Source organism: Typopeltis vanoorti, chromosome 25 (genome assembly GCF_054136105.1).
Source record: "Typopeltis vanoorti isolate ZY-2024b chromosome 25, IOZ_Tvanoo_1.0, whole genome shotgun sequence".
NCBI classification, from domain to species: domain Eukaryota; kingdom Metazoa; phylum Arthropoda; class Arachnida; order Uropygi; family Thelyphonidae; genus Typopeltis; species Typopeltis vanoorti.
Genome location: NC_143573.1, coordinates 13,610,873 through 13,722,492, shown reverse-complemented (window position 1 = coordinate 13,722,492; position 111,620 = coordinate 13,610,873). Strand labels below are relative to the sequence as shown.

Sequence of the window (111,620 nt, the reverse complement as noted above, 5' to 3'; positions counted from 1 at the left end):
AATAACATTAACGAAATAAACATGGAATCAATAACTGTTTTAATTTATTTGCTATTGAAATAAGTGAATGGAATATCGAGTAGAAGTGGGAGTCGTACTTAACAACAAAAGTATTAACCATTTATTCCTTTTCCCTTCAAATGGCCCAATTTCCCGAGGGATAGTCCCCACGGTTTAAAAACTAGTGGCTTAAGTAATAGAATAAGACCTACTACAAACAAAATTAGTTGCATGTAGAGCTCTGAACATTTATTGGCTATTAATAGTATAAAACAGTAGGAAAATACTTTTAATTTTATTCAGGAAAGCAAGAAAAAAATATTAGTTCGTTTCAATAAAACATCCTGATATGATGGATTTGATACTACACATGGATTCTTGTATAAATAGACTTTGGTACGTAGCAGTTTTTCGGATCTGCCAAAGACATTTATGCATTTGTTCAATCTGACAGCGACGTATCTAACCCGGCATAAAAGAAACCTGAGGACACAGGGGCATTTGACACAGATAAGAAGGGGCCACTTGAAGCAGCACATCTTAAGCGATCGGTGGTTTGCGACTGCCAATTCTTAAGCGGTTTTAAAACCTTCCTGATCTTACTCCGTAGCCTAATTGTGAACCCGCATTAAGTTCTTTCGTTTCCAAAACAGCTTTAGAGTTGCATCAAGTCATCTAAAATAACAGCATCACCAGCGGAAAATTACCGTATGGAAAAAGTTTTCAAACTTGCAGAATGGGTAAAAGTGCAAAATATGCAAGAAAGAGATGGGGCAAAAGTCTAGTTATCTCGTAATACAGCTGTAATGCAAGATATATCGATTACAATCTTAGAGTAAATACGGAATGCTTCTCAAATGTTAAGAAGAAAATAAAATTTAACTATTTTAGCCCCCTTATTTTAACAGAAGCAATTTGGTCAGTTTTCTTTAAGAATACACACATTCCAATAATATTATATATTGTATTAGAATAATTTCTCAGGTGAAATTAATTTACAAGAATATCACCGGGGGGTGATTTACTTGAATATCAGAAACATCAGCTATTTGAATACAGTGACATTAGGTGAAATACAGGTTTGTTTTAATTTATACGAATATGGAAAAAAGCCGCGATTAAGGCCACAATGTGTATGTCTGTATGTTTGACAGAAGTTTTTATAGACCCGAATTCTTAATGCTATATCTCGAGTTTTTGAGACAGTGGATACTATTTTTATGCACCTTTCCTCGATATGCAAATACTCTAATTGTAAATATATTCATCACAAGTATATTCGTATAAATTAATAAATATATTCTTATATAAATATCAAGCTTCATTTGATAGTTATTAACTATTCGAGCTAGATTCAGAATTTGATTATTTAAGCATTTATAATTTAAATTATAAAATGTTAATTACATTTGATTAAATATTAAGGTATAATATTTCAAAACTGTTTAAAAGAAAATATAATTGACGCGTTTCTTAATGGTACGTTTTCGGATAACAAACATTCCAAATGCGTGTTAATCTGGAAAAATAATCATAATGAAAGAAAAAATAAATCAGCGAGCGCTACAGATACAATGAACATAGGAGAGGAAAAAATAAATAAGTATAAATCAATATAATCAAGTTTACGTGGGTCATGATATTTAAATCACAACTGTGTAAAAATCAAAAAGATTAAAACTTGGATTTAATTTCAGATGGCTAAGATTTAACATACTCTTCGTAGACGGATTAAGCAACCTTTGATATAGCGTTTGTTATTTCAGATCTGGAGCGTTATTTTGTTCATTTAAGATATGTCATTTATTTCATTTTTCGAAATGAAACTTCCATTTTATAGTTTTAAGTGTTCTGGCTCAATTCACTGAACTTAAGTCTAATATTTTTTATACTTTTTCTTTGCTGTTTTATATTCTTCCTGAGACATAATACTCTGTCAAAATCATCTTAATACGATATCTCGTCTACACTATCTCCATTCAAATAGCCTTGGAGCTTTCTTTAGCAGTTTATAGAAGAAATCTGAAACAGAATTTAAATTATTTTTTTAATTAAAACAACCGCAAGCTTTAGAGAACTAACAAGCAATTTCAGTATAACCCAATGGCCAGTTGGTGAAAGACAAATTGATGACACGACCGACTGAGAATATGCTATTATAAATACTATTCGCGGTAAGCGGTGGACAGTATTTCAACGAAAATATGAAATTTGCTTAATAAATAAAATAAAAATTTTGACAGCAACTCCCAGAAGGAAACGAAAACTGACATTGACTGCTCTGCCACCTGGAGAACTAGCGCAGAGCCAATATATTGCCACACAAAACATGGAAGCATTTCCATCACTTCATCAGATTGATGAAGTCATGGATATGCTTATCCATCCGAAAAAAAGTTGCTTAGAGAAGTCAAAAGTAGTAATGACAATGCTGATTTGTTTCTACGATTCCAAGAGCATTATCCACAAAGAATTCGTTCCGCCTAGCCAAAGGGTCAATGTTGAGTTTTATCTCGAAGTTTTGAAGCGATTGATAGCGAGAATCTGTTCGCGTACGGCATGAATATCGTAACGAACGACCGTTAGTCAAAACACACTGTCACTCTTGGCACTATAACTCGACTTCTAATTAAACAAATGTCGTAAACAGTTGCTAAAACACTAACGAAGGTTGCCGCTTTCGATAACAAAAAGATACAAAAGGTGGCGCCACTAGTTTCTTCTGTTTTTAAAAAGTTCGGTTTCTTTTTGGACAGATATTTTAATGTAGTTTCTGAACTTTTCTTTGAGTGCATGTTATAACATTTTAGTCTATTAAAAACTGTTTTAGCTTACATTTTTGTGTATATTGGCCCAGATATACTCAATATCTCTGGGACAATATACATAAGTGAAAATTTAGAGATTAAATTGTCTTAAAAATTAAACCTTCTTTAAGTTTCCTGTAACGCAAATTCTTTTCTTCCAAATGCGGGCACATTCTTTTTTTTATGTTCCCTGCCTTTGCTTTAAATATCAATACGTTTCATTTTTAGGAGAGGTAAACAGTGTTGTATCAGCAATACATATCACGTGTAAATGAAAAAAACAACACTGTCTGAATGCCTTGCCCTCTCCTTCAACCTAAAAATGAAATGTCAGCTGTTTTATTCGCCAACCCTTATGTCTGTGAGTTACAGATGAGCTGGCAATCTTGATTGTAGTAGTGGCAGCGCATGCTGCAAATGATCCTGCAGGAAATGTATTAAAATCAGATTAAATTTCAGAAAAAAAAATTCTTCTGAATATCTTTCTTGCCATTCAAAGTTGCAAAGTATATTCTAACGTTTCTACAGAAAAATAGTTCATATAAACATATTTAAGCATAAAATACTTAATATATTTTTGTATATTTTATACAAACATTTTATAGGCAAAAAATAATAATGATAAACTAAATACTAAAGACACTTGACTTGCAATTTAAAGCTTCTTTACTGACATTTAATAACTGTGGTATGTCTGCTGTTGATACTATTATGGTGTTGCTCAAATTCCAAAAGGGAATGTATAATCGCATGAACATTAATATCAGCCAAGGAACGGCTTTCAAAACGCATTTGAAAGCACGTTTTCAGAGGACCAAAATCTCAAGTCAGAATCAGCTATATTTTCAATTTCATCAAATTCGCTAGAACGATATAACGTGTAACGGGATCCGCGATGGATGCGAAACCTTCCCTGTTAATTTTATGCTGCTTAATAAATATTTTTTATGAGCTCGTATACAAAGTAAGATTAACTATGCCCCAACTGCAGTAAAAATTAGCTGAACGATGCGACCTACAAAAAGGTTCGTCTGCAAAAGAAGAATCACAGGCGATTCGTTGATTTTAACATTAACTTTCAACAACGTAAGAGACGACACTCCAAAATTAGTTTGAAATTAAGTGAATAATGAAATTGTGGCAGCATTCTGGTAGGAGGAGGAGAAAGAAGATAAATACGACACTTTCTCCATTTAATGCTTCAAATTTGGCGAGTTGTGCCTTGCTCAGTACAGCTGTTGAATAAAACCGCTAGATATTAATAATAATCTGTTTAGAACTGAAGTTACAACACGTAGAATTCCAGTTCCTGGTAATTATTATAGACCAATCAATTGCTTACCATAGCAGATTCATTATAGCAGGTCTTAATTTTCAAATCATTTTGCAAATAATAGCAACTTATGTTAAAAAAGATGAACAAAATTATATATTAATCTGATGATAAAACGGTTATTTTTGGCCACAAGAACTATAGGAGTATTCAGTTGATTTTATGGTTTTGGTGTAAACAGTTTTTAACGTTTAAGTGATCTTATTTTTTTATACTTCTTTTACCCTGATGAAGCTAACAGCCACAATTGGCGAAACCAATTGGTATAACTTAGTTTTAAAATAAATTTTAACCCAAATAGTAGTTATTCATTCTCCTATATATATTAATCTTTTTATTTTCTGCTTTATATCTGTTTCGATAAATGTACAAGATTGCTTTGGCGTCCATTCGCAACATCACGATTATGCTCTGGGCAGGCAGATTTTAAAGAAATTTGGTTACGCAGAATTATTTAAATTTTGAGTTATCTCAAATTCGGTTATACAAATCAGACCATTTGCAACAAAAACCGAACTTTTTAAAACTAAAAATATTGCACATGACGATAAATGGGATGTTTATAGTACATTTTTTCTATCACCCTCCATAAGAAGCCACGAATCCCATAAGACAAGAGTTGCATCTGCGAGCAGGTGATTAGAGGAAAGAATGAACCCACTGAAGTGTCTCTTGAAGCGATAGTGGTAGTAGTCCTTGAGAAATATTATGAACAAAGCTATTCTAAAGAACAGAGGTGGATGGAATGAAAGAGAAGGATAAGAAGCTAAACTGCATGATATTGACTATCAGCTCCATGTATTTTCTATATACGAAGAGTAACGTAAGGAAAGTGAACATGAAAATTACTATGCAAAATGCATAAGGGGAAAACAGGACATCTATACGAGGTGTTTATAGAGCATCTGTTAGAAAAAAATTGATTTACTAAGTGGGCTGCCCTCTTCTGAAGAGCATTCTTAGAAATATCTTGTGCACCTGTTTAATATCATGATGGTAGTGGACCACCATATAAATCAGTGGTTCGTAACCGGTATTCCGCCGGTAAAAGATGTCACATGACACAGTTCTGAGTGTAATTGGCTACTCTGAATAAAAATGTTGGAGTACAGCTCTAATATTACTCACATACAAAAAGGGAAATAAAACTAAATGTGATAATTACAAAGGTATTTCTCTATTGAGTGTTCCTGGTACGATTTATGACTTGAAAAACAGTTGAAAAGGATTGCGGAAGGGAAGTTTGATGACAAACAAGCTAGATCAAGGCCAGATAGAGGCTGACAAGATCAGATCTTCACTTTACGACAAACAGTTGAGAAATCCTGGGAATATAACAGATCTGTATTTCAGATTTGTAGATCTGGAAAAGGCATATGACAAGGTGCCAAGAGAGAAGCTATTCAATACGCTGCAGTTATATGGTGTCAATGGGGCATTATATCAAGCAATACTTAGTCTTTATTTGAGTTGTAAGTCAGCAGTTAGAATTGAAGGAAGAACAGGAAGATGGTTTATTGTTAACTCTGGGGTCGGACAAGGATGTACATTATCCCCTCTCTTATTCATTATCTATATGGATCACATTATGAAGGAAAGTGGTATTAAACCACATATCAAAATTGGAGATGTTAATCTTGGCTCTTTATTTTATGCAGATGATGTTATACTTCTTAATAAACCCACTACAAGTCTGCAAGATTCCCTGACTAAACTGAATAACTGTTGTTATAGATTTCATATGGTCAGCACTAACAAGACAAAGAAATTAGGCAGAAGCATTGATAATGTCAACTGTGTTGTGAATGGAGAACCTATGGAACAAGTTAAACATTTCAGCAACTACATACCATTCCATTCATGTGTCGTCTCCTATCTAGGAGGTTGACTGCCGTGGTTAACTTTGCTGTTTTAAGGATACTTGTGAAAGACTGAATGATAAATGCACGTAAACACAAGAAAGATATTTAATTAACCAAATATTTCGGTCTGGAAATAGCAGACCATCTTCAGTGGTATTACAAGAACAGTTTTAAAAAATACAAGCTAGAATACTAACAATAGATCGTTAAAATAGAACACGCCGCGTGATGTTATATCACTAAGTATTAAGTATAAAATCAGCATCTTTTGGTCCAGGATTCGCCTCTTACATAGATCCCGTTATAGGTTCGAACGTTTCTTCAAGGAAAGCGTGGAGGCCTTGCTCCATCGTCCCAACCTGAATCGTAATGACTGTATATCTATATCAAAAATCTGGGAAAGTCTAATCAAGATTACGCATTAATTTTTTTTTCAATCATGTCTCTACTTCAAAATGTTCCGTTTTATACTTAATACTTATTGATATAACATCATGCGGCGTGTTCTATTTTTAACGATCTATTGTTAGTATTCTAGCTTGTATTTTTTAAAACTGTTCTTCTAATACCACTGAAGATGGTCTGCTATTTCCAGACCGAAATATTTGGTTAATTAAATATCTTTCTTGTGTTTAGGTGCATTTATCAATTACCATGGTTAACCCCTTAACGTACCAATTAAAAATCAGAAAGCGGTCGTTTTTCTGCCAATATTTGGGCGAGAGTGATTTGCTGGATCAAATTCATCATTATTTTACAAATAATGATGAATTTGCGCAAACGCAAACGAAACAGCCGATACACGCCGTTAGCAACTTTTCTCGGCTGAAAGGAAATAGGCACAAAATTGTCTAGCGTCTATATTCGGTTGTATTTATATGTGAAACCAAAATTTAAAATCAATTTTGGTGCAATAAACAAAAGACATGTCGCAGACGTGTTAAGAGGTTAACTACGGGTGTAACGACATGTGGTGAGGACCCTAGCTCTTTCACATATTGTCGTACGAATTCATGACTGTAATCCGTGTATGTTCACGGAGCTGGTTTGCCTGTTCTGAGGGAGTAAAAATCCCAGTCTCCGGGTGAAAAAAAAACCCTCTACCTCCGTATGCAACCGGCTAACTCACCTTTAGTCAAAAGAGACCAAATAAAGGTTCCTCACGTCATAGACGGAAATCTAACCCAGGTCTTTCCAACCAAAGGGCTTCGTCTATACCGACTGAGCTACGAAGGCTCTATGGACATAGACAACAAATTCAATAAAGCTGGTATGGTAGGAAGTCAACTGAATTTATATGGAATAAGAGATAAATTAGTCAAAACACTAAATTAGCTGTATAGAAGACAGTGTTCAAACCAGTTTTAACTTATGGATCTGAGAGCTGATTCAGAAGTAAAACACTTGACCAAAGACTAGAAACCGCAGATATGAGAGTCCTGAGAAAGATTAGAGGCGTGAACAGATGGCATCAATGGCAATATCATATTAAAAACGAGAATATTAGTAAAGAACTTGACATTGTCGGCATTCAGGAATGCGTTAGCAGAGCTAATCTCAGGTGGTATGGTCACTTGAACAGAATGGGTGAGGAAAGATTAGCAAAACAAGTGTTCTCTGCCAGGTTGGCAGGAAAACGACCTAGAGGAAGACCAAGATATAGGTGGATTGATGCGGTACAAAGTGCCTTAGACGATAGAAATATAAGATCTGATAATGTTGGAGTCTTGACGAGTAACAGACTGTTTGGGAGGCAAATTGTAGATAGGAAGTTAGTAATGATGTAAATTTTTCATGTAGTACTATCATATCCTGTACACCCTCCCCTTTCCTTCAGCGTACATATCAGGAATTTGATGATGGTGATGATGAGTTTCGGACAGGCCACTTAAACCTTATCATTTCGCATATTGAGAAAATTCAACGTGCAATATTTGAAAATTAAATCGTAAATTATTAATTTTGTTCTAAAGAATTTCATTGAACTATAAATTATTAAAATTTTTCTACACATGTAATTTTAGGTACAAACACGCAAGCGAAGCTAATCGCCTGCGTGTTTGTCACTCGTTGACAAAATTTAATAATCTGAAACGGTTTGGAAAACTATTTTCCAAACCCATTGAATTCGAGTAAGTCCGGAATATTATAGAAGCGAAGTCCATCTGATGGGAGAATTTACTGATGAATACGTGAGTGACAAAACATTATCGACAAGGATTATAAGCAAGCATTAAGTAATGAAGTCGGCAAAACAGTCAAGACAGTATAGTAGGGGTAGCTTATTGCTGAGAAGGCCCATTCCCCTTAATTGGAAGAACTGGGTCGGGCTTATTTCTTCCATGATGACCCAGTCCATCTTGAGAGAATGCATTTATTTTACATATGAACGAATGGAGGACATTACAAACTGATTTTATGGCAGTCCTCCTCTCACGACATATTCAATATTTTTGTACTGTTAACGAACCAATAGATAAATCTCTAAAGATAGACGTAACAGAATTTTACTTCACTGGTTTTGGTTTGGTTTGATTACTAATTACGATCAAAGCAACTATCGCTATAAGACAAGTGTAAAATATCTGTTGATTGCACATGCTCTTTTGGCTAGTTTGCCTGTTTTGTACAGGAAGTAAAAAACTCTGCCACATTCTTAGAAGTCGCAAAGTTTTGTATAATTGCTCATCAGCTAAATAGCCCATATAATTATTAATTACATTCTAAACAAGACTAGCACCTATATCTTTCCCCAAAGGGCAATCATCATTTATGATTAAGTCAGACTTTGTATCACCTTGTATACTCTTAAGCATTGTGTCGGTGAGAAATTCGGACAAAAAGCATTTGTAACGTAGACGGAAGTGACTGTCTTGACACGAACCAGAGTAATTCAATATTGTTCGGCCGTCGTCATGATCTTTAACAGCTGAATTAATTTCTTAAGATGAAAAGAGAGAATTTTGTGAGGGTTTCTAATTAAGCTTTCAGTGAATGAATTTGAAAGTGAAAACCTCATTAGGCTTAGCCAAATTCATTGGTTAAATAAGAAAATGAATCTTTGTGTGTTAATGAAAAAGTAAGAGTAATTAATTTTAATCCTAATACTGATGTGATTTGTTAAGATTTTAGAAAAAACAGCAAATAATGTTCAGAGGAGAGTCTTCCAATATCCAATATCTACAATGCCGTTTGATTCATTTAAACTCATGATTAAAGACTTGCTACATACACACATGGAACAAATCAACAAAAACATTGAGGAGTATGAACGCTACATACAGTTCAATAACGTGACCTCTGAAGAAATTCTAGGAACCGTGCGAGAAATAAAGACAAAATTAACGGTAGCGATAGAAACACAAGAAACACTCAAGCGCGAAAATGAAGAACTGTAGAAAGAGGTAAACACACTCAAGTGTCAAATGGAGAACATGCTACAAAAAGAAAGAAAAAAGAACTTCAAATTGAGAGAATAACAAAGGAAAACACAGAATATTTAAGCAACATAATGCAACTGATTGGCAGCAAAATTGGCATTCAAGTCGCAACCACAGACATCGCCTCTATTAAGCGATGCCCACAAAAAAACAAAGAGAGACTGTCACCAATCTTCGTTCGTTTTACCAGCAGAAGTCTGCGAGACTCCATTCTTGCAGCAAGCAAGAACACAAAGCCAAAAACATCGATCCAAACTGACACTCCCAACATCAATCTCTATAACTGAACACTGGACTCCATACTTCAAAAATCTTTCATACCAACACAGGGAAAAATTACAAGTTCCTGTGGACTAGGGATTCACAGATATTTATGAGAAAGAATGAAAACACTCGAGTTTATATAATTACATGAGAATCCGACCTACACAGCCTACCAATATAAAACACTAACTGTTCACATCCTTAAGAACAAGATTACAAATCACTTAAAAACTATATAACGGATCTCAATCATAGGCGAACATATCCAGTCAGACAATATAAATGTCAAGGTCTTTGACTCTGAAGAAATGGTCAGACAACATTTCCAACAATACTAACTTCACTACCGTCAACACACAAACATAAGAAGTATAAAAAAAAACACTAGCTTACATTGATAACACTGCTCAACTACACCATGACAAACACAGATGCGCTAATATTGACCGAAGTTTGCAATAAACGACACAGAAATTTACGCATACAACATTAATAATGACCAAACCTACAACTTATGTAGACCAAACAAAAGAGGAGGTGGCCTCGTGGCATTTATCAAAGAAAAATACAATGTGACTGAAAAACAAACTCATTTGAAACATGCGGAAACACTAATTTTGGAAATCACAAATAGACACAAACATAGTATCAAATACAAATAATCACAATCTACAGATCCCCAGATAATAATCCACTCAACTTTCTTCATGAGTTAGAAGCATGGCTAAATACTCTTGACCACGGTTCCTCAACCACTAACACATATCTTGATATACTAAGTCAGTACAACATAAACCCTACCATTAACTCTCCAACAAGAGAAGAAATACTCAACAATATACTAACGCAATCATGCGTTGATCATATCAACATACGGGCTCCCATCCATACATGTACATCATCAGTAATTAACGTCAAAATTGCCGATCACTACTTTGTCTCAACTTCGTTTTACAACGTTACCGATCCCCCCCCCCCCCCCACCACCACCACAAAAGTCGACAAAACTCGATTATATTAAGGAGCATTGTCGATAATCATTCAAAAATAGACCGGAATTGCCTACTTAAAAGAAATGATCCTGTAACATTATACGAGAATTTTCAACTAAAGTTCACAGAAATATACAAAAAAGCAACAAAGCCGACACAATCGAAGACGACAAACAGACAACAATCCATGGATAAATGACGACATACTAAATAGCATTACTGTAAAAGAAAATCTATGGAAATAACTCAAAACGTCATCCAGTAACACACATTTACAAACCTTATACAAAAATACAAGAAATCAACTAACAACAAAAATTCTTAGGGCAAAAAGACACTACTACTTCGAAAAATTCATGGTATATAATGACAACATTAAGCAAACATGGGCTACACTCAACGAATTAGTAACTCGAAAAAATAAAACTTCAGCACAAGATTTTATTGCAAAAAGCTTCGGTCAGGACACAAACCAAGAGGAACTAGCAAACTCATTCAACCATGCTTTCACAAACAATATCACACAACTTAAAAAAGACAAACTACCAACGATCAACAAAAAAACTACCGACACAAAGTCAAAAACAAACTGTATTTTCCACCCATAACAAAACAGGAACTGAAAAAAGCAATCCTACAACTAAAACCAAAGACCACTCCAGGAATAGACAAACTAAGACTCACAGACCTTATAACATATTTTGAACAAATAAATCCAATACTTTTGAAACTCGTGAACATAATATTCGACACAGGCATTATTCCACAACAACTAAAAACTCTAATAATTACGCCAATTTGCAAACAAGTAAAAGAAACGATACTCAGAACTACAGACCAATAGCCCTACCAGTCATTTCAAAAATTCTAGAAAAAATAACACACTCCAGACTACAGAACTATTTACAGAAGTACAACATCATCTCACGAAACCAATACGGCTTTTAGAAAACAAAAGGCACCATCACTTTATTAGAAGACATCGCCGACGCAATAAACAAAGCCCTCAACAAAAACACTCCGTCCTTATACTGCTTGACTTGACCAAAGCATTTGATACACTTGAACATGACATACTACCACCAAACTAAAGAGGAACACTGCATACATGCTTCAGGAACTACCTCTCAACAGAATAAAAGTTACAAGAATAGGTACATGTCACAGGTGGGGTATATAAATAAAACACGGCGCTATATCATCACCCACTCTATTCAACATATACATTAACAATGTTCATAACATGGCCATAAGAAGTCAAATATTTCAATACGCAGATAACACCGCACTACTAGCAATCCACACAGACATCAACACGGCTCTCTTCAAAGCACAAGACCTAAATGAAATCGCAACATACTTCTACCAAAACGCAATTCTAATCAACGGCACCAAAACATAGATGTTGATAATACACAACCCAAGAATCATGCATCCTGCACAACTATATGATACACTGTCACACATACCGCTGCATTAACAACAAAAATACCTGCGAATGTCCGGAAATCAAACCTGTAACACACACGCAAAATACCTTGATCTCTACATAGATGCCGCCATAAATGGACAAAACATATAGAATACCTACATACCAAACTCCAGATCATCGCAGCAAAAACTCTTCCTTCCAAGTAAAAGACATTATTCCATCCAACATAAAACAAACTCCTATATCACGGTATCTGCGAATCCCTACTCAGATACGGTATAACAGTCTATGCAAACACATCAAACAGTCACCTAAAAAAATGAAATATTACATACAAGGAATTACTTCAACATCACCTATCGAAACAACAGACACATATCGTATAACACGATCAACAACAACTCTATACACCCTTCAACAACTCATACGGTTCTTTTGTGAGATCACATCAGATACCCAAGCAACTCAACAACCTACCAAGAAATTTAAAACACAGATAACTACAGAACATTAAAACACGAACTCTGGAAAATATACCAACAAAGGTATATTAATATATCAATACGACTAATATACACATCACAAATCACCAGTATCCAATGCAAGTGAATATTCAAACCATGGGAGGGTAATGGATGGCAATGCTGTAGCCAATGAAGTTCTAAATGAGGCTCGGCTATTGCTGTTACTCTCCTGCCATGATCAGAGGTTTAATAGCTCAATAACACCTTATCCCTACACTGCCCTCTACAGATAACGGGGAAGATGAAAAGCATTCTTGCTTCGCCTCTTTAAGCCAGTCTTTATAAGGATAAGGACAGTATCCAATGTCTACATCCCATACATAAACAGTAACAACAACACAGATAATGAAGGCTAAATCCCACTCTCTTCATAAAAGCTAACCCAAGATTCGAAGTAGGTGGGATTAATACGCCTCACTCATCTACACGTAATCCTTATAATCAAAGAATGCAGATTATTAACAATATAATGAAGATACTGATATTTAAAAAAAAAGTGTGTCTATGTAAATAGACTGTATAATAATAAGCTATGATATTGATATTGAAAAAAAAATTATGTACATTTATACTTTAAAAAATCACTATACTCTATATTTGTACTGAACATAAAATATAATAGTATACTTTATTGTATATATGTACATACTCCGTATGACGATAAATAAAACGTTATTACAGTTTTAAAAAATATTATTACTATTATTATTATTATTATACAAAAAAATCTGCATATAGAGGCAAAAAAGTATTATTAAAACTTTTAATTGAAATCCAATGTAGAAAATGCAGCACTTAGTGCTGAATTCTGTAAAATTGTAAGTTGCAATGTCACTCAAGATGTTTATTGTAAGTGTAAATATTTTAGCAACCAATAAATTATTATTATTATTAAAAAATATTATTACAGATTAGCTAAGTTCTGTATGCTATAGAAAAACAAATGATTATCATGACGAGATTGCTCTTAATCTTGCCTCCGCTTTTTAACATTAAATCAATGCAAGGTCCCTGCTAAGTATTCCAAGAAGGTGCAAGATCTTACCTAATGAATGAGTCAGGAAAAAAAAAAAAAAAAAAAAAACATCTCCACCCCAGCATTTCAAAATCGTTTACCATTTTTGTTGGTCACTTCTGTTGTTAACTTTACAATACTACAAGTCCTCAAAGCCTCAATTGATTTATTTGAAATTTCCAAACACTACACATCCTTATCATTCTAAAAGCCAATGAAAAAGGGCTTTTCATGAACATTTTGTGAAGAATTCCTTAGTTTAAAGTAGGATGCTTTAGAATAGGATGAACGAATTCTTCGTTTTCAAGGGATTAGCCATGAAGTCTAGTTTTTCAAGTTAAAATTCTTATTATCAAGATAATATATAAGAAATATAAAATAAAATAAAGCAACAGGTGCATATTATAAATTTGCTTCTTAGCAGAGTGATTAGAATATGACTCAAAAGAGCTTAAATATAGCAAAAGTGAACTTTTATCACATACAATCCAAGAGATTCTTGTACATTTATACATTTCAATATTCCTTTTTTATATTTTGGAAACAGTTTAATGATTTTAAGGGGGATAATTTGTGATAATAAAAATTTAGATCCCGACTGAGGCGGTGGATTTCTGATTTACTGGGTCTCACCATCCACATGAATTTTACATCATCTTATCAATCATAACCACCCTTCATAAAAACTGTCTGTTGCATCTGTTCGTGGTAATTATTTCATAAAGTTGTAGTTTAATAAGGCTAATGAAAAAAATTCAATGGATGAAAACCTATTCAGCACAAACACATTTCAAAGCGCTAGAGAATGAGATAAGCCTTACAATTAGTTAAATCATATGACGATGCAAAAACGCACATACACTAAATCTAAATTGTTTGAACCTTTTCTGGTCATCCTGACTTTTCATTAGACGCTTAAGAAATTTCAAATCGCTGGCAGCTGCATATTTTCTTTTGCTGTTGTGCTAGTAAGACACTTGACCTTTGTTAGAGATGCACCTCTCAGCTTTTCAAACACAGGGAGCTACAAAAAAAAATAACTCATCTAAGCAATAATGTACCAATCGTATTTTTTGGTGTTTTGCATCCACTACGTGAGAATCCAGCAACAACCTATTTAAGGACGAACGGACGCTAGTTTTTTTGTGCTGGACTGCCACGAAGTAGAATGTTCGTCTTCCTGCTTTGTGTAGCGGCATTAGCCGGTAAGTGGAACTTAGTTACTACTTGAAACTGAAATTGCATTGATTTCTTTTAATTAAATAAAAAAGGGGAGTATTGAAATTAATTTACAATTAGCAGTTTTTTTTTATAATTTTAACTAAATGGATTTCATTTTTAATTAATATTTTTCCGCTCTCAACTGTTACTTCAAATAATATTAGTATTTTCTTCTTTTCATAATTTGGATATGTTTTCTAAATCTCGCATATAACAAATCAATTATTATAGTAAACATAAGTTTCTACAGTCCTACTAGTATTAAGTGTCGATCGGCTTTGTATACTAAGTTGTCTAAGATCAAATAAAGCGAATGGTGTAGGATTGGACAAGTATATTATTATAAGCAGAGGATTATACATATATTTCTATTAAATATCTATCTCTATTTTTTTGTTTACATTTTAATACTGCTGCCATATCGCAAATTAATGATTCGTTTTGAGAATCTGCTCCAGAGCCAGTTGATTTTTTTTTATTATATTTTTCAAGATTTTCAAGAAACTTAACTCACTGGGTTTGTTTTGCATATTGGTGAACTCTCTCTCCAATGTGTGTATAGGAACCCGGATGTATTTTCCTCCAGAGGAAACCCCCCCCCTCTCCGTAAAATCGCTTACGGATCGAATGAACATCTGTTGAAGGGCGAGGTATCCATAGTTATCGCAGTTCCCTCATTAAGAATTCACAAGCATCATTACGTGCAGTTGTACTCATTTAAATTTTATCTTTCGTTCAATCTGAAATTTCTGTATTTATTCTATAAAAAATAAGATATCGCTTTAAAAAAAAAACTCTATTTCTAGGATTTCAATTAAAAATTATTTCTACGGCAAGCAATTATAGGCATTGGAAAATTTTTAATTTTTGATGATACATTCGGGATTATCCTTTTTAAAAAAGGCCACACGCATGGAGGGAGTTCAGCAGAAATACCAGATCTCGCGATACATCTGATCGGGTTGATCTATAACAATGTCATCCCCACAAAGAATCTAAAGGGATTATCATCATTTTTTTTTCAGTTTTAGTAAAAAAAAAAAAAAAAGTAGCATGGTTTGCTGCAAATATTTTAATGAACTAATTATAGAAAAACGTTATTTACATAAAATTTTCCTTTAACAAAAGAATAAACATATTAAGATATCAATTCCATATATGCAAGGTATAAACACTTATTTGATAGAACTCTGATGTTTTGAGGACAGTTTAAAATGACTTCGAACTATTCCATTGCAACTGGCTGTCATATCTATTCCGACATGGCACACGTGTGACACGATGCACCATTTCCGAAAAGAATCTGTAAATGAGCATCAATGATCTGTGCAAAGCAACAGCTAGATAACAGTGTATTATATGTGAAGTTCGTTTTCACAAATAAAAACTTTTCTTTATTACTATTAAATCTTTCTAGTTTAAATAATGCGAACTGCGTTTATACACGAGATTAAAAAAAAAACTATTTTTAAGTATAAATAGTCAAAAACGAAACCCGTCTTTTCAATTTTCAGCTAAGAGGATAATAAATTCATATTAAAACTAACTATTAAATACACCACATGTAATCGGAGTATTTTAATTTATGCTTTTGTCGTACATCAGACAGGAAAGTAGCTAAAGCAAAGTTAAAAAATCACGTACTGTGTGAGAGCAAAAGGATATTATCGAGATATTAAACTTTTGTTTTTAAAACAATGCTGGTGTGCTGAAATATATTAATTTAACATGAAGACACACAGTTGTATTTATATTTTATTTAATAAATCCTCACATTAAACCTGTTTATTGCTAATACATATTTTCTTTTCTTTTACAGTAACCGCCTCTGGAAAGGGTAAGTCTCTTTTTAATTTCTTTTAAAACTTTTAACTCACTAGATGTTGATTTCACATCCAACTAATTTTTAGAACAATTTCTTTGTAATTACGCGCTATTCCATAATAGGAATTTAAACTATTTCATAAATATTACTTTTTATTAATATATGACAATCAATATTATAACGAACTGATAATATTATTAAAATATTTTACCCAGTAAAATGTTTATTTAGTCACTATTGAATTAGGAATTAATTATTTTATTCATAACAAAGTAATAATAACTGTAGTCATAGCAATCTAAATAACCATAAGAGCCACATCCTTAAAATGACTCTAGTCATTACAGCGCCCTCCATGGGAGACAATTGACGCTGAACAAATACGTTTATTGAAATATTATTAGAAGTTGCATTTCTAACTTAAGACTTTCTGCACCTAAAATGTAAGAAATAAAAATAAATTTGAAAAGAACCCAATAAAAGTTTAATTCAGATAACGAAGAAAATACAATGAAGTTTGTAACTTCGTGAATTTTCTTTATTAAATAATATTGGCGTTTTTCTGTTCGACTTCTTTTTAAACTAATAATAAAGGTTATTATGATGCTATATTTTTCAAAGTTTAGTTCACTGTATATACTCCCCAAGCACACTTAAATCGTAGATCATGGTAGAATACGTATCCTAATACTGTATGCCCTGCGTGTTATGTATTAAATGCATAAGTCCGTACTATGAAACAGAAGCACGGGATTCAGAATTGCCCTAGATGTGGGACGCAATATAGATTTACTGAAAGCGTGATAAGAATTTCGGCATTAACTCTGAACAAAAACAATATGGATGCGATGTGCAGCTAAGTAATATGATTCGCAAAACTCTGCACATATTTACTTCATCCCGCAAGTACTTGATATCGCTTATTTAAAAATACAGTTACCATTTAGAATTGCTTCTCCATACCAACTGCGAAACTCGATGATATTTGATAAAGAACGCGAAGGAAAGAATGGAAGACATATTTGAAATAAGGGGGAGACAGGAAAACGAATACGGCAGAAAAACAATTAACAAAAACAGCTTGGGATCGATGACGCGAGATGGGGGAGGGTACAATTAATGGATACCTACTTTGCAATAACGAAGTCTCAAATGATTTTACTTTTCTTTAAGCAGGTTACGAGTCTGAGTACGAGTACAAATACAATTATACCGGACAAGTGTTTGCTAGTTATCCAGGAAAGAAACCTCAGTATGCTGCTCTACTTCTTCAAGCCAATGTAACTATTCAACTGAAAGACAGATACCTGGTTATAAGGGTAAGCGACTTGCCACTTTAATTGCAATTTTATATGAATCTTTTATCTTTGTCAGATAATCTAGGAACCCTACTACATGTAGAAACCAAACATGGGCCCTTTTCGAACCACTTCCCCAGTAAATGAGGGTGATCTCACATCGGGTAATAAATTTATCTATCACCCGATAGATACTCGCAAAATACATCCACTGCCTTTGGCTCGAAATCAGATGAGCTATCCATCTGATCTCGACCTAACTACTGGGGCAACCAATCCTGCAAGTTTAAAGCTTGATAACTTTCGGCTATCTGGACAATCAAATACTAAAATCTCTGATGAATAAACATCAGAATAGAAGTGACAATTAAGACCCCATGTCAAATAGTCATACAAATAATACAATCTTTTATTCATACTTGCAACTAGATCAAAATATAACTGTTGGGGGCTTCAGGTTTCAATACTGGATTCGAATCCCATCTGGGACACGAAAAGTCTTTATAACGGCTTTCAAGAGAAGGTGAGTCAAACCAAAGTAGCCAGGTTTTTAATCCCTGAAGCCAGAAAAACCGGCAAACTACGCACTTAATTATTGAAATAATTGATAAAAATAATAAATTTATAATAATCAACAAATCATTTAAATTGTTAACAATTAAGCACTTGATAATAAGGTTAATAATCATTCAAGGACAAGTCATTCGTTTCTTTCTTTTCAACTTAAAATTCTTCAAGATAAAGGAAAAGACCTATTAATTGCATTTCACAAGTTGCAATCAGTGTTTTATTCTAAAACTCTGTTTTCTTTGTTTTCAGTTCGAAGATCCGAAGTTCGATAAGCTAAATAAAGTCATATACGATACTGACAAATATAGTTACGACTACCGACAGTACCAGAATGCTACAGAGCAGCTCACCAAACCCTTCCGGGTTGAAGTGGAGAAAGGAATGGTAAGTTCTGTAATAAAATCAAAAATAATAACAATAACTAAAATGAATATATCCATCGTAAATAACGTAATTTAAAGATGGAGAAAATTAACACAATATTATAATTATTTTTTGTTCTGATAGAATTTTTCCATCGGAACAGAGAATGGATTGAGGGGTGAACAAAGATATTGCTATTCAAGAATTGTGTTTTCTAAGAGATCTATCCTTCAAAAAATCATTGTATGAAAATGTCTCGATCGCTTAATTTAGTTACAGATTTTTGTATGTTTGTAGGTCAAGAAATACGAAGTGTCCAAGAGCGAACCTGATTGGTCAGTCAACATTAAGAGAGGATTTTTGAGCATGTTGCAGCTGAATTTGGAACAAGTCAATGTTTCGAAAATATATGAGCAACATGCCAATCACTACAAAGTATTGGAGGTTAGTTTTCGTCTACTAATATATTTATCACAAATTTATAAATGGCTGTTGCTTCGTTAGTTTAAAACCTACTTTAATCAGTATGATATTTTGATAAAATAAAAGTACGGCACTAAATAAAATATTTATTTTTCAGGACGGCGTCACTGGCAAATGTGAAACCGAGTATGTGATCACACACGTTCCTGATGAACAGCTCCAGGATGCGGACGTCTTGAACGTGACCAAGATACGGAATTACTACAACTGCACAAACGCATCTTACTCATCCTATGGTACCTTTTATGGTCAAAAATGCGATGTTTGCGAAATCGACTATATGGTGAGTGGAGACTACACAATTCTATATGCAATGATTTTAGTTAAGCGATTTTATATACCAATAATCCCCCCCCCGGGTAATGGGCTGTTGTGAATGAATGCGTTAGGAAGTTGTTTATTGCCCCCCGAAACCGGTTTCGCCCTATAATAAGGTTAATAAGATTCATTATTGGAAGCTATATCATGAAATATTCCGAACACGATGACAGATGTTAGTTTACATAGAGAAATAGTGAGTTGGTTTCGAGCATGTCCACAAGTTAGTTTCTCGTTGATATTGTTTTTCAAGTGGCAGTCACTTTTCTGACTGGTTTCTGCTTGTATTCATATCTTGGTCTCTTCGTCTACTATGATATTGGGATCATTCTTATGTTGAAAAAATAAACTGGGAAACATTCTAAAAGTGAATGTTGTAAAACCTCATGTTCATGCTTTAGTGTACAGTGGTGTTTCCCAGTAGTGTATGAACTAGCAATCGATTTGAGTTGTGAAAGATGCTGGTGCAGGCTAAGAGGATTAAAAAGAATACACAATATAAAAGAAAAAAACTTTAACTGAATAGTCAACAAGGTAAATTACAATTAGTTTACCATTTAAAATTCAACATTCTTTGCAAGATCGCTTAAGAGAGAACCTTTCTTTTGCCAGTTGAAATAGGAAGAATTCCTAGCAGTAAGCTTTAAAAACAGTGTTTTGCTTTTCATAGTGCTGCATTAACACTATTCGTTATTCTTAACAATCAACAAAATATATTTGACAAATCTCAAGAATACTAGTTTTCATTACATGATAATTAAAATGTCACTTTTTCTTCAGTCAAAACAATTTGGTAATAGCAACAATTGCTTCCTTTGCGGTACATCATTAGAATTAGAACAAGATAATCCTCTGTTCAGGCAAACAGATGATAAAAAAGATGTAAATAAAGATCAATGCACCTACGTTGCTTGTTCAAAATTACGGTACACAAAAGGCCGGTATTATCTTTATTGCGTATATTCTTCTGGCCGGTTTCCTATTTTATGGAAGGGAAAGTTTTTGCCTGCGAAAGAGATCGGCTAACTCACCTTGAGATGAAAAAAAAATTATTTTTCTTCAAATCCTACGAAAGACTCGAACCTAAATCCACCGAGATATTTCGCTCTTTTTTCGTATTAGTATAAACTGAGCTTTCTGCATAAACCTATATGGTCGATTTGTAATTCAATATTTGAGTCTCCCTCCCAAGCCCTTATAAGAGAATGATCAGAACTCATTCACGACTAATTTTCTTTATTCGTGTTACTAATTCACAAGATCGTAATGTGACGTAATGTTTGTTTGTAGGATCCTTTCCACATGAGTGCTGTGACATGGTATGCCATTCGTGGGAATCGCCAAGAATACATAATCGAATACGCAGAAACGTCTTCAGAGATTCTTTATTATCCCCAGCAACCAAAAGGCCAAACTAGCAGTTTGTATTTGAAGTAAGTAATTTCTTAATCCCAGAGAATAAATGGAGTGGAAAATATTTTTCCTTGATAAAATAACATTAATTAATCTTGTTATTCATGCAGCCGTACACTGAAATTACTAGAGGAACACAGGAAAACAGAAGAAATTCGACTTCCCGATGACCTCGAACCACACCATATTCTCGTTTACAAGACCGAACAGAACCCAGCGGACTTTAAAGACATGTCAGACCTGAAGAAGCCGCACTACTTCTACAGAATTTATGGATATATGGCATCGGTGGAGAAGGTAGGTTACGCATTTTCTGCTTGATGCTATTTCTAAAAATGGAATGTAGTTGCTTATTCATTGGCAATTTAGCAGTAATTTTAAAAAGTGCATGCAAGATAAATATTTTTCTGTCGTTCAATTCAATTCCAGATTAAAGAGCTCTTCAATGAACTCGCTGAAACATACGAAAGGAAAGATTATATCGAAAACGCAAAGGATAAAAATATTCCAGCCAAGTTCTGGGAACTAATCAAAGCCTTCGGTACCCTGGGATACACCGAGACCACGGAGATTGCCAACTCCGTAACGGATATAGAACAAGCAACCGAAAGTAGTCCAAGAGACATAAAGAGGTAAACAGAACTTCGGGGTTTTATTTTTAAATGTTTTATTAGTAAAGTACAAATTAATAAAAGCTCACAGAATATTTGGTCAAGTCGAGATCCCTCGTAGCAATACCTGTTTTACATTCGTCAAGAATATGGAACAGGTATTGGTACCGGAGTCGGGTGTAATCATTCAGATTTCCTTTTTCAGCTTTCTATTTTGTTGCTTGAGCAAACTTCTCACAACAAACTTACTTGTTACAAATCTCTCAGCTTGTGAATGAAGTGCGGGTGGTTCTGGCATGCGTTCACACGTCAATCAATGCATTGAAGCCTTTCCCCTTCATCATTTCCTCTGCATTTCACTTGTTCATACTGAAATTAATAAGAAAGCCGTCATCGTCCAAATATGTTATTTGTTTGATGTTGCGCCCAAATATCAGTGACGTAGACAAACACTAATAAACTGAATGCTGTTTTTCCCCTTCGTGATGTGTTCTGATCATGAGGATAAAATGTAAGCGTTAATTTTACTAAGTTCAGGGATAGTGCTCTTTTTATATGTAATGTTATTATTTTGCAGTGAAAATATTAACATATTATTATTTTCGTTTCTCACCAGGAATCTTTTATTCGACGTGCTGGCCTACACTGGAACTAATCCTGCATTCATGTATATCAAGCACTTGATTCAGAACCGACGTGTTTCTCCAAGTATAGCAATGTACTTACTGCAGGGCATTCCCTACCACATTAAGGAGCCCAGCAAGATTTTATTGGACGAATTTATGGTAGGTAGATTGACAGATTAGGAACAGTGATTAATAAATAAGTTTGTATCATCATGCGACTAGGATATTAATGCAACCACAAAAATGACTGACTTAACCTTATTAGGGTAAAATAAATAAAATCACACGCCAATAATGCACACTGATCATAATTAAACATCCGCGTCATAATGAGTAAATTTCATACCTTAACTATTTTGTCATTGACTCGATTGCTAAATACGGTTGCGACAACGGTTTCATTATGCTATAGTAGTCTTTAATTAGGCCCTTCGATGACCAACAGCGAGATATTTTCTTATCACTACTCTTACGTGTTAGAATTTTAAGAAAACAAAACTTTTAAAAATAAAATAAAATTAACCTTCTGTAATTGGAGGATATTCCATACTAACATTCGTCTGTGGGCGACGACCATCAGAATGCATAACTGTTTTATGATAGACAACCAGTCCACGAAAGGTCGTAAAGCTGTAATATTTAAATTTTATTTTGAGCACGATTCTAGTGTTTAGATCCTTTATACAACACAAATGTCACCTCACAGGACATGCAATCTTCATAATTTATTTATTTAGTTACCAATTCATTGCATGTGTGTAAAGAAAGATTCAGAATAAACTACAGTAGAAAGTGAAGTAATTCGTTAAAATTTAATGAAAACAAAATTGTGTTCTCTGTATTTCTGTTAACTAATATGATGGAATTTTTGTTTTTCTTTTCACCTTAATTTTGTTTCCATTCCTTCCAGAGTCTGTGTGATCACGAAGCCGTTCAACAAAACCTCGAAATCTACTCCACTTGTGAACTGGCCTACACTACTTTGGTTTACGAGACCTGCGTGTTTAAGTATTATAAAATGGACTCTCATCACCGTGAAGAGAGAATGGACTCTGTTGTTGATGATAACAGAGAGAGCTTCCGTTGCACTCCTAGAGACGTAACCAAACATTTGCGTGTAAGTATTTTCAAAGATTAACTACATACTGACGCCTCGATAAATTAGATGTTTTATTTGAGAATCGTTATTAGCAAAGTTAGTTCACTGAAATTATATTTATTCTATTGCATGTAGTTGTTAGATGAAACTGATGAGCAAGTTTATAACAGTCTGTGTTTCATGTGTATGTGCTAGAATGTTTTATTCCATAAAAATGCACTCCTAAACCGGTTGGATCCCTGATGTTAGTTATAGGAGCTTCTCTAGCATGTTAATGTAGCTGATGGAATTCATGTACTTGCCTACTGTATTTGATCAACTAAATTGTATACCCAGAATGCTTTGCAATTTTGCATGATTTGAAGTGAAAATTCCTACTGGATACTTTACATATCCACAATTGATTTCTATCGAAAAAACACGTTTCTCTATTTTTATTTCTTAGTGCCCAATTCCGGATATAAGTTTACTTTTTTTTTACTAATCCCTCTATATATAAAGGGAGAACAATCAATTGTTATTTACAAAAGTTGTTAGCTAAAGAACATGACATCTTGACTCTTTCCAAAAATAATCTTCCAGCATACCTACAATTCCTTAAAGACTAAGAATGGTTTCGTATCAATAAGGAAACTTGGTATCAGACAATGCAATAGAAAAGTAGTACGCCGCTGGAAATTCATTTACCTCCACCATTATTTTTTCCATGGCGAAATCGTGGTGAACAGATTTTACCAGCGAATGGTTTTCACATGAAGGAAATGTTTACCAACCGATGCAGCAATTGTAATCGCTCGATTGGGAAATATATTTAAAAAAATGGGATCTTGAGCGAGTACTTTTTTTTTTGCGTGGCAAATAGGGTTTGCATAATCTGTCACTTGATCATAAGTAAGTACTTCATACTTTTGCTGACGAAAGTCATTAACCCTCTCATGCACGAATTTTTATGTTCATTTATAAAAACTTATAATGGCATGATGCAGTATTACCATGAATTCATTAAATTTGCGTCCAATATATGTAAAAAATGATGTCCTCATGCGAGGACATCATACACTTACGCCAACAGACTACAGACATATTTCTATGGAAATGACCTAGACTAAGGAATTTATTTTCATTGAAAGACATTACAAGTATGAAAAAACAATACTGCCTTACACGTGGATATTTTATGTATGTCATGACAAGTACAATTCCAAGGTACATTTTGAGTTCAGTCACAGTAAGTGCTAAATTATCTTTGCCTTTACGGCATGCATACAGATTAGTTTGTTTCACAATTTCATCCATCAATTCATCTGGAACAGCTGTGAAAAATAATCTACAGGGCTCTCCATGGCCCTTTACTTGGTGTTTTCCTCTAGACTGTGGTTCAGTACCAGCAAATGGATTATCTTTCTCACTAAACCACACTGGTTGTCTCTGCAATGGCATATGTCCAGCAAGAGTTGTATTTTGCACACTAGCTGAACTTTGAACGTTGTGAGTCTGACCAACATACGAAAGACACTAAACATCAGCCTTCACTTGAACTGTCGCTTTTTGTAGGATCATCATCATCAGAATCGCTCAGCTAAAAACCATCTTCAGATTCCTCCAACAGTTTTTCAATCTCCTCTTCAGTAAGTCTCTTGTGGTAATAGGCCTTTTTTTATGCCTGATGGACCTGGCTTTTGGTTATCCATCTGTAAAAGGGATGATAATGCCAATTAACACACTTACTATTCATGTATGTTTGCAAAAGTAAAATAATAAAATTATTGTACAAAAACTTTCTAACTTCAAACTATTTGCCGCATAGATTACCTTACAAAAATTGTCCTCATGTGAGGACAGGTTGTTTTCAAGTTCGTTTTATGAATATGGTAATAAACATGAACAATAAACATTCACACTTCATCTACAAGGTATAACAATATATAAAACCATACTAACCTTCCCAGAAGACTCATAAAATCCCCAAATTCAAATCAAGATAACAGCAGTTTTTCACTTCCTCCTTCATACCACCATGCACTGCAGAGAGATTGGTATTCCTGTAACTCTGTTGAAACTCCTGCCATCTGGTGTGGTTTCTAAGAACACTTTGGTCTCCCCAGATGAGGACTACATACATACAGTAGCACTAAATTACGAATGAATAATTATTATGAGAGAAAATATGTGTGTCCTCATATGAGGCCCTCCCTTATGCATGAGAGGGTTAAAAGTCTAAATTAATTAATTTTAAGAAAACATTTTTATTCTACTGGGTATATCAGTTTTCAGGGATATAACCTAATATATAATTACTTTTTTTTAGAATTTAAAATGTTTGAATGAAATTATTATGTAATAACTGAAGAAACTGTTTCCAGTTTCTAGTTGGGAAGACAGAATGGAAAAAGCAACACGACTACACCATGCTTTACATGAAAGCCATCGCTAACCTTGGCATTCCTGAGATCATTCCCCATCTGAAGCCATTTCTGATAAATGATGGAAATGAGTATCCAGTTAGTCTTCGAGTGCAAGCCATAAACTCTCTCTCCAAAGTATCAGCTCATGTTCCGGAAGAGGTAAGTGCACTACCGTGGGCAGGGCCGTCGCTAGATTAGATCGCACCCTGAGGCTAACAATTAAATATCTCCCCTGATGGATTATAAAACAAAAATATAAGAAAATCTCCCATTACTATTTTGTTTTTATTACAAGAGAAACATTAATGCAACACGATTACATAATAATATTAATTAAATGTTTGCTCTACAGGGATATCACATAATAAAAATATTTATAAGCTCTTTGAAATTTAAATTATAAGCTATATGTCCGCCTCTATCGGTCTAGTTGCTAGACCAACCAATCTTTCTTAGGTCAATGCTGTTCGCAAATAAGTTTTAATCAGTTTAAACTTGGAAAAACGTCTTTCCACACTTGCTACGCTTACTGGCTAACAGAAATTGTTAGCGTAGCGACAGCGCCTACCGCAATATGACTGAACGAGGGCCCTTATTAATCCGCGAGGAGAGGCAAGCTGCCTCTATGCTACGGTACTGACCGTGGTTCTTTCATTAACTGTGTTTTGATAGAAGCTTTTATTCGAGTTCATTTTGAAACAATGAATGAAAAAGGAGGTGGAAATTATGGGTTAAAATTGGATTCAGCATCTTTGCACCACAGAAATTATACCACTAGCTTTAAATAAACGGTGGTTTAGAATGACTATATAATGTTTACTCTAACAAGCAGAAGATTCCTAAATCCACATTTCTTTCTGTTTTTATAACTCCAAATTTCTTCCGTGTGCTAATCTCCGCTAAGTCATGAGCTTCTGTGAAAATATCATTTAGCGTCATGGAAACGCAAGTTATATTCCTGAGCCAGAAGCATATCCGTTTCACTTTAATTGGAATGAAAGTTACTTGTATTGAACTACAAATCCTATCACCCTTCTATGCAGTAACTTCTCTGGGATCGACATTTTACGCTGTTTCTTGAAATTCGTTTTGGAGTTTTAACAATTATTTTCCCATTGTTCTTCTTGTACTGTTTCATGTTAACGAAAGGGAATGAGTTCATGATTCCAATATTTCATTTTTTTTTCTTCTATTAGGAAGGATTGAACTTTATTTCTGACTCTTATCCCAAACATTTCAGCATTCAAAATACAGAAAAGTTTAGTATATGAAAGATTGAATATTCAGTATTGAATATTTCAGTACTTGTCACTTTTTGAATCACCTTCTTCCACGATTCTCGGCATCGTTATAATATTTGGTTTGTATAACTTGATTAAAAAGGAAACCAGAACTATATACAACGTATTAGACAACAGTTAAGTAATGTTTAGTGTTGGATAATCAAATTCATGTTCGATTACTAATTAAACTCTGCGTAACAAGTTCAATATAGAAGAAAACCAACGTTATTCGTGTTTGAGAATGGTGGTTTGACAATCGGATCAGTATTTATCAGCAATTTAAAACAACGTAACATTAATTTTCATAATCATTCTCAAAGTTCCATTTCGATCTTCGTTCTAGGTCAAGCTCTTCTGATAGTGGGAAAAAATGTCAGTTTGTGAGTACAAAAAAAAGTCACTTGATCTTGTGAGAGCCGGTCTTCTCACCAAATCGATTGAAATATCGCACACGTGAAGAACATGAACTAGGAACGATTCCTTGCAAGGAACGTGTTGGAAAAGCTCTGTTACACTCATTAACAATATCCTCGATTGCTACGAGGATATTGTTATTAGATGGAGAGTGCGTGCAAGTGCTTTAAGCTATCCAAGAATGCATTATCTTCACATATAGCCATTAACAGACACTGCTGTTTGAATTACCTTCATTAACTGCGATAGACCAAGATATGTTTCAAACGTACAGCGCTGATTTCGATATCAAAACACTGCAAATGCCGATTTCAAATTCACACATGCATTTGCATATGTATTAAAATATGCAAAACATTGCGTCATCAGGATAAAATACAAAATTCTCGCACGCTACAATAAAAAAGATGCGGATTATATTTAACTTTTCTTCCATAAACCAAGAGCTACAAATAATTTCTTTTAAATATTAATATCAAATATGTTTATTAAAGTTTATTACATGAACATTCATAGCATGTCGTGCACTCTCTGAGATTCTGAACGTTCCTTGTGTTGATTTACATTTCATTTTTCTTCTGTTTTTTGCCAGACATGCTGAACACCAAACTTGATGCATTTCATGTTCTTTTATTTTCTAACATATAATCATATAATTTTTATCCTTAAACAACTTCAACTCTTCTTACATTAACATTTATGAATGCTTTCTTTCGTAATTGTTTCGGTTATATTGTCTAAGAAGTTTTCACACGTCGTGTTCTATCTTACTTCCCCTCTCCATTTCTCTACTCCTCATCCTACAACCTTTAATCAATGCAATGATTCGATTTCACAAATAATAATCATCCCATTTCTATTTCCAGGTCATTTCGCTGCTGATGCCAGTATACTTCAATACCTCTGAAGATTACGAAGTTAGGATCACCGCTTTCACCATGCTCTCCGCTCTCAATCTAACTCTTGCTGAGATAGAAACCATAATTCGCTCTTTGAGTGAGGAAGATAACGTCCAAGTGGCTGCTTTCGTGTACAGCACTTTCTACTACTTGGAAAACTCCACATTCCCCTGTCATAAATCCATGTAAGTATGCCATTTCTTGTCATATTCCTTACTCCCTATAATAACTTATATTAAAGCTATCTTGAGTGTTTAAATAAATAACTATTTATAGAGAGGTATGAAGTGGCTTCATGACATTCTTATTTTTATGCTATTTGCAGAAGCTCAAACATCACCAAGATTTCTCACCTTCTGGATGAGTATTACCCAATTTGGAATGATATGGACAACAGTTACTCACTCAACTATTACAATACAGGATACGATGGTAAGGAACTTCAGCAATACTTCCATGGTCTTAATTATAAAATGAAATTCCTAACATTAATAAAAAAAAATAGTATATATATATATATATATATATATATATATATATATATATATATATATATATATATCCAATAATGGCTCAAAACACAAGTATTTTCTCAATTTTATTCAACCATAATGTGATGACAATTGCAGAATATTTGGATTAATTAAACTGTAATGAATATGTCCCGTCAATCTCATGCTATTTACATTTGTATTTCTTCTTATATGAGAGAACGAATGTTTTTCTTTTATTGCAGAGGATTACGACTTGGGAGGCTACACTCAGATAAGAGTCGTTGCTAACAACAACAGTTATATTCCTCGATCGATGCACATCAGGGTGGCTGACCATATTTACAGTCACTCATATAATGCATTAACGCTTGGTTATCGGGCTACAGGACTGGAGAAGATCGTTGACAAGATCATTGGGCCACAAGGACTTTACCGTGAATCCCAATTCGATATTCTTCGAAAACGTACTCGCCGGGATGCCAAACGGGACATACAAGAGATCAACCAAAAGGTATGTAAATAATGAAATTTTTGTTCAGTAAATGCACATTAGAAATGATCCTTTGATTAATAATATGCCATGAACTTGGTTATGCAGCACTAAACATTACTTAACTGTTGCTTAGTACGTTGTAGATAGTTCTAGGCGTCCTTTTTTAAAGTTTTTAATAATAATACCGAGGATAGTGAACGTGTAGATTAAAAAACGAACAAGTATTGACATATTCAATCTTTCATGTCCTAAAATTTCAGTATTCTGAAGTAAATGTTCCTTAAGTCAATCAATCAAAGTAAAATTTTAGGATAAAAGATAGAAATAAAGTTCAATCCGTGTTATTTAACAGAGTCAGAGGGAAATGTTGGAATTATAAATGAAGCGAAAAATAAGAATACTGTATTTTAGTTTTCGAAAGAAATATGGTAGGTTTATGCCAGGTGAAAATATTGAATAAATACAAAGCAGAAAGGAGGTTCATTTAAGTCAAAATTTAAATACTAAAGTACAAAAAAATTATTTACTAGCATACATTGCATTTTAAAAATTTTATTAGAAACTCTTCTCTCGCTCTGCTTCCCTTTGAGAAAATATGTGAACTTTCCAGATCCCGCCCTCGTATAACTTCTGATTCTGAGATGGTAAAACATACGAATAATTTTAAAAAATAATAACAGATGATTTCAGAACATAAATATGACTTTTATGTTCTAAAAATATATCTGACTGAATGTTCGTTGTTTTTCAGCTGCATCTGGTTACTCGGGAATACGAACCCATCGATGGTTATCTTTATGCCAGTGTCATGGGAAGCGATTTCTCGTTTTATCACTTCGACGAAAAAACCTTGGAAAGCTTATGGAAGGATGGTAAGCTGATGTTTTCTCTCTCTCTGTGCTAAGATAATTACAGTCTTAATGGCTTATTTGTAGAAAGATAATTTTTAGTGAACCCAATGTGTTCATCTGAGGATTACCAGGGGAAATGTAAATTTATTTAACTTAATAATCGTTGATGTTATGAGACAATGAGCACTAGGAAACACGTTGAGATATTTGTGCTTCTCTTTTGTATTATGAGTACACTTTCTGATATTCCTTATTTTGCTTTATAAGAAAATTTGTTTCCATTCACAATTCAACTGAAGTCTTGATTTGCAACAGCTAAACATGCCCTGTAAAAGTTTTTATTGAAAAAATGAAATTATATTCGATTTTAATTTCTTCAAAAGTGATGGACGGATGTCTCTAGCTTGTGAATTCATATCAAGTTGGAACTCGACCAACCCTATGCTGCTTCCAAAAAGGATCAATTTACTTACCTTTGCTAATTATTCCATACTTAAAGCTTTATTTATGCAGACATTAAAAAATTACATTGAAGAAAATAATTTTGACTTAATTTTAATCCCAAAACCTTCAATCTTTGGACTCTAGATTATTTTTGTTGCAAATGCGCATACGAGTAAGAAAAAATGTAAGTAATTTAAAAAGTTAAATGAAATAAAAGCCGGAACGTTTAAAATCATTCAACATCCAACATGTTGAATGTGAGGTAAATGTTTTCAACGAGTTACAATATCTGTTCATACTTAAACATACAATCCGTTTCTTAACTGTATCATCCTTTTCAGATGCTTTGGCCATTCCAGACATTCCATCTATGTTGAATGATCTCGGAAACCATTATAAACAGTTCTGGATAGTGGATGACCAGACATCTGTGGTGCCAAATGAACTCGGATTACTGTCTTTGTTCGAACGCAAACAACCTGTTTACACTTCCTACCAGAACAATGATCTGAAACTCGAAATGCAACCAGATTTATTTAGTGGAAACAAGGTTCAACCACCAACCGAAGTCCGTCTGAAAGTCGATGGTCACGCATTGTAAGTATTAAGTATTTTACATTACTTCATAAATTACCTAAAAGTAAATGAGAATATTTCCATTAAACAACTCTTGTATATTTTCCTTATCTGAACAGAATGGACAAGGAGATATACGAAACATTATCGGTCATACTGCCCTGGGAACAAGTCTCTCTTGGCATCGGTCTAAATCGCCGCAGCACCGTCTCCATTCCTGTGAAAGCTGAGCTGCACGTCGACCTTACCACACCAAAAGTAAACTTCAAGTTGGATCCAGAAGCACCTCATCATTTCTTCCATGAAAAATCGGATCCATTCACTTACATCGATGAATATACCAACTTGGTTCCCCTGCTCGAAGAGGAGAAAACTTTGGTACTTTACAAGGAAGACGTTGCAGAGAAGGTATTAAATTACTATCATGTATAAAAGAGTTTTGGTTGTTTAATATCATACACAAGCAACTATGGTCATGAATTATGGGCATTATGTTTATTATTATTTCATTTTCTACCGTTTTTTCGGCGCGGAATTTGAACACATGTCACTTCCACCCAAAACGCACGTTATTCTAGCTGCGCCAGTTTTATTTTGGAGATTCTACCTAACTATTAACGTTCATTTCGTTAATTTAACAGTAGCCGATGAACTAACAGAGTTTCTACATAATTTTATAACAGCATTTTGATTTCGGATTAAAATGGGAATCGTTTATCATAATCGAAAGAAGACAAACTATTTCTAAACAACTGAATTTATTCCTAAGCTTCTTTATCCGGATAAAATATGTTGAAACAAAGATTTAGAGCTTACGCAAATCCCTATTTCTCTCAAGTCTGTCTGTCTTCAAAGACAAATAGGCGTTCGATATGTTCCTATAAATTCAACAATCATTTGCTTAGACATAATTTGTCACCCACTGAAAGATAATTCAATTATGAAAATTAAGCTTTATTATTTAATTAGACTAGTTATTTAATTAAACAGCTTTGAGAAGAATTATAACTGCACAATGTTTTGTTATATTTGCAAGTTTTATCTATTATTTTTAGTACTGATTAGAAGCAGTTATTACAAGGAATGACATCTCACAATTGTGTTTATCAATTGCAGTGGGAAGAGGAATATTTACACGATTACTTGGGTCTTGGTCTGAAAGTAAAAAGTCGAGCCGAATCTGTGTGGAACGACTATGGCTCTTGGTGGAAGTTTGTCACCGAGAAACCCATCCGCGAGCAGCTGTACTACCACTATACCAACCCCAGAGCTGAATCCTTCCACGTGGATGTATGGTCGACTCCAGCAAGACAAGATGCAACAAAACAGGTGATATTTCATTTGTATACAAAAAGTGAAAGAAATTACGTTGTTCGATTTAATAAAAGTTTAAGTGTGTTCTAATGTTAGGCCTAAGCATAATGATTCTTTCTTCTCTGATCCTTAGATCGAAGCTGCGTACGTGTATGAATACAGAGAAGTGAGCGGACAGGAAGACCCAACTGCCATTCCAGGTTACGACGCTCCTGACGATTACTATCCACAGGCAGATTATCCGTTTTACGCACACGTGTTGAAAGGGGAGGTTGTCGGAAAGGGTGAACGGGAACGAAAAATTCAAGGAGAGACTGTGTATGCCTATAGCGAAGACGAGCTGCAGCACAGATTCAAAGTATACTACAAGAGAACTCCCTTCTCCAGAAAAGAGACAGAGGAAGTTAAAGTGAGTATACTCTCTCTCTCTCTCTCAATGAAAATAGCTGATTTTTTAATTACTAGTTTCCATTACCTTTGCACTATTTTGCCAACACGGCTATTACAACACCAATTATGGCTAAGCGATCTAGGAAGATCACCTTCACAATCTATAAAACAGATCAAGTGTCAGTTGCATTTTAATTCATATTCTTTATCCCAGTTTAATTTTTGAAATAACTTTAAATGTGTTTCAATAAAAACAATACAGGGCTTCCAAGAATGTGAAGTATCGTATCGTTTATGATGTTCACTTACTAAGAACCTTGCGTTACATTTATGAAATCAGTACTAATGAATAAAATTCTTTATCTCTGCAGATGTGTGCATCAGGTTACATGCGGTATCCAGATTATGACTTGAAGAAATTGTACGAGGATCTTGACACTCATGGCAATGCATCACTTAATGCTAGTGTCCATGTCCACTTTGGGAAGGATTGCAGATGTGGCAAAAAGGTAGGTGAAACCCTCTGAAAATGACGTACTTCTACACAGTTTTATTCCGAATATAACAAACATGTTCTATAGAAATGCGATACCGTTTTTTCATTTTCTTTCAACAGGAAAGCACTCCATTCCTCTACAAGTCGTATATTGCTTTATGAAAGGTTCGAATATTTTCTAATTAAAACAGATTGTACGAAATATAGGATTATGAGTTCAAAAATAAGAAACGATTGCTCGCTTTGGTTTCAAAAACTGCACGATTAAAAGATAGTTTATTAGTAGGATGTAACGCGTCGGACGCATATAGTGAATAAAGAAAGGATGTGCAGAAGTAAATTTTCATTATATCTTAAAGTGGATATTGACGTAGGTCTAGGTACTTTTTTATTACATTTGTAACAAATACGTCTGCAGGCACAATTGTCATTTAGCACCGCTCACGCGAAAAATTAATCATTTTTCGCGTGTACTTACTGCAGAACTCGCTAGTTGGATCGAGCAGGACAACCGAAAAATACTTAATTTTTCGGGTTTTTTTATATTCATTTTTATATTCACCGTTTTAAAACGTATATAACTTTATATGTTCCAGTTGTATGTTTTACAACATATACAACTAGAACATATCGATATGTAAATATAAGAATGAAAAATAGTTCACAAAATTATAAAATTAGTTTTGTAAAATAATTATCTTGAAGCAAATTACCAAAAAATAAATAACTGTTTGGTTAATATGGATTTAGAAAAGTGGGGAATAAACTTCAATGATTAAGTGTCGAATATAATTTCTCTGTTGATAATAAGATCTTGTTGATATGAATCTTTATAAACAAAGTTTTCATGCTTAAATATATTTCAGATCATAGTGGAGATAAGCGTGAACCAGACAGAAGAACAAGAAGAGTTAATAAAAAACCGAGAAAAGGAACTTACCCCTGATTCTGACAATATTTACGCCTACTATTACCAGAAATGCAAGGAGGATCGTGAAGAAAATCGATGGGCTAGTCCATACTGCCGCTATTACAGATATCTTATCACCAAATTGTACAATTTCACTGTTGACATCCAGTATGAACAGGTAAGTAGAATTCTGCGCATGACTCAAATTGCAGTGTTAGTTGATAATATCGTAATTTTCATTATATATGACACTAGCTTGAAATTATGTAAATATTTCACGATTCTTTTCATTTGAAAAAGAAGAGAATGTACGTAGGTATTTACATAAACATGAGTGCTTTTCATTTAACAAATGAGACACTTGGAGAATAATTTCGTAGGTTTCCAGTGCTGTTTTTGAAATATATGCCAAATACAACTATACATAGAGGTAATGCTCAGTACAATTACGCCATCTGCGTGGAAATGTTATCAATTGGATATTCGATTTCAAATTAGATAAATGATTTATAATTACCTTTATACTGTTATTTTTACGGCTATTTTGCTGCTTAGGAGTGTCCTTTTTGTTAATGCCATTGGCTTTTTACTCAGGAATTCTTAGGACATAGCAGATATATTTTAGAGACAAATATATATAGTATAATAGAAAAAAATTCGCACATACTTTTCTTGGATGATGTTGTTGCCTCTCTTCTATCTTTTATCTGCGGTGTGCATACTTCTTCTGTTATGATGTTAAGGGGGAATAGGGAGCTTAGGCAATGTGGAAGAATTAATTTGAAAAAAACGGGTTTTTTTATAGAATATATACATATTATTTTTAAGGGTGGGCAGAGCGTTTTTTTGTTAGGATGGGAAAAAGATGAAAAAAAAGGGCTGGAAATAGAAACAACCATGTTTTTAGAGGAGGGGGGAAAGGTTTATGGTAAAAGGGGGCCGGGGAGAGGGTTGACGGGGTGCGAGCCGTTTCGATTTGAAAAAACCCGGGTTTATTTTCAAATTAATTCTCCCACATTGCCTACGCCCCCCCCCCCTCCTTTCAACACCATAACAGAAGAAGTATGCATACCGCAGATAGAATACAAGCAACAACATCCAAGAAAAGGTATGTGCGAATTTTCTTTTATTATACTACATATATTTGTCTCTAAAATACATCTGTAATGCCCTAAGAATTCTTGAGTAAAAAGCTAAATTAATGACATTAAAAAATGGGCACTCTAAACAAAAGCAGGCAAAATAGTCCTGAAAATAATAGTTTTTAAGAGGAATAACATGGGAGTTTTCCCAGAAATAATACCTTTATACTGTAATTTCATGAAACGAAAAATTTCATCTATTGAATAAATATGAACTATATGTATTCCACATCCATTCTAAAATTGCTTTAAAATTTTATATTGTAAAAATCGAAATAACAGCACAATTACCATTCGCTTTGATAGTGTTCATATATAAAAAATTTCTTAAGGATGAGAGCAAACTACGTTTATTTTATTTTCAGATCCCTGAGTACGTACGAAACTACACGTACAGAGCCAGCCAGATCTGGAAACACAAACTTTTCCACCACCTGGAAGATAACGCGTACATCAAAGGCAACCCTGAGAATAAGATCCGCATCGCAGCCAATTTCTCTGTTGCAGATCCCTTGGTAGACGTTAGAGTCTATAAGCCATACGAAAACACTTATTATACTCATCTCTACACCCCACGCTGGATAGACTGGGTCCCTGTTTCCACGTATCCTTACCCCGATTACCCCGAAGTCCAGGAATATTTCCACTGGTTTAGCCATGGTAAGTATTCAAGTGGAACAGCAATTTCCTTACACTTTCTCTCACTTAAAAAAAAAATTGCTTTAAGACTGTTAAGACGATAAGTGCATTTAAATAATGCAAGTATTGAAAAGTAATTCAAAATAATCATAAAACTGAGTGGTTCGTGATCGCATTCTTCTAATGTCATCACAGTTGAACATAAAGCACTTTGCCTTAAACGAATATTGATTTTGTTATCATTTCATTATGTATTTTGCATCGCCTTAAATTTAAAATGGGGTCACTTTAAGCCAAAACTATGATTACTTATTAACTTTTCGACAAACCAAATGCTACATTTAATTAAATTACATTAAACCGCTGTATAGTTCACTGAAATGCTTACTAAACTATCAGACGCTAAAATTAACACCGCTTTTTTGGAAGTAAATCGAACCCATGCATGCTAATTATTTCAAATACATCGTTAATATTTTCAACAACTAATACATTCCAGTTGAGATACATAACTCCTTACTTTTAACAAGGAAAAAAACAAACTTTTGGCTTCCGAAATCTTAAATTGCAAACGTTGGTTCACATACTATACTATTTGAACAGGAACTTTTACAATTATTGTCATGTTTATGATTATTCTCGCATCTTCTAGAATGATGCAACTCATTCTCGAAGTGATCCTCGGATGAAACAGCTCTGTGTTGCCGAATTTTGTTTCCTAAGTGGCGTAGACGTTCTTCTATATATTGTGCATAATGTGGAAAATTAGATGCTGAGTTAACTTTAGAAAGAGAGTGGAATAGTAAGAAACTTCTGTTTGAACAATTAAGACGGGTGAAGTGAATTTTGCATAGTTTATTTCAAATAACAGCAAGTTAATGCAGTCGGTTTATATTAACTTTTAAAATGCCAATCATTTTTTCTGAATACTGTCTAAAAGTGATGTCATGTCATAAACTTTTGAAAAAGATTAATTTTGAAACGAAAACTAAATATCACTTCAAATGATAACATGACTGGGGTCTACTATCCGAAATCCTCTTTTGAATTAAATTTTTATCATACAGTAAATAATTGTATTTTTATTACTAGCATTCTGTACGGTTGGAAGTCATCACGTGAAAACATTCGACAATGTGACCTATCCTTTGCCACCCACGGATTGCTACAAGGTGATCTCTAAGGACTGCTCACCCTATCAACACTACCTCGTTTTGGAAAAGATAATCTCTCAACAGAATCCTCCACAAAAGGTGAACAAATACTAAATTATTTACTAGAGAACCTTTTTCCCTATTCACACAAGTTTTTTCTTGCATGTACAAAGATACTGAAAGCTGTTGTATTTGTTTGTTTTTAGGCTACTATTGTATACTTGGGTCCGTCTTACATTGAAATGACACCAACAGGTTCGGAGATTTCTGTTAAAGTCAATGGTAGCACGGTCACTGTAACTGAACACACTCCTTACACTTACAACGTTACTGTTGGCAGTCAAGAAGTTGAAGTATTCGAAATCAGCTATGATGGATTTTACTATAGTGTGAGGTCCGACCAGTACGGGGTGTATGTGTACACAGATGGCAGATCCATTACTATTGAGGTACGTAGAAGGTCGAAATAATTTGCTAAACCGTTAATGTTACCTGTTCCATATTATATGTATATCGGGTGTTTCCATTTAGACTAATTCAGTCAAATGACTGAATTTTTCTTTTGATATTAGTTGGAAATATAGAAATTATTCTAAGTTTCTTATCAAGATCCAAAATGGTGCTTTATCATTATTTTTAAAGTGGGGCTAAATTATTTATTGATTATAGAAATTTAAGGACGTTTAAGAAAACTGTATCGTCGTATATAAAAATAATTAGCGGTCACCGATGCAAAATGAGGTCCCATTTTCAAACGAATGAACTAGATTTAAACAAAGAAACAACAATAGAAATGATAAATCGGAATATATATCATACAAACATTATGGTAGCGCTGGGCTCAGCAAAATAGACCATGTGAATTTATGATTTGTTTCCCAGTAAAATGATAATTATTCCAATACCTGAATGTCCAATGTTCACAAGTTTAATTAAATCCATCCATCGTCAAGGCCAACCTTTCCTAATTGGGTTATGGGGACAGCAGCTGCAAGGGCAACTTCCAGTGGTCACGATCCTCCACCACCAAGCTCAGAGTTCTGGTGGGACTCCTAAACGTGTCCACCCAAGGTTTTGGATATAATCTATCCAGAGAGTCCTTGGCCTCCCACCCTCTTGGCAAAGAGGGTGGAAGGCCAACGTAACTGTGATCTCTCAACACGGAGAAGCAGCGGTTGAGTATTGAGCGTTTCCCGAATTGCAGAGCTTCTGAGTCGTCGATTCTTGTCAGCCCCGCAATCCCCCGAATTAACCTCATTTCACCCGCTTGGATTCGTGTCTGCATTCTTCCAGTCATTACTCAAATCTCATGACCATAGGTGAAAATGGGAAATAGACTGTATTGAAGACAGCAAGCTTTGCCTTCTAGCTTAACTCCCTCTTCAATACTACCGAACGGCCAAGATCCCGCAATATTGCACTTGCTAAGCCAATTCGAGTATCTAGTTCTATGTCCCACTTTCCATCACTTGTGAATATGGACTCAAGGTATTTAATCTTCTCCACCTGCCTCAGTGGGACTCCACTCACATATAATGTGCACTGGGATGGTTGTGTTGAGAACACAAATCTTTCAGTTTTGGCCACAAGATCTTCATCCTGGCTTCTGCACAAACAGCTATAAACCTATCCAGGGTCCGCTGGAGGTCATCTATGGAAGAGCTAAACAGAACTAGGTCATTTGCAAAAAGCAGATGTCCAATACTACATCTTCCAATTCGGACACACTGATATTGGATTGATATGCCAAGGATGTGCATATCAATCCAGTCCATAAATATTATGAAAAGGAGGGGTGACAGAACACACCCTTGACGGAGACCAACGGAGACTGTGAAAGGTAAGGACTTTGTGCTGTTTACCCTGACACAAAGCTGCAGGTATTCATACAGGGACTTGATGGCAGCTAATAGTTGGCCATCCACTCCATAATCCTGTACTAATTGCCAAAGCTTATCCCGAGGAACCCGGTCATATGCCTTCTCCAAGTCCACGAAACATGTGCAATGTGCAGACATTCTTGGCATATTCCCAAGATTTCTAAAAGACGTGCCTTAAAGTGAAGATTTGGTCAGTTCTGCTTCTACCAGGACGAAAGCCACATTGTTCTTCCTGGAACTTTGACTCAACTATGCTCCTGCACCTTCTTTCCAAACACTTAGCATATACTTTCCCCAGCAGGCTGAGCAGAGAGATGCCACGATAGTTGCTGCAATCTCTGGTCTCTCTTCTTGAAGACTGGTATTATTATGCTTGTCTGTCATTGCTTTGGTGCTCATCCAGATATCCAAGCAGCCTGACACACTCGAGTCAGCCAGAGAACACAGTCTCAATTTAAGGCTCTTAGCATTTCGGGCCGAATTTCATCATCACCAGCAGCCTTGCCTGATTTTAGCGATTTTCTTGCAAAATGGACCTCTTCTGCTGTGGGATTAGTCATCGCCTTGATCTGCACCTCTTGGATTTCCACAACTGCTGGGCCACCTAAGTTAAGAAAGTTCTAAAAGTATTCCCTCCATCTGTGGAGGACATCCTTCTCGGTTGTTAAAAGTGCACCATCAGGGGCCTTAATTACCCTAGCTGTACACGATTTCCTTCCTCGAAGGCGGCGGATGGTCTGCCAGAATACTTTGTTTGCATTTACATAGGATGAGTGTAATCTTTCTCCAAAGGATTCCCATGCCTTCTGCTTTACTGCCTCAGCAGCAGCTTCAGCGTACCAGAAACGCATCTCCGGTGATCTGACCCTAAATCATGTGAAGTAGGTCTTCTTTTTTGCCCGGACAGCTTTTTGGCCCTTTTGGTTCCACTAAGGAGTCCTTTTCTCACTGCCCGTCGCCACGCCAAGCCACTTTCTGTCACAGTATGAGAGTGAAGAGGCAGTGCAGTGACAACTGTTCTGAACAGTTCCCACTCCTCCTGAACATCTGCAGTGTGCTTGGGAATATCTTTGAACCTGCAGGAAATGTCATCTGCAAAATTCTTCCTCACAGCCTCATTTTCCAGTGCCTCCCATTTCACGTGGTATAGCTGCTTAGGCCTACCAGCGTTGAGGGTAACATCTGGTTTCTGAAGCAGTAAAGTGCAGACAACAGGGTGGTGGTCAGTTGACAGTTCTTCTCCTCTTCTCACACGAACGTCCAACACTGAGGAAAATAAGTCTGATGAGACTATAAAGAAGTCAATCAGAGACCTCTGTCCAAGTGTATATCTGTAACAGGTATACTTATGGACTTTTCGGTACTGAAAAAAGGTATTCATTATGGACAAGCTGTTAGTACAGCAGAAGTCCAATAATTTCAACCCATTCGCGTTAAGGTCAGAGGCGCCGTTCCTCCCAACCACACCCCTCCATGTTTGGTCATCTGTTCCAACATGTGCATTGAAGTCACCCATTAGCAGGACTGATTCCATATTTGCCACCCTGTCATAAAGCAGCATCCACTTCTCTAGGAGGGCAGAGTATTCTGACTCTCATAATCTTAGGTGCATAGGCTTACACCACAGCCAAGTTGTGGTGTAAGCCTATGCACCTAAGATTATGATCAGGAGCCTTAACACACATACCCATTCCCCCCAATGGGATCTACTCAGCAACACAGTCTGACAGCAAGGGACTTGTATCCCACACCTGCCTGAGCAGACATTATCGGACTCACACCTGAGTAGTAGAGCTTCCACCCCACATCCAGGTCGACAGTTCCAGAGCCTCTCCTATTTGGTCGAAGAAAGCCCGACTAAATCTAGTTGGCAGCGCTGGGTTTCCTCTATCAGTTCCCTAAAGCTATTTCCAGAACCATTTCTTTGTGCTGCCCCTAAACACTTTCCCCAAACAGGTAGCGGGCCCATTGATGGAGTTTCCTCTAGCAGAGTGCTGAGGATGATGTCTGAGGAAGACTAACATATTTTTCGAACGGGTCCCTCTGCCTAAAACCCGAACCCGGATAATATTTTATCCTATAACTCTATAGAACATTATGTGATGAAAGTACCCTTTCCAAGAAGAAATTTTGTTTCACTTTAGTAAGCGAATTTCAGAGTTGCAGCCTCCAAGGCTACTTCACAAACTGCATGTAACCTCACTCATTCAGCAGTATTATAACCCAGTGCAATTCAAGCTTTTATCTTGGACATCGATTCTAGTTTCGTAATCATAATACAAATAACCAGAAAGCTGTTTTTCATATATGAAACTAAAGTTGTCCATTTTGTTTTCTTTTAGGTGTCGCCTTACTACAAAGGAAAACTGTGTGGTTTGTGCGGAGATTATAACGGAATGGAGCACGACGAATTCAAGGGACCAGACGGTTGGGCCTGTGTTAATGCAACATACTTCGCCTACAGTTATGCCATTCCTGAGAAAAGCTGCACTGCACCATCAGTAGAGGACAAATGTTCTCACCAAGGTAAGCAACCCATAATTTAGCCTATCTCATTAATGTAGCATATCATACAATCCAGAAACAGAGAAAAGTGCAGGCAGGATTACAGCAATTCACGCGCTGCTAAAGAATTTCACTCTCTTGAGTTGATCTATAGAGTATTTTGATCAGTTATCGGTAAATAGGATCGTTTTCATCAGTGCAAACTTGTGTTTGCACAAATCGTTAATATAGACATATGTCCCATAGTGTTTTCATCCATTATGATCACGCAGCTGCTCCCATTACTGGTACTTGATCTCTCCGATCAAGAGATAAGCATAGACTTTTAGCATCTCTTTTTATACTTTTATCATACACGTTTGTAAGAATAAATCCACGAGAAATAATTAGTAAAACAAACGTATTAAAATAATGAAGCGTGCTAGTCTCATACCGTTCTTTAGATAAATAAATGGCCCTTAATACAAATCCCCGTTAGAAAACAAACTTCATTTTGTGCACATCCTTCCCCAGTTCGTGGAATTTAATGTTCTTTCCGAAATTTTGAAAACTAATAGTGATAGATGAACAAATTGGCTAACTATGATTGTAGGTACATTAAGGGAACGAGGCCAGTATATTATCTCTTTGCGAGCTTACCTAACTCATCACCTTCTGTTTCACTTTACAATGGGTTGTAAAATTTTACTTAACCACCACAAAAAAGTCAATAATTATTACGCTTACTATAACCACCCGAGTTACAATTATTTCACTTGACCAGAAAAAGAATTTTATCCATTCCACGAATAATTTGCATAAAGCAAGATGTCATCTTCCACCCACCCCGAAACATTAGCCCAATTTCGAACGTATTTGTTCTTTTTTTGCGTTTTATTGTGAGTGCATGTTGAAAGGTGTCACTTCCTGTTTCTTACTGAAAAATCTCGTATGCGTAATTATCATAGCGCGTTAAGTTGACAACTTTTGAGTTAAGTAAACTGGAAATTCTCATATCTTGTAAAAGAAAATTGTTATCACCATTACTTTTCAAATAATCATCGATGTCTGAATTACTGATAGCTGTTTTTTAACAACCAAGAGATCTACATGAGTAGATTCCATACGACTAATGGCCTTCATTGGGCCGTGACCCACAAGGAAGAAAGTATTGTGGAACTGTGGCAGTAAATGCCAATATTTCTTTTGAATACAACTTTAAATAAAGCCTGAAAAATCGTATGATAATAGTCAGATGATATGCATTATGCACTCTACGCTTTTGTTCCGATTTACTTGCTGTAATCTGCTTAATTTTATTTGAACACCTTACATGTAAATCATGTCGTATTTAGTCAAACAGCTTGCATCTTATCTATTACATAAACAATTATCAATCCAACGAAAGTGCTTATCAGTATGAGTAAAACAACGTACCTTGGAAAGTGTTATGGAAATCATCTTTCTTCGCCACTGAAATCAAACTACTATGTTGTATGAAATCATGTAAATTCACTGCACACACAAATTAATTAGCCCACAAAGTTAATTACCACAATAAAATAGCACAACTCTTACTATTATTCAGCAACGTAGTTAACTCCGCACAGTAACGAACCGAACAATCCAAATATCGTTTACATTAAATTCTCAGGGGGGGGAAAGAAATGCAGCGCATGAGACAAAAACTGTTCAATATAGCCATTTACAAATCACCGTTTCAGAGCATAAAGAACTGCGCAACTAATAGGTTCAATCAAACTCCGAAAGAGGGCGCAAAAACGAAATATTTTTATTTGAATTTAAACTACTAATTTATAGTTGAATAATTTTATTCTAATTATGTTTATTTTGATTGATTAAATTTGTTTTTCATTTATATTTAATGGCGCAAATATGTTTTGTTTAAATTTTGCTTGAATAATAAATACGTAAAAAAATAAATTCTTTTATGTTTATTCTGGAACAAAAAAATAATAAAAAAAGCAGTTACGTTACAAATCATCCCGTAACTGCTTTTTGCAGTGAAAGTACTTTAATTAATTTATCAGTATTTAGACCAATAACTTAACCAGTTAGATAGGGCTAAATGGCCTCGCCAACTCCCCGTATACGGGAATAAAAAAGGTGTTAGCTGATTTTTTTTTAACTTATCTACGAAGGACGGACGGATTGGAGATGTAAAAAAAAAGTGGATTTGTATGTAATTCAAATAACTTAATTAAAAATGAGATTGCTGAAAAGGAAATATCAGTCTGCAGAAAGGCCGGGCGAATTTAATTTAAGTTTATAAATTTGCACAAAAGAGGTGTATTGCGAATATCCAAAGATTTAGCGGCTTCATTTAATGACGTCTATTTTATTATTGATCATTTCAGTTTATCTCATCAGGGCAAACTTTAAAGACCAACCCACTTCCATGAGTCGATGTTAAATGCCCACATGCGCCCACTCGTACATTCACAAGCACACCAACAAAACTGGAATACTTGGTTTGGTTAGTGCTGTTTAAAATTAATGCATAGGTAGCCGTCAGGTGGAAACATGTTCCTATACATTACTGCCCTCTCATTAGGATATGTGAAATTCCAGCATGCACAAACAGCTAATTCTCCTCATTACACGAAATGGTGTGGCAAGGCGGCCAAGTTCATTACTTTCCAACCTTCGGTTTCATTTAAATGGGTTGCAAAAGAGATTAACTTCTGTGAAGATGCGTGTGTGTTCGTATGATATTTAAGTGGTTACAGAATGTATAAGAAGAATCTCACTTTTCAGCTCGTAAATTTAAATACTTTTCCTCCCTACCCGTCTCTCACCGAGGTGTAACGTTTAGCTCCCAACTCATAAATGACTTTTTTTTTGTCCAAAAACATGTTTGCTTTTTATTCATTTTATTCTTTTATAATTCCACTTGCGAAAAGTTGTAAATGTGTTGTGCATTTGGTACTATGTCTGGATTATGGGTTAGGTAATCCAGGAACCTTACTCTACAGACCAAACATGAAACTTTCTCAAGATACTTCAGACTTCCAATAAATGTGGTAATTTCTCTCCTAGCACTGAAGATCGTCGACGATCTTCGGTACTAGGAGTGAAACATTCAGGCCTTATGTCAATATAGCCATTCACAAACATACAGGCCTTACGTCAATATAGCCATTAATTGTGTATATCGTGGTAACTTCTATAACGCTAGATCAGCAGACCGATTGAAAGATTTACAGATGATTCGATTCCCCCAAGTAGGAACTTTTCCAGGCCATATTTTCTATAATAACGGGTCAAAGTTTAATAATTTCATATTGAAAAGTTCGCTTTTAAGAAACAGAGCTCTTAAATTCTAAGTCTAAGGAACATAGAGAAATGACTTCAAACTGAATAGTAGCAATTTTATGGTGTTTCTATTTTCATGTATTTATATATATATTTTTTTTAATTAGTACCTCCAGGATCTCCAGGTTGCACTGTATATCGTAACGTAAACAAGAATGTTGTAAAAAAGCATCAGCCCCAGATCTGTTTGACCACAGACCCCATTCCGCAATGTGCCCCTGGATGTCAGCCACAGAAGGTGATTTCTAAGACGGTACCGTTCCACTGTATGCTAGCTCCCGATCCTGCTGCTCAAAATTTGAAAAAAGAAAGTCGCCGTCGTGTGTTGGGTGAATTAGCTCCGAAGTCTGCGAATCATCAAGATACGGCTGAGTTTCACTACGGGTGCAAACATGCGCGTTAATTAAAAATCTAGTAATTTGTCTCTTTGGAAACAAATAAGTGTTATTCAGCCTGTTTCAAGTCATGTACAGATCAGAGTTTCTTAAAATAAAATCAAGCTAATTATTGACTTGTCTCTGCTATTCTTCACATTTAACACTTGTGTGTGTGTGTGTGTACAAATGAACCAAATAATATTATATAAAATGAACAAAAAACTACATTAATTTAAAAAACATTTTAATAGCATTACAAATGAATTATGACAACCATCAGTTGCGTCTTGGGTACTGTGGTATTTAGCTATGATAGTAAATATAGATCGTAAATATAGTAAATCAGTTCACTGGACGTTATCTCTAACATAAACCTACCAATCACTGTCTCGTTGTATGAAAAGTTTTTATCATACATTTCTTCTGAAAAAGCTTGGATTTCCTTCCTTCCTTGAATGGCAATGCAGTCCTTAAAGGTCAGTCAAATCTTCCGAGTGATCCTCGCCCACCTCCATAAGGACTCGGGTGACTTGTGTAAGTGGAAACAGTGTCCTCCGGATCTCTGGTCCGCCGATTTAACATAACACATGAGATGCATGCTGCAATCAGTCTAGTTTGAATGGCTATAGCAGATATGATTACTACCACAAGGACGGTCTTGTTAAGGCAGTTAACAACCGGCCTGCGATAATCTTTTATTAGCACAGAAAAACATCTTCTACGAACGGCTTTTTGACTTCTCTAAAAAGCCTGCTAACTTCTGTGTTACTAAGTACTCTTTCTGACAGCTTCGGGGAGAACTTTTTTTTTAAAAAAATTCATCTGGTTTTGTACAGTCAGAATGAAGGATTTGAATCTGGATACAATGAAGAGTCCATAAAGTGTACAGTGGAACAAATTATTGTAATTGATTATATGGTTCCTCCCCAATTCCATAAATAAACCAATTGTGCTATCTGTTTATATTGCTGCAGATTAGTTGGATTTTTTTTCAAAGAACAAGAACCTCGGTGAATTTTCGTCACCATTAGGAATGACTACCGATGTGCATTCGCAACAGAGAAAACAATGCAATAGCTTTTCCGAACGGATTAGTGCTTGAATGTTTGAAATTTTATTTTTGATCACATTTAAAAACTTCTGCTTACAGGTCAATTCTTTCCATTAGAACATTTCTATAATCCAAAGGAATAAAGAGGGTATTAAACAGAGAAGTCGATTTCCAGAAAAAAAAAAAGATTTTCGCTCACTAATGAAAAGCTAACCGACCTCTCCCACTGCTGACAGTAGCAAATATCATTCGTCATCTTCCTAACTACATTAAAGAACCCTCCGAAATTCTGCTCAGTGAATTTTATGTAAGTAGATTCTTCTTTCTTTGGAGCTTATTAAATACTTCTACAATTGTTATGCGAAGAAATATAAAAAAATGTCTGACGAACTAGTTCAAGCAACAAATGATTCAAGAACTAACATTTATGAAGTTAGCCTGTTGTAATCTATGAAAAGAATTAAACTGTACTGAATTTAAACAATATCATTAGTGATTCTATCCAACTCTTATCTCAGGGTTTTCTTTATTATCAATCAGCAACTGTGCGAACACCCATACATCAAGGAATACAAGAGCGTTCAGCGCAGCTGCTACTTGGCCTTCAGTATTTTAGTTCGGGAAACGTGTGTGGCTCGTCATGAATGAGATCACGCAGAATGCTCCCCTGATGTGGCTACCAGATATGTAAAAGTGAGTTCCAGTAATTTTCTCGGAGCCATTTCATAGCAGTCCAAAATAAAACTATTTTGAGTTAAAAGGTTAACTTTAGTCATGCTAAAATGTTATTTTTCTAGCAATTTAGCAACCTACATGAGGCCCACGATGGTGAAGACGGGACACATCTACATTCGAGCCTTGTCAAACATCGGTATCAGAGACGCGAACCCCTTCCTGAGAAACTACATCCAACATGAAGCTAATGAACACTGTCTTTTCGATAGTCGACGCAATCTGGGATTTAGTAAAAGATGGCACGCAATATCCAGAAGAGGTAAGTCCGAAAACATAACTGACACGTTCTACTTATTGTATCTGGAGATAGACTTGGATGTGCACCTCATACCCGGAATATTCGTCCCTGATAGGGCGAATATTCCGGGTTCCAGAAAACAGCATTATCACCGATGTTATATTTTTGCAATTATTCTTGTTAAAGATCCCCCTAATTGTTTCCTGGCTTCATTCCTAAAATTAAACACAAATACACTAATGTTTCATGAAGAAGACACTTTTCATCACTTAAACTTGACATCATATTCGCATTGATAGCCCAAGTGTATGCACCTTTAAGCGGTTCGAACAGATTGGCCCAGCAGATCATATACTTAACGTTCCATTTGTTATAAACCGCCCAGAAAGTGAGGCACGGTGTGGGCTGGGACAATATCACCTAGAAATCAGTAGCTGTAATTGGATTTTGTGTCATCCAATTGGACGTTATCATTTGTCATGAGTTGCTCATTTTGTTTACTGAGTTACATCTGTTTTACATGTATGAAGTGTGTGAACTGAAGTGCTTAAAACACCGATATAGACAAGTAATTTTCTATTAATAATTTATAACTTTTCAGTCCATATTTGCAGTAGGAAACAATGTTGACGATCTGCTGAATGTCCCGTTTTCTGCCAGAGCTTTCGCGGATTGTATGATTGATTACAGTGAAAGGGGATTGGAACTTGTATATAAATAAGTAAAACAAGTTATTTCAGCGTTTCTTTGGTTCAGTCAAAAAAGTAATAATTTCCCAAGCGATTACTTTTTCCGATTTCTGTGCGTGTTATATGGCTGTATTTAAAAATCGTATCAAAATTCAAATTATCCGTGTCTCAATCTGGTATTTGCCACTGATAATCTAATCTCACCACGAAGCATAAATCCTTCGTGCTTCTCACGTGTTGACACACTAGTGACGGGAACAGCTGAGATACTTTCAAATAAGATTATCAGGGGAACGAATGGGAGATAGCTGTGTTATTCATAATAAATGTTAATTAAAAAATTTTTAATTTGAGTCAATTTCAAGCAAAGTAACATACAAAAGTTTCAAAATGGGAAATTAGATAAAGTTTATGCCTGTGGTTCGATAGAAGATTTTAGTAAATAAGTAGAATAACGTTTTCTTAGTCTCTAAGAGAAGGCAGACAAATAAAAAGTTACTTTTTTAGTTGGAGATCTAATCAACATAGTAGGAAATGAATGTTGGAGAAAATTTAGATAACAAAAATAAAAAGCTAATAATAATTGTAAGCACCTAATGGATGAATTTCTATTGAGTTTATGAACTAGTCATTAGACAGACTACCTAATGAAGAGGACAAACAGGAAATAATTCATATTTCTTGATTCGTGGTCAATCAGTCATCAGGTGTCCTCAAAGAATACGAAAAATGTAAGAAAACTAAAATTTTGGATAAAAATAGATAACGAAAACTCTTGGAAAGAAGAGAATAAAAATATCACGAAGTTGGCAAAATATTCTGTAGACCATTGAATAAAATCTCAGAAACAGAAGAAAAAAGACTATAAAAGGGAATCAGAGAGAGAGGATAAAGGTTACTTAAAAGTCGGGTATTTTGAGGGTTCTGAAGAAATTACTTTCAAAAAAACTGTGAGCAAACAGTTTTAGAAAATATTCAAGCGGAATGCAGTCAGGGGTAAATATGAATACTTGAGCTATGAAAGCCATCAGAAATCCAAAATGCTGAAAGGCCACTTGAGTCCATGATATTCGACCAGAAATGTTCAGTTCTCTGTAGCTACACTGCATGACACACTGAACGGGCTCTTCAGAAGGTTGAATTCCACATGAATATCCGAATATGAATACTGCATCCTGACTAAGAACTATCAGAATCAGGTGTTTTAAGCAAATAGTCCAGAATTCACAGAAATAAAGCATGGATCTGTATTTGGAGAACGAAATGGAAAAGAATATGACAAGGTGTCAAGAGAAAAACTGTTCAAAGTGCTGGAATTATACGGAATATTACTTAGTTCAATGTATATTCTTTAAATAGAACTTAAATATTTTGCGTTTTAAGTCAGCAGTTAGAAATGACGGATATACAGGTGTAATGTACTCCAGGTGTAAGAAAAAATGTGTATGAGATCGCTGTTATGAAGTAAAGATTAAACCAAACCTTATATCAAAATTAAAGATAAAAACGGAGCAATTCATTTTATGCAGATGGTGTTGCAACTCTAAATAAATCAATTTCACGATTCCCTAGCCAGTTGTCACCACGGCTAAAACTTAGCTTCACATGTAACGGAACGGCTGTAATAACTAAGCATTTGAACTCGAATAAAAAATAATTTCATGAATTCTTGTAGATGTTTTGTATTCTGCTACAGTTCCTACTGTGTCCAGTTCAGAAGTCGTATGCAAGTAGGTGATATTTTCATACGATTGCATTCTTCATTTGTAAATGCTTCAGGCATTTTGCGCTGCACTGCGCTTCTTTGCACACAAACTCCACCCACATATAAAAGTTAAGGCCTAACCTTTGCACGCCTAACTAGTGTGTTCTAACTTCTTATTTGGAAAAGGACCCATAGTTTTGAAGGTGGTTTTGCTTCAAATGACCTCTAGAAGATGTTCCTGAAAGTTGTTGAATTGTGAACGCTCTATATTTTATGCACAAACACGAAAGTATGGAATATATTATGTACTGTACAAAACTTATAATTCACGAAATGAAAAATATTTCTGCCAACCTCAAAACAGAAGAATTTAAGTTTTTTTTCATATTTCAATTAATATTATTTTACATAATATTAATTATTTAAAATTGTCAACTAAAACGAATATAAGTAAATGTTTAATATCATTTAGACAATTTTATATTAAATTTATTCAAATAACTAATTCATAAACATATTTCTCAGCCAGATGGCGTTAGATGTACTGCTCTTCGCAACAAGTTGCTTGAGGTAACACGTCACGTTCATTTTTGTTTCTCCATCCATCCGGTACCTGAATGTGCTCCAGGCTGCAAGGAAACCCAACGTGTCGCCAAAGAAATTCCTTTCCACTGTCTCCCCACAACCGACTCTTTTGCCAGCTATCTCATAAAGCAGAGCAAGAACCGTGTGCTTCATGAAGTCGCAATGAAGCTCGAGGACCACCGAGCTCAAGTCAAATATCCCGAAAGCTGCGTCAGAATACATGCGTAGGTCCAGTCCAATCGACTTAGAAAAATGCATCCCATCAACCTCGATATCTTCGTTTCTCTTTTAATATCCTATACAAGCACGTGTACAGATTTATCGCTGCATAATAAAAACTATTTTACCTAACATAAAGAAACTGTTGTTCTTTCTTGAGAAGATCCAACTGACCTGACTTCTGTACAGCAAGAAACAAATCCTAACTCACATTTAATGTATTGGTCGATCGCCTTTGTCATAAAAATATTAACGTACGGGTTTCTTGTATATTTGGCACCTTAAGGCTCACAAAACAATTAATCCTGGAGGGAAAAATGAGATGTACACAAGAAACTACCTAAAGATGTTTAATTCTCGTTGGTCGCTTTAATTATCGTTTTTTTGTTGGTTTAGGGGATTTTTGACCAGTATGTCTACAGATGAATTTCCTATAGGATTCTTCTATCTGAGTGATTTTCATTTGGCAACCAAATTTCTTCGTTTGATCTAAACAGATTTAAATTAATTAGCATACAAATTATCATTAGGAAACCGCGATCGTATACTGACGGATATTTCATAAATGTTAATTGTATTCCTAGTAATATCCTTCATTTTAATGGCTGAACTACTCAGTTTTCAGTTTTACAGGCAACGCTTCTGTTTGGCAAGGAAATATAAGATGTCGAGGAAAACTAATAAACTGGATTGCTGAAAACTGTTTGATTTGATTTAGAATTACGTTCAAGGCAACTGAGACTATGACGGAACTGTCTTTGTCAATGGACACGCAAAATAAACCGCAAAATAAAAAATATTTTTATGAGAATCCTACCGATAAAAAACTCGTTTTACCCGCAACGAAACAATTCACAATATTTCAAATCTAATGAGACGATACATTCATAATAGAACTACGAATATAATAGGATGTATTCGTAATTCTATTTTTTCTAGTCCACTAACAGAAACAGAATTACGATATACAACCCAGATGTACATAACAACTGCGCACCGGCAAATGTGATAACTACAGTATAACAGGCGTTAAATGAAATAAATGTCTGATGACGTAGTGACTACATGGCAGTTATAACCACTCTGGTAACTTACAGTGTAATAACGTTAACAAATAAACATGGAATCAACTGCTTTTAATTTATTTTGTATTGAAATAAGTGAATGGAATATCGAGTAGATGTGGGAGTCGTGCTTAACAACAAAAGTGTTAGCTATTCCTTCCTTTTCCCTACTAAGGTGCCAACTTCCCGAGGAACCAGTGGCTTAGGTAATCGAATAAGACCTACTAAAAACAAAATTAGTTGCATGTAGAGCTCTGAACATTTATTGGCTATTAATAGTATAAAACAGTAGGAAAATAATTTTATTCAGGAAAGCAAGAAAAAAATATTAGTTCGTTTCAATAAAACATCCTGATATGATGGATTTGATACTACACATGGATTCTTGTATAAATAGGCTGGTACGTAGCAGTTTTTCAGATCTGCCAAAGACATTTATGCATTTGTTCAATCTGACAGCGACGTATCTAACACGGCATAAAAGAAACCTGAGGACACAGGAGCATTTGACACAGATAAGAAGCGGCCACTTCAAGCAGCACATCTTGAGCGATCGGTGGTTTGGGACTGCCAATTCTTAAATGGTTTTGGAATCTTCCTGATCTTACTCCGTAGCCTAATTTCGAGCCCGCATTAAGTTCTTTCGTTTTCAAAACAGCTTTAGAGTTGCATCAATGTTTCTAAAATAACAGTATTACCAGCGGAAAATTACCGTATGGGTAATTTTCCGCTGGTGATATGATACTGTTATTTTAGAAACATACTGGTGATAACAGTATCACCAGCAGAAAATTACCGTATGGGAAAAGTTTTCAAACTCCAGAGAAGAATTGTGTATATTAGATATCTTGGCAGAATGCATAAAAGTGCAAAATATGCAAGAAAGAGATCGGGCAAAAGTCTAGTTTTCTTGTAATATTGCTGTCAGTAAGATATATCGATTACAATCTTAGAGTAAATACGGAGTGCTTCTCAAATGTGAAGAAGAAAATAAAATTTAACTATTTTAGTTCCCTTATTTCAACAGAAGCAATCTGGTCAGTTTTCTTTAAGAATAAGAATACACACATTCCATTAATATTATATATTGTGTTAGAATAATTTCTCAGGTGAAATTAATTTACAAGAATATGACTGGGGGGCGGGGGGGATGTTACGTGAATATTAGCAACATCAGCTATTTGAATACAGTGACGTTAGGTGAAATACGGGTTTGTGTTTATTTATACCAGGCCTGCACAACTTGATTGTCTTTGAGGGCCAAATCCAAATTGAACCACCTGACCAAGGGCCAGATAACTTCGGACCTAGAATCTTAGACTAGTCCACTGCAGCTAAACATAAGTAAATTTGTTAGTAGGTCTACAGTAAATACTAATCAATATACATATTTAAATTTTTTAGAAAGAGTTGCAATTAAAATTACAATCAAAAGTATTTACAAACAGATATAGCTACAAAATTTCTTAATAAAAACCACTTAAACCTAAACACAAAGTTTACAAATAATTTCACTGAGAATACCACACTTATTCTCAGTGAAATATCAGTGATTGAGTGTCACACTGTGACACATTTCATTTCTTTGTTGCCACTATTTAACCAAAGTTTGGTGTCATGTTTGAAGTGGCCGTTCAAGTATATGTGCTCTCCAACATACAAAATACCTGGTAGGCAGTATCCAACAAACTTTTAAATTTATCCTGATCCAGAATAGAATAAAACTCTTGTAAAGTACTCTCCCTGTGCTAGATCCGATAGTTTTCAGAACACTGGAGATCAATAACTTCCATCTGGAGTTCGACAGGTAGATTTCCTGCTTTGACAGAAAATGGATCCTCAATCACTTTTATGCGGACATCGTCTTCATTGCTCAATAGCATCCTTTTCTGAAACTCCTCACTTAGAAGTGATATGTGCTTCTTATATTTTCCACCCACCATTGAATGATATTCTGTCGACAAGTTAGGAAATGTGACATATCTCCCTTAGCAAGTTGATTTTCAAACTTAATTTCATTTTGAATGCCTTTATGAGAGAAATTACACGAAGTTAGCACGGCGAACTTTGTGTAATACGATTCGTTCTCGTTCTTAGACATCAAGTCGTTATCACGGAGATGTAACTTTGAATTTCCACGCAGCGACACTAGCGCTAACAAAACCTCAAAGCGATTGTAATAATTTGTTATTAAATACGACAGTGGGTATAACTCCAAATGCAATTTATTTATCATCGAGTTGAAAGAAACATGATTGTGACATTAATCGCATGAATGTAAACATGCAGAGTCTTAGTAAAATTTAATTCACAGCTAGGAAAAAAATCGTCTGATTTCATATTCCTCGTATGATTAAATAATTCAGTCAGGCAGACGGGCCAAAATAAATAGCATTGTTGACCGCATGCGGTCCGCCAGCCGTATGTTGTACAGGCCTGATTTATACGAATATGGAGAAATGCTACGATTAAGGCCACAATGTGTATGTCTGTATGTATGACAGAAGTTTTTATAGACCCGAATTCTTAGTGCTGTATCTCGAGTTTTTGAGACAGTGGGTACTATTTTATGCACCTTTCCTCGATATGCAAATACTCTAATTATAAATATATTCATCATAAATATATTCGTATAAATTCATAAATATATTCTTATATAAATATCAAGCTTCATTTAACTATTCTGTCGACAAGTTTTTAACTATTCTGGCTCGATTCAGAATTTTATTATTTAAGCATTTATAATTTAAATTATAAAATGTTAATTATATTTGATTAGAAATTCAGGTATAATTTTAAAACTGTTTAAAAGAAAATATAACTGACGCGCTTCTTAATGCTACGTTTTCGGATCACATTCCAAATGATTGTTAATTTGGAAAAATAATCATAATGAAAGAAAAAATAAATCGGCGCCGCTACGGGTACAATTAACATAGGAAAGGAAAAAATAATCAGGTATAAATCAATATAATCAAGTTTACGTGGATCATGATATTTAAATCACAACTCTGTAAAAATCAGAAAGATTAAAACTTGGATTTAATTTCAGATGGCTAAGATTTAACATGGTCTTCGTACATGGTAGCATTTTCAGATGGCTAAGATTTAACATGGTAGCATTTTTTGATATAGCGTTTGTTATTTCAGATCTGGAGCGTTATTTTGTTCATGTAAGATACGAATAATGAATACGACAAATCTAATTAACAGTCTGATTAATACTTTAAATTTTATAATTTTTTGGATTTTTTTGTTCGAAATTAAACTTCCATTGGATAGCTTTAAATATTCTGGCTCAATTCACTGAACTTAAGTCCTGTTGCTTTTTATACTTTTTTTTGTTCTTTTATATAAAGGGCTGAGGGTTCGAATCCCGCCGTGGGAATGGATGTTTGTGGTTGTCTGTGGAAATACTAGTGGTGGTGGTCGGCGGTGGGTGGCGTTGGTGTAGTTGCGGTTAGATGGTGGATTGAGTGGTGGAGGCAGAATTGTAGAGCACGTACCCTCCCTCGATGAGTCTTTGGACTCCCTAGAGGTGTCAAATAATAATAATAATAATAATAATAATAATAATAATGATAATAATAAAATATATTCTTTCTGAGACATAATACTCTGTCAAAATCGTCTTAATGCACTATCTCGTCTTCACGCTATCTCGTCTTAATACGCTATCTCCATTTCAAATGGCCTTGGAACTTTTTTTAGCAGTTTATAGAAGGAATCTGAAACAGAATTTAAATCTATTTTTTTTTAATTAAAACAACCGCAAGCTTTAAAGAACTAACAAGCAATTTCAGTATAACACAAAGGCCAGTTGGTGAAAGACAAATTGAACTGAGCATATGCTATTATAAATATTATTCGCGGTAAGCGGTAGACAGTATTTCAACGAAAGTATGAAATTTGCTTAATAAATAACAAAAACAAAAATGACAGTAACTCCCAGAAGGAAACGAAAACTGACATTGACTGCACTGCCACCTGAAGGACTAGCGCAGAGCCAATACAATATATTGCCACACAAAACATGGAAGAATATCCATCACTTCGTCAGATTAACAAAATGAAATTAATTTATTTTATTAATTTATTTTTATTAATTTATTTCCTAGTAAACTGGATAACATTCGTAACTTACTTTTAATGAAGATTTTCCATAATTAAATTTATATACATTTTATTATATATAAACAATTTATGTGACTCTCACACAGACTGTAAACCAACAGTCTGTGTGAGGCTTCCAGGAATTCCAGATTACTGAATAGTGCATTCAGTAATCTGAAAATCCTAATATGCAACCGAAATATTTTATTTGTTTCAATCCACTTCAGGATTCCACTAAGCAGGGGTGGGCTCAACATCCATCTAAGTAACATTCACAAACATCCGTGCGCTGCAAAAGTCGAACCAACAGTCTACTGAGTCGAAAGCGAAGTGGATACCCATTTGGTCCTACTTTTTTTTTTTGAATAATTTTTAATTAATAAACTGGACGATTTTGGAGTATTTGAAGTATTCTAAGGGGAAATACTATTTTTAAAAGAAATTAAGTTCATAAAATAAAAAATAACAATATATATATATATATATATGTGTGTGTGTGTGTGTGTGTGTGTGTGTGTGTGTGTGTGTGTGGTCAGTTATGTCCGTTCTTTTAAAGCATATAGACTAGCAATTATCTTAACTCATGATCTAGATATTTTAATGTAATTTCTGAACTTTTCTTTGAGTGAATGTTATAACAGATATAGTCTACGAAAAAATTTTTAACTTAAATTTTTTGTGTATATTGGCCCAGAGATACTCAATATCTCAGGGCCAATATACACAAGTGAAAATTTTGAGATTAAATTGTCTTAAAAATTAAACCTTCTTTAAGTTTCTTGTAACACAAATTCTTTTCTTCCAAATGAGGGCATATTCTTTTTTGTATGTCCCCTGCCTTTGCTTAAAATATCGATATGTTCCATTTTTAGAAGGAGAGGCAAACAGTGTTCTATCAGCAATACATATCACGTGTAAATAAAAAAACACCGTCTGACTGCCTTGCCCTATCCTTCACCCTAAAAATGAAATATCAGCTATTTTATTCGCTAACCCTTATCTCTGTGTAGTTACAGATGAGCTGGCAATCTTGATTGTAGTAGTGGCAGCGCATGCTCCAAATTAGGCTGCAGGAAGTGTATTAAAATCAGATGATATTTCAGAAAAAAAAACTTTCTTCTGAATATCTTTCTTGCCATTCAAAGTTGCAAAGTATATTCTAACGTTTCTACAGAAAAATACTTCATATAAACATATTTAAGCATAAAATACTTAATATATTTTTGTATATTTTATAAAAACCTTTCATATGTAAAAAATAATAATGATAAACTAAATACTAAAGACACTTGACTTGCAATTTAAAGCTTCTTTGCTGACATTTAATAATTGTGGTATTTCTGCTGTTGATACTATTATGGTGTTGCTCAAATTCCAAAAGGGAATGAATACTTAACATTAATATCAGCCAAGAAACGGTTTTTAAAACGCATTTAGCCATCTTCTACCTCGATACTTCGCTCACTTTTCTTGTGAGATATTTCATTTTCTTTAAGTGCGTTAAATAGATTGGTAAAAAATTGTAAAACTAACGGTATTTTACTTTTTATCCTCCCTTAATTTTAACCATTCTCTTGTGTTCAAACAGTATCGAAATTGCTGGAATATCTTAAAAAGCAATTCTATTTCAAAATTAGCAAAAATCATTCTTATAAAGTGACTAGTAGGTATCTGAAGAGGAAGTGAACCTTCCTCCTCTACAATCCTCCCCTTTTTTTTCAAATAGGCGGAACTTTTTCACAGGTTCAAAACCTCAAGTCAGAAGCAGCTATATTCTAAATTTCATCAAATTCACTAGAAGTATATAACGTGTAACGGTATCTGTGAAGGATGCGAAACTCTCCCTATTAATTTTGTGTTGCATTAATGATATTCTTGAGAGATCGTATACAAAGTAAGGCTAACTATATCCGAAAATGTAAAAATTAGTTGAACGATGCGACCTACAAAAAAAGGTAGTGCAAAAAAAAGAAGCATCCTAGGACATTCGTTGATTTTAGCATTAAGAACTTTCAGCAACGTAAGAGACAACACTCTAAAATTGGGTTGAAATTAACTAAGTAATGAAATTGTGACAGCATTCTGGTAGGAGGAGGAGACAGGGGATAAATACGACACATTTTTGTCGTATTTATAATACTTTTAAATTTTAATGCTTCAAATTTGGCGAGTTGTGCTCAGTACAGCTGTGGAATAAAACCGCCAGTGGTTAATAATCTGTTTAGAGCCAAAATCACAACATGTAGAATTCCAGTTCCTGGTAATAATTATTATTACAACAAGACCAATTAGTTACTCACAGTTAGATTAATTGTAACAGGTCTTAATTTTCAAATACTTTTAGAAAACGATACCTTATAATAAAACAGTTGAACACAATTATACATTACTCTCTTTATTTTCGGTTTTATATCTGTTTCCAAATGTACAAGATTATTTTACCATCCATTCGCAACCTTACGGTTATGCTCTGGGCAGGCAGATTTTAAAGAAATTTGGTTACGCAGAATTATTTCAAATTTTGAGTTATCTCAAGTTCGGTTATATACATCAGGCCATTTGCAACAAAAACCCAACTTTTTGAAACTTAAAATGTTACACATGACGATAAATAGGATGTGTATAGTACCCTTCTTCTGTCACTCTCACACATAAGAAGCCACGAATCCCATAAGACAAGAATTGCATCTGCGAGCAAGTGATTAAAGGAAAAAAGGAACCCACTGAAGTGCCTCTTGAAGAGCTAGTGGTAGTAGCCCTTGCGAAATATTATGAACAAGGCTATTCTAAAGAACAGAGGTGGATGGAATGAAAGAGAAGAATAAGAAGCTAAACTGCATGATGTTGACCATCAGCTCCATATATTTTTATATACGAAGAGTAACGTGAGGAAAGTGAACATGAAAATTACTATGCAAAATGCATAAGGGGAAAACAGCACACCTATACGAGGTATCTATAGAACATCTGTTAGAGAAAAAAAAAAGATTTATTAAGTAGAATGCCCTCTTCTAGAGAGTATTCTTAGGGATGTCTTGTGCACCTGTTTAATGTCATGATGGTAGTGAACCACCATATAAATAAACGTTTTTTTTAATTACTCCATAATGAAGTCACAAGAATGTTAATGAAAAAAGCTGTAACATTCTTTTCTCCATCCATTTTATGCACTTCTTTCATGTGTTCTTCAGAAATGGCCACAAACCTTTTCACATCCTTCGTGCTAATTTGTGGAACAGAACTGCTCATCACAATAACGGATTTTATGACAGTTTCTTCAGTATATATATCACAATTAAAAGGCAGTTCTGCATATTTGACATTATAAAAGGGTGTAAAAGTTTTAAATCGAACTTTCGACACCCCCCCCCGTTTTTTTAAATTACGGAAATATTTTTATCTACTCTATTTATGCCGAAAAACTCCAAGCATTTTAATGAGTTACAGCTAATCAATACTCGAAATCAGTAGACCTTCCAATTAATATATTCTTTCAGAATATAATCAATCGTAGGTAAAAGTTTATTTTATATTTTATGCTTGCTGCTTATAAACTCAATTTTTCTAAAGATATTTTTCTTTCTTAACAGTTGCTCGATTTCAGTCTCATAGTAAGGTATTTTCTATGAATAATAATAAGTGTCATCATACTTTCATGTCAACAGTAAGCTCTCTGTGCCTACACGAATTAGTGACATTTTTTAGCATCACTCCGAAAACATCAATGATGTAGTTGGCGTGTGCTGGAAGATCGCGTTATGTGCGCTAAAAGGTGATAACCAATATTGAGTACAGTGCGCAGACTCGAATACGTATATAATTAAGCATACAAAATGGTGTTTTATAGAACCAAGGTTTGGTTAAAGACTAGAAATAAAAATCTTATCAATCATCCCTAAAGATTTTTCTAATGATCTGTCACATTGTAATGGACACCTTTTTCTTCTAAAAGGTGTCCCATTATGATTTGACAAGAATCTGCTTCGATGATTTCGAAGTACATTCTTGGAGAGACAATGCGGAATTTTAAAGATAGAAACAACGCAGTTTGATATGTTTTAAAAATCTTTAAAATAATAGAATATATTAAAACGACTACCTGATTACAAGCATATTCCTGTCGCTAGTTTGTTATAATTTTAAAATATGGTAGTGCATGTATTTTTTAAATAAAGATCCGTATACGAGAGGCGGAAGAACCTATAAGCATATGAGTGTCATGTATGGGTGCAGCTGAGGTTGAGAAAGGAGTCTAATGACATTTTCTTGAAGAGTAAAGTGATAGTTGTTGGAGTATAGCCCGTAAGGAAATCTGTTCTAGAGGGAAAAAAACAGATGGAAGACAAGCGTGTGTTTTCGGTTGTAATGATAGGCAGCCGCTGCTCTTGTTTTAACAGAAAGTGGAGGAATGATGGTTGCCCAGTACAGTAGCGCTATGTCTACGTATAGAATTATTCCAGTTACATAAGCAGAAATAAATTTTCTAAATTTTTAATGACAAATTTTACGTAAGTATTTTTATTTGTTGTGTGACAAGAATGTGGAAACTCTGTGAGACAAGGAAGTCTGGAAGAATGGAACGCTTAAAAGGTCCCGAAGAAAGTATGACATCATCTTCGGATCTCTCCTAACTACGGGTACTAAAATGCCAGCCAATTTATTATTTCTGATGAAGGATTAGCCCAGAGAATATATATGAAGATAAAGTAGTTAATAGTAAACTTGAAGTTGTACAATAATTGGTCAGGTGACTTTTAAAAGGTTCAGTAAGGAAGCAGAGGAACTAAAAAACATGCAAAGGACCTCGACAATATCAGCATCGGGGATGTGGATGTGAAAGTCGGTGAAGTTAATTACTGATTAAGAGTTTTGGACACGCCACTTAGACCTTATCATTTCGCCTATTGAGAAAAATCAATGCAAAATTCGAAAATTAAATCTCAAATTATTTAATTTTGTTCTTAAGAATTTCATTGAACTATAAATGATTAACCCCTTAACGTATCAATTAAAAATCAGAAAGCAGTCGTTTTTCTGCCAATTGTTTGGGCGAGGGTGATTTTCTGAATCAAATTCATCATTATTTGAAAAATAATGATGAATTTGTGCAAACGCAAACGAAATAGCCGATACACGCCGTTGGCAATTTTTCTCGGCTGAAAGGAAATAGGCACAAAATTGTCTAGCGTCTATATTCGGTTGTATTTATACGTGAAACCAAAATTCATACTCAATTTTGGTGCAATAAACAAAAGACGTGTCACAGACGTCTCTGTATGTTAAGGAGTTAAAATGGGTATTTTAATTTTTTCTACACTTGTAATTTTAAGTACAAACACGCAAGCGAAGCTAATCGCTTGCATGCTTGTCACTCGTTGACAAAATTTAATAATTTGAAATGGTTTGGAAAACTATTTTCTAAACCCATTGAAATCGAGCAATTTTCGGAATATTCTAGAAACGAAGTTCATGGCATATTTGCTGTTTTAGAAAAAACAGCAAATAATGTTCAGAGGAGAGTCTTCTAAGAAGCAGGTTGGTACTGCGAGCTACACAGGGTTCGGTATTCGGACCTTTCTTGTTTAATATATTCATAATTAACAGATTCGCATACTGAATAAAACGTCTTCATTGCTGATGATGGCGAGTTTGACAGAGGATCCAATGATTCGAATGAGGGACGTTTTTCACAGAATAATCTTAAAAGATTGAAAAGTGAACAGAGAAGTGGGTTTAAAATGCAATGTGAACAAATACAAGTACAGCCGATTCGGTAAGAAGATATTAGGTGGATATGAACTGAATGCCCAAGCATTAAAAAAAGATTATGAATACAAAGATTTGAGTATTTGAGTTGATATTAAATTTAAATTCAGGGATAATATTGGTTAAATAACTAGTAAATATCAGCACAGCAGACTGTGGGAAAGGAAGGAAACAGTGATACCTTTAATCCAAGTTTTCAATCAGCAAACATTGAATTACGACTTTACTTAGCAAGGGTTTTATTTTAATTGATGAAATCGATGATATTCAAAGAAGATTTAGTAAATGTGTAGAGGGATAGGTCATGATAATCGGTGGATTATTTTTAATGTAAATAAATTAACAGAAGATGAAAAGATTTAATTGAAGTTTCTCAGTTAGTTCAGAGCATATATGAGATGGACTGCAGGCGTTTTGTTGCACTTGGCTGAACCAGCCTTTATTACAGGACATAAAATAGGAAGATGAAACACGAACAATAAAGGGTTATATGAGATCTGAACTCACGAATATATTTACACCTGGTAAATATTAATTTGGGTGATGGTAGAGTTGATGCCGTGTCATCAGAGATGGGCTTATGTCTCTCGGTGCACGGCAATAATCATCATCATCATCACAATTTACGCTCACGTGTAGACACACACTTCACCGTGGAGGCATTCGAAACTGAAAATCCCACGGAATCGGTCGGTCAATCCTTATTCCAGGAGTGTCCTATGTTTGTAGATGCATGTGTTCACAGGACCGGCCTCGTCTATACCGACTGAGCTACAGAGGTTTTGGTAATAATAATAATTATTATTTTTTATCACAGATCAGTAATTAAGTTCTATATGCTACAGAAAAACAAACGATTATCATGCAAATACAATATTAAATACTTGGAGGTATAAGAGTGAAATTCTCCACATTAGGAAAGAAGTTGATGCATTCCCTAACATTTTTACGTCTCCCCACCGCAGCTAAACTCCTATCGTCCAGCGTTCCATCTTTGGTGAGTGCGTTCATGAATTATGACACATTTCTGAATAAGAAGTTCACTGTTTTGATGAAACAGAAGAAGTTCATTATGTTCCATAAAGTGTGTAATAAAAAGGCAGCCGGAGAGGAGAGCGAAAAATCTAAATGAAGAATAGAATTACGTAAGTTACGATTGCTATGGAAATCGCAGAATCTAGATGATATGAATAGTTACAATATCTTATTTGTTTAGCGTGCTTCCTGAACCTTGCACACCCCTTCATAGTCTACGATTACAGTAATGCGTATGTCTGCAAATACATATTTACTAGTATTGCCTTGATGACGAGATTGCTCTTAATCTTGCCTCCGCTTTATGTAACATTAAACCAATGCAAGGTCACTGCTAAGTATTCTAAGAAGGTGCAAGATCTCACCTAATGAATGAATCAGGGAAAGAAATCTCCACTCCAGCATTTCAAAATCATTTACTATTTTTGCTGGTCACGTCTGTTGTTAACTTGACAATAGTACAAGTCCTCAAAGCCTTAATGTTTTATTTGAAATTTCCAAACACTACACAGCCGTATTGTTATTCATCCTTGTCATTCTAAAAGCCAATGGAAAAGCGCTTTTCATGAACATTTTGTGAAGAATTGTTTGGTTTAAAGTAGGAAGCCCATCCATCCCGTTTTGAACGGGACAGTCCCGTTTTTACAAAAATTATCCCAGTGTTCCCAGACATGCTTTCGGAACGCCGATATATCCCGTTATTTTAATATTCGATTTCCAATATAAAATGTTTTCATTTAACATTCATAAAACGAACAACTGTTGCTGAAATAAATATTATTATATTCTGATAACTTGTAAGTCATGCATGGGTTTATTTCTAATATCAGAATGTTTGGCTTTTTTTTTCTTACCGATAAGATTTTCAACATTTTCACCTAATGAAACATTCCTTTTTATAATATGAAAACCATTGCTGAATTTATTTCGACACTGCCTAATTTAATTTTAAGGAAATAATAAGTTTTAAGGATATCAAAGGACCTCTCGTTTGATGTCACCTCTTTTTTTAATTATAGGAACCTTAGTTTAATGGGAACTGTCAACTTTATTTTGTTTAATGATTCAATTTGTAGTCAGCTTTAATCCATACAGAATTAAGTCGAAACTTATCAAATTATTATAGAATAGGAGGACAAACAAATTCCTCATGTTCAACGGATCAGCCATGAACTCTAGTTTTTGAAGTTAGAATTCTTATTATCAAGATAATATTTCTTATATATTATCTTGATAATACACATGAGCATATTATACATTTGCTCATGTGTATTATCAAGCAATTAGAATATGACTCAAAAGAGCTTAAATAAAGCAAAGGTGAACTTTTATCACATACAATCCAAGAGATTCTTGTACATTTATACATTTCAATATTCCTTTTTTAATTTTGGAAACAAATTTTTGTACGAATCCCATTTAATGATTTTAAAGGAGGTAATTTGTAATAATAAAAATTTAGATCCCGGCTGAAGTGGTGGATTTATGATTTACTGAATCTCACCATCCACATGAATTTTACATCATCTTATCAATCAAAACCACCCTTAATAAAAACTGTCTCTTGCACCTGTTCTCGGTAAATTATTTCATAAAGTTGTAGTGTAATAAGGCTAATGAGAAAACTCAATTTGGATGAAAACCTATTCAGCACAAACACATTTCAAAGCGCTAGAGAATGAGATAAACCTTACAATTAGTTAAATCATATGACGATGCAAAAACGCACATACGCTAAATCTAAATTATCTGAACCTTTTCTGATCATCCTGACTTTTCATTAAACGCTTAAGAGATTTCAAATTGCTGGCAGTTGCATATTTTCTTTTGCTGTCGTGCTAGTAAGGCACTTGACCTTTGTTAGAGATGCACCTCTCAGACGATATCGGCCGTTCTGTTACAGGAACACAGGGAGCTACAAGAAAATGGCTCATCTAAGCAATAATCTACCAATCGTATTTCTTGGTGTTTTGCATCCATAGGCGAGAGTCCAGCAACAACCTATTTAAGGACGGACGGACGCTAGTATTTTTGCGCTTGACTGCCACGAAGGAGAATGTTCGTCTTCCTGCTTTGTGTAACGGCATTAGCCGGTAGGTGGAACTTAGTTACTACTTGAAACTGAAATTGCATTGATTTCTTTTAATTAAATAAAAAAGGGGAGTATTGAAATTAATTTACAATTAGCAGTTTTTTATAATTTTAATTAAATGGATTTCATTTTTAATTAATATTCTTCCGATCTCAACTATTACTTCAAATAATATTAGTATTTTCTTCGTTTCATAATTTGGAGATGTTTTCTAAATCTCGCATATAACAAATCAATTATTATAGTAAAGTTTCTACAGTCCTAATAGTATTAAGTGGAGATCGGCTTTGTATGCTAAGTTGTCTAAGATCAAATAGGCCAGTTGAATTATCATAAAAGGATTATTATAATTTTTTTTCAGTTTTATTAAAAAAAAAAAGAAAAAGTAGCATGGTTTGCTGCAAATATTTTAATGAAAGAACTAATTACAGAAAAACGTTATTTACATAAAATTTTCCTTCAACAAAAGAATAAACATATTAAGATACCTATTCCATATCTGGAAGGTATAAACACTCTTTTGGTAGTGTGATGAAGAGGGAAGGAGCCAATAATTCTATAGAACTCGGATGTTTTGAGCACAGTTTACAATGACTTCAAACTATTCCATTGCAACTGGCTGTAATTTCTTACAAATAATTCTAACTCTGGTACTGTCAGAGATTCGTTCGTGTCATATCTATTCCGACATGGCACACGTGTGACACGATGCACCATTTCCGAAAGGCATCTGTAAATAAGCATCAATGATCTGTTCAAAGCAGCAGCTCGAAGACAGTGTGAAAAAAAATCATGGTCGAATGAAATCCAAAGAAAATATCTCATATTTAGTAAAAAGAACGAAATATCAACAACCAAAATTTCTTTATTACTATTATATCTTTCTAGTTTAAGTAATGCGAACTGCGTTTTCACCATTTCAGAACCTTAAGGTTCATACAGGAGATATTTTTAAAAATATATTTTTAAGTATAAATAGTCAAAAACGAAACCCTTCTTTTCATCAGCTAAGAGATAATAAATTCTTATTAAAACTAACTATTAAATATGCCACATGTAAGCGGAGTATTTTAATTTATGCGTTTGTCGTACATCAGAAAGGAAAGAGTAGCTAAAACAAAGTTGAAAAATCGCGTACTATGTGAGAGCAAAAGGATGGATATTATCGAGATATTAAACTTTTGTTTTTAAAACAAAGCTGGTATGATGAAATATATTAATTTAACATGCAATAATAAGACACACATTGTAATTAAGTTGCCAGAGTATGTTGTGTGTGTCATGATTGTGAATGAATTCAAGGCAAAATATGATAGATACTGTGTGGATGTTGAATATTTGTTCTATGATGTTTAGGGCCTCCCTCGATGAGTCTAAGGACTCCTTGGAGTTGCCCCGTAATAATAATAATAATGATTATTATTATATTTTATTTAATAAATCCTCACATTAAACCTGTTTCTATACCATTGCTAATACATATTTTATTTTCTTTTACAGTAACCGCCTCTGGAAAGGGTAAGTCTCGTTTTTATTTGTTTTAAAAATTTTAGCTCACTAGAAGTTATTTTCAGATCCAACTAATTTTAGAACAATCTCTTTGTAATTACGCGCAACTGCATAATAAGAATTAAAAATTTATTTAATAAATTTGCTTTTTACTAATATATGGCAATCAATATTATGATGAACTGATAAAATATTATTTAAAATATTTTACTCAGTAAAATGTTTATTTATTCACTATTGAATTAAGAATTAATTAATCTTTTATTCATAACAAAGTAATAATAACTGTAGTCATAGCAATTAAATAACCATAACAGCCACATCCTTAAAATGACTCTAGTCATTACAGCGCCCTCCATGGGAGACAATTGACGCTGAACAAATACGTTTATTGAAATATTATTAGAAGTTGCATTCCTAACTTAAGACTTTCTGCCCTAAAATGTAAGAAATAAAAATGAATATGAAAAGCACGCAATAAAAGTTTAATTCAGATAGCGAAGAATACAATGAAGTTTGTAACTTCGTGAATTTTCTTTATTAAATAATATTGGCGTTTTTCTGTTCAACTGCTTTTTAAACTAATGATAAAGGTTATTATGATGCTATATTTTTCAAAGTTTAGTTCACTGTATATACTCCCCAAAACACACTTAAATCGTAGATCATGGCAGAATACGTATCCTAATACAGGATGTCATCCAGTATTAGGACATCCTAATACTGGATATCCTAATACTGGATGCCCTGTATTAAATGCATAAGATCCGTGCTATGAAATGGATAGCTTTACTGATAAGAATTTAAGCATTAGCTCTGAACAAAAATAATATGGATGCGATGTACGTAAGATGATTCGCAGAACTCTGCATATATTTACTTCATCCCGCAAGTACTTGATATCGCTTATTTAAAAATACTGTTACCATTTAGAATTGTTTCCCAATGCCAACTGCGAAACTCGATGATATTTGATAAAGAACGCGAAGGAAAGAATGGAAGACATATTTTAAATAAGGGGGAAGACAGGGAAATGAATCAGTGTTGTCAAATGAAAATGACTAAGCAGATAAATCTTTAAAAAAAAGAGCTAAAAAATAAACATTTGAAGCTAAAAGTAGTAGCTGATACTTTTAAGTTACTTACTTTATTCAAGTTGAAGTGATGCTTGCATATCACTTAGATTTTCAGCTTTATTATATGTGGCCATCGTTCCAATATTATTCAGTGTAGATGCTGGTAAATTTACGTATTCACGAAAATTCATGCTGTAGATTGTTGTTACGCCTGAGGCCATACTTGACTGACAAAATAGCTGTCAGCATTGGCAATTTCATCTTGTTTCTTAATTTAGTTTTAACTATATTCACGGAACTAAAAATTCGTTCAATTTCCGCATTAGAATTTGGCAGTATTAATAAATTTATTGGACACTGAGCAATTTCTTGAATTGGATGCATTCCAGATGCATCTTTATATTCTCGTACTTCAGTCCAGAATAGCTCAGCGTTTTCTATATTTGTCCATTTATTTAAGTGAATAGTATTGTACTGGTATTCAGCAGCAGCAACATCTTTTTCTGTTTTCAGCATTATTTCTAAGATGTGAGTAGCAGGTTCTTTTATATGTTTTAGGGTACTGTCAAAAGAAAAAGAAGACATCATTCTTGAAATATTCAACTTTTCAGGCAACCTTTGCTTAAGCTGTTTGAAGAGACCAAGAAGAAACTGTCTTGCTCTACTTCTAAGATTTCACTCATCATTTTGCGTTATTTTCTTTTGCATCATCAACTCTGAAAGTTTTCTTTCAAATCTGTAACCAAGATTTGGATTGGGATCCAAATAATCATCAATCTCTGACTCTAGTGAGTCGACTGTGGATGATGGTAGTACTAACATATTAACAATAGAGCGAATCAAACGAGAATCAAACGAGATCTTCAAATAATCTCACCTTATCCGCACTGTTAGTTCGAAAATTTTGTTAACTTGCTGAACTTGAACTAGAACAGGCTGTAAAATAAAAGGTACAACAGATTCCTTTCATCTTTGCACATCTCCCACAACATTTGAGCTTTGTAACATTTCTCAGTCATACTCACGACTTCGAAGTGAGTTTTTAATTCCACCCACTGGCTGAGAATTCCGTCTACTGCAAGTTCAATGGAGAGCCACCTTGTTGCACAGTTGCTTATAATTTTCAGAGGAGCATCGTTTTCGTTGATAGTTTGATACAGCTCTTTGTATGCTGCTTGTCTTGAAGAAGAATGTGAAAACCACTTATACGTTTCGACAACTAAAAATTCTAATTTTATTGGGAGAGATTCTGCACAAGTGTGAGACATTGCCAGTTGTAATGAATGGCATACACATCTAATTAAAATTAAGGAGGGAATATATCGATGCGATTGTTTCTTCATCAAGAGCTCTTTTTTCAGTACAGCCACAATACTACTAGCGTCACACTTTTCTAGAACTACCATGCTCAGAAATGTATGCATAATTTTGTTGAATTTCTTTCTATAATAAATGAGTGCCATTCCTAAAATCTTATTCACCGTGATATCATTCGATTCGTCTATTAGCAAGCTGAAATTTTCATCTCCAATGTCCGCAATTCGATTTGCTTCAAAATGCTCACTTAGAATATTCTTTACAATTGCAGAGCACTTAGTAGTTCGGTGCATTTTTACTTTGGCATAATTTGACTGTCTGGGATGATATTTATGCAAAGATCTACTAGATGATCGCAACTGTTGAATGATGAGTGACAACAAAGAAATAATGCTAATCTACCTTCAAAGTTCTCATCAGACATTTTCACAAGCATATTTGTAATAGGAACAGCCTTATATGGAACTGCAGCAAGATGTTTCTTAGTTTCGCTATGCTTTACAAGCTGACAATATTTAGCAGCTATATCACATCTGCAAAACTTACAGTGGCCTTTTGTAGCGTCATTAGGAACTTCACACAACCATTTACTAAACATTCCCATTTGTAACCACTCCCTCCTAAATTTTTGCTTGTAAGTTTTATTTGTCTCTTTGCTCATTTTTGAAGAAGGGTATACAACTTTTCACTGCAACGAATTACGATCAGTCTTTGAAAACTTTCCACTCGCTATCGTAACTACAACCAGAACACTGTGCAAAGACTAACTTGTAGCGGTGCTATCAACTGTAAGGCAACAAAATGGCTGACTGTTGGGCCACCTGAGTGATTGACATCATCATGCGTTTAAAACGCGTACAATGCTCGCGCCAAACGTTCAATACAATTCCTTATCAAATGCGACCATCTGGAAAATTTTTAAAACAATTTCTTTAAGAGTAAGTTATAAAAAAACAACTAAAAAGAGCTGAAACTAGTTCTGAAGGAGTTAGATTTGGAGCTAGGTGCTAGATTAAGCGTTTTGGATCTAGGGAAGAAACAAAAGAGCTAGATCTAGCTCAACAAAAAAAGCTAAATTGGCAACACTGAAATTAATACAGCAGAAAAACAATTAACAATAACAGCTTTGGATCGATGATACGAGATGGGGGAGGATACAATTAATGGATACCTACTTTGCAATAACGAAGTCTCAAATGATTTTACTTTTCTTTAAGCAGGTTACGAGTCTGAGTACGAGTACAAATACAATTATACCGGACAAGTGTTTGCTAGTTATCCAGGAAAGAAACCTCAGTATGCTGCTCTACTTCTTCAAGCCAATGTAACTATTCAACCGAAAGACAGATACTTGGTTATAAGGGTAAGCGACTTGCCACTTTAATCGCGATTTTATATGAATCTTTTTTCTTTAATGTCAAATAATCTAGGAGCCTTACTACATGTAGAAACCAAACATGGGCCCTTTTCGAACCACTTCAGTCCTCCACTAAGTAGAGTGATCTCACATCAGGTAATATATTCATGTACCACTAGATAGATATTCGTAAAATACATCCACTGCCTTTGGCTGGAAATCAGAGGAGCTAGCCACTAGGCCAACCGATCCTTCAAGTTTAAATCTTGGTAACTTTCGACTATCTGGGCAATGAAATACCGAAATGTTTGATGAATAAACATAAAATTAAACTTCATAATAAGGTTAATATTTCAGGGATAAGTCATTTGTTTCTTTCTTTTCAACTTAAAATTCTTCAAGATAAACGAAAAGACTTATTAATTGCATTTCACAAGTTGCAATCAGTGTTTTATTCTAAAAATATGTTTTCTTTGTTTTCAGTTCGAACATCCGAAGTTCGATAAGCTAAATGAAGTCATATACGATACTGACGAATATAATTACAACTATCGACAGTATCAGAATGCTACAGAGCAGCTCACCAAACCCTTCCGAGTTGAAGTGGAGAAAGGAATGGTAAGTTCTGTAACAAAATCAAAAATAATAACAATAACTAAAATTAATACATTCATCGTTAAGTAACTTAATTTAAAGATGGAGAAAATGAACAAAATATAATTATTTTGGGCTATGATAGAATTTCTCCATCAGAACAGAGAATGGTTTAAGGGGTGAACAAAGTCTTGAAAATGTCTCGATCGGCTAATTTAGATTGTTTTGTATGTTTGTAGATCAAGAAATACGAAGTATCCAAAAGCGAACCTGATTGGTCAGTCAATATTAAGAGAGGATTTTTGAGCTTGTTGCAGCTGGATTTGGAACAAGTCAATCTTCCGCAAAGATATGACCCACATGCCAATCACTACAAAGTATTGGAGGTTAGTTTTCGTCTACTAGTATGATATAACTAATTTATAAATGGCTGTTGCTTCATCAATTTAAAACCTATTTTAATCAGCATATTTTGATTTAAAAAAAAAGTATGGCACTAAATAAAACATTTATTTTTCAGGACGGCATCACTGGAGAGTGTGAAACGGAGTATGTGATCACACATGTTCCTGATGAACAGCTCCAGAATGTGGACGTCTTGAACGTGACCAAGATACGGAATTACTACAACTGCACAAACGCATCTTACTCATCCTACGGCACCTTCTATGGACAAAAATGCGATGTTTGCGATACCGACTATATGGTAAGTGGAGACTACATAATTCTATATGCAATGATTTTAGTTAAGCGATTTTATAACAATAATTTCTCCCCGTAACGGGGGTTGTGAATAAATGCGTTAGGAAGTTGTTTATTGCCCCCCGAAACCGGTTTTGACCTATGATAAGGTTAATAAGATTCATCATTGGAAAACTATATTCATGAAATTATTCCGAACACGATGACAGGTCAGATTTTCATAGTGCTGTATTAATGCTATTTGTTATTCTTAGCAATAAACAAAATATTGTTGAAAAATTCCCAAGATGACTCCTTTCCATTACATGATAATTAAAATGACTGTTTCTCTTCAGTGAAAACAATGTGGCAATAGCAACAATTGCTTCCTTTGTGGTCATCATTGGAATTAGAACAAGATAATCCTATGTTCAGGCAAACAGATGATAAAAAGAGATGTAAATAAAGATCAATGCAGCTACATTGCTCGTTCAAAATTACGGTACGAGAAACAGGCCATGAGGCCAGTATTATCTTTAATGCGTATGTTCTTCTGGTCGGTTTCCTATTTTATGAAAGGAAACGTTTTTGCCTAGGAACAAGATCGGCTAACTCATCTTGAGATAAAAAAAATAAATCTTACGTTTCTTACGAGAGTCTTGAACCTAAATCTTTCCACAGAGGTATTTTGCTCTTTTTTCGTATTAGTATAAACTAAGCTTTCTGAATAAACTAGACGGTCGATTTGTAATTCAATATTTGAGTCTTCCTCCCACCAAGCCCTTACAAGAGAATGGTCAGAACTTATTCATGACTAATTTTCACTATTCGTGTTAGCCATTCACAAGATCGTAATGTGACGTAATGTTTGTTTGTAGGATCCTTTCCACATGAGTGCTGTGACATGGTATGCCATTCGTGGGGATCGCCGAGAATACATCATCGAATACGCAGAAACCTCTTCAGAGATTCTTTATTATCCCCATCACCCAGAAGGCCAAGTTAGCAGTTTGTATTTGAAGTAAGTAATTTCTTAATCCCAGAGAATAAAAGGAGTGGAAAATATTTTTTCCCTGCTAAAAATAGCATTAATTAATCTTGTGTTATCCATTCAGCCGTACACTGGAATTACTAGAGGAACACAGGAAGAGAGAAGAAATTCGACTTCCCGATGACCTCGAACCACACCACACTCTCGTTTACAAGAGCGAACAGAACCCAGTGGACTTTAAAGACGTATCAGACCTGAAGAAGCCGCACTACTTGTACAGAATTTATGGATATATGGCATCAGTGGAGAAGGTAGGATATGCATTTTCTGCTCGATGTTATTTCTAAAAATGGAATGTAGTTGCTTATTCATTGACAATTCAGCAGTAATTTTAAAAAGTGCATGCAAGATAAATATATTTCTTTCGTTTAATTCAATTCCAGATTAAAGAGCTCTTCAATGAACTCGTTCAAACATACGAAAGGAAAGATTACATCGAAAACGCAAAGGATAAAAATATTCCAGCCAAGTTCTGGGAACTAATCAAAGCCTTCGCTACCCTGGGATACAAGGAGATCGAGGAGATTGCCAAGTCCGTAACAGATATAGAACAAGCATCCGAAAGTGGTCCAAGAGACATAAAGAGGTAATCTTCGTGGTTTTATGTTTAAATGTTTTATTGGTAAAGTACAAATTAATAAAAGCCCAAGGAACATTTGATCAAGTCAAGATCCCTCGTAGCAATACCTGTTTTACATTCGTCAAGAATATAGAACAGGTATTGGTACCCGAGTCGGGTGTAATCATTCAGATTTCCTTTCAGCTTTTTATTTTGTTGCTTGAGCGAACTTCTCACAACGAACTTGCTTGTTATAAATCTCTCAGCTTGTGAACGATGTGCGCATGGTTCTCGCATGCGGCCACACATCAATCAATGCATTGAAGTCTTTCCTCTTCATTATTTCGTCTGCATTTCACTTCTTCATATTGAAATTAATAAGAAAGCCGTCATCGCCCCAAATATGTTATTTGTTTGATGCTGCGCACAAATATCTGTGACGTCAGGGGCGAATGCTGGTCTTGAAATTCACGCTTGCTCTTGTTATCATTTAGGGAGTGAGAGGATCGATTGAAGTCTGATTATCGGAATAATGAATTACTAACATTTAATATTATATATTTAGAAATTTTACAAATGATATTCTATCTTTTTTAATTTAGCTACTTGAATACAAATTCCACCGGTAGAATACTTTATGAACTGGTCAATAACATCGTCATAAAAAGTAAGTTGTAACTTAATTTTCCCAAGCAACGAGACACACTTCAAAAAGCTGGCTGAAACTCACTGCCTAGAGCTACTTTGACTGCGTTTAAGACGACGTGAAGGGAGCGGAAATGGCTATGCGCGCGCATGAAATCACAGTGCTGCAGCGAGGCCGTGGAAGCTCCCACAACCGAGCAACCCAAGGTAGCTTTGACTGGACGAGCAAGCATCGGCCTTCGATACACAACGCCAAGCTCAATTATTGCCGCGCAAGCTTAAGACGTCTTCTGTCTACAAAAATAAAAGCCTAAATGGAATGCTTATAAATGCATGCATTTATTAACAAATAAATATTATTTCTTTATCAAGTAATGAGCTTGCGCAGCAAGCATGGAGAATTCGCCCCTGTGTGACGCAGACAAACACTAACAAACTGAAAGCTGTTTTTCCCCTTCGTGATTTGTACTAATCATGAGAATAAAATGTAAGCGTTAATTTTACTAAGTTCAGGGATAGTGCTCTTTTTATATGTAATGTTAATATTTTGCAGTGAAAATATTAACATATTATTATATTCGTTTCTCACCAGGAATCTTTTATTTGACTTGCTGGCCTACACTGGAACTAATCCTGCATTCATGTATATCAAGCACTTGATTCAGAACCGACGTGTTTCTCCACGGACAGCAATGTACTTACTGCAGGGCATTCCTTACCACATTAAGGAGCCCAGCAAGATTTTATTGGACGAATTTATGGTATGTAGATTGACAGATTAGGAACAGTGATTAATAAATAAGTTTGTATCATCATGCGACTAGGATATTAATGCAACCACAAAAATGACCGACATAACCTTATTAAATAAAATAAATAAAATCACACGCCAATGATGCACACTGATCATAATTCAATATCCGCATCACAATGAGTAAATTTCATACTTTATGCCTCAACTATTTTATCATCGATGACCAACAGCGAGATATGTGCTGTAATTGGAGGATATTCCATACTAACAATCGTTTGTGGGCGACTACCATCAGAATGCATAACTGTTTTATGATAGACAACCAGTCCACGAAAGGTCGTAAAGCTGTAGTGTATATTTAAATATATTTTGGGCATGATTCTAGTTTTTAGATCCTTTATACAACACAAATGTCACCTGACAGTACATGCAGTCTTCATAATTTATTTATTTAGCCACCAATTCATTGCATATATGTAAAGAAAGATTCAGAATAAACTACAGTAGAAAGTGAAGTAATTCGTTAAAATTTAATGAAAAAAAAATTGTGTTCTCTGTGTTTCTGTTAACTAATATGATGGGATTTTTGCTTTTCTTTTCACTATAATTTTGTTTCCATTCCTTCCAGAGTCTGTGTGATCACGAAGCCGTTCAACAAAACCTCGATATCTACTCCACTTGTGAACTGGCCTACACTACTTTGGTTTACGAGACCTGCGTGTTTAAGTATTATGAAATGGACTCTGTCGTTCATGAGAGAGAGAGCTTCCGTTGCACTCCTAGAGACGCAGCCAAGCATTTGAGTGTAAGTATTTTCCAAGTTTAATTACATACTGACGACGCGATAAATGAGACTGCATGATACGTTCTCATTCGAAAGTTGTTATTAGCAAATTTATTTCACTGAAATTATATTTATTCTATTGCATGTAATTCTTCGATGAAACTGTGGAGCAAGTTTATAACAGTCGATGTTTCATGTTTATGTACTTAAAATGCTTTATTCCATAAAAATATTCTCTTAAATGCCCTTACACCTGATAAATGTTAGCCATAGGAAGTTTTCTAGCATGTTATTGTAGTGGGTGGAATTTATCTGCTTTTCTACAGTATTTGATCAACTAAATTGCATATCCAGAATGCTTTGCTAGTTTGCACGATTTGAAGAGAATATTCCTACTGGATATTTTACATATACCCACAATTGATCCCTAACGAAAAAACACTTTTCCTTATTGTTATTCCTTAGTGTCCACCGTTTTCGTAATGAATATTCCCCCGATGCTAATGGGCTACTGTCAAAATTTGATAAGTTGTGTGATCAAACATCCATCTTCATAAGACAGTGAACGCATTCCATGACTATTACAGTTAATCACTTTGGGCTGCAGCAGTTTTCGTACAGTTTCACAGGAAGTGCATTCACCAGTCCCTAAATGGAAGTTCAAATGAATCTGATGAAATTTGCTATAGTTAATTGATTCCCGATATGTTTATTTTTTTTACTAATCTCTATATAATAAAGGATCGACCAATCAATTTTTATTTACAAAAATTGTTAGCTAAAGAACAGGACTCTTGACTCTTTCCAAAAATAATCTTCCGGCATACCTATAATTCCTAAAAGACTAAGAATTATTTCGTATCAATAAGGAAACTTAGTATCAGACAATGTAAAGGAAAAGTAGTTCGCCATTGGAAATTCATTTTCCTTCCTCTAATAATTATCACAAGCAGGGCTCGACAAATGCACTCGCAGTGGCGAACAGATTTTACCAGCGAATGGTTTTTACATGAAGGAAATCTTCACCAACCGATGACTTCACTTATTGCTCTTTACACCTATAAGGTGCATGAGGCCACGAGTTTAGCGTGCCATCCTCTTCTGTCCAATGCCGCTTCTCTTGCTCTCTCCCAGTTCGACCATCCTAGTTTGTTTCGTTCTTTTATTACCATCCAGCGCCATGTCATTTTGGAACCCCCCCCTCTTCCTTTTACCATCAGGCGTCCATGATATTCTTGTATGTTCTGATGTTGGCATTCTCAATACATGGCCTATCCATATCCATCTGCGTTTCTTTAACTTTATTCTGATGGGTTTGGTTTTGGTTTCGTTGTAAATTTCAATATTTGAGATTTTATTTCGCCAGTAAACTTTGAGAATTCTGTGAAGACATTTTGTTTGGAAGGCGTCTATTTTATTTTCTTGTTGTTTGGTTAATTTCCATGATTCACTTCCATAAATTAATACAGATTTAACAGTTGAGTTAAAAATTTGCATCTTCAAATTTGTTTTTATATTGGAATGATTTCGAAATTTTCTGTCAAGTTTTAAATGCGTAGCAAGATTTTTTTTTACTCTTATTGCAATGTCTTCGTTGGTATACCGCCTTCCATGTTGGCAGTTGCTTCAAGGTAATTAAAAGTGTTATTTTAATTACAGCCTATTTGTTTAGCAGTTTCCTCTAATTTTGTCTTAATTTTGATGTCTTCAAATCTAGATGATAGGAGTACAATGTCATGAGCATAGTCCAAATCTTCTAATGTGATGTCCATGTTCCATCTTATTCCACTTTTCCGGTATGCCACATTATCCAATCTATGAGAATGATGAAATGCGTTCCAGACATGACACAACCTGCTTAACACCAGCTTTGATGTAAAAACGTTCGGAAGCTGTTCCATTGAATAGAATTTGTCCTTTACTTATATCATACAAATCTTTTATAATATTTATTATTTTGTCAGGAAATCCATAAAGCACCCGTAAGCACGTGGTTTTCACATGAAGGAAATCGTTGCCAACAGATGCAGCACCCATAATCACACTCCTACAGATTGGAACATAATTAAAAAATGGGGATCTTGGGCGAGTACTTTTTTTGCTTGGCTAATAAGTTTGCATAATTTGTCACCTGATCCTAAGCAAGTGCTTTTCCCCCTTCATACCTTTGCTGACGAATGGCATTAAAAGTCTAAATTTATTTTAAGGAAACATATTTGTTCTTCTCGGTAGTAGTTAGCAGGGATATAACCTAACATATAATTTCTTTTTAGAATTTAAATGTTTGAATGGAATTATTATGTAATAACTAAGAAATTGTTTCTAGTTTCTAGTTAAGAAGAGAGAATGGAAAAAGAAACACGACTATACCATGCTTTACATGAAAGCCATCGCTAACCTTGGCATTCCTGAAATTATTCCCCATCTGAGGCCATTTGTGATAGATGATGAAGATGAGTATCCAGTTAGTCTTCGAGTGCAAGCCATAAACTCTCTCTCCAAAGTATCAGCTCATGTTCCGGAAGAGGTAAGTGCACTGTCGTGGTTCTTTCAATTAATTGTGTTTTGGTAGAAGGTTTTATTGGAGTCCATATGTGAAAAATGAGGTGGAAAATTATTATTATTACATGACACCTCCAGGGAATGCAAAGACTCATCGAAGTAGGGCACCCACTCCACAAATCTCCGTCTCCACCAACTACAACTACTACTTTTATCATCTACACAAACGCCATCAACGGACTACCACCATCACTAGTATTTTTCACAGACAATCACAAATATCCATGATCACAGCGGGATTCCAAACCGCAACCTTTTGGCTACAGAGCGGGTACGCTAACCACTCGGCCAACCAGGTAGGCGAAATTATGGAACAACAGTGGATTCATCATCTTTGCACCACAAAAATTCTACACTAGCTTTAAAGGAAGGGTTATCTAGAATGATAAAGTAATGTTTAGAATCTTACGGCAACTTGCAGAAGATTTCTAAATCCGCCTTTCTTTCCATTTTTATAACTCAAAACTCTTCCGTGTGTTAATCTCCGGTAAGTCGTAAACTTCTATGAAAATATTATTTAGCGTCATGGAAACACAAGTTATATTCCTGGGCCAGAAGCATATCCGTTTCACTGAAATGTAGCGTATATTGAACTATAAATCACTACCACTAGTCTGTGCAGTAACTGTAATCGACATTTTACACTTTTTCTTGAAATTTCGTTTTGGAATTTTAGCAGTTATTTTCCCCATTGTTCTTCTTGTATACTATTTCTTGTTAACGAAAGAGAATGATTCTAGGACAAGAAGCTCTTCTTATAGTGAGAAAAAATGTCAAGTCACTTGATCTTGTGAGAGTCTTCTCATAATATCGATTGAAATATCACGTACGTGAAGAACATGAACTAGGAATGATTCCTTGCAAGGAACGTGTTGGAAAAGCTCTGTTACACTCATTAACAATATCTTCGATTGCTACGAGGATATTGTTATTAGATGGAGAGTGCATGCAAGTGCTTTAAGTTTTCCAAGAATGCATTATCTTCACATACAGCCATTAGCAGACACTGCTGTTTGAATTACCTTCATTGACTGCGATAGACCGAGATATTTTTCAAACGTACAGCGCTGATTGCGATAACAACACACTGCAAATGCCGATTTCAAATTCACACACGCATTTGCATATACATTAAAATATGCAAAACATTGTGTCATCAGGATAAAATACAAAATTGTCAGAAGCCAAAAGAAAAAAGATGAGGATCGTATTTGAATTTTATTCCATAAACGAAAAGCTACAAATAATTTCTTTTAAATATTAATATCAAATATGTTTATTAAAGTTTATCACATGAACATTCATAGATTGTCGTGCACTCTCTGAGATTCTGAACGTTTCTTCTGTCAATTTACGTTTCATTTTTCTTCTGTCTTTTGCCAGACATGCTGCACACCAAACTTGATGCATTTCATGTTCTTTTATTTTCTAACATATCATCATATAATTTTTATCCTTAAACACCTTCAACTCTTCTTATATTAACATTTATAAATGTTTTCTTTCGTAATTGTTTCGGTTATATTGTCTAAGAAGTTTTTACACGTCGTGTTCTAGCTTACTTCCCCTCTCCATTTCTCTACTCCTCATCCCACCACCTTTAATCAGTGCAACGATTCGATTTCACAAATAATAATCATCCCATTTCTATTTCCAGGTCATTTCGCTGCTGATGCCAGTATACTTCAATACCTCTGAAGATTACGAAGTTAGGATCGCCGCTTTCACCATGCTCTCCGCTCTCAATCTAACTCTTGCTGAGATAGAAACCATAATTCGCTCTTTGAGTGAGGAAGATAACGTCCAAGTGGCTGCTTTCGTGTACAGCACTTTCTACTACTTGGAAAACTCCACATTCCCCTGTCATAAATCCATGTAAGTATGCCATTTCTTGTCATATTCCTTACTCGCTAATACTCTGTAAATAGTGAATATTACAACTTAAATTAAAGCTATCGTGACTGTTTAAATAAATAACTATTTATAGAGAGGTACGAAGTCGCTTCATGACATTCTTATTTTTTTACTATTTGCAGAAGCTCAAACATTACCAAGATTTCTCACCTTCTGGATGAGTATTACCCAACTTGGAATGATATGGACTACACTTACTCACTCAACTATTACAATACAGGATACGATGGTAAGGTACTTCAGCAATACTTCCATGGTCTTAATTATAAAATGAAATTCCTAACATTAATAAAAAAAAATATCCAATGATGGCTCAAAACACAAATATTTTCTCAACTTTATTCAACTATAATGGGATGACGGTTGCATAATATTTGGATTAATTAAACTGTAATGAATATGTCCCGTCAATCTCATGCTATTTACATTTGTATTTCTTCTTATATGAGAGAACAAATATTTTTCTTTTATTGCAGAGGATTACGACTTCGGAGGCTACACTCAGATAAGAGTCGTTGCTAACAACAACAGTTATATTCCTCGATCGATGCACATCAGGATGGCAGACCACATTTACAGTCACTCATATAATACATTAACTCTGGGTTATCGGGCTACAGGACTGGAGAAGATCGTTGACAAGATCATTGGGCCTCAGGGACTTTACCGTGAATCCCAATTCGATATTCTTCGAAAACGTACTCGCCGGGATGCCAAACGGGACATACAAGAGATCAACCAAAAGGTATGTAAATAATGAAATTTTTGTTCAGTAAATGCACATTAGAAATGATTCTTTGATTAATAATATGCCATGAACTTGGTTATGCAGCACTAAACATTACTTAACTGCTGCTTAGTACGTTGTAGATAGTTCTATTCTCCCTTTTTTAAAGGTTTTAATAATAATATCGAGGATTGTGGACTTTCAATCTTTTATGTCCTAAAATTTCAGTATTCTGAAGTAAATTTTTAGGTAAAATTTTTAGGAAAATTGAACATGACTGCAGTTTTGCACTTTGATTTTTTTAAACCTGTACTCGTTTTTATTAAAAACTGAGTGGCCATTTTTAATGTAAACAAAACATCACTCAAGCCATTTGTGACATGATTTATTCTGACGTTGCACGCTTTATTTTCCTATGGATTACTTTCATTAAAATGAAACATCACACAGTGAATGACTCACAAGATAACTGAACTACGGGAGGTGGGGAGGGGTCTGGAAAGCTCTGATAAACACCTAGACTAAAATAATATTAACGAAACTGATATAACCACAAGAAAGAACATAAGTTAGTTTCATAACACTGCTACTAGTTTGTTTCTTTTGGTTATATCAGTTGCTTTAATACCATTTTTGTTCGTGATGTTTATCAGACCTATCCAGCCTCCCCCCCCCCACTCGTATAACTTCTGACTCTCAAATGGTAAAACACACAAGTTCTTTTAAAACATAATAACAGATGATTTCAGAACATAAATCTGACTTTTATGTTCTAAAAATGTACTGACTGAATCTTTTTCAGCTGCATCTGGTTACTCGGGAATACGAACCCATCGATGGTTATCTTTATGCCAGTGTCATGGGAAGCGATTTCTCTTTTTACCACTTTGACGACAGCACCTTTGAAAGCTTATGGAAGGATGGTAAGTTGATGTTCTCTCTCTGTGCTAAGGTAATGACAAAACCTTAATGGCTTATCTGTAGAAATATAATTTTTAGTGAACCCAATGTGTTCATCTGAGGATTACCAGGAGAAATGTAAATTTATTTAACTTAATAATCGTTGATGTTATGAGTGAGACAATGAGCACTAGGAAACACGAGATATTTGTGCTTCTCTTTTGCATTATGAATACAGTTTCTGATATTCCTTATTTTGCTTAAAAGAAAATTTGTATCCATTCACAATTCAAGTGAAGTCTTGATTTGCAACAGCTAAACATACCCTGTAAAATTTTCTACTGAAAAAATGAAATTATATTCGATTTTAATTCCTTCAAAAGTGAGGAAAGCATGTTGCTAGCTTGGGAATTCATATCAAGTTTAATTCGATCAACTCCTGTGTTGCTCCCAAAAAGGATCACTTTATTACCTTTGCTAATTATTCCGTACTGAAAGCTTTATTTAGGGAGACATTAAAAAAAATATGAAGTTAAAAACGGTGAACTTTTTCTTAAAATGAAGAAAATAATTTTGACTTAATTTTAATCCCAAAACCTTCATAAGTAGGCCTCTAGATTACTTTTGTTGCAAATGTGCATAAAATAATTAAAAAGTTAAGAAATTAAAAAAAGTTCAATGAAATAATCAGAAACCGGAACGTCTAAAATCATTCAACATCCAACATGTTGAATATGACGATTTACAGTGAGGTAAATGTTTTCAACGAGTTACACTATCTGTTCATACTTACAAATATAATCTTTTCTTAATTGTATCATCCTTTTCAGATGCTTTGGCCATTCCGGACATTCCATCTATGTTGAAAGATCTCGGGAAATATCATTATAAACAGTTCTGGATAGTGGATGACCAGACATCTGTGGTGCCAAACGAACTCGGGTTACTGTCTTTGTTCGAACGCAAACAACCTGTTTACGCTTCCTACCAGAACAATGATCTCAAGCTCGAATGGAAACCTGATCTATTTAGTGGACACAAGGCTCAACCACCAACTGAAATCCGTCTGAAAGTCGATGGTCACGCAGTGTAAGTATTAAGTATTTTACATTACTTCATAATTACGTAAACGTAAATGAGAATATTTCCATAAAGCAACTCTTGTATACTTTCTTTATCTCAACAGAATGGACAAGGAGATATACGAAACATTATCGGTCATACTGCCCTGGGAACAAGTCTCTCTTGGCATCGGTCTAAATCGCCGCAGCACCGTCTCCATTCCTGTGAAAGCTGAGCTGCACGTCGACCTTACCACACCAAAAGTACACTTCGAGTTGGATCCAGAAGCACCTCATCATTTCTTCCATGAAAAATCGGATCCATTCACTTACATCGATGAATATACCAACTTGGTTCCCCTGCTCGAAGAGGAGAAAACTTTGGAACTTTACAAGGAAGACGTCGTAGATAAGGTATTAAATTATTCCTTTCTATCATGTGTAAAAGAGTTTTGGTTGTTTAATATCATACACAAGCAACTATGGTCATGAATTATGGGTATTATGTTTATCATTATTTCATTTTCTACCGTTTTTTCGGCGCGGAATTTGAACACATGTCACTTCCACCCAAAACGCACGTTATTATAGCTGCGCCAGTTTTCATTTGGAGATTCTACCTAACTAATAACGTTCATTTCGTTAATTTAACAATAGCCGATGAACTAACAGAGTTTCTACATAATCAAGTTTAAAACAGCATTTTGATTTCGGATTAAAATGGGAATCGTTTATCATAATCGAAAGAAGACAAACTATTTCTAAACAACTGAATTTATTCCCAAGCTTCTTTATCTGGATAAAATATGTTTATAGCTTACACAAATCCCTATTTCTTTCAAGTCTGTCTGTCTTAAAAGACAAATAGGCGTTCGATATGTTCCTATAAATTCAACAATCTTTTGCTTAGACATAATTTGTCACCCACTGTAAAATAATTCAATTATGGAAATAAAACTTTATTATTTAATTAGACTAGTTATATTTAATTAAACAGCTTTGAGAAGAATTATAACTGCACAATGTTTTGTTACGTTTGCAATTTTTGTCAATTATTTTTAGTACTGATTACAAGCAGTTATTACAAGGAATGACATCTCACAATTGTGTTTATCAATTGCAGTGGGAAGAGGAATATTTACACGATTACTTGGGTCTTGGTCTGAAGGTCAAAAGTCGAACCGAATCTCTGTGGAACGACTATGGCTCTTGGTGGAAGTTTGTCACCGAGAAACCCATCCGCGAGCAGATATACTACCACTACACCAACCCCAGAGCTGAATCCTACCACGTGGATATTTGTTTGACTCCAGCAAGCCAAGATGCAACAAACCAGGTGATATTTCATTTGTATACAAAAATTTAAAGACATTACGTTGTTCGATTTAATACAAGTTTAAGTGTGTTCTAATGTTTCTTTCTTCTCTGATCCTTAGATCGAAGCTGAGTACGTGTATGAATACAGAGAAGTGAGCGGACAGGAAGACCCAACTGCCATTCCAGGTTACGACGCTCCTGACGATTACTATCCAGAGGCAGATTATCCGTTTTACGCACACGTGTTGAAAGGGGAGATTGTCGGAAAGGGTCAACGGGAAAGAAAACTTCAAGGAGAGGCTGTGTATGCCTATAGCGAAGACGAGCTGCAGCACAGATTCAAAGTACACTACAAGAGAACTCCCTTCTCAAGAAAAGAGAGAGAGGAAGTTAAGGTGAGTATACTCTTAATGAAAAACTGATTTTTAATTACTAATTTCCAGTGCTTTGCACTATTTTGCCAACACGGCTATTACAACACCAATTATGTTTACGCAATCTAGTAAGGTCACTTGCACGATCTATGAAATAGATCAAGTGTCAATTGTATTTTAATTCATATTCTCTATCCAGATTTAATTTTTTGAAATAATTTTAAATGTGTTTCAAAAAAAACCATACAGAGCTTCCAAGAATGTGAAGTATCTTTTATGAAGTTTACATTACTAAGAACCTTGCGTTACATTTATGAAATCAGTACTAATGAATAAAATTCTTTATCTCTGCAGGTGTGTGCATCAGGTTACATGCAGTATCCAGATTATGACTTGAAGAAACTGTACGAAGATCTTGAAACTCATGGCAATGCATCACTTAATGCTAGTGTCCATGTCCACTTTGGGAAGGACTGCACATCTGACAAAAAGGTAGGTGAAACCTTGGGAAAATGACGTACGGCTCTCCTACGAATATAACAGTTAAACTTATGTTCTATAGAAATGCGATATCGTTTTTTTATTTTTTTTTCGACACGGAAGCACTCCATTCCTCTGCAAGGCTTATTGCTTTATGAGAGGTGCGAATATTTTCTAATTAAAACAGATAGTACGAAATATAGGATTATGAATTCTAAAATCAGAAACGATTGCTCACTTTGGTTTCTAAAACTGCCCGATTAAAAGATAGTTTGTTAGAATGAGCTAACGCATAAATAACCATCTTTTTAATATGGATTTAGAAAAGCAATGAATAAACTCGAACGAATAAGTGTCGAATGTAATCTTTCTGTTTATAATAAGATCCTGTTGATAGGAAACTTTGTAAACAAAGTTTTCAATATATTTCAGATCATAGTGGAGATAAGCGTGAACCAGACAGAAGAACAAGAAGAATTAATAAAACACCGAGAAGAGAAACTTACCCCCGATTCTGACAATCTTTACGCCTACTATTATCAAAAATGCAAGGAGGATCGTGAAGAAGAGCGATGGGCCAGTCCATACTGCCGCTATTACAGATACCTCCTCACCAAATTGTACAACTTCACTGTTGATATTGAGTATGAAAACGTAAGTTAAATTCTGCGCATGACTCAAATTGCAGAGTTAGTGATTATATGGCGATTTTCAATATATATGACATTAGCTTTAACTCATTAAATATTTTACGTTTTTTTTTTCATTTGAAAAGAAATAGTGAAAGAAGAAAATGTACGTATGGGTATTTACTTAAGCATGTGCGCTTCTCATTTAACAAATGAGACACTTGAAGAATAAAGTTTTTTTAAATTAAGACGAAATACAGCTATACATACATAGAGGTAATATTCTGTACAATTACGCCATCTGTGTGTAAATGTTATCCCTTGGATACCGAATTCAAATTAGATAAATGACTTATAATTATCTTTATACTGTAATTTTTATGAAGGCACAAATTTCATCTATTGAATAAATATGAACGATATGCATTCTACATCCATTCTAAAAGTGCTTTAACAATTTATATTGTGAAAATCGAAATAACAGCACTTACTAACATACATAAAAAATTTCTTAACGATCATAGCAAACCACGTTTATTTTTCTTTCAGATCCCTGTGTACGTACGAAACTACACGTACAGAGCCAGCCATATCTGGAAGTACCATCTGTTGCCCTACATGGAAGAAGACCCTTACGTCGAAGGCAACCCTGAGAATAAGATCCGCATCGAAGCCAATTTCTCTGTTGCAGATCCTCTCGTAGATGTTCGAGTTTATAAGCCTTACGAAAACACTCATTACACCCATCTCTACACCCCCTACTGGATAGACTGGGTACCTGTTTCCACGTATCCTTACCCCGATTACCCCGAAGTCCAGGAATATTTCGACTGGTTTAGCCATGGTAAGTATTAAAGTGGAACAGCAATTTCCTTACACTTTCCGTCGCTTCAAAAATGGCTTTAAGTCTCTTAATGTTCTCAAATTCAAAGTTGGAAATAAGTGCTTTTAAATAAACCAAGTATTGAAAAGTAATTCAAAATAATCATAAAACTGAGTGGTTCGTAATCGCATTCTTCTAAGGACATTGAACACAGAACAGTTTGACTTAAACGAATATTGATTTCATTATCATTTCAATATGTATTTTGCATCGCTTCAGATTTAAAATGGGTTCAATTTAAGTCAAAACTGAGATGACTTAATAATTTTTCGACAAACCAATCGATGCATTTAATTAAATTCCTTCAGCCGCTGTGTAGTAGTTGTAATATGAGTACTAAACCACTATCAGACGATAAAACTAACATCGCAATTTTTGGAAGTAAATCAAACCAGTGCATACTAATTATTCAAATTCAAATCAGTTAACGCCTTTATCTCCTTATAGGGAGTAGGCGAGGCCTTTATACCCTATCTAGAGTTTGGAGACTGATTGGGCAGTTCAATCTCCACCGGTAGCCAATCAGAGATAGCTGGCCCATGTCTATCACTAATTATAGCAGCCACCGATGAAGAGGCTGGCAAACAAGTGCTGCCATCTCTTGGTACCTTACCCTAACAACATATGTTACTGCCTGAAATAATGTGAGCACTACGGTTCGTTTTCTTGAGTTTACGGGACGAAAAACCCGCTTGCCTGTGCCAGAGATCGACTAACTCGGGAACCGGATGAAGAAAGGCTTAGAAAAATTTCCTCCAGTCGGCAACTAGACTCGAATTTAAGTCTAACTTCGAGCGACCAAGCGCAGAGGACGCAAGCGTCACTTCCACTGAGCTACACTGGCCTGGCATGCTAATTATTCCACTGAATATTTCAAATATATCGTCAGTAATTTTCAACTACTAATGCATTCTAGTTGAGATACATAAATCCTTACTTTTTACAAGCAAAAAAGCAAACTATTGGCTACTGAAATCTTTAAATGCAAATGCAAACCAAATTATTATCGAATCTTCTAGAACATGTGGGCAACTCTCATTGTCGAACTGATCCAAGGATGAAACAGCTTCCTGTTTTTGTCGGCACCTTAGAAGTAGAACATCTTCCATATATTGAGCATAACGTGAGCAATTAGATGCTGAGTGAACCTCAGATAGCGAGTGAAACAGGGTAAGAAACTTCTGTTTAAACAGTGAAGAGGGGTGGAGCAGATTTTGAACAGTTTATTTCAAATAACAGCGAGTTAATGGAGTCGGTTTATATTAACTTACAAAATGTTAATCATTTTTTCTGAATACTGTCTAAAAGTGATGTCATGTCATAAACTTTTGAAAAAGATTGATTTTGTAACGAAAACTAAATATCACTTTAAATGATAACATGACTGGGGTCTGCTATCCGAAATATTTTTTAAAATTAATTTTTATCACATAGTGAATAATTGCATTTTTATTACTAGTATTCTGTACGGTTGGAAGTCATCACGTGAACACATTCGACAATGTGACCTATCCTTTGCCACCCACGGATTGCTACAAGGTGATCTCTAAGGACTGCTCACCCTATCAACACTACCTCGTTCTGGCAAAGATGATCTCTCAACAGAATCCTCCAGAAAAGGTGAACAAATACTAAATTATTTACTAGAGAACCTTTTTCCCTATTCACCCAAGTTTTTCCTTTCATGTAATAAGATACTAAAAGTTGTTGTATTTGTTTGTTTTTAGGCGACTATTGTATACTTGGGTCCATCCAAGATTGAAATGACACCATCAGGTTCGGAGATTTCTGTTGAAGTCAACGGAAGCAAGGTCACTGTAACTGAAGACACTCCTTACACTTACAAAGTTACTGTTGGCAGTCAAGAAGTTGAAGTATTCGAAATCAGCTATGATGGATTTTACTATAGTGTGACGTCCGACCAATACGGAGTGTATGTGTACACAGATGGCAGATCCATTACTGTTGAGGTACGCCAAAATAACTTTTCAAACAATTACTATTACATGTTCCATATTATATGTATATTGGGTGTTTCCAATTAGACTTATTCAGTCAAATGACTGAATTTTTATTTCCGATATTAGTCGGAAATATAGAAATTGTTTCTTATCAAGATCCAAAAAAGTGCTTCATCATTATGTTTAAAATGGGACTTAAATTATTTATTGATAATAGAAATTTAAGGAAGTTTAAGCAAACTTTATCGTCGTATATAAAGATAATTAGCGATCAATGATGCAAAATGAGTTCCTTCATTTTCAAGCGAATTAACTAGATATGAATAAAGAAACAACAATAAAAATGAAATCAGAATAAATACCATGAAAGCATTATGGTAGCGCTGGGATCAGCAAAATAGACCATGAATTTATGATTTGTTTCCCAGTAAAGTAATAATTATTCCAATACCTGAATATCTTATATTCACAAATTTAATTAAATATACTAATTAATAATATTTTATCCTATAACTCTATAGAACATTATGTGATGAAAGTACCTTTCCTAGGAGAATTTTTTTCACTTTAATAAGCGAATTTAAGTGCAACTCAAGCTTTTATCCTGGATATTGATTCTAGTGTCGTAATCATAATACAAATAACCAGAAAGCTGTTTTTCATATTTCATATATGAAACTAAAGTTGTCCATTTTGTTTTCTTTTAGGTGTCGCCTTACTACAAAGGAAAACTGTGTGGTTTGTGCGGAGATTATAACGGAATGGAGCACGACGAATTCAAGGGACCAGAAGGTTGGGTCTGTGTTAATGCAACATACTTCGCCTACAGTTATGCCATTCCTGACAAAAGCTGCACTGCACCATCAGTAGAGGACAAATGTTCTCCCCAAGGTAAGCAACCCATAATTTAGCCTATCTCATTAATGTAGCATATCATACAATCCAGAAATAGAGAAACGTGTAGGGAGGATTACAGCAATTCACGCGCTGCTAAAGAATTTTACTCTCTTGAGCTGATCTATAGAGGATTTTGCTCAGTTATAGGTGAATATGATCGAATTTTTATCAGTGCGAGCTTGCGTTTGCACAAATCACTAATATAGACATATGTCTAAATTAGTAATTAGACACATAGTCCATGGTGTTTAATCCGTTATGATCAAGCAGCTGCTCCCATTACCGATATTTCTCCTATCAAGAGATAAGAATTGACTTTAAGCATCTCTTTTTATACTCTTATCATACACGTTGGTAAGAATCGAGAAATAATTAGTAGAAAAACAAATGAGTGAAAAGAATGACATGTGCTAGTTCCATACCATTATTTAGATAAATACATGGCCCTTAATACAAATCCCCATTGGAAAACAAACTTTTGTGCGTATCTTTCCCAGATCGTGGAATTTAATGTTCTTTCCGAAATTTTGAAAACTAATAATGAAAGATTAACAACTTGGCTAACTTTGATTTTGTCGTAGATACGGCCGAAGAAGCCATTAAGTGAACGAAGCCAGTATATTATCTTTTTTGCGAGCTTAGCTAACTCATCGCCTTCTATTTCACTTTACAACAAGGGTTGTAAAATTTTACTTAACCACCACAAAAAAGTCAGTAATTGTTACGCTTACTATAACCACGTAAATTATTTCACTTGGCCAGAAAAAAAGAATTTTATCCATTGAACAACATTGTATTATTGCAAGTACATGTTGGAACATCTGCATGTGTCACTTCCTGTTTCCTCCTGAAACATCTTGTTTGCGTAATTATCATAGTCTGTTAAGTTGACAACTTTTGAGCTAAGAAAACTGAAAATTCTCATATCTTGTTAAAGAAAATTGTTAACACCGCTACGTTTGAAATAATCAATAATGTTTGAATTGCTGACAGCGGTTTTTAACAACCGAGAGACTTACACGAGTAGATTCCATACGACTAATAACCTTCCTTGGGCCGTTACCCACGAGGAAGTAAAGTCTATTGTGGAACTGTCAGTCTTTTGAATACAACTTGAAATAAAACCTGAGAAATCGTATGCTAATACAGTCGGATGATTTGCATTATGCACTCTATGCTTTCGTTCTCATTTACTTAGTGTACTCTGCTTAATTTTATTTGAACACCTTACATGTAAATCTTGTCAGTTTTAGCTCCATAGAGCTTGTATCTTATCCATTACATAAACAATTATCAAACCAACAAAAGCGCTTATCAGTATGAGTAAAACAACGTACCTTGGAAAGTGTTATGGAAATCCATCTTTCTTCGCCATTGAAATCAAATTGCTGTGTTGTATGAAATCACGTAACGTAGCACCTGCATTCGCGTAAATTCACTGCATGCACAAATTACTTAGTCCACAAAGTTAATTAATATTATTAATACAAAATTAATAACGGAAAAACTCACGTAAAAAGATTATTTAATGAGATAATTTTCGCATGCACGTCACAGGCATCTTTTACCTTCTACACATTTTAAGCTCAAATTAAACAATAATTGACAATACCAAAAAGCGCCACCTAAGTAGCTTTTATACTATTAATTATATTTAATTATATTCAATGGCGAAAATATATGTTTAAAGTTTGCTTGAATATTAAATACGTAAAAAATTAATTCCTTTTTGCAGGCTGATTTAAATTTGCAGTGAAAATATTTTAATTTATCAGTATTTAGACCAATAACTAAAACATATTCAATAAATTAATAAATATAACTAATCTACAAAGAAAGACGGATTGGAGAATGTCAAAACATGGATTTGTATGTAATTCAAATAACTTAATTAAAAATGAGATTGGTGGAAAGGAAATATCAGGCTGCAGAAAGGCCGGTCGAATTTAATTGTAATTTATAAATTTACACAAAAGAGGCGTATTGCGAATATCCAAAGATTTAGTGGCTTCATTTAATGACGTCTATTTTATTATTGATCATTTCAATTTATCTCATTAGGACACACTTTAAAGACCGACCTACTTCCATGAGTCGATGTTAAATGCCCGCATTCGTCGAAATACATTCACAAGCACACCAACAAAAAAACTGGAATACTTGGTTTGGTTAGTGCTATTTAAAATGAATGCACGGGTAGCCGTAAGGATGCAAACATGTTCCTATAAATTACTGACTTCCCATTAGGATATGTGAAATTCCAGGCGCACAAACAGCTAATCCTCCTCATTACACGAAATGGTATAGTGATGCGGCCAAGGTCATTACTCACTTTCCAACCTTCGGTTTTATTTAAATAGGTTACAAAAGAGATTAACTTCTGTGAGGATGCGTGTGTGTTCCTATGCTATTTAAGTGATTAGAGCATGTATAAGAAGAATCTCACTTTTCACCTCGTAAATTTAAATAATCTTCCTGCCTACCTTCTCTCACCGAGGTGTAACAATTTAGCTACCAACTCATAAATGGCATTTTTTTTGTGCAAAAGCATATTTACTTTTTATTCATATTCATTTTTTATAATCCCTCTTGCGAAAGGTTGTCCAGGAACCTTATTCTACAGACCAAAAGCGAAACTTCCTCAATACACTTCAGACCTCCAATAAACGTGGTAGTGGTCTCACTTCTGACATCGAGACAATCACAAACATTCAGGTCTTATGTCAATATAGCTATTACTGTATAGCTTGTGGTAACTTATATAGAGCTAGATCAGCAGGGCCGATTAAAACATTTACAGATTTGATTATGTTCTCAAAGTAGGAACTTTTTCCAAACCATATTTTCTATAGTTACGGGTCAAAGTCTAATAATCTCATATTAAAAAGTTCACTTTCAAGAAACAGAGCTATCAAATTATAAGCCTCTTCTTCGGGACAAGTCAGCGTGGAGGAGGGGAGGATAAGGGTCAACTGAAACTCAGTGTTTTTATCAAGATAAGTAAGTAATCAAATATACAAAAGAACGCAATGAAATAACTTTAAACTGAATAGTAACAATTTTATGATGTTTCTATTTTCATGCATTTATAATTATTTTTTTTATTGCATCCAGGATCTGCAGGTTGCACTGTATATCGTAACAAAAACGTGAATGTTGTAAGAAAGCGTCAGCCCCAGATCTGTTTTACCACAGAGCCCCTTCCGCAATGTGCCCCTGGATGTTGGCCAAAGAAGAAGATTTCTAAGGAGGTATCGTTCCACTGTTTGCCAGCTACCGATCCTGCTGCTCAAAATTTGAAACAAGAAAGTCACCGTCGTGTGTTGGAGGAATTAGCTCAGAAGCCTGTGGATTATACCGATAAGATTGATTATCACTACGGGTGCAAACATGCCAGTTAATTAAAAATCTAGTTATTCGTCTCTTTGGAAACAAATAAGTGTTATTCAACCTGTTTCAAGTCATGTACAGATCAGTTTATTAAAATAAAATCAAGCTAATTATTGACTTGTCACTGTTGTACTTCACATTTAACACTTGTGTGTGTATATGTGTACAAACGAACCAAATAATATTATAGAAAATGATCAAAAAACTACATTAATTTAAAAAACATTTTAATAGCATTACAAATGAATTATGACAACTATCAGTTGCGTCTTGGGTAGTGTGGTATTTAGCTGTAAAGATAGTAAATCAGTCACTGGACTTCATCTGTCTCTAACATAAACCTGCCAATCACAGTCTCGTTACACGAAGAGTTTTTATTGTAAATTTCTTGTAAGAAAGCTTGGATTTCCTTCCTTGAATGGCAGTGTAGTCCTTAAAGGTCAGTCAACTCTTCTGAGTGAGCCTCGCCCACCTCCGTAAGGAGTCAGATGACTTGTGTAAGTGGAAACAGTGTCCTCCGGATCTCTGGTCCGCCGATTTAACATAATGCATGATATGCATGCCGCAATCAGTCCAATTTGAATGGCTATAGCAGATATGATTACTGCCACAAGGACGGTCTTGCTAATGCACACGGAATCTACATTTTTATCACAGTCTGGAAAGGGAAATAAATTAGCATGAGGAAGCAATTCTCTTTACTAGAACAACGGTATTTTAAACATATTATTAAAACAACGGTATATTAAAAGAGTTTAAGAGAGGAGATCGCACTTAATGATTGTGCTAATATTTACATAACCAATAAATATATCATTATTATCAAGATTGTTATTTTCAAGCTTTCAAATCAACTTTCTGTACAGAGACTGAGTTGTCACCACAAATCTCGAATTTGATGATAACGCTTTGTTTAGTGCGACGAAAATGCAGACAAACACTGTAGAAAAATTCGCGCATGCACTGTGCACATTATGAAGTTACAGAAGTTTCACTTGATTCGTTCTTATTTCAACTGAACATAAATACTAAGCAAGAAGCCGTCGTACACAGCAAGTGCTGTTAGCAAAATCAAACGCCCCTCATGTAAATGGGTTATTAAATTTCGTACATAAATAAGAAATATTTCCAAAATTAGTAATTCATCACTCTGTCCTCCAACAGTGTAACAGTGCATTAGAAGAACGTCTCTCCTTTTTCGTGGTAACACATGAAAAATTTTATTTCCATATTAAAAACTAGCAGCGGTCCTAAATACCCATCTAAATGTTGAATTTATTATTATTATTATTATTATTATTGGGTCTCCAGGGAGTCGACTCATCGACGAAGGCCATACATTACCCACACCAGCTGTCATATCTTTTCTTAAACTCATTCGCACTCGATGCATTAACTACTTCAACAGACAAACTGTGCCATTCACTCACTGCTCTCCGAGAGAAAACTCTAGCTCTTACTCATTTCTGCACGAAAACCAGATGCCATCTTCTCCTCTCTTACCTTCTATATAATGAAAAATTTCATAAGCCAATATCCCATAACGCCCTCTCAAAAGTTATAGACCCTCTATCATGTCACCCCTCTTCCTCCTGCCTACCAATATCTGCAGTGTACATACCATAAATCTGTCCTCGTAATCTATATTCCATAATCCCAATATCATCTTTGTAATTCTTATTTGTAACCTTTCCACGGCTTATTTATCCTCTCTGAATAAGGGAGACCAAATCTACCCCCAGTAGTCCAGGTAGCAATCGGATCAAACGTTGTAAAGACAAAATGACTTCCATATCCTTACATATCAGGGTTCATTTCAACATCGCAGTTATCCACTGAGTTGTATTTGCCATTTTTGTTATGTGACGTTTGAATTTCAACTTTCAGTCCACTATAACTCCAAGATTTCTATCCTCATTAGTTACTGCAAGCATAATCCCACCAATATAACATGCTGTTGGATATCACATCACGCCAAAGTTCATAACTTTACACTTACTAACATTGAATTGCAGTCATTATCGTTTGCCAGCATTTTCAGCCCATTCAAATCAACTTGCTCTGCAATAGTTGTTAAAATTATTTATTTTTCTTCGTCGACAAATGCCTTTTGGACAAAAAGACCTGAGTTCTGATTAATCTCATTCTAGTTGTATAAATTGCTTTAGTGCCTTTTTTTCTTCAGGATCACCGGCTCGAAACACCTCCATTGAGATTCATTGGATAACTAACAGGAATTAATCATTCTAAATAAAAATTCATTTAACTAATACATGAACTGTTCACTTTGTACACTGATATTTCACGTAAAATTCTCTGTTGTACAAATGTACAAAATGTTGTACCAATGTTTAGTTCCATTGACAGGATTAAATTCGAATGAATTTCAAAACACAGAAATAACTATAATTTTAAGACTGGACAGTGATAAATAAACGCACGCACGCACGCGCACGCACACACACACACACACACACACACACACACACACACACACACACACACACACACACACACACACACACACACACACAAATCAACAGTTCTTATCAAATGCAAAAGCTTTTCAAATTTTTCATGTAGGATTTTTTTCTTGGTATCAAATTTTATCACCTCAATTATTTTCCGTACAACCATGATAAGTTTTTCTCCATAACTCATGAGTAAACCGGAAGGATTTTTTTATTTCAATTCGTTGCTTACGACTTGATTGTAAAAGAGATTCGCTGGGATGCACTATGAACACATGAATCCTTAATATGTTCTTTATTTCCCTCATTTTCAAATATGCTGCAATGCCCTTCACCAGTAAAGAATGCGAAATGTTATAATCTGCTACAGAATTTATGGCACAAATCGGTCTAAATATGGCTTGTGTTTGGAGGCTTCTTATAGCGAATTCTTTCAATTCTTGTTGCAGCGAATGGAATGGTTCTAGTCTTGCCTTTGTCATGTGCCAGCAGAGAACCCTAATCCCCTTCGCTCTTCAAATCCTCACGGAACAATCCTATTTTGTAGGGATTAAAACATTTTCATTAAAAGATACAGTGACGACACCTACGTACCTGCTTGTGTGTCTTCTGTTTGCCTGGTGACGGACGGAACAGGAAGTCCTTCGACAATAATTTCGTGCTGAAGCGGGAAATCCGGAAAGAAGACCGTCTGCGTTGTGGTGGTGGGATAAATTTGCCTACGCTTCCGGCCGTACGACACTATTCCTTCTGAACAACTGACGGGATCGCAAGATTCCAGACAGAAGTGAATGTTCACATCGAATCTGACTACGACGTCTGTAGAGAACTTAAACGCGTCGAATCTCGCTTGCAAGGCTTTAGTGCCGGGGACCTTCTCCAGAGGAGGGAAGATGCTCGGATCCGTAGGACACCTGAAATATCAGAAATAAATGTTTAAGAACTCTTGTACACGATAAAAGGACACTGCGTAACATGCTTAGCTTTGTTTTAATACGTTTTCAATTGTACACGATTGTACAATTTCAATTGTACACGATAAAAGGACACTGCGTAACATGTTTGGCTTTGTTTTAATACGTTTCAATTAAAAGGTGTCGTTTTAATTTAATTATTTTAAAATTCTATCGGGATTAAAAAACAAGATATTTAGTTTAGAAGTTTTAATGTTTATAATATATTCAATAAAATATCGGATTTCTTTGAGAAGAGCCAGTACTTATTTACATTGCATTATTTTATTTACATTTAAAAATTTATATAACAGCAAATCACTAGCAGTAATGCCTTTATATTATACAAATAGTCGAGAAATAAATTTCTCATAGGAATTTAACGAGTTCTTTATGAAGGACTTTGAAAACAGAACGAAAAACGTACCCCCTGCTGTCAATCAGAGTGATAAAGTCTTCCTGATTCCCACTCCTGGCAATGAGATCTCGGGCAAGTATTCCGAACACACCTAAATAAGTGAGCAAAAATGGAGAACGGTTTGAATCAACTCCATTGAGATTCATTGGATAACTAACAGGAATTAATCGTTCTAAATAAACATTCATTTAACTAATACACGAAATGTTCACTTTGTACACTGATATTTCACGTATCTGTTGTACAAATATACAAAATGTTGTAACAATGTTTAGTTCCATTGACACGAATGAATTTCAAAACACAGAAATATTTATAATTTTATATATTCTTACTTTTATTTACTGATGAATTATATAACCATACGATTTTACACTGTCTTATTATAGATCACCATGAGTGTGTGTGTGTGGGTACATAGATGTACAGGACTGCCATAAAATAACTTTCCCTCTTTGAAGGCATCTGTAGCTAAAAGCAATAAATGGAATGAGACCAAATTTTATACTGAGACTTTTGAAGGCATGGGGAGATGATTTCCGCTAAAAAAAAGACTTAGTACCAAAAGTCGCCGATAGGGAAATTTTGGCGCTGGCGGAGCCAAAAACAAGCGGATAATTACATTAAAAGAAGATAAAATGGAATAATAACATTTCGGCGGTGTAAGCGACACCCGCGTCACTCATTCCAGCTGGATATGTAGCGCGTTACAATGATAATAATAATAATAAATAAATAAACTAAAACAACAACTTGCGAAAGACACAGAAATTAATGTAGTGATTGAACTCACAGGAAATAATGTTTAATTCATCAGAATCAGGGTCCCCTGGACCACACATACGATTTTCAATGGGCTGACCTTTCTTGTATACAACAAATTACATCCGATGTGCGACATGCTCTCTCTACAGCTGAGCGTAAGGAGTCGGATTGGATGTTCCTAACAGCCATTTTATGTTCTATTTCAAGCTTGTTTTCCACTTGTTTTCGGCTCCGCCAGCGCCAAAATTTCCCCCATTGGCGACTTTTGATACTAAATACTTTTTTCGCGGAAAACATCTCCCCATGCCTTCAAAAGTCTCAATATAAAATTTGCTCTCATTCCGTTTATTGGTTTCAACTACAGATGCCTCCAAAGAGGGAAAGTTGTTTTAAAGCCACCCTGTACCTCAACTTCTTTGAAATGTATTTATTTTTACTGGATAAGCTCATTATCATTTTTATTTCGGCTCTTCGTTTTATATTTCACTGAAAATGTCATTTTCTTAAGTCAAACTGTTATTCGGGTTCTTAATTTTAAAAGGCATCATTTTAGATTGTTCTCTAGCTTGATTTCTGGTAGGCTTCATTCACATGTCCACAGATATTTTTTTTAATAATCTCATCACAAAAACCATTAGCCTTTTATCATAAATCAACTGTAATAATTTAGGAGAATTTATTCTAGAATACTTTATGTGTTCATTATGTATCTAAAATTTCATTCAACAAAACATTCACTCATTTCTTCATACGGAATTACTAAAACATAACCGAAGACAACCCGAGATAATGCAATTACTATAATAAGTAAGACCTATGATATAGTGTTTAGCAGTAAAATCCCCTTACTGTCGTCATCTATCTCTATCCTCAAGTAGAGTTCGTCTCCTACTCTGGCTCCTCGAATGTCCTGTCCGTTCCTGTCCGTAATTCGGAGCTGAATATTTGGAGTGGCTGCAGTCGCGTTCACTACTGAGGTCACGCTTACTTCACCCCTGTCGACAAAAGACATTTCCGTTAATCTACTGTGGTTTTTAATGGTGTACATATAGGTGAAAATATAGATTCAGAATTGAAGAAAATATTTATTATTTAGGATTTGAATAAATAAAATTAAACCAATAATTAATTTTCTCAAATTATGCCAATCTCCAAATATTCGTCAATAAACATGGTAAGGTAGCCACAAAAATATATAAAACATTACAATCAAGCATTCAGAAAAAACCGCGATGAGGCAATTTACGTTCCATTACAATGACCAAATGTCAAGGCAATGCTGATTATATTTCTTTGACGTAGAGGGTTTCGTGCATCACTGATTTAGTCTCCAAGACAAAAAATTCCCGAATCATTTTGTGTACAAACCCTTTGTTCCACGCTTTAGAGATTGACTTCGTTGAACACACACATCCTGGTTCCACAGATGAACTTTCCTTACATCACAGAGCCCTGAGTGGATAGGAATTCTTAGAAACGTAGAATCCCGTGATACACCATCTGTCTTACTTACCAGATTTAAAAACCCTCCTCTCTATTTCTTTTTCTTCCCAACAAGAATATTGACTATGAGATTTTAAGACATCCCCAAACTGGCTTACCAGAGCAGTGAGTTGAATGAACAATAGAAAACTCCCTACATTCAGACCGATTTTAATTTGGATGAAATAACTCAAACTAACGTGTAATGTTCTGGGTTTATTATCTGGCCTTATAAGTGACGGATTCATTTATTAATTTTATAACTTTTTGAATAATAAATCCTGGATTGTCATGGTTGAACTGCTGGTGGTGGAATAAAAACCATGGAATGCCTAAAGTTGTTTCTTTTATTAGATTCTATGGAAATTGAATGTAGGCTTATTTGAGAAATTTGAATACTTCTAGCATAATAAATCGTCTTAACAGTGAAGTTCTTAGAAGAAGAAGAAGTGAGGTATAGTGTCACTGACAGCAGCTGAGAGAGAATTCATGTTGCACGAACTTATTTAACTTATTTTGAGGCTACTTGATGTGTACATAGATACACACAGACCTTTTGACGTTAACAATATGAACTTTGTTTTATGTGAATTTTGTTGATTTCATGTAGTATTAAGTAGATTAAGAACATTGGGTTTTTTTTGTTATCTGCACCTTTTTTTTCCCATAAAATTAGATTAACCATTCACGTAAATTGTTGATTCGTTTTTACTTGTAAACATGGGTTTGTTCATTTCAACATATATGAATCTTTATCAATGTTGTCTACACTTGTGTTCCAGAAACGTCGATAATTATGAATAATAACAATTTTGTCAAGAAACTAAATGAAATAGAATGATTAGCTTTTAGATGTCAGTTTGTTCGAACTTCATTGGTCGCTAAATGAAATAACGTCAATGTTGGGAATGAGTTATTAAGGTGCCATTAATACAAAGAGAATAATATATGGGCATATCTTTGAATCAATACAGAAAGACACCTTCAAGAAAACAGATTTCTTTATCCAGCGCAAAACTTAGGAATTATCTTTACCTGGCTCTTGAAAAATGTTCTAACCGAATTTAAACTGTGACTATTTTGCGGTAAAATGATGTGTGATCACTGAAGTCAAATATAAAGATATCATTTCTTTACACTAGTTCGGAGAAGTATCTAGGCGTTTATCCCATCTCTAAAACAATTTAATTTCGCAACTGACTTCAAACTAGTCGAGATCCTAGAGAATTTCTTACGTTCTCCAAAAGACAAGGTTCCTTTCCCAAAACGCCCTAGTGTTTACAAGGCTGTTATTAATGTAGTACAGCCTACATGGAAGAACTTTGAAAATCTGAAAAAAAAAAAATGAATAACTTAGAAAAGGAACGAAAAAGGAAAGATAAAATTAGTCTTCCTTCTTTAGAGAACGCCAAAATATAAATTAATAATTCGCTTCCACCGCTTTCATGGAATAAAACTTTAAGGTCCTCAAGGAATCAATAATGTTCCCAAAGCACGTTGAACAGGAACTAATGCCTCATTCAACTTTACATTTAGAAGTTTCTCGAAGACCTACGAGAGACTTCTAGTATGAGGCCTTCATTACTCTGACGTATGCCACAAGCTGCTGCTGGGGGAAAAAAAACCGCAAAGGCCCTTACCACGCAAAATTAGTAAGGCAATCACAACCATCTATTCCCATGGAGGGATTTGAACCCACAGCCTATTGGATGGAGAGAGAGGAAGAGAGTACGTTATCCACTCGGTCAAGGCCAGCGATCCTTTCTAAATTTTCAGTTCATATAAGTTATTTTTGGAATCATCAATAAAAATATTAAATCCTTATTAATTATTCTTTTTAAATCCGAGTGGCATCATTATGACTTCTGTAATAGTAACTCAGTAGAAAAGAGACGATGTAGTGCAATTCTAGTTGCCGAACAAGAACATTTTGCAGATTTTCCTCGCTAGTTTCCGGCTTGCTTGATCCTTGCGCAGGCAAGCCGACTTTTTTTTCTCGTAATTTTTTATCATATACATTTAGCTTTTCGCGAAGTCTCCCTAACTCAGCCGGTAGAGACGAAGTCCTTTGGTTCGAATACCGTTTATGATGCGAAAAACTTTTATCGGGGATTTTCAATTAAAGGTGAATTAGCAGGTCTCACTTGTGGGTGGAGAACCTCCACCTACGTATGGAACTGGGTCTTTTTGCCCTTCAGAAACAGTCAAACCGACTTAGTGAACATACACCTACAAACATAAAATAATCATCCAAGGGGAATGCTTACAGGAATCGAAGGTTTAATATTAATTGCCTGAAGCCCTAATTAGGGAACTCAACCCGTTTTGGAAGGACAAGAAATGGGTGGAACGTAATTAACGTCCAACGTTTTATAGGCATAATTATGCAACCGCTTTTCCTTTGCTTAAGTCCAATTTTCATCCGAGAGGGATTTTTAAATATATAAAGTCAGGTTTCTGACTTATTTTTTTTAACGAGTACATGGTATTTAGGCAAACAATGTTTGGTTCCTTTCTGATATTTAAAAATAAAATAAAAGGCAATATCTAAAACATTTTTATAATATTTTAGAAAATGAAGACATTTTATAATGCTACATAACAAGCGTCGAGAATAGTCAATTTTTGACTATCAGCTCATAAAATTCAATCTATTTGGCTTAGCCAATAACTCAATAAATAATTTGTTTCGTATTTTATAACTAAAACAAGACATTTGCTGTGTTTATTTATTTATTTAATTTTGAGCATGTTATTTTAGGAAATCAGTCCACAGGAAGAATTCGATTTCGTGTAGTTACTGTGTCCCCACCTTTCCCCAAATGATATTGCACGCATTAATTATACGGTGTATTCGTTTATAGTCAATTCAATCCCTTTCCATATCGATGCTATAGTTCAACAACCTTTCACGTTTGAGATCATAAAGAGGCTAAATGAAAAACAAATATTATGAACGCAGCAACAGCAGAATTTTCACAGTATTACATAGCTCTTGTTGCATGAGCCATATCATTGCAGGCTTTGTTTTTTCCGTTTCGTCCACGCTAAGGACAACTCTGAGCAACTATACAACTTTATAAGAAACCGATTGAGTTAAAAAAAAAAAAAAATTAAACAGTTAACGCTCTTCCTGAGCTTCACTAGTGTTTCAGTATTATCAATGCTAAACTAGCTGTTTACATCTTTCCCTTCCAGAAGCTGTTATTCAGTAAGAAAATTTTGCAAAATGAATGAACAGAAAGCATAGAATGCTACATTTATATTCTCGTTCAGATGTTATATTCTCACAGAAAGATAACAGCATGAAAATTAATTCAAGTTAACAGGAAATATATTTATTAATTTATTTATATTTGCTTGTAATATTTAATTTTATCATCAACAATCCTATACAATTCTCTTATTTTATATAAAAAATAATAAAAATCCATCGTGTAGCACTTAGGAGGGCGAAGGACGCTAACGGCACTGTGATAAACACAGTGCCGCTAGCGTCATATGCTACGCTAGCAAGCATATGCACTTCATAGTAAGATGCGAGCTATTAGCGTGATGCGGCACTGTCCGTTGCGCAGTTCCACTGTTGTTTATATGCAGTTTGCTCCAGTAGTAGAGTGTTCGTAGTGCTTATCGTGTTTACTCCGTCTCTTTAAATTTTTGGACATTATAATTAAAGACGTAACATTTGTTATGGTTTTTATTTTAGAACATTATTGGAGTACTAAAGTGTATAATTTTATCGATAATAAACAATATTTTTCATGTTTAATTTTTTGTTTTTTTAAATTTTACCCATAATTTTGATATTTTATCCAAACACGTATGCACTGTACTTACAGTGTGTATGTATATTTCGAAAGTTGCAGCACCCCAACGATTTCAAGCCACGAGTCGCCACTGCAAGTTCATATAGCGCGTACAAAGAGCATCTAACAATGAATGTAGATATCTGGAGATTAAAGACGAGCCACTTACCCTGCTACAACCCTGTACGTGTTACTGACGGACTTGTTTTCAGCAGCGTAGTAAACACACAAGAGTCGTATTATCCGATCACCTTTTCTTTGAATAATAGGATGGTGCTGGATGACAATCGTGTTTGTAAAGTGCCCATCTCCCTGAAAAATAAACAAATAAATAAGCGCTTATTTTATAAATGTTTCCATGTACTAAAATGAACTCCTTGAAGCCTACTTGTTGCATTTTCCGCAAGTTATACTCGCTAACAGCGCATTGGTAAAATCGATCAACTTCTGCAGGAAACAAAATCCGACACGATATTAAAAATGCAAGCGATAATTTTACCAATTTCAGGTGAGAATAACAGTATATCCTGAACGCATGTCGAACCCGATTATAAAGTAATAATAAAAAATCACCTCAGATGTGTTTAAACGAATGGGCTAAGAAGGTCTACTTACCTCATCTATCACTCCGCAGGAGTCATCTTCTAAAGACATCAAAAATCTAGTGGAAGTCTTGCCTTTTCCAAACACCTGACAAGAATTGGGATCTTTCTCTGCGAATATTCGACCCTCAAAGGGATCCAAAGTATTGAGAGTTAGCACCATCCCTTCTCTATTGCAATTCAGTTTCACTGGAAAAGAGCAATGCAAACAAATGCATTTAAGTTTCTAATAGAAAAAAATGGACTTTCGTTGTATCGAGTTAGTAATAAGTTAGCAACACAAGGTTTAAAATGTAAAAACTGTTCAGTTCACTAAATTATTCTTACACTGTTCAATCCTGTATGCAAGTGTAAGCAAACAAAGTTTGCGCCTGAAGTATCTTCAGGACTGAGGCAACTCGTGGTAAAGGTGGACCAAGCTCTCATCATTCCTTGTCTTAGTATCTCCCATAATGCAAAGAACATCTACTTGCGGACATGTATACTGCTATGCATTAAGGGAAGAGCCAATACCTAGACCGGTTTCGGCACCTTTATTGAGGTCTCGTCAGTGGGAGCCAGACCCAGAGGCAGAGATACTAAGTTGGAAGCAATGGAGAGTTGCCAAAAGGTGTCTTACCTTATTATTAAATTACTCTGGATTTAGAGAAAGATGTTGGAAGTTTTTTTTCCCCACTTGGTTAGACTATAATAAATTTAGTTTAATTCTTTATCCAAGTGTAAGCAAACAAAGTTTGCGCCTGAAGCATCTTGGGGATCACGAGTTGCCTCAGTCCTGAAGATACGTAGGCGGAAACTCTGTTTGCTTACACTTGGATAAAGAATTAAACTAAATTTATTATAGTCTAACCAAGTGGGGGGGAAAAACTTCCAACATCTTACACTGTTTCTTTTCCCCCTTTATTTTTTTAAAGTATACGCTTCAGAAAATACAGTGAATTATAAAACGTCACACACAATATAAAACTCTACTAAATACATAAAAATATTAAGTGACACAATTCTTTTAGTTGCGTTCAGAGACTATGGAAGTAGCATGCAATAATTCTAAAAAAAAATTTTCACATTTGACGTCCGCAGACACCGTATGGTCACTCCGTCCCTCACGTGGTATAGGCAATGATGTCTTCTGATAGAATAAGTGGTAGGGTCGCAGATTCCCTTTCCACACAAAGTTTGTAGGGCAATCACAAACATCCATGCCCACGGCAGGATTCGTACCGGCAGCCTCTTGGCCGGAGAGCGGACATGTTGGTATCTAGTATATGAAGGATTCTGATGTCCTCCCTAGAAGGTACATTTTTGGAACACCAGTTTAACGAACAACAGACAAACTTCTAAAGACCAATTGAGAATGGCGATTTTCATATAAATATATACAAATTGTTTAGTATTGATTTGGTATTCATATATTTGCAAAAGAATGTGATGAGGTCGAGAGAAGAGGTGGGAATAATGCTCCAGAGGTCAACACTAAGCCTGTGATATTAAATGACAAGTGATAATTAACGCCACTCAGAAGTGTTATCGGTAACAAATAAATCGGAGGATTCAAAATTATATGGTAATCTGATGTAGAAGATGCACGAGAGTAATAAGAATACTAGTCCATCGGACTAAGTCAGTCTATTCTTAGTTATAAATAAGAACCATCTGGAAGTATAAATCTTAGCATCTTCCAAAAATAGAGTTCAACTTTACTAAAGAAACAGCTAGATTGGAATAAAATGTTTCCAATTTTGATAATCTCTTAGCAAGTAGTATATATATTCGAGGCTTATGCAACAAATATGTCAGGTTCAGGAACATGAAGTTAAAGAAGACAAAAATGTTCGTTTTTTATTTTTTTTAAATTGTAATTATCTTTGACTTGTATGTGATGAAAAATGTTTGTCTAAAATAATTTTACTTTTGAATGATTTTGTTAAATAACATCTTAATTTGAACTCAGGAAGAGAGAACACTTTCAGTTTGTTTTTACGGTGTTTATATTTTTGAAATTAAAAAAACTTAAAGAACCACCTTTGATGTACAAAATACAAGAATGCCGATGCAGTTCCTGTTATTCTTTTATTTTAAACTTGATTGGTTTTCCCTTCTACAATGCGAAGATACGAAACATACAAATATAACAAAATAGAATCAAAACTGTGTAGGTGGTATTTCTGTAAACTCTATTTATAAATCTGAGCCGTCCCTTCTCTTTTGAGATCTTTCCTCTACCATTGATCATAGAGAAGATTCCAGCTTTTGAACTATTCATTATCCTCTCCCCTCATCTAACCATACACACTCACAAATATTCACAATAGACATCAAGTTCACTTACAATCCAAACAGTTAGATCGCTGAAAGTACACCGAATCTTTGCTGGGCACCAAGGCACGAGATCCCAAGTTGAACGTATCATCTCCGCTAAGCCAACATCTTGCAATAAACGGCTGGTACGTAAAAGAACGGCAGAGGAAAGGAGCGTTGTTATCGCACAAAGCGCGGCATTGCGAAGGACTAAAAGCAGACTTCATCATGTCTTTTTGGATTAACTGGACCGACTCCTGTTGTTCATAATCACAGCCGTTGATGCTCTCTGCATTACAAGAAATTAAAAAAAGTTCACTAACCAAAACAAAAGGAGCTAAATATAACATACTTCCATTAAAACAGAATTAGTTAATAATAGTTTAATCCATAAGGTAATTTATTTTTGTAATTTCTTAAGGATGTTTCAGTTAAATAAAAATCATCTTAAGTTTACAAAATCTCCAATCATGCCATTAGAAATTTCACTTGTGCCGGACAGCAGTGATTACTGTTCATTGTATATAAATAGTTAAAAGTCGTTTGCATTCAGAAAAAATCTGTATTAATATGGACATGGATGCAAAGTGAGATATACTTACGGGACACGCACTGATTCTCAAAGTAATCCACATCCCCAATAGAAGCACGGAAAGAAGTCGGTTGAGATCGCCTGTCCTCCGCACTCAGACGACACTGCTGCAAAACGTAGTCATATTCTCCTGAGCGGCAAGAGAACCCTCTTTCTTCAAGACATAGCATTAAACACTGCAGGCGACTAAGAACGACACTGATTACTCTATCGTCGAAACCAATCAGTTCTTGCCCGACAACTCTTTCAGAAGTCCACAATCGATCACAAATTACTCCTAGCATTGGTGCTACGCAAATAAATAAACAAATGATGTAAATTATATATGTAGAAAGTTTTTTACCTTGGGTGTACTATACGTTAAATATACCAAGAAATTTTATATACTTGGTTTTAATCCTTTTTTCCCAAGTAAGTAAACAAGCTAGTTTGCACTTGAAGTATTTTTCAGGTCTGAGGCAACTCGTGATAAAGGTGGACTATCTCCCATAAGCACATCTCCTTGCGGACATGTATGATGCTATGTATTATGGGAAGAGTCACTACCCAAACCGGTTTCGACCTTTATTGAGGTGTGTTTAAGTAAAGACCTCTCTAAAAAAATTAGGCGATCCCCCAGACCACTCCATACGAGTGACCGAAGGATCGTCCAACTCAGCGTTGTTCCAATAAGCTCACCCCGTCACCAAGAAGAACTTCTCAGTTGGCTCTACCCAGTGGCATGCGCATCCCACCATAATCTCAGAGGTGGCCCCATTCAGAGACAGGAAAGACCTACCCTAAGCAGAGCCTCTCATACCTCAAGGAAAGTGACCACTTCTGTGCAAAAGCACATCAGTGGGAGCCAGACCCTGAGGTGGTGATACCAAGGTTGAAGCAATGCCGAACTTATGTTTACCTATACGAGTTGCCACAAGGTGCTTTGACCTTATTAAATAAAAATCTCAGGATGAGAGAAAGATGTAGAAAGCTTTTTACCTTGGTGTATTATACGTTAAAGAACCAAGAAATTTTACATACTAGGTTTTAATCCTTTTTCCCAAGTAAGCAAATAAGCAAAACTTTCTACATCTTTCTATCATCCTGAGATTTTTATTTAATAAGGTCAAAGCACCTTGTGGCAACTCGTATAGGTAAACATAAGTTCTGCATTGCTTCAACCTTGGTATCATCACCTCTGGGTCTGGCTCCCACTGATGAGACCTCAATAAAGGTCGAAACCGGTCTGGGTAGTGACCCCTTCCCATAATACATAGCATTATACATGCCTGTAAGGATGTGCGCTTTGTATTATGGGATACTTAGGCAAGTGATCAGAGCTAATGATACCTTTACCACCAATTGCCTCAGACCTGAACATACTTCAGGCGCAAACTTGGTTTGCTTGCTTATTTGGGAAAAAAGATTAAAACCAACTATACAAAATTTCTTGGTATCTTTGTTAACTCTAAGAAAGATTATAACTTCTAATTGAAAATAATATTTAATAACTTATTGTATTTCAGTGCACACACTACTTACCGGGCACGCATATCTTCTCAAAATAATTGTTTCCTCCCGAAGACAACACCACGGTGTCTCTCCTCATACTACCGGAAGTGACGATGTAACATCCAGGTTCGCTGTAGTTTACCATTACACCCAAGCATTCGGAAGACGTCCTGCAGTAGCTAAGACAGTCGTCTGTCAAAGAGAGTTCGGTGTTTTCGAGGAAGAGCGGACTCTTGGTTGCTTCTTTAATAATAACGCCTGCCATCTTCTCGAAGGTGAAGATACCGGAGGCACAGTTGGCTGCGCAATAAGAATATTTAAAAGGAATTGAGCATGAGTAAAAGAAACTAATGTATTATTCAATGAATTCTTGAAACGTATCCAAATGGATTCGTTGAAAGCACATCGACGAAACACCATTTTTAATAACACAATTTACTAAGAAATAAATGTGCCGAAGTTTGCACATGTTCGGCTGTGTCTCCGAAGAGAAAATTAGGACCGTATCATAAGCGAAAGCATTTATTTTACTGTTTAGTTTTAGAGCACAAATGTAACTGACATAAATAGTAAATAAAACTGGTGCTACGACAGATCTTTCTAGTAATCCAACAATTTCAAACATAATCCAACATTTGAAAACTCTACTGCTTATGTTTATTTTTACAGTTTGAGTTCTAGTATTTAAGTAATTTTTAAGCCAGTTTAGATAGCACTTTGTATTCCGATGACATCTTTGTTATTAAAATTGTATGTGATACAGTGTTAAAACTTTAGATAGAACTAAAAAAAAGTTTATGACCATCTAGAGATGTATAAGCTGTTTTTGTTACGTCCAACAAACCATGTTCTGTGCTAAAGTTCTGTGCTAAAGAACCCAACTTGAGTCTGTGAAAAGAAGTTATTTTTATACAAAAAATTTATCAGTCTATTTTCGAAAATACTGATAGAAGAACGATTGCCCTATAATTTTTGCTTCATTTTTAAAAACCGGTACTACTACTTTTTTTTTTTTTTTTTTGAAAATACAATGGAAACGTGGCTTTCATCAACGATAAGTTTATACTGAGGTTCTGTAATGTACATTTGATATTCTTTCACAATGCTAGTGTTAATAGCATTCATATACTTGGTTGTTTCCTTGGGTTAGCTATGACACTTTTGATTTCGTTTCAAAAATGAAGAAACGATTTGCTGAGTTATTTCTTTAGCAGTATAATGTATAAAGATCATTTTAACATTCCTTAGAAGGTTTACACCATAGGTTCCCAAAGTGGGCGGTACCACCCCCCAGTGGGCGCTGAAGCCTTCTAGTGGGGCTATAGTGGGTGTTGTGGTGCTGATCAACAGACCGTCAATCATATTATTCAGGACTGTCCACTGGGGAGGTTTCAGGGCACATTGGCGGACCTGTTTCAGGCTTCCTCGGACGCAAGCCAATGGATTAAAGACAATTTGAACTTAAATTTGTGATTTTTAGCATATAGTTTTAGTATATATTCACTTTTCTAGTTTTATCTTTCTATTTACACAAACCCAACCCATACAAAATGTATGTATCAACAAAAAGTAATACTATTAAAACTGGTCGGGAAATTAAATTAAAAATAAGTTCAATTATCATACAGGCGTTATGCATGTAAGAGAATTTCATCGAAACTGTCACTTAACAAAATGTTCTAAAACTAGAAATTGAAGCCTGGTATGATGACAATTGAGATTAGCAAGGGTTGAGGGGGGGAAAGAAGTAATGAATAATGTGTTTAACAGAAGATTGTTGCGTTGGGAGAGGTGTAATAATGGCAGAACAACACGTACTTTAAGATAAAATAAAAAATTTTTACCACTTGGTGTAGATGCGACTGTTGTCCACCAGATGGCACCACTTATCAGGATCTCTAACTGAACACGCCTAGTACACCGTCGACGTCTATTCTTCCTAAAAAAACAAAAAAACAATAATAAATAGAATAAGATGAGTGAAATTATATTATTACCCTTTCTTAAAATACTTTAGAAAATGTCAATAAAACAACTAAAGTTATCGGTTCTTGTCCTGCCTTACTCCCCGTTCATGACATTCCACATAAACACAAGAAAATGTGCTAGAGCAGTTATCCAATTCACACGCACGCACACACATATTACTACTACTAGAAATGGGAATATTTTATAGCTGATGACTGTAAACTACTTCTTAGACAAATTGAGCAAATTTTATATTAAAAAATGCTAAATTAGTCAAACCTATACTTAATTACATTTAGCTTTAAAATTTTACATGAGCGTGATCAATTTCTTTTGGTGATGATCTCACAGTTGTGACGTATTAACTTACAGTTAATTGTGACGTATTAACTTACAGCAGAAGTTTTAAACTTTCTGAGAAATACTATAAAAATTTATGTGACCTTCTCATACAGGTACAGATTTCATTAGGTAGGAGATAAATAAAATATATTTCCCTTTGTGTATTTCACAAAAATCGCTTTATTATATTCACAGCACTGTTTCAATGTATGTTTTTAAAATACTTTCTACAAAACGACTTTGAACATTACGATTGCAAAAGTATTTGAACGTGCCGTCCAGGAATTATTGTAGAGCAGATTCAATGAAGACATATTAATCGCACTACATAAAAAAATAATCGCTTCTGTCGTATTTGGTTGACACGCACCTAAATATGGCAGTAGCTCTTGTGACGCTGAGAGTCACAGTACATTTTAAGGTGCAATGCAATAAAAAAATAGCGAATATATGAGTTCTTTGAAGTTCGTGTTCTTTTAATGGTTCAGATAATTACACAATGTACAGCAATAAACATTTATGATCGCAATGTTACAACGCTGCCCCCCTTTTTTCTTTTTCTTTTTCTTTTTTTTTTTTTTTGTGGCTCCCACCTACGACGGAGTGTAAAGTGCAAATAAGTGAGAAATTATAGCACAAAAAATGCTAAGTTTCTAGAATTTCAGATCTACTCAAAATAGTTCGGACTGTTCCCCATTCTTAAGTTTATATTAATTCTCTTTTTCATCATTTTTAACTTGGCCTCTGTTTTGCGAGGTGTTTTCCGTATTACATTAGTGTATTTTTCGCTGGTTGTAAAATCGCCTTGACTCTACTAACCATTAAATGTTTTCTTGAAAAATAAACTTGATATATATGTCTTTGCGCAAATCATTAGCTAAAAACGAAGTGTGCGTGTGGTGTTGGGGGGGGGGGGGGTAGAATAGTTCATTTCTGTTGACTGTATTTAAAAAGAAAAAAAAAAGTCTGCTTAACACGTATATTTAGTAAATTTAAGTACCTGGGTAACTATATTTAGTACATCGCCTTCGTAGTTGGGTGATTTCGCCATTCAACCATGCCCCACATTTTTTTTTTCTTTCATGCGGGCAGTCAATTAACGCTTGTAATAGATGTGACTAAAGTGGTAAAGATAACTAACCTATTTGTCTAAACCAGGTTTTAGAAGCCAATTAATGATATATGAACACTAATTCGTTTAATTCTTAATTTTATGAATTTCTCTCCATACCAGTTTAGCAATCTTAAGTAACTTAAATCGTACTTTTGCGATTAATTGCTAAGCAATTTGTTAATATAAAGGCCTTTAATATATATATATAAAATATCGCACATAAAATCAGTTTAGAATCATTCATATTTTAATCTAATTATGTATATTCAGGTTTCCGCGTGATATTTCAAGTGCCCCAGACCATATTAGCAATTAGTGTAAGCCTTATTTCACTTACCAGTTGTGGAAGAGGGTAGCTGGCATCATATCCCTGGCTACTGTCACCGTACATCTGCCACATCCATCCTCCCCGACTGTTGGTCAGTCCTACACATAAACAAACACTGCATGAATTATACGACAGCTGCAATAAACCATTTAATACAACAACCCTTACCTTGAAGTTAATTGGGCACGCGCTTGGACAACAGACTGTGGAATCGCATTCCAAGTGACAGGCCGGGCCTAAGATTATGTCCTTGCTTCAGTCGTTCCACTCGACACTCACTTCTTTCATGGAAAACTTAATTAAGTGCTAATAAATTTGAAAGTTGTTACGACAAACGCGGACACTCCAAGCGACTAGTTACAAGACATAAAACCTCACTCTCACCTGCGCTACATCGTACGAGTGTCACATACTCTACGTTCATCTGGAGAATTTAGTCCCACTCGGCGATGATACAGCGAAATATTTGCTTGAGTTCACAAGTCATCGGGTCATTGTGTCCTCTTCAGATGCTTCTGAAATGTGGGAGGCTTCACTTCCGTGTCACAAATACGGGCATGAGTGAAACTGTGTCGTGCTGCACTGACACACAAAGAGAGAAACAGTGGGAGTACATGGCAATTAATAGGGAAATAATAGCGGTCGCTACGGAAGCGACGATGAAAGTAATATCCGGCTGGTGCAGGTCTTCTCTGTTATTCCGTTATACTGATGAACTGTCTAACCCCAGAATCCGAGTCAGCGGGACAAAACGTTTCGACAAAGAGTCACAATGATGAACATTGTGATCATCCAC

At 34.9% G+C, this 111,620-nt stretch overlaps 4 protein-coding genes across 6 annotated transcripts; 3 read left to right on the top strand and 1 right to left on the bottom strand.

The window, feature by feature from the left end:
* Positions 1–14,749: 14,749 nt before the first annotated feature.
* Positions 14,750–45,611, top strand: LOC150092556 (vitellogenin-6-like). The gene is made up of 27 exons (XM_090414425.1): positions 14,750–14,874; positions 16,710–16,727; positions 17,892–18,034; positions 18,833–18,967; positions 19,244–19,390; positions 19,527–19,712; positions 21,038–21,180; positions 21,271–21,457; positions 21,590–21,792; positions 22,388–22,556; positions 23,308–23,514; positions 25,860–26,060; positions 28,465–28,682; positions 28,823–28,929; positions 29,234–29,502; positions 30,236–30,356; positions 31,121–31,376; positions 31,475–31,763; positions 32,472–32,684; positions 32,803–33,078; positions 33,431–33,568; positions 34,422–34,643; positions 35,973–36,267; positions 37,339–37,499; positions 37,607–37,849; positions 41,623–41,806; positions 45,208–45,611. The coding sequence occupies exons 1-27, from the start codon at positions 14,838–14,840 to the stop codon at positions 45,501–45,503; spliced, it is 5,064 nt and encodes a 1,687-aa protein (XP_090270551.1). The 5' UTR covers positions 14,750–14,837; the 3' UTR covers positions 45,504–45,611.
* Positions 45,612–45,760: 149 nt separating this feature from the next.
* Positions 45,761–50,831, top strand: LOC150092555 (vitellogenin-1-like). 3 transcript variants are annotated; one of them, XM_090414427.1, is made up of 3 exons: positions 45,761–47,221; positions 47,326–47,522; positions 50,425–50,831. In XM_090414427.1, the coding sequence occupies exons 2-3, from the start codon at positions 47,342–47,344 to the stop codon at positions 50,706–50,708; spliced, it is 465 nt and encodes a 154-aa protein (XP_090270553.1). In that variant the 5' UTR covers positions 45,761–47,221; positions 47,326–47,341; the 3' UTR covers positions 50,709–50,831. The 3 variants fall into 3 exon arrangements, with proteins under 3 accessions (XP_090270553.1, XP_090270552.1, XP_090270554.1); XM_090414426.1 differs by having other exon boundaries at positions 45,761–47,522; XM_090414428.1 differs by having other exon boundaries at positions 45,761–47,522; positions 50,421–50,831.
* Positions 50,832–64,644: 13,813 nt separating this feature from the next.
* LOC150092554 (vitellogenin-6-like) lies at positions 64,645–92,308 on the top strand. Its single transcript, XM_090414595.1, has 27 exons — positions 64,645–64,770; positions 66,270–66,287; positions 69,892–70,034; positions 70,512–70,646; positions 70,862–71,008; positions 71,143–71,328; positions 72,182–72,324; positions 72,419–72,605; positions 72,738–72,940; positions 74,151–74,319; positions 74,941–75,117; positions 77,423–77,623; positions 79,316–79,533; positions 79,695–79,801; positions 80,049–80,317; positions 81,102–81,222; positions 82,030–82,288; positions 82,386–82,674; positions 83,384–83,596; positions 83,697–83,972; positions 84,306–84,443; positions 84,864–85,085; positions 85,610–85,904; positions 87,403–87,563; positions 87,671–87,913; positions 88,612–88,795; positions 91,916–92,308. Exons 1-27 carry the CDS (start codon positions 64,734–64,736, stop codon positions 92,200–92,202), a joined length of 5,028 nt encoding a protein of 1,675 aa, XP_090270721.1. The 5' UTR covers positions 64,645–64,733; the 3' UTR covers positions 92,203–92,308.
* Positions 92,309–92,631: 323 nt separating this feature from the next.
* On the bottom strand, positions 92,632–108,992 carry LOC150092553 (uncharacterized). The gene is made up of 10 exons (XM_090414233.1): positions 108,917–108,992; positions 107,103–107,372; positions 105,592–105,870; positions 105,021–105,278; positions 102,705–102,880; positions 102,259–102,401; positions 97,648–97,793; positions 96,043–96,124; positions 95,257–95,576; positions 92,632–92,849 (listed from the first exon to the last, which is right to left on the bottom strand). The coding sequence occupies exons 2-10, from the start codon at positions 107,335–107,337 to the stop codon at positions 92,632–92,634; spliced, it is 1,857 nt and encodes a 618-aa protein (XP_090270359.1). The 5' UTR covers positions 107,338–107,372; positions 108,917–108,992.
* Positions 108,993–111,620: the final 2,628 nt, after the last annotated feature.

Coding starts and splice junctions, on each gene's coding strand:
- LOC150092553 (XM_090414233.1), bottom strand. CDS start 107,337: ATGGCAGGCGTTATTATTAAAGAAGCAACCAAGAGTCCGCTCTTCCTC. Junction 105,871..107,102: donor TGAGAAGATATGCGTGCCCG/GTAAGTAGTGTG, acceptor TTATTTGCGTAG/CACCAATGCTAGGAGTAATT. Junction 102,402..102,704: donor CCTGCGGAGTGATAGATGAG/GTAAGTAGACCT, acceptor TTTATTTTTCAG/GGAGATGGGCACTTTACAAA.
- LOC150092554 (XM_090414595.1), top strand. CDS start 64,734: ATGTTCGTCTTCCTGCTTTGTGTAACGGCATTAGCCG. Junction 72,941..74,150: donor GGTCCAAGAGACATAAAGAG/GTAATCTTCGTG, acceptor GTTTCTCACCAG/GAATCTTTTATTTGACTTGC. Junction 80,318..81,101: donor TACAAGAGATCAACCAAAAG/GTATGTAAATAA, acceptor AATCTTTTTCAG/CTGCATCTGGTTACTCGGGA.
- LOC150092555 (XM_090414426.1), top strand. CDS start 47,303: ATGCTAAAATGTTATTTTTCTAGCAATTTAGCAACCTACATGAGGCCC. Junction 47,523..50,424: donor GCACGCAATATCCAGAAGAG/GTAAGTCCGAAA, acceptor TTTCTCAGCCAG/ATGGCGTTAGATGTACTGCT.
- LOC150092556 (XM_090414425.1), top strand. CDS start 14,838: ATGTTCGTCTTCCTGCTTTGTGTAGCGGCATTAGCCG. Junction 19,713..21,037: donor TTTGCGAAATCGACTATATG/GTGAGTGGAGAC, acceptor GTTTGTTTGTAG/GATCCTTTCCACATGAGTGC. Junction 37,850..41,622: donor GCAGATCCATTACTATTGAG/GTACGTAGAAGG, acceptor GTTTTCTTTTAG/GTGTCGCCTTACTACAAAGG.